At 40.4% G+C, this 144,179-nt stretch overlaps 1 pseudogene; it reads right to left on the bottom strand.

The window, feature by feature from the left end:
- Positions 1-36,013: 36,013 nt before the first annotated feature.
- Positions 36,014-103,268, bottom strand: LOC119514589 (annotated as a pseudogene).
- Between the last annotated feature and the right edge of the window lie 40,911 nt (positions 103,269-144,179).

The following is a 144,179-nucleotide window of genomic DNA, read 5'->3' as shown; positions in this document are numbered from 1 at the left end:
CTAATCTATTGGAAATAGATTTCTATAAAATTGTACATATGTGTTTTATCACTATGTCTTAAAAGCTTACTTCACTAGCAAATGCAAATGCTTTCCATTGCTTCCCATCCTCACATAACCCTGAAACATTTCTTTCATTGAACATTTCTAATTGAGCTTTTATTTTAATCAATGCTCTGCCCCTTATCATAAAGGATTTGTACAAGTTTCCTAATCATTTCTGCAGTACCTGTCATTTTCCATGGATATCTAACATGGTCTGCCAGGGGAAAATACTGCATTTTCCTCTCTAGATTTAGTCTACCTAGCTAAAGGCAACATTAATGTCTTTAATTTAATGTTTTAAATTGTTTCTTGCAATATTTATGGTCACTTTTTGGGGCTGGTACCAGATGAAGTGTACAACATTAAAATAGTGTTCAAAAATTAGTAACTCAGATTTCACAAATATATTATATATGTATATAAAATCATGTATATATTATACGAAGTATTTCTTCAGTTAATAACTGACGAGCATTCCAGAAACAAATGTAAAATCATGTGGAGAGATTGTCCCACTTCATAAATGGCACATAGAAAATGCTCAAGAAATACCTGTTAAATGAATAAAACCTAAGCATCAGGTGGGAGCCCCTCAGCCACTAAACGGCTTACTGATTTGGGGTTAGGTAACTTCTCTAGGCCTGTTACTTCTCTTACAAAGTGGAATAAGGATCAAGTGTCATAAATCAGAAAATGCTTTGAAAACATTATATTGCAAATATAATTAGTGTTGCAGAAACAGATTAACTCTTCTACCTGGGCTAAAGGGCCTAAACAACTGCCTATCTCTTCTCCTCACCGTGTGCCGACCACCGTGACAGGGCTGGGCTGAGGTTTAGTGGCATGCCAGGCAATCACTACTGGAGCTTAATGAGAAATTGCTGTTCAGCACAGAACGTCTCAATTCTGTTGACCGCTATTTACTCCTTCTGACGTCAAACCCCCTATTTGCATTACTTGCACAAGGGCACGTCTTGCTCATCTGGGTGGATGCAGCAAATATGCCCTAAGAGCTCTCTGTGTCCCTTTTAAAAAGATGGGCAGCTTTCTGTGTCTTCTCTGCAAACAGGAAAGCGACCACCCTGAGATCTCTTCTTTCATGTCGGCTGCACGCACCATGCCTGTTTCCTGTCATGGGCAAGCTGTGATGGAATGCTTAAAAATTTCTCCAGGGCGTGTTTAGTCAACCAACCATGCACACACAATTAGCTACTGGATAATATGCTTCTCACTTTTTAAAAAAGTCTTTTCCTATGTAATGAGATTCCGTTTGCAGTTCTCAGCGGTGATCTATAACTCCACATGTAATATGACTACAGTTCTTTTTAAAAAAATTAATAATGGAATGAAAAAGGCTTTTGGAAGCTTGGCCAGGAAGAGGGGCTGCAAAGGAGAGTTTCTGGAGAGAAGAAGTTATAAATTATGAGGAATCCCTTTTCCTTACTATAGCAGTTAGCTATCACTGCATAACAAACCATCCCCCAAGCCCAGTGACTGAAAACAGTAAGCATTTATTATTGCTTGCTAGTCTGACATTCAGCTGGGTGGATTTGCTATTTGGGACCAGGTTTGACTACTCTCAGATGGGCACGGTCCTCCGAGTCACACAGGGGCAGGTTTGGGCTGGCCTCGCTCACATCTCTGTGGTTGGCTGGCTGTTCTGGGGCCAATGGATTGACTGGGCCACGTGTCTCCCGTCACCCAGCAGGCTAGGCCTGGCTTATGTCCATGTGAGTGGGTGTACACCAAGGCCCTTAGGGCTTCACTCAGACCTGGCACAACATCACCTCTGCCACATCCCAGTGACCAAAGCAAATCACAATTCCAGGCCAAATTCAAGGGCAAGGAAATAGATTCCACCTCTTCATGGGAGGAGCTGTGAAGTCACATTACACAAGACATGGATGCAGGGAGGCATGAAGGATCATTGCCATGTTTGCAACTGATGCACCACACTTGCCTTTTATAAAACTTGCAAAGATTCTACACAGCATTGGACTCAGTATTGGCAGAGTGCACACGTTAGAGGCGTGGCCTCTCATGTTATCCCTGAGTTCCCAAAAGGCACATGAAGCAGATTGAGGCAGAGGCCCCAGGAAGACACCCCAAATATTAAGAAACCTAACTCATAAAACTTTCTTCCTCAATCGCCCTAAGCAAGAAAAAGCTTGGAATGTAGAGGCATGGGGAGAAAACAAAGAAGAGTCACCAACTGTAGAGGCATGTCACCGAATAAAAATTAAAATGTGTCCTCTACAGTTACTTATATTTATGAATTTAATCATAAATATAATTGTGCTTCCAAGATTTAATGTATGGGGTATGATAGTACTAGTTATTAGCACAGATGTAATGAATTGAGGTTAATAACAACAATTTTATCTCTTCAAGTCTTTTTCAATTGTCACTGTCACTGTCCCAAAGAGGCGTATCCTGACATTCTATTTATTATCACATCTTGTCACCACCCCAGCTATTTCTAATCTCTTTACTCTACTCCATGTTTTCTTTTTTCCATACCAGTTATCACCTTCTCACATACAGCATAATTTGCTAATATATTATGGCAAATTATTTTCTATCCAACCCCACTAAAATACAAGCTCCATAAAGCAGGGAATCTTTTTCTCATTTCTTTTTCTTATGATGAGTCCCAACTGCCTAGAACAGTGACTGGCACTTAGTCTGGGCTCCATAAATATTTGGGAACAATTATAGTCACTCTTAGCACAGGGAGGTGGAACTTTTCCATGCTAGCAATGCATGTGGCCAAATTGCTCCTCTTTGTATCACATATTTTCTTTTCTTAATCTAATTTTTCTACACAGCCAAATTGCTAATCTGCAGAGTTGTTACATGTATTTGTGCATGCTTGATATTAACATATGTATGGAAATTTATCTACTAATCAGTCAAATCAGTTTTACTTTGCTCCCCCGATCCCCCTTTTATTTTTTTTGGAAAAGAACCAGGAGAAGAAAAGGAGACTCATTTCCTTTGGTAGAGAATTGCAGTAAAGAAAGCAAATATGGCAGGCGTCATGAAACGAAGAATGGGCTCCTCTACCAGCTGAGATGTTCCCAGGCCTCTTGCAAGTACACTTCTACTTTCACAGTGTTTCTGAAGCACATGCCTTCCTCTCCAAAACCATTCTACCTGCCTTTGTCAAAGCTAGAGTCACAATATATCCACAGTCTTCTCCAAATCTTATCAGTTTCTTAACCCTGTTGGGCTTTACCACTGGAATTTTCTCTTTCTACTCCTACTGCTCCCATTCTAACCCATTTGCAACCAAAGTGGTCAAGATGGGAAGTTCAAATTCTTAGCCTATCTTTCAAGACCAGTAAAGGATAATTTTTCAAAAGAAGGAAAATCATGGCTTTTAAGCATAAATAAAATGAACATATGTTCAAGATATTATGTACCTCATTATTGACGAGTGGACCTGGCCGGTGTTACAACAGTCCAAAGAGGTGGGAGAAGCACAGATATATGGGGAGTAAAGGAATGATGAAATGATTTTACAAATAAAAATAAAATTGGGTTTTCCTATAAGAGGGAGAGGAGGTCAACTGAATCTCTATTGCACAGAATTTATTTGCACGTCTTTGGACAAGAATTATTTTGCACTGCTCTCACTTGTCTACAGTGAAAGGTTTTCAATGGAGACATGCAGAAACCAGTTTTGCTCATTCCAAACTTTTCTACAAGGCCCTACATGATTAAGCCTCATCTTCAAAAATCAGGCAACAGACCAAGTGCCCACCAATGTGTCTGGTGCTGGCACCACAGTGGACCACATAGACACAGTTTCTGATTTCCGGCTGACAAGAGAAGATGGAATTTCAATGACTGCAGGTGTGCTAAATGCAGCAAAGGGCCTGCTATTTCTCCAGCACCACCCTCAGCACTTGCGTTCTCTTGAACCAGTCTCCCTGTCATGCCTTTGGGCTTTGCATGGATGGGTCCTTTGGCTGATGCTTCTCCCCATGCTGTCACTTCACTCTCTCGCCCCCACCTGCCTCCTCGAGCTCCTCCTCATCTTTCAGTCTCCAGCTCGGATTTCATTTCTTCCGGGAAGCCTTGGGTGACCCTCCTGGACATTCTGTCCCGGGATCCCTCCCATGACACTGTGTCTTCTGCTGCCTTATCATTTCCTGTAACTTCGTGTATCACTTCCTGTAACCTCAGAGTTCACATCCTGTACTTAGCGTTTCACTTCCTGTAACCTCTTGCATCACTTCCTGTGCTTTCGCCTGTGTCTCGCAGGAGGTTGTGAACGCTTTTGTGTCCTGCTTGCTATTATATTTCCAAGACCTGTCACAGGGTCTGGAATATATAGGGACTCAATAAATGTTAATGGAATGAGTGGGTTATATTAGCTGCTTGTCTGGTCCTTCCGTTTTCAGTTCTTGCTGTCTACACAGTAGAGAGACTGAGTAAAGGGTTGTTTCTGCTAATTACCTTCCAGTGGTTTAACGTTTACTTCAGCTAAGGTGGTGGTGGGCAAATTATGGGCCCGCAGCCAGATGCCGCCCACCACTACCTACTTTTGTAAATAAAGTTTTATTGGAACACAGCCGTATCTGTTTGTTTATGCATCATCTGTGGCTATTTCAGTGCCGCTGGCAGAGTTTAGTTGCCACACGGAGACCGTATCACCTTCCTAGCCTGAAATATTTACCATCTGGCTGCTTCCAGGGAAAGTTTTCTGACTCCTGACTAAAGTAGTTTCAGTAGAGAGGAATGTTCATTAAGCAAATGTTTATTATTTCTCACACTGTTAGGCATTGGGAATATAAAGATAAATGCAATTTCTTGCCCCAGTAATTGATACATGTAAGATGCCCTTTGAGAACCCAATAAACTTGCAGATTGTCCAGACTGCGGACAAATTGTAAACTGGTAGTTAAATTTCCTAGCAGAGAGCTGGTAAAAGGTGAAAAGTCAGGAGAAACAAATCAAACAAAGGATTTGGGGGCTGAAAAACACAGAGAAAGGAGTTAAGGACACAGCTGAGCTAATTCTAGATTTTCATGTAGTATTCAAAGAGTTCGGGAGGAAACAGCAAAATGAAAAGGATAAAAAGGGAAGGAAAAATCTTAGAGATACCAGGTAGGGGAAGAGGATTGATGCACAGGCCTGAGGGTAGGGGTTACAATCCCAAATGCCTTATAGGGGCCAGACAGGACCTACCTGAACGTGGCCAGCAAGGTGTAGGAAAAGCCAGCTGTTTCTCTTGGCTGTCTTTAATTTTCCCACTTTTTATGGAGACATGGGTATAAGAGAGTATTTCTCTCCTGAAAGGAAAAAAAAAAAAGCAGTTCAGGGCAATGATGTTACTGGACCAAGGCGGTAGATTCTTTTGCCCAATGCACTCAAATGACCAATTCCTGAGACACTGGGGTGTCAAAGATAGAAAGATTTTATTGCTAGGTGTGATGCAGGAGGGTAGATGGCCTATTGGTCCAAAGTTTATATCTCTGAACAGCAGAAATTCTGATAGTTTTATAGTATCAAAAGATGGGCAGGTTTTAGAATAATGAGCACAATGACCCCAGATGATGTAATTAGAAGTGATCTAATTAGTGAGCATGCACAGATTGATGACATGCTTAGTCACAGATATAAGAAAGAAAATGGCGGCCTTAATATGATGATGAACATGATTTTTAGTATTATAATGAGGGGCATAGGTGACTTGTAGCTTAAAGTCTAAGCTACTGTGCATGTCAGGTGGGCCCATTTTGGTTGGATCCAGCTTCAGTTATCAAGATAACTTTGGACTTGGGGTAGGTTAGTTCTGGGCTGACACAAGACCCTTCATTAATAAACATTAGGGCTCTTTTGTGGTCATAAGACTTTGAAGTCAAAAAACTGGATAAATGGGTACAAGTCAAAGTTAGTCACAAGGTTTTTACAAGCACAAGAGCATAAGAGAAAGGCTATATAATCATTATCAGAGATCAAGGCAACCGGCTTACAATTCAGGTTTTAAGTATTTCCCCTCGTCTGCTGTAATATACCAGAAAGTAAGAAAGAGTATCTATATAATGATTCAGTAATCATAATCAGTCCTTAAATCCTAATTTCTTGGTTACAGTGATAATGGCGAGTGACCCAGCCTTGGTGCCATGAGGCACAAGGAGCCAAGCAGACAGCAGCACACGGGCCTCTTCCAAATGGGCAGTGACTCCTACGAGCATTTAGGAAAGTAGGGCCAGTTTGGCCGCCTGTTCCAGTTTGCTAATGCTGCTGGAATGCAAAACACCAGAAATGGATTGGCTTTTATAAAAGGGGCTTTATTTGGTTACCCAGTTACAGTCTTAAGGCCATAAAGTGTCCAAGGTAACGCATCAATCATAGGGTACCTTCACAGAAGAATGGCCGATGGTGTCTGGAAAACCTTCGTTAGCTGGGAAGGCACATGGCTGGTGTCTGCTCTGGAGCTCTGGCTTCAAAATGGCTTTCTCCCAGGACGTTCTTCCCTAGGCTTCAGCTCCTCAAAAATCTCATTCTCAGTTGCTCTTGGGGTATTGTACTCTCTTAACTTCTCTGGAGCAAAAGTCTGCTTTCAAAGGCCATCTCCAAAATGTTACTCTGTAAGTTGCAGCTCCTCTCTCAGCTCCTGTGCATTCTTCAAAGTGTCCCTCTTGTCTGTAGCAAGCTCCTTCCGTCTGAGCTTATATAGTGCTCCAGTAAACTAATCAAGGCCCATGATGAGGGCAGAGCCACAACTCCATGGAAATTGTCTAATCAGAGTCATCACCTACAGCTGGGTAGGTCACATCTCTATGGAAACACTCAAAGAATTACAGTCTAATCAACACTAATACATCTGCCCACCTAAGATTGCATCAAAGATAATGGCATTTTGGGGGAAATAATACATTCAAGCTGGCACACCAGCACTTCCCATTTTCCCAGAGAAGCTGGAAATCCATGTTTTCATGTGAAATATCATCTTTTTAAAGGCTGGTTTGAGCTTTTTAAGAATCATCACATGCAGCAAACAGGTCACAACTGTGAGCCATGTTGAGGCCATGGGACACCACTTGAAAATTTTTGCTGTTGAGGCTCCCACAGAAAGGATGGCATCCTATTTAAAATATTATTTACAATTATTTCAACAATATGAGTTTTTCTAGAAGAAATGGTAGCCTCTTGGGCTTAGGAGTCTCTGGCATTTATGCCAGTGGAGGAAAGTAGTTTGCTTTCCAGTGATTTGAGTGGCTGGCTCTCCCCAAGTCTGTAGAGAATGAAAATGCTGTCTTCACTGCCTTGCTTTGCAAATTCTCTTCTTGCTTGAGTTTCCACTCCAACTGGCGCCTATACTGAATCTTCTTTGTGGTCCCAGCTGGATGTCAGCTAATCATGGCTGAAGGCATTAGCTGATAATGGCTTAAAACTTTACATTTCCAAGAGATATTTGAATTTTAAATGAGGACTCCACTATGGAAATTTCATCTTCTTTCTTCTCCATCCTCCTCCCAAGAACCACAGCTTTCTTAAGTGACAAAGCAGGCACTGAAGGCCCTCAATAGATCACAGGGATGTGGCACATTCTTAGGTTTTTCAAGAAGCATCAATTAATTAATTTAATTATAATATAGCTTTCTTCTCCTTTTGGAGGTTATCAGAAATCCCTATAGTACTGTAGTTCTGTTAGATTATCAGAAATCCCTAACAGTACTGCAGTACTGACAATCTAGCATACTTAAAGAAATAAATCTAATTAATGGAAGTCAACATAAAATTTCAAGAGAAAGAGAAGGATATTTTTATTAGGAGCACTGAATCCGTTTACTGGAAAGATTCTATTTTAATGTTGGCTGTTCACACAGATGAAGTTGATTATGAAGAGAGAAATTGTTTGGTTCATTAGGCTTTAATTACAGAGATGAATTATATGGACGAAAAGAGGGAACCACAAAATTATGGAGATTGAATTCCAGCTCAATAAACAACTTCAAATATCTTTTCTCGAGACATAAGCTAGTCTTTTTTCCCAATTTAATTTGATGTCTCTTGACAAATGATGTTAGAATGTCCCTGGGAAAATCATAATATCTACAGTATGTTAGTGGCTATCATTTAAATTATACTTTTTCTCCTAATTATATTTTTTGATGGTGTTGTGGAGACAGATAGGTGTTCCAGTCTCTCCAATTTATTCTGTATAATAATGACAAAAGGTTACATTCCTATTTTGCCACTATCCATGAAGCCAAATTGCTTTTATAATAGCTCAATGGCCTTCAATTGGTTCCCCAATATATTCAAAGTTAATTTGAAAACCTCGGGCTTGATATTTAAGGACTTTCACAATCAGATCCAATCTAGAGATCTAATATTACTGCTCAGTATTTTGCTGTAAGGGTAAATATCTTCTGCAGCAACAAAACGGACTACTTCCGTCTTGCAAATAGGCCTTGTATATTCCTGCTTCTGAGTTTTTGGTATATCTCCCCTCTCTGTATTTTCCCTTTAAATTCTTCTTGTTTGCATAGTAATTTTCAAGACACAGTTCAAATTTTATTTCCTTCATCTTCTTTGCTGAGCATAGGACTCTATGTTTATTTTGCTCCCTGATTTAGTAAAATATCTACTATCTTTAACATCCTTCTTATACTTTCTTATGCAATTGGTAGACTTTTATTCTGAAAGCATTAAACCAGATTTTCAACTACAGACACACTATGTCTTGCATTTGTTATTCTTTAAAATACATAGTTCTATCAAAAAAATTGAGAAAAAATATAACATTTACGCCAACCTTAAAATTTTGAAAACTGAATGCATATTTGACATTACAGAAACATGGTGAACTTTCTAAATATGAAAAGACTATGGTGGTCATATTTTTTTAAAAAGAGTATTTTAGTTTTACAAATACATAATGAATAGTTACGAAGTAATATATGTCTAGAATTTGTTTCAAGTTAAAAATGAGAGAGACAGGGAAGAGGGCAAGGGTTAGTGTAACAAGACTGGAAATTTGTTGATAGTTGTTGAATTTGGATAATGGAAGTTCATACATTATTGTATCGCTATATTTAAAGTAATCTATTATAACAGACTTTAAAAATCTTTAAATAAAATAATAAAATGAAAAATCTTAAAGGCACAGGGGGAACACTGGAAGGGAATTCCACTCCCAGCTATGGCACAGACTAGCATGATCCTGGACAAGACACATAGCCTTGCTGAAGCTTGGGTTTTGCTCTCCCTCCATATGTTCCAGTGAATACCAAGACCACAAACATCCAGCTCCAAAACTCTGAGTGTAGGAATCAAAGATTGATTTCTGGAAAATGGCAGAACATACAAACTCTCTGGAGTGATCACTTGAACACCAATGAAGTATGGCCCCTCCTGGGAGTGAAATAAAACACACACAAACTCAACAGGGGAGGAAGGGAAAGCACAGTGAGCAGCCAAGCAGAGCATCGCGGCTGGAGGTGGACTGACAGTCACAAGGTAATGAAGCTTCCGTTCCAGAGTTTGTTTTGAGAGCAGTGATTTGGCAAGAAAATGTTCTCTCTCCGTAGACCACTAAGCTTTAAAAGGCCTAGGGGGGAACTTGGAGTTTCAGCCTTAGTTCAACCCAGATTGGGTTTATGAAGTCCTTTTGGACACAAGAATCAAGGACTCCAAGAATTCTTAAATCACAGAGTGAGAAGAGACCAAGCAAAATAGGTCAGGCAGGTGGAGGCCAATCCAGCCAGAACAAGGGTGCATTTCATTGTTGGCGAGTGCCAGGCCTCAACATTCCATGATCTATTCCAGCATATTTTTTACTCAGTGATCAAGAAGTCTTCTTTATGTGCAACTGGAAACTTTCCTGTCCGACACAGGGCCATGTCTCATCGCTGAGTCCTTTGTGGACACAGAGAATGGACAATCTGCCAGCTTCATGAGCGTCAAAAACCCTTCCAATAGTTGATGGCAGAGAACAAGGTAAGCTTTGCCATGATTAGCTGGCCTCTTCAAGAAAGGCCAATTCCACAAATAAACTGGAGAAGAAACACTTAGGCTTCTCTAAGTGCTCAGAATGGAGGTATTTGCATTTTACTAAGCACAATGATGTTCACTATTCTCGTCAGGATGGTTGGCTGATATTAATTACAAGCCTTGATTAATATAGACTGTTCTTTTAAAATGTTAGCTACTACTCCAATGTCCTGCTGAAGCCAAGAATGTTGGAAAATATATATTCAGATTACTGGAAAACAAAGCAAAATAAGATCTATGATTCTAACTTTGAATAGATCAGCAGATAATAGTAGAAAGAATAACTGCAATTTATTGAGTACCTGAAAAGTTCCAGAGGCCTTCGAAAGATTACCTGCACTATAATATCCTAAATGTAAAGGGTATATACCCATATAATAGGTGAGGAGACACCAGGAAACAGAGCTGGGATTTGAAAGCAGATCTGACACTCAAAACTCTTCTCTTCCCATTATTAGTAGGTCCTCAACCTTGGCTGTACCTTAGAATCAACTGGAGACCTTCCAAGAATGTTTGTATGGGCCCAACCCTGGCAAGATTAGAATTAAATTTGTCTCAGTTGGTGTATTGGTGGTCTTCAGTTTTAGGTGGTCCAGATTGCCCAGTACCCATTGAGAGAATCATCTACCAGCAAGAAACTGTTCATCTCTCTTCTCCTTGGTCTGTAAAATGAGGAGATTGGCCTGGAATCTCTCTAAGGAATAGTGGATAAGCATGTGGGCTCTGGAAATCACATGGCTGGGTTCAAATCCCTGCTCTGCCATTTGCTAGCCCTCTGCGACTCTGTTGACTCCTCTACAAAACAGGGATCCTATCAGGGCCCATCACATGTAGTTGTACTGGGAGTGTAAGTGAGTAAAACATTGTTGGGGATTGACTCACGCCCCCCACAAAAGACATGTTCAAGCCCTAATCTGTGTTCCTGTGGGTATGAAACCTTTTGAAAAAAATACCTTTGAAGATGTTATTATTAGTTAAAATGGGACCAGACTCACTGAGGATGGGCCTTAATCCAATATGGTTAACGTCCTTAAAACCAAAAGAAATTGGACACAGAACCCAGAAGAAGCCAGAGAAGGAGGAAGATCAGCACGTGACAGAGGCGGAGGTGCAAGCCAAGGGAACCCAAGGACTGCCGGCTGACTACACCGGAATGCCACAGGCTCCGAGAGAAGGTGTGGCCCGATGAGATCTTGACTGTAGACTTCCAGCCTCCACAACTGTGAAACAATAAACTCCTGTAGTTTAAGTCTACCCATTTTGTGGTATTTGTCGTAGCAGCTCTGGCAAACCAAGACATGCATTCTTCGTCACTGCTATTATCGATCAGTGATGGGCCCCCATCCCACATGACTCATGGGAAAGGCCAAGGGCAGAGTCTAGCCTTGCACCTTCCTGGCTCTAACTTCTCATCAACAGTTTCTCTGATCCTCCCTGTTTCTGTATTTCCTGACTTCAACTTGTTCACTTGGATTTTATCCAGGTCTTTGTCTTAAATTTTGGCTTCAGCAAGTTTGGAGGTTCATTACTTTGTTGTTCTACCTTTCACGTTTTAAATTTACCATAAAAAAAAGTTAATTTTTTTTTAAATAAATAAAATAATAAAATGAGCTTGAAGCTCTCTCTCCTTTCTAACACATATATCATCTGGTTTCAAAAAAACATTTTCCATTGGTTTGGGCCTCGTGTTAATATATGTGATTATTGACTATATCTATAATGGGGCAACATCATTTTGTCTATTCACTTGGATTTAGCATTTAATCATTCAGTATTTACTTGAGAATAACCCGTCTGGGACACCTGTCACTCTAACATGAATTCTCTATCTTTAGTGTGTGTCCCAAGAACGCAGACTGATAAATTTAGACGTGTCTATGTGTTATACATCACTGCCCCCTGTCTCAGATAAGATGTCCCAGGAATTTTTTGCTAAGGGTCTCATTATCGACAAGGCTTCCATTGTTTACTGTGGTGCTATCTTGAGAAAGTATTATCAGACACCCTCGTTCTTCCGTATGTTGGGTGACAGGTGCGCTGAGAGCAATAGTTGATGTTTAGGGTTTAGAGTAAGAGAGGGTTAGGGTAACAGTACTGACAAATCTAGAATCATAGAATGTTGGATCTAAGGGGCCTTAGGGAGTTTCCAGGCCAACCTAGAACATTTCCCGATGTTCCACAACTATTAAACAGTGCAAATGAAGACTCTTCCCCACTTTAGCACCTTTCATCTTCATTAGCTGTGATCGAAGAGGGTGCAGTGAGGAAGGAGTGATGGGGCAGTGGGAAGAATCATTTCAGAAAATGTAGGTAGCAGCAGGGCCAGCTTCAGCAGGTTTCTTAGGCCAGTGGTTGTCAAACTTGAGCAGGCATCGGAATCACCTGGAGGGCTTGTGAAAGCACTGACTGCTGAGCCCCGTTCCCAGGGTTTCTGATTGAGTAGGTCTGGGTGAGAGCCCTAGACTTTGCCTTTTAACAACGGGACATCACGGTAAGGACCAGGAGAGTGCATCAGAAATCACCTCCCTGACCCCCAGTGCCATGTGCTTCCCAGAGGGCCCCCCCCTCCATGTCCTCATTCACAGTCCGTGGTGGGAATCTGTGGGGCATTGTAACTCTGTGATGTGGTGGGAGAGGTAAATAATAATTTACATTTGCAATCCCTTGCCAAGAGGGAACATAGGAATGGTTTCATTCTTTCGCTAAGTTATTTCTTCCGATTAGCTTATAAGTCCTCCAGTTGTGACTCAACATAAAGCTTATCCAAGGAGAAAAGTTACCTAGAAACATGGCTTACCCACACTTGTTGGGACACTGATTGAGATGCCAAAAGGTGGACCGTTCTCTCTTGACGACCCGTTCTGGACTTGGTTTCATGAGGCAATGACTGATGGAAATGCCGCACCTAACTGATAATGTGTGTTGGCTTTACATAGTCTTAGAAATTCCAAACTGAAAATAAGGACATGTTGCCATTCACATTATATAAGGTAATGCATGTGTGTTTCAACTGACAGTGAATCATGTGTTTCCATATAAACAAGTGTTTTATTATAACTGTCCACAGGAAATACGATGGACACACTCCAGAAGTTGTGAACAGGATTTTCTTTTTACTACTGCTACAAAAATCACTGCAAAAACACATTCAGAGTGGATGAGAAAAAGAAAAATTCAGTCTCCTGGGGAGGAATCACGCTGTATTCAAGCCCACTGATAAGAAAAACATCAACCTCTAAGCCACAAATACTTAAGGATCTTGGTACCTGGGTAATCTGATTCTCCCATAGCAGCTTCACTTGTAAACTCTCCTTATTGATGAATGACCCTTTTTAAAAAAAAACAAACTCCTTTCTCCCACTCCTAAAACCATTTGGTTGATTCTAATTTAGTTCAACCAGGTTGCACTCTGCAGAGATTTTGCAGTTGTCACGATGGACTTGAAAAGACACATGCGAGCACAGGTAAGACTTGCTCAACTGTGTGGTCTGGGAATGAGGATGCCCAGTGACAGCAGGAGGTTCACGCTCAAAACATGCTCTCCATTTCCCTTCCTCCCAGGCCAGTGCTTTGGCCATGGATTGCATCGTATCCATCTGTCACTTTCCAGTATCTAATTTTTTCCAGCTGTGAGCGCAGCGTTATCTAGAGAGTCACTATTTAAGGAGCCATTTTACCCGTGTGTGTGTGTGTGTGTGTGTGTGTGTGTGTGTGTGTGTACACCCAGAGAAGAAAGTTCCTCTTGTGCTGTTGGTATGACATCAGGGGCAGTTTCTCTTTCCCATCTACAAAGTGTTCCTTCTTCTGATGCAGCAATTAGTCGACTATTAATAAAAAGACATTAGGTTATGCTTATTTATTTTTAAGGAATGACATCATTCCCTGCCTTCACGTCTAGCAATGGAGCAATTCACAGGTCTTTCCATTTATTACATCATGGAAGCAGATTGAACTTGGCAATTACCTTGCTGTTTGCACAACCGTGTTACTGAGGTGCTGAAAGGGGGGGTCGGTTGCAAGGGTCTGAATAAACACATATGTGGCTATGTGTTCTCTTATTTTGTGAAGTAAATTTTTACCTGGTGAAAGGCACCTGCAGAGCACAGTTCAGAGGGTAAATATCCTCACTTTATTCCAGAGCAAAGCTACAATGCTCAGTCTGAGAGGTTACAATACATCTGTGTTAATCTCCAATTAATTTGCCGGCCTTCAGAGACTGTCAGATAATGCAGGCCTGCTTGAAAAAAGAGAGCTACAAACCTTCAGTTTCTAAGTTGATCCATTTATAGGAACACACCAACTGAAACACTCATGTATTCATAGACTTTTGAAAATGGAAGGGACTCTGAGGTTCATGTTTTGACAGAGGGGAATTGATTGTAAATTACTGAGGAAACTTGATTAATGCTGCACAGTTAGCAAGTGGGAAGACTGGTTTCATTTCTACTAGGTGATAATAGACCCGTCTTAATCAGACTGCCTCTCTAGACTCAGGCAGATTTTATTTCCACAAATGGGACTTCTGATATCCTACTTGGATTTATCTGGTTCTTTGTGTTGATTTATTTAAAAATCATCTCTTACTCCCAGAGTCGTCTAGTCATGTGCAGTTTCCCACATTGACTAACTTTGTACCCATAATTCAAGCCTCAATAACAGACTGTTCAAGTCACTGGTATAAGTGGACTGTTGAAATGGGATCATGTCACCTTCCCCCTTCCCAAAAGACCCCATATTTTAAGGGTACAGATTAGACTTCAGCAAAAGAATCAATTTTTCCCCTCAACTCTCATTACAGTCAAAGGCAAAGCAGTGGCTTTATCAGTAAAGGCGCTGATTATGTCAGCCATTAAGAAGAAAATCAGATCTATTGCTCAGTGATGAAACTGCCAAAGATCTAACTAATTGAATATAAAGACATGGTCTTTGACCAAAGCCAGTCAAGGGAAACTCCCTTTTTCACAATCACAGATTCTACTTATAATAAGATCTTGCAGTAACAGATAATGACTCAACAAGAGCCAAAATTTGACCATCAACTTTATCAAACTGTACGTGTCTCCAGAACATAGACTTAGATTTGAAAGATGGATGAAACTATTTACCCAATGTTGCAGGCAATTATTAAGCACTATGAAAATGCTTGTCATCCAGCTCAGGAACCTCTCTATTGGTTTCAAAGGCTTGAAGAGTCTTGAGTACTTTGTTTCTAGGTAAGAAAAAAAAAAAAAATAACTGCATAGAAGTACCACTCTTTCAGGTGATATTTTATTTTCAACTTTCATGGTGATAGCCCCATCCACAAGAGAGTAAACATAATACCTACATAAAGAGGACCCTTAACTATTGACCAATGAAATGAATTGTATTTCTCAGCCCAGAACCCCAGGCAGAGGGCTCACTCTATAATAAAATGGAATTAGTCACAAGAAGATGTTTAGGATAGGGACATAGACTCTCTACACAACCACCAACACTACCACAGCTGCCACTGTGAGATCCCAAAGGTTTCTACGTCATGTGCACGGCCAGTGACACTATGTATTGGACGCTTTGTGGTTCTAGTAGAACTTTGTTACACAAAGAGAGGGCTGAGGCCCCCCAGCATCAGCATCTCCTGGAAACTTGCTACAAAAGCAGAATCTTGGGCCCCAGACCTACTGACTCAGAATCTGCAGGAGAACAAGCTCCCCGGGTGATTCATTAGCAAGTTAAAGTATGAGAAGCACTGGTTTAGAGACGTGGCTCTGAAAAATGGAGACTTTTAGAAAATACTGATGCCTGAATCCCATTTTCAAGTGTTCTGATTTAATTGTATGACATACAACCTGGGCCTTGGGATTCTGGGGTGTAGAAGAGTTTTGGGAACCTCTGCTCAGGAGCAATGCTTTTCAAGCTTTCTTGATAAAAAGCACCTGTTGGTACTTGTTAAAAAGTCAAAGACTCAGGCTTCATCCTGGACACGTTATTTCAACATCTCCAAGGGACAGGGCTTAGAGGTTGGTTGTCTACAAGTTCCCCCAGGTGAACCTTATCTACAGGAATCTTTGAAAACACTGCTTTAGAGTAGTTTGAATATGTAGAGCAGAAGAAGGAAGTAGGACCTCTCCGAGTAATGTGCTTCTATGCTCTGTTGGCCATGGCATCACTTGGCTTGTAGTCATTACACAGCTCTTTCAAGAGGCCCAAGAATGGATTTATCGGCCTTGATTCACCACTAATGAACTGTTTAGACCCGTAATCTCTAGGTTTCAGAGGAGGAATCTTAAATGCATCATTCATTCACTCAACAAATATTTATTGATGGCTATACCTGCCAGACACTGTCCTAAGTGCTAAGGATAAAAATGTTGAGTGAAAAAGACAAAGTCCCTACTCCCATGGAATTTTTATCCTAACGAGAAAATGGATAATGGAAAAAAAAAGTAATAAATAAGCTAACAGAGCAATAAGCACTGTGAAGAAATAAAACTTGGTAATATAACAGGAAGCGGCTGAAGGTGAGATGCAGCCTGCTTTAGATAGTGTCATGGGGAAGCCTTCCCTGAGGTGAGACTTGAGCTGAGATTTAAAAGGTGAGAACCTCCAGGGGGACAGCCAGGAAAAGGGTGCCCCAGACAGAGGAAATAGCAAGTATCAAACCCTGAAGCTGAAACAAGCTTGGCACGTCCTAAGCAGGAGGTCAGTGTGGCTGCAGTGTGTTGAGTGCAATAAAGATTCAAGATGAGCTGCAGAACCAGGCACGGAACCAGATCCTGCAGGGCCCTTGGCAAGGAAAAACGGGTGAGATTTTATTCTAAGAACAATGGAAAGCCTTTAGAAGGTTCTAACAGTGAGGTGACATGATTTTAAGGCTCTTTGGAGAATGGATTGTTCTGGCAAGAGTTGGAGCCGGTAGAACAATTAGGCAACTATTGTAGTTGTGCAGGTAAGAGATGATGGTGGCTTGGAAGCTCTATGGAAATATTTCTATATTTGGTTGGTTCACTTTCCCTGTTTAAAAGAAACTGATTTGTTCCTGTTCAAAATCCTTCCTGCGGCGTTTAGGTTTTACCTGTTTTGTAGATGCCTATTTTATCTGTGTGCATCCCAGTAGAACAAATAAATTCTAGCCAATTTGGACTTTGAGACTAAGGGAGAACTATCTACTTTTTCCTGAGCAGTCTTCCACTCTGGTTTAGGTAAAGATTTTCATTCATAAATCTCTGGAGTATTTGCTTTTCTAAATTTTTTTTTCTAACTTTGCTTTGAAGCCCTTCTAATGCTCTTTTGTCAATTGTGCAATGCTTTCCATGTGAGTAGAAGGAGAATTCATACCATTTTGACTGGTTAAGTGCCTTTAAATGATTTAGAATGCTGGGCAGATATTTAACGCTTTGGCAGGGGGATTTGGAGAACATGTTATTTCCAGCTGTGGGTTAGATCCATATTCGGAAGGAGAGATTCTTAGCATCAAGAATACACCCAGGTGTTTTTAAAGGCTGCAAAAAATATTGCAGTTAAGAAGAATCTTTCATTGTTCCTACAAGATGCCACACTACTTCTCCAATGAAAATGGATCTTGTGCACCGTGCTTCTGAAAGGGCTCTTGGAATTGCTCCAGTAGGCTAGGAGGGAAAGCAGGCTTTTGAGAACATTAAAAGCAGGAAACTGGTGCAAAAAGAGTGTGGGCACTTGCAAAGGTGCTAAAGATGAACAGGACTTAGTAAAGAAAGAAGTCTGGGGTAGGTCATAGAAAATTCCAATCCGGAAGAAGGAGAGTTGTAAAGAATGGGGGTTGGGAGGGGACCTCGAGAAGTAATAAACCATTACATTCATGGTGCTGGGTCAAGAAGGGAAAATAACGAGACTATGTCTTTATAACTCAAGTGAAATAGTTGCTCTGGGGACCTGGAGATATTATCAGCTCACAAACAGTAATACTCGCATTATTACAACCAAGATGTTAGAGTCTATACTTGGATTTTAAGGTTGACATCCAGGAGAACAATCAGACAACACACTCCTTTGTGTTGGTGCTGGAGAGAGGACATGGGGTAATTGGAGTATGGGCCGTTTCAGACTGAAGGCTAAATTAAATCTGCTGGGCTGTGATCTGATTAATAGCAAAGCAATTCAGCATAATTGACCCCGAAATAGTTGATTTGGTGACACATGGATAAAGCTTTGACAGCTTAGCAGAGAGAGCAGGGAAGGAAATTAATATGTGATTTAAGTAAATTCAGGCACCTGGTAGTTTAATAGACTTAGACACTTTCATCTTTTCTTATTGGATTGAATCTGTTCCTTTGGGGAGTTACTGAAAAATTGATTGCCATAAACTGGCCTCTGCGATATGCCACTTTGGGACTCAGAGCTCCTTCCTGGATCACGTAGGGGAAATGATGCAACCCGTACACTGGCATGTGCTCGTATATTTAACTTACACAAACCCATCTTGTGTTTCTTCCTAGGAGGGTGGGTGTAAAGTGTGATAAATGTTGAAAAGTTTTGGAACCAAAAGTCAGGCTTAAAAATGCCAGAAAGACCTGGGTTGGACATAGTTCAAGCAACACACTTTTAATTAAAGTGAGAAATTGGTCTTAAGCTGGTTTCTTCTGGATTTGGGGCTTGCATTTGAGCCAACATTTGCACGGCTGCTATCGTTGTAAAAGGTCTTGGGTTATTTGATTAATTCTATTTGAAATACCTGTGTATTCTTGGGCTTTCAGACTCTGTGCTGTTGTGCCCGCTCTTCCAACACCCCGGGTGTGCCTGTGTAGCTGTGTGTGCTGTGGGATGACATCCTGGGTTTAAATTTTTCATTCGCTTTTAAACGTATAAGTCATATGTGATTACAAAATTTCAAACAATATGGAAGTATATGAAGTAAAAAGTAAGAGAATATTTTAAAATTAAGCAGATGTTTCCAAATTACCTCCAAAAAAATTTGTAATTATTTGTACTCTCAAAAACAGTATATGAGAAGTTCCTTTCTTCTTTTTGGCCTTTGTCAAAAGTTGGTGTAACAGTTTAGTGTGTCTCGGTCTAAACTTGGGGTTTTCTGAATGTGGGTTTTTTGATTCATCTTTTGTTTTTGTCACAAAATGGGATCACTCACTGTTCTCCAGACCCCCATGGCAAACTCTCAGCCAGTTCTGGGCCCTGATCCTTGCACTTTCTTGGCCAGGACACGTCTTCAGGCCTTAACGACTGTACCATCTTCTCAGCTTTCAAGTCTTAGCTCAGACTAAACTTCTTTTAAGAGCATTTCCCTCATTAAAGTTTTAAATAAAGAGAAACCCAATTCGCTACTAGGTATTTTATGGATTGAAGACATGTTCAATCCTAAGCCCCAGCCTGTGACTATGAACTTATTTGTAAATAGGATCTTTGAAGATCATACTAGTTAAGATGAGGCTAAAGGGAATTAGGGTGGAAGTTAATCCACTGTGACAGGTGTCCTTATAAGCAGATGAAATTTGGAAATGCTAAGAGAGAGACAGAGAGATGACCATGTGACAGAGGCAAAGCTTGAATTCTGCCATAAACCAAGGAGCAACATCTGTTGTCTAAGTCGATAGCCTGTGATTCTTTGCTACAGCATCCCTGGCAAACTAAGGCACTATCATAATTCTCTACCTATTTTGCTCAAAGAATCTATAATCTGAAATCTCCTTGCTCATGTATTCATTTGCTTATTTTCTACCTCCCTTCACCAGCATCTTGAGGTCAGAGAACTACAAGTCTTCTACTGCACTCTCTTCCCAGCCTTGCCCAGTGACTGGCCTGGAATAAGGGATCGATCTGTTGAATTCATGGATAAACCACTCTGCCATTACATTCTTAGAGGCCACTTTTCGAGAGGAGGGAGGAGGTGAACTTGGAGTCCATGATGACTCCTGGTGACACTGCACCATCCTATCCTTGGCTTTGCTTTGAGATGAACCTGATATTCCCCAGAAAATCAGTGGACTCTGAAGAAAAGACAGGCAGCTTTTCTATGTTCACTTTTCATGATGCAATTAGGGCAAATCTACTGCATTTTGAGACTCATGCTCAATTTTTCCTATTTTGTTCAATGCATCTTCCCAATTATAATTTGGGTCCTAAATACCAAGGTAATTGGCTTGTTTTTATTGAAAAAAGAGTCGATTATCTGATTTGTGCATTTTTCCTACTTCTAAGAAAAGCCTGGGAAGTTGATGGTAATTTGATATGACACAAGTTTTTTTGTTGTTGTTGTTGGTGGTGGTGGTTGTTTTTTTTTCTTCCTGATCATATGCTCATTATACAACATACTAGGTATAAAGAGGGAAACATAATCCTTACATTACCATTTATTACCAAAATAAACATTTAGTCTTTCTGGATTCCTCTAAAAGCAGACACTGAGATAAAGATTGGCATGCAAGTCATTTATTTTGGAAGTAATCCCAGGAAGCACCTATAGGGGACTGGGGAAATAAGAAGAGGAAGGGAAGTCAATATAGAATGGGTTCATGAGCAACCCACCACTGTGGGCAAGTGGGCTCAGTCCTGCTGGGAACATTGCCAAGACTGATACGCATGTCTCAGAGTTGTCCCACCTGAGGGGCAAGTAAGTCAGGATATCCATCAACGATTTCCAGTCCATGATTGGTTGAGGGGTATTAACTTCCCCACCTTCACCCCTGTGTCTTCTGGCTCCTTCCCCATGCACAGGCTGAGCAAGCTACTGTGGCCAGGGAAAGCCCTTAGTTAGAAAATCTGTGCTTACAGTAAGATGGCAACACGTCCCAGAGCAGTGTGTGCCAACAACACATCAGCAGGGCCTTAACAGCGTCTACTACACAATCATTACAGATAAAACATGGTACACCCAATCTGGCACCAAATTCTACCCTCCTCCACAAATGGGCAGTAGTTAACAAATATGGCACTTACACAAACATCAGCCAAGAAAATCAAATGCAAGACTTAATAACCAAGAATAGCTGTTAACAGATGTGGCAGCGAGCAAAGGTTTCAAACATGCTTGCATTGTTTGGCTTGGTTTCTTGTATTCCTGTGATCTACTATTAGGGTAACATGTCCCCAGGTATTTGTGGGTCCATGAATAATGTGAAGACAAGTGGGACAGACCTGAATCCAACTGAAATCCTGGAGCCAAACCCAAACAACCCTCCACCTAAAGTAGAGCCACACCAGTGTGCAGACTTGTGCACTATAAATATAAATGCTTATTATAAGCCACTCATTTTCAGGGTGGTTTGTTATGCAGCATTATTATAGCAATAGCTGACTGATACAATGCTCAAGGAAATAGATTTAGTAGAACAATGAGAATGATAATTTAAATATATAATTACATTCCTCATGGATATGGAGAAGATATTACAGACCATTTTTTAAAGAAAGAGGGAATCAGCTACAGAGCTTGTGAATTATTCATTTAATCACTAAAATTAAAAGCTAGGTTAAATGGAGTAAATGCAAGCATGGCTTCAGACAAAGAAGAAGAAATTCATGAGTTAATAGATGGAGCCGAAGACTTGACCTGGAATTCAGCGTAAAGAAAGGAAAAAGATAATTATGAAATAAAAATTAAAATGATGGTTAGATCCATGAATGGAGGGAAGGGAATATGGAAGTGATAGAAGAAAAATACCCAGCATTAAGAGAGGTATGTGTCCTCAGATTAAAACAGCTCATCCAATGTTGAGCAGGAATGAATGAAAAGAGGCAGAAATGACTACAGGCAACAAAAAATGCCTCCACCAGCAATGTTAGATTTAATTTTTTAAAAAAGCTTTGATAAACTAGAAACAGAAGAAATCTTACTAAAGGATATTCCTAGAAACCTTTAGCAAACATTATATTTAATAGTGAAACATTTGAATTATTCCTTCTATAGTTCGTGAGTTCATAATATATAGTTTGCCTTCATGAACTTATTCTTTTGATTTTTAGAAACTATGCAATAAGGATACCAATCCTTTGCTATGGTATATTACAAAAATTTTAATGTCTTGATTATAGTTTCGCTTCATACAGTTCTATATTTTTTTTTGCAACTCAGAAAAGTTTCAATGTTTTGTAGACAAATCTTTTGAAGTTTCCCTATATTTTTCTACCTACATATCCCAAGGACCATAGAAATAATAATTATAAAAATATTAGAGAAAAATATGTTATTAAGCTTTTAACTTGAAAAATTACCAAATAATATCAAATTCAGATTTTTTCATGGGTTAGGCATGCCCAAAGAATCATACACACCAGGAATAGTGTTGGGACATTATTTGGTAATAAAAGAGTGCTTTTACATGTTAAGGTGGATATATTTACCCTGGAATCCAGCACTCCCTGTGTCAAAATATGGTGATGTCAACAGAACTACATCAAATCATTGAAGTCAAAATGTCTTTGGGAGCAGACTTAACTGCCTTTAGAACGCGATCCCAAGGTCCTAACGTAGCCCCTAATTCCCTTCACCACGGGTTCCACTCCCCTCACCCTCAGCTTCTCTCCTCTCTGGCCCCTGCCTCCACGTCAAGTGAAGTTCCTGGGACATGGCATGTCCTTTCCTACAGCCCTGGGCCCACGGAGCTCCCCCTGCTAGAACGAGGCTTCTGCCTCTCCATCATGTGGCTAACTCCTACACATCCTTCCAAGCCCAGCCTAAATGGCCGGCCAGTTAGTGATGTTTACTGGATCACCTGCTAATGCCAGACTTTCTTTCATGACCCTCCTCTCCCCATTCCCTAACCAAGGCTGATTAGGTTCTCCTCCCATGCATGACCATATGACCCTCACACCGAATCACCATCGCCCAGCTACCTGATGGCAACAACTACTCTTCAGCAAGAACCAACAGGGTCAGGGCCACGTCTTGGCCACTGTTGTGACCCCAGCTGCCTACAAAGTTCTAGCATGCAATAGATGGTCATAAAATCACTGGTTATATGTCAAAGCAAAGATGGACAAAACAGGAAAAACAACCAGAACCAAGAGGAAAATACGAGACAATTTCATTTCCTAGAAAATGAAGGGGGCAGGAGAAAACTTGCCCATCCTTCTGAGACCCATACGATGGGTAGCCTTGAAAGAACACTGACTATGAAGTTGGAAGAACTTGTTTCAACTTGTGGCATCATCCAGTTCTAACTCTGTGATCTTGAAGAAATAAACTTTCTGAGCTTAAGTTTCCTCCTCTATTAATTGGCATAAAGCCCACATGACTCAAATCTCAGGGTAACATTTATTGAGTTCCTACTATGTGATACACATTAAGGTTATTCCTTGAACTATTGTGAGGATTAATGTCATATGTCAATTTGGTGAGGTTATGGTGTCTAGTTGTTTGGTCAAGCACTAGCCTGCATGTTACGGGGGGGGGGGGGTTATTTCATAAATGTGACTTGCATCTGTAATCAGTTGATTGCATCTACTTCAGTTGATTGCATCTACAGTCAACAAATGAGACTGCCCTTAACAACGTGGAGAGTCTCTTCATCCAATCAAGTGGAGGTCTTAAAAGCCAGAACTGAGGATTTCAGAGGTCAGAAGAGAAATTTGGATTCAACTTGAGAATTGGCCCTTGCTGGAATTTCCAGCCAGCCAGCACCCCCTGGGGAATTTGGACTAAGAACTCCAGCATCTCCTTTATCAGAATTCCCAGCTTGCAGCATGTCCTATGGAGTTCAGACTTGCCAGCCCCCATGGTCACATGAACCAATTCCTTATAATAAATCTCTCTCTTTCCATGGAGAAACCTGATTAATGCAACCTTCACACTCTCTGGTGGAGATCCTATTATTGTCATCACCATTAAGCTAGAGTTATCCAAGCTGAACCCAAATGAGGAAATTGAAACTTGGAGAGGTGAAACAAGTTAATGAAGTTCACGCAGCTTGAACATGGCAGAGTGGCGATTCCAACCGAGGACTGCCTGGCACCTGATCACAAGTGCCTAATCCCTGTTTAAGGAGCGGTCATGTAGGGACAAAGGGGTTGTAAGTGGAAGGGGTCTGTAAACTGTCAAGTGCTGTGCAAAGGCTGGTGATGGGGAGCAGCTCATCAGTAGGACAAAGAAGGCATCAGTGTCAACAGGGAGTGCGTTTGCCATCAGGAAGGAACGAACGCCTGGGATTTCAGATCTGAGCCAAGTCCAATGTGTCTGGCTCAAGGTTATTTTTGATTTGAGGCCACTGTGTCCTGGTTTCCATCAGCAAATGAAATAAACACCCCTCTGCAATCAGCGCCTTTTATTAATGGTGTGACTCACGTAATGAGGGCTTTGCTGACTCACATCCATCTTCCTTCTAGAAGAGGCCCATCAAGGGCTGGCAGGCAGCTTTCAGCCTGGAGCTCCTCTGTGTTAGTCCTGAGCAAGTTCAGCTGCTCTCTAAGCACCTTCTTCCCCCAGAAGAGGAGAAAGAGTGAAACCTCGAGACTCAAAATCAGCACGAAACACAAACAGGTTTATAAGGCATTTCATTGGCTTTTCCTGGACATTGTATTTTTGTTGTTGTTAAAGGCAAGCCCAACTGCCATGGATAGATTATTCTTAAAACCTGAAAATAAAATACTCTCCAAATGGGCGATGGTACGAATTAAAACTCTGTAAGGAAAAGTTTGAGTAAGGAAAGCATTAAATGTGACATAGGGGGTCTTTCATTACAAAGTTCCTCTAATTTTGTATCCCAGGCTGACTCATAAAGGAAGAAAATGTCCTGCCTTGACACCAGTCTGTGATTTTTTCTTTTCTGCATTGCAAAACGGCCCCGGTGATGAGATGGCTTCCCCAGAGTTCGGAGCAGACCCTGCAGTTCCATGGACGTGCAGTCTCACACCAACCATTGTTTTCCCTGAGGAATTGCCTTTTGTGTGTCACAGGAACAAAAAGCCCTGGCCCGATCCACTAGTTCTTAGCACTGGCTATTTTTACAGTCCAGAAACAGTTCTTGGAGAGTAGTTCAAGTACAACCCAAGCTTGGTTGCAATACCTTTCAGAATCTTCTGTGCTTCTTGGGTTACATGTAAGATTGCTGTGCCTTTCCAAAGAGTATTTTGAATGTAACATATTTAGGCTGGGAGCTTCTAGATAAGATACCACCTTCAGAAGCCCATGCCAGCTCTCCTTCACTCTCCCACCCTCTCGATCCTAACTACTGAGTAAGAAATCCATAAAAACAAAGAAGTCATCTTCATAAGAATCAAAATTAAGGGAAGGCACTATTTAAATGTAAGAAACTAAACTGGATGTAACACAAAGGTGAAAGATCAGGACCTCCTGGGCAGAACTGTAACTCACCTTCCCAAGAACGCAGTCTTGACTGATAAGCAACACGTAGGGGAAAACATGGCTGTCCCCATATAATTTCTATTGCTTCTGCAAGGGAGGGGAGGCTGAGAGCCCTAAGGGGACGCTTCCTTTATAGGACTCCCCTCAGCTACTTTACATGGGTGGAACTGCAGGGTTTCTGTGCAGGTTGGAGTGAGGGCTTTGCACAAAGCCGCCATTTCCTCCTGGTGTGATGGGTGGCAGTACCCGGGAAGAGGTCACATGGAATTCAGAGTTGACCTTCCCAACCGTGACCTACCTGGTCATGAAGCCTTAAGCCAGCAAAGGCAGTGGAGCAGGATAGAGGATGCTGCGAGAGAACGGTTCCTGATTGCACTTGGTGGTTGCACCACTCATGCACAGCAGTTGGCCAGATAGAATAAAAATCCGCAGAGGGGAGTTCACCCTACCGGGATTGCCAATATCTGAAGCTTTACCGCTCCCCTCCTGGCTACTGGGTTACTTTATTTGTAACTAACCCACTGAGGTTAAGATCTAAGAGGAAGACTCTATGGAAAGGAAGGGGACAAATATGAGATCTGGACATCATTTAAGGAGTCAAACAATGAAAATAAAAGAAAGAGAATATTGCACCCAAGAGACACAGGAAGAATTCGGGGAAGTGGTAGGAAACAGAATGTTGGCATGTGTTGACTGCTTATTGCCAATTGCGGGAAAATCCCACAAGAGAGAGATGAACTCCAGCCTACAACCAGCCAGGTTGCAAGCCAGATGGAAGGGGAGACAGTTTTTCTAGAAGAGGCATTTTCTGCCTACAGTGTGCAATCTGAATCGACTGAGAGTTTGGTAACATGGATCTTCGCAGACTGAAAAACATCAATTTCGCCTAAACTCCAAAGTGACGCAGTTTTAAGTAGTTAACTCAGAAGCCCTGGACTTAGGAGGAGATAAAACTCTGTGCCTAAATCCCTTTTCAAACATTTCCCATTAAATTTCTCTAACAGATAACACAGTCCAGCCTAGTGGGAATGGTCAGATTACCCAGGATTATCAGGGAAACCTGTTATTTCCAACATCATCAAGTTCACCATCATCAAGTTGAAAGCAGGGTTGAGCAGAGCACTAATTAAATAAAACACTTGGCTGAAAACCTATATCTAGACAAGATCTTTGGCTGTAGTTACTTTCACATGGAACTAATAGGAAGGAAGGAGACAGAAAACCTGCTAAATTGTTTAGAGAGTTGTATCTAAAGAAATCACCAGCTTGACCATAAAAATCAGCAACTGTTTAACCCCTATGCAACCCCTAGACCCCCAAACCTGCACCAGCAGGAAGAGAATTAAAGAGCTGTGCTTATGCCCCAAGAAGAAGGTATTCTCCAAAGCCCACCTCATATGTTACCCCAGAGGGAATGAGTAAGGAGTATAGCCAGTGGCTGCCAGATGGAATAAGAAAGCAACTTGCCCTGTGGCCACAGACAAGAGTCTGCTATCCTTGCTTAGTGGCTTAGATCACTGTTATAGATCCAATTTTTAGAAGGAAAAAAAAAAGGAAAATTGGAAACACCCAGTAGTCACTATCAGTAACTACTGTTTCCAATTCTCTCCCACCTCCCCACAAAACACATTTTTAAAAATTATTGGTCATCATATTTCTACTCTACCAATGTAGATTAGGAAGGGAAGGGCAGAAAACTTGTCTTTGAGTTTATAAATCAGTGGTCCGTGAGGAGTCATATTAGACCTGGTGGAGAGGCTTGCACATCCCCTAGAGATCAAGGAGTTTGGGTTGGATGCACTAACTGGGTAAGACTTAGGACTCTCTCCCTGTGGAAGAGGAATATGTTCTATGTGTGGGAAAAATAGTACATGGATATTCAGGTGGACAAAGGGGCAGACTGTGGCAGAGACAGCTAGATTAGCCCAATATCCATTCTCCTCTTCTCTCTCAGAAATAATTTTTTAGCTGAGCACATAACTACTCAGAATGAAGACTACATTTCACAATGTCTCCTACATGTAACCACGTAACTAAAATCTTGCCAATGGGTAAGTAGTGTGTGGAACTTCTGGAAGGTTTCCTGCTTTTATCTGAGCTATTTTCCTTGGTGCTAGATGGAATGCAGATGTGATGGTCAGTGCTACAACAGCCATTTTGTTTCTTGGGAATGGACACAAAAGTAAAATAGGTGGAGTGTGGGTTCCTGATGACTCTGTGAAACTAAACTTATTCAGCAACTGTAGACTGCTTACCTCTGGACATGAAAGAAAAATTCAAACTTTCAAGAGTGACTGCTGCTTTTTTTTTTCTTTTTGGTCCTTGCAGTACCTGTAGCACACTTGTATAACATTCCTACTAAAATTACTCAAAGAAATATTCCAAGCAACTGTACACAAATTCAAATAAAGAGTCCACATATAGGAAAACATGGTAAGAAAAGAACTGACAGTAAGCACTAAAACATTAAAGTGGAAAATTAAAGTCTAAGTATTTAAAAGAGAGAAAATAAAGGTAATTATTAAATGAAAAGATTCATGATGTAAAGTAATGATATTAAGTTGAAATTTTAAAGGGTGTAGTAAATTCTATTTACCATTACAATGTTGGTTAACAATGAGCACTTACCATATGTTAGGCACTGTTCTAAATGCTTTCTATGCATTATTTCATTTAATTTCCACAACAAACCCATAAGACTATATTAAACCTACCTTAGAAATTGCAACTGAGACATAGAGAAGTTTAATCTTTTGATCACTGCCATATACTATATGCCAACCAAAACCTAAATGATAGCAAAGTGAAGTATTAAGACAAATAAGAGTGCTAATTTCTTCATTTTACATAAAGAGGAATCACAAATGTTTTGTTATTGTTTTACCAATAAGTTTATCAGTGACAATCAAGCAAAAGAGAATGAATTCCTTCTAAGTCACTAGAGGAAAATGTACTTATGGAAAGCAATAACATACTGTATGGCAAAAATATTAGAAGTAAAAGAAAAACAAGACAGCAGGAAAATAGTGTGAAACAAGATAATAGAAATGAAATAAAAATATCATCACTTATTACATTAAATGTAAATGGTAGAAACTTTCCCACTGAAAGAAAAACTCCCATAAGTTGCAGCAAAATGTTAAATACAAAAGTGAAATCAATAGTCAGCAATAGAAGGAAGAAAAAGTAACCCAAATATTTAGCATATACTAAAAAAGACATTTTAAATCAATAGACACATGATGTAATTCACCATAAGGACAAGTAGCTTTTCACTGCAAAAACTAAGATATTCTCTCTTTATAATACCCTATATCAAAATAAACTCTAAATAAGTTATAGTTGAAAACATAAAAAAGCAACATAAAAATCTGAAAATTATTTACATCTTTATATAATTTAGATGGTCTTTATATAAACACCATAGTGAAGGCAAATACTGTAAGTGAAAAGATCTATGATATGATATAATCATTTAAAAAATGTAAGTCACAGAACTCTGTAAAAAAATCAAGACACTTGGAAAACAAAACTGCAACATTTATCAGAAGAAAAGAGAGATGAAACCCCCAATATATTAAGAACTCTAAAAATTCAATAGGAAATAAAAGCCATCTAAATTGGAAATGAAGAAGTAAAACTTTCCCTATGCAGATGACAAGATCCTATATTCAGAAAATCCTGAAAAATCTACAACAAAGCTCTTAGGGCAAATAAATGAGTTCAGCAAACTGGCAGGGTGCAAGGTCAACACCCCAAAATCAATAGTGTTTCTATATACAAGTAATGAATAATTAAAAGAAAAAAAATCCATTTACAATAGCAACTAAAAGAATCAAATAGCTAGGAATAAATCTAATTAAGGAGGTAAAAGACTTGTACATAGAAAACTACAAAACATGCTAAAAGAAATCAAAGAAGACCTAAATAAATGGAAGGACATTGTTCTAGTTTGCTAATGCTGCAGAATGCAAAACACCAGAGAAGGACTGGCTTTTATAAAAAGGGGGTTTATTTGGCTATACAGTTACAGTCTTAAGGCCATAAAGTGTCCAAGGTAACACATCAGTAATCAGGTACCTTCACTGGAGGATGGCAAATGGCGTCCGGAAAACCTCTGTTAGCAGGGAAGGCACGTGGCTGGCATCTGCTCCAAAGTTCTGGTTTCAAAATGGCTTTCTCCCAGGACATTCCTCTCTAGCAAGCTTGCTCTTCTTCAAAACATCACTCACAGCTGCACTCTGTCCAGTCTCTTTGAGTCAGCATGTTTTATATGGTTCCACTGATCAAGGCCCACCCTGAATGGGTGGGGTCACACCTCCATGGGAGTATCCCACCAAAGTCACCACCCACAGCTGGGTGGGGCACATTCCAAGCAAATCTAACCAGCACCAAAAGGTCTGTCCCACAAGACCACAAAGATAATGGCATTTGGGGGACACAATACATTCAAACTGGCACAGACATTCTGTGCTCATGGATTATTAAGATGTCAATTCTACCCAAAGCAATTTACAGATTCAATGCAATGCAATTCCAACAACCTTCTTTGAAGAAGTGGAAAAGCCAATCATCAAATTTATATGGGAGGGTAAGGTAGCCAAAGCCACCCTGATAAAGAAGAAGGCAGTTTGAGGATTCACATTTCTTGATCTTAACACTACTTACAAAGCCACAGTAATCAAAACAGCATGGTGTTGACACAGGAGAGACATATAGACCAATGGAATCAAATTGAGAGCTCAGAAATCAACCCTCACTTTTATGTCCATCTGATTTTTGAAGAGGATGCAAAGATGAGACTTGGGAAAGAACTGTCTCTTCAACAACAGTGCTAGGAAAACTGGATCTCCATTTGCAAAAGAATGAAAGTGGACCCCTACCTCATTCCATATAGAAAAGTCATCTTAAAATGGATCAAAGACCTAAAGATAAGACCCAGAACTATAAAACTCCTAGAAGAAAACTTAGGAAAGCATCTTCAGGAACTTGTATTAGGCAATGGTTTCCTAGACTTTACACCCAAAGCACAAGCAAACAGGGGCAGAGAGAGGGAATAGGGAGTTAAGGCTCAAAATGTACAGATTTTCTGTTTGGAATGATGGAAAAGTTTTGGTAATGGATGGTGGTGATGGTAGCCCAACGCTGTGACAGCACTGGGTTATATATTTGAATGTGGCTACAAGGGGAAATGTTAAGCTGTATATAAGTTACTCAAATAAAAATTAAAAAAAATCCAAGGAACAGTACAATACAAACAGTGAACCCTAAGTTAAACCTCAGTCTATAGTTAATGGTACATTTGGAACAATGTGCCTTCCTCTAGTGTAACAAGTGTACCATACCAATGCAAAGTGTTAATAATAGGGTGTTTCATGGGAACACTGTATTTTGTGCATGATTTTTTTGTAAACCCATAACTTCTCTAATAAAAAAATCAATAAAGGATAAGTAACCATATAAAAGAAAAAAAATTGAACAGGCAATTTACCAACAACAAAAAATACCGATGGCCAATAAACATATTCTTTAACAAGTATGATATTGCTAGAAAGCTATCAAAAATTTTGATTGATAACCATTAAAAAGGAATACATTTCCTAATGTTGATAAGGATATGGGAAAATATGTATCTATATAGTATCTTGAGGGCATAAATTGATTCAACTTTTGAAAAGCATTTTGGCAATGTGTACTGAACATTTAAAAGAGTTCACTCTTTTTCACCCAGAAATTTTGCTTCTAATAATTTACCTTTTTAAAATAATTGGACTAAGGCTTAAAGATTTAGCTATAAGAATATTTATACAGTATCTGTTAATACAGAAAACTTGGAAATAACTCAAAATTTAAAAAGGAATAATAGGTAGCCATTAAAAACTATGGTGGAATTGGAAAACATTTTTAAATAGTGAGAAAAGCATAGAAATATATTAGTATGCCATAAACCATACTTCATGACTTGACCCTACTTCTGTGAGAGAAAACAAAATACATATATATGTACAGAAGTACCCAAAATTGTGAACAGTGACCATCTCAATGTGGGGGAATTATGAGGGGTTTATTTTCCTTTGTGCTTTTCTGGATATCTTAATTTTTCTGCATGTCTTATTTATTATAATAGGAATAGATGTTTCTTTAAGAATTAAATTAATAAGAATTTCTTTAAGATCCTATCTAGCTCTTAGGTAAAAATAAAGACATTCCATACATTCCCAAATGAATGAATTACTGTTATCACCTAAACCTGGTCTTTCTTTAATATCTTATCTTGGTACCAATAAGTCAGAATCCTGGGAATTACCTTAGCCTCCCCCCTAGCTCCAGCACCTCAAAACCTTGTAAGTCACATCTTCTGTCCCTATGTCCTCCTCTTACATCTGACATCGTTTTCTCCATCCCTTCCTCATTAGAAAATAAACCCCTTAGTGGTTGGAAATAACCTTAGGTAATACAGTTTCTTCTTATCACCCCCCAATGCTTTCTCCCACTCAATCTCAAGTGCAACTGTTTGCGTGGCCAAATCACACCAGGCTTCCCATCCCCACTGAGGCATCATCATCTGTCAAAGTCACAGAGACACAGAATTTTAGAACTAAAAGAAACTAAAAACTATCTTGCCTGGTCCCTAAATTTTACCAAAAGAAGAAACCAAATGCCAGAGCTGTAAAATGACAGCCTGATGTCATAGAGCTAGGTCAAGCGCAGACTGGAACCCAGATCTCCCAGCTCCTGGGCCCAAGCACATTCCCACGGGCCCGGATACCTCAAACCACACCATTCATTCGGATGTTTATTAAATACCTTAGTATTTGCCAGGCATTCTCTTCACCCCTCCCTCAGCTCCAACAAAGAAGGAGTTTGCAGAAGGAAAGCACTGGTAGGATTTGGGGGGACAACTCTGGCTTTTAGCTGAACTCGCTCTGGGGTTGCAATGGGGCTTTAAAGCAGTTTGGTCTTGGCTGCCCCCTGCTTTTAACTCGAATTTGCAAAGTAAAGTAATAAAGTACAACAGAAGCTGCCTTTGATTTAAATTTGCAGGGGGAGAGCCTTGAGTTAGAAACAGAGATCCAAGTTGTTTATTTAAATAAATGAATGGAACTTTAACAGAGCAGTTAATAAACAAACCCTCGGCGGGGTCATGCCAGGCTCCCTGGGACAGAGGTGTCGAGTCTGAAATCCAACCAAAGAGAACCAGGCATCACTTTAGCCTTGCAGAGGTCTCCAGAGATCTCCAGGGTCCCCAGGGGGCCTTGGGTTCTGAATACAGAGAAGCCAGGCCTGGGAAGTAGCAGGCAAGAGAAGCTCTAGTTGATCCATTCTGGAAGGAGGGGTGGCCTGGAGATGCTGCAAGCTGGGAAGACAGGACCCCATGGCCCCGAGGTACCCCCAGTGGCTTTCCTGAGTCCACAAGGGCTGCCATGCAAACACAGGCCAGCTGACATTGAAATTTTAGTTCTTTCAACCTTTAGACTTATACTTACATTCACGTATTGGCTTCCTATCAGCAAGCTGGTCATAGAGCGACTCTGAGCCCTATCATGGAATTTTCTCCTGGAAGCCTCCATTCCTGCTGCTCCTTCCAAGCTGAGTTCTCTCCCTTCTGATCGCTCCCTTCCACGCTTCAACAGCCAGTCCAGGTGCTACTTCTTTCAAGATTCTTTTGCTTCGCTACTCAGACAAAAATGAATTTTCTCTCTTCTGCTTCCCTGCAGGATATTGGCAGACTATGACTTGCCATTGTAACGTATTTGCTAATATTGTATAAATCTGGGCACAGTTTTCTTTCCCTTGTATGCTTTAAATCGATGTTCAATAAAAAGATATCAAACAAAGGAGGACGTAAGCACGATGGCAGAGAGTTGGTCTCATCCCAGCGATGACGAGGGAGGCCTAGATGTGTTGCCCCTTTGCGGTGCCATTATGACAAATCTACATCCACATAAATGAGCTTTGGATGTTGTTCTGTTTTGTTTTTGGCAAGACGGGTGCACCTTGGGGCTTTATTCCACTTCTTTGGCCTTTCAAACGAGGTGGGAGGCTCTGGCTGACGTAACAATTGCTTATTACTTTCCCTCGCGGTATTTTTACTAAGGCAGTTTTCCTAATAGGCTGTTTACAGTCATTTCCCTTTCACAGCTGGCCCCAGAGTGAAATGAAAACAAAAAATGATACCCAGGGGTTTATCAATTTTTCTCTCTTATACACCGTTAGTGCCTCTCAGCAGGAGGAGTTCACAATCCCCAATCTGTAACTCCTTTCGGAGGGATTTGTCTGCCAGATTGACTCACCATGTGGAAAAAACCCAGATCCCTGCGGCAGAGCTGGGTACCCCTTGCTGAGCCTGGCAACTCTGCCCTGTGGGTCTGAGGGAGGGTTGGAGGCTGCAGCTCGACAGCATTGGAGCCGGGATGGCAGAAATAAGGAAATCGAACCAAGGTGGCTTTATGGGGATTCCAATAAGGTAGAGGGGCTTTATTTTCCTGCAGGTTATTTCCTCAAGTTCCTTTTTAATCTTTCCAAAGGGGAAAAAAACCTCTATTATGATATTTAGTATATATGGAGCAAAGTACAGCCTGCCCGCAGTACCTAAAATCCCCAAGCCAGAGCTAAGTGAAGGGGCAAGGCCACAGATACACAGAGGATGGCACAGAGGAAAATGGAGACAGAAAGCAAAAGTGACAGGTCAGATTTCTTCATTCATCAAAATGGGAAGAAAGTCACGGCCAAGCACATTGGAGTGGGAATGGGGCAAGCTAGCCAGTTAAACCATTACCTGAAGTTTATGATGAGTGACAAAAAGGACTTTGTGCAAGGGATAGTTTTGTCCTTCCCATATATGCTTCATTAAATAATTCAAGACCATATTTGTGATTGGCTATAATGATACATTTCTTTCATTCATATAATTTTTCATTCACTTATCCATTCATTCAAAATGAGTATCAACTACAAGCTGAGTAAATCCCTGCTCTCATGGAGTTCTCAATCTGGTGGTAGACATGGGTTTAAATAAATTATTCCACTAACTGTGTAACATGGGCATCAAATCTAGACTCAGCTTACATAGCACAAGTAAGAAAGGCATCCCTGTGGGGGTTACACTGAATCTGAGATCTAAATAATGAACTGAAAAATGAGGTAGATTGAAAAACATGGTAGATTGAAATATGTGCCCCAATTTAGACATGTTCTTAATCTTAATCCTCATTCCTGTGGGTCAGAACTCATTGGAAATAGGGTCTCTTGAAGACGTTATTTTTAGTTAAGGTGTGGCCCAACTGAATGAGGTGGGATTTAATCTGGATTACTGGAGTCCTTTATAAACAGAAGAAATTCAGGTATAGTGAAGAAAGTAAAAAAGAAAAGGAAAGGAAGCCAGAGGTCAGCAGGAACTAAGAGCAAGGAGAGGACATCATTATGTGCCTTGCCATGTGACAGGAAAGCCAAGGTACCCAAGGATCACTGGCAGCCAGCACTAGAATACCACAATTTTTGGGAAGAAAGCATTGTCTTGCTGACACCTGAACTTTGGACTTCTCCTGGCCTCAAAACTGTGAGTGAACAAAATCCCATTGTTTAAGCCATCCCATTGTGTGGTAATTGTCATAGCAATCCTGGCAAACTAAGACAAGACACAAATGCTAAGCAGGGGAAGGAAGATATTCAAAATATGAAGACTGAAAGAAGCATGTTGAGTTTGGGAAGCAGAGAAAAAGTCAATATGATTAGAGAAAAGGGGAAAGTGGCTTAAGATGAAACTTTAGGGGTTGGCAAGGGAGAGATCAGGCAATGCCCTGTGGTCTAAATTGAGAATAATAAAAATTATCCTAAGAGTGGTGGAAAACTATTGGGAATTTTAAGAGATAGCAATACAGGACCAGGTATGCATATTATAGTCTATGGAAAATGGCTCAAAGGAAGAAAAGACTAGCATGAGGTTAGTAGGGTAGTACAGATGAAAGTGAATGATGGTTTATCCGAAGATGTTTCTTTGGGGTAAGATGACGGCAGTGGAGCTGGACAGAGAGGATACATCCAAGATATATTTTGGAAGTAGAGTTGGCAAGACTTGCTGATGGGTGAGACATGTAGGCTGGCTTCTGGCATTAGCAACCAGATAAATGAGGGTTCTACTTTGTCCGGTCACTGTCTTACTTCCCGCTTCTCCAAACTCAGTGAGAACTAAAGAGCAGACCAAGCTTCTCCCTCCAGTTCCCGCCTTCAGGCTGTCAACCATCTGTCCATCATCCATCCCTAGTCCCGTCCTCTCCACTTATCAGCTGTAAGTCCTTGGCAAGAGATTTCAACCCCATGAGTTTCCTAGTCCTTTTTTTAAATGTGGAAAAGTTGAGAGAACCAAATATGATGGCATCTATTTAAGATGCTGGAACACAGATGGTACTCAATAAATGCACATTTATATCCTTCCTCTTTTCCTTTCTTAGCCCTACCCTCTGAGATTCTTAATTTGGACCTCCTTTTTTCCAAATACAACCTTCTAGACCACAACCTCTCTCATTTCCCATCCCACACAAACTTGATCTTCCAACTCATCCAGATAAACATTCAATTATTGCCTTCATCCATCTAGAATTCCATTTTTCAAGTTCTTTCTACCCAACTTTCAATACCCATTTCTGACCTTGTGATTATTTACAATCTGCACTTACAACGACTTCCCTATTCCTTGGCAGAAGAAGCAGTAAAGTGGTTGAACCTGGGGACAGGGGCTGTGTGCTCAGGAAATAAAGAGCTGTCGCAGGTCAAACCCAGGGCAGACGAGGAAGCTGTCTGCTGCAGGAGCTGATTCAGAAGCTGAAAACCAGAGCCAGGCAAGCTGTTAGGTGAGTGGAGGCAGACACAACCTGCCAGAGATAAGTGGCCTTGAAACTAAGGCGGATGCTGGCCTCAGGCAGGAAACCCTCCTTCTCTCCCCTGTCACTGCTGTGGCTGGATCCAGAGGCTGCTTCCCTCCACAGCTTTGCAAACTGCATTCCCAGGATACTGGGCTGCTGCCCTGCAACCACTGCCTACGTTAAGCAGGTTTATTCACTCATGCAGTCTGACTTCTAGTAGAAATTTCCAACCTGCAACTGCTTGCCCCTGAGATTTCCAGTGACTTCTCTCTGTCCCCAGGTTTAAAACAATCTTTAAATTAAGCAGGAAGTTTAAAGTAGTTCACCTCTGAGAGAATTTCCAGTTCTAAGAGATTTTGCGTCCTACAGAATGGGCTTCATTTTTTCCCTTTAAAATACATTTATTGACTAGGTAATAAATGCACATGGTAAAATAAAATCAAACAGCATAAAGGTATTGGCTTCCCCTCCTCAGAGGCAATCACTGTAACATGTTTTGTGGGCTTGAGGGTATGAATTTTTTTCAGAAATAATCTAACCACTTACAAGCCTGAAGGGCTGGACACTTTTTCCATTGCTCACTTATCTTTCAATCATGAAGCCCCAGCCCCAACCTAGTCCACTTTTATAAAATCAATCCCTTCCTCTTTTGTGTTCTTACTGTGTTAGCTATAGACTTCTAAAATAGTGTCTATGTTTTATTGCCTGTATCTGTCTCATTCCCCACATTAAAACATGATGAACAAAATAACAGAACAAACACAAAGTAAAAGGAAGAAACTATAAGGCTAGCTGCAGGAATTAATGATATAGAAAACAGCTAAAAAAAATCACGGCTGATGTGTAAAACCAAAGTCCATTCTTTGTAAAGACTAATGAACTAGGTATATCTTTGGCAGGTATGATTAAAGGAGAAAAAAAGAAAAAAAAAAAACAAAATAAGCAGTATCGAAGGCAAGTAAAATTATATGATGATAGCTGTAAAAGAGGCTTTGAAATTAATTAGGAGAATATTTTATACCAGCTTATACTAACAAATTTGGAAATCTAGGCAAAATTAGTGATTTCTTAGGAAAGCAGAAATTACTCAAGAATAATTATAAAACCTGGATATAATAATTACCATACAAAACACTGACAAGATGATCAAAGATTTTCCCCTGAAGTCTCGGGGCCCCAGAGTTTTATAGGCAAGTTCTGCCCAGCCTTCAGGAACAGATCATCTGTGTGACATTTAACTTATTCTATAGCATAACAAAATATAGGAAAATGTTTATCTCAATCTGCAAAGATGGTACATGAGAAAAAAAAGTAATCCAGTCTCACATACATAGATGGTATAGTTCTAAGTAATATATCAGCATATCAAATCCAACAGTGTAATTACAGAATGCCAAAATGGCTTCTCTCATTTACCAGTGGGCAATTCACTAATATAATTCACCATATTAGCCAATAAAAATTAAATAATGCATAGTCACCTCAAAAGATACCAAAGAGAGCATTTGATAAAATTCAACATCTTTCCTTTGATGACATTTTATTAGAACACAATGTCCTCACTCTAAAGTGGTATTTACAGAATCCTGCAGTAAACATCCCACTTAATGGTGAAATATTGGAGGGAGTCTTAACCATCAGGATCAAGACAAGGATATACACTATCATTTCCACTGGGATATTAGCAATAATAAAAGGCAAAGCAGTACAACAAGAAAATGATGTGAGTTTTAACTATCAGAAAGGAAGGTACCAAATCTTTAATCTTCACAATTACCTCCCAAGAAAGTCTAGGAGAAACCGCTAAAAATTATCATAACTAATAAGCTAATTCAACAAAGTGGCCAAATAGAAAAACAATACACCAAAATCATTTGTTTTTTTAAATATGGGAAAGTAAAAGAAAATATAATAAAAATAATAATAATTATTAAAACAATGCAATATAATTTTATATTAGATAATATAAATATAATAAAGCAAAATATTTACATGTTTTTTACAATGTGCAAGGTGTTGTTCTAAGTGCTTTACATAGTTTAACCCATTTTATCCTTACAACAACCTTAGCAGTTGGCTATTGTTATTGTTACCATTTCACAGGGGGAGGAATTAAGCTACAGAAAAGTGAAGCAACTTGTTCAAGATCATGCAGCTAGTAAGTGGCAATGAGACTTGCTTCAGATTACATGTTGTGGAAATGAAATTCAGAGTGAAGATCCTCAAGATAGGTTTTCTGAAGAATACAAAAAGAATTTGTCAGATTGGAAAAAATTTAAAAGTTTGATAAAATCAACTAATGGTGATCATCAAATGATTCAGATTCTCCCCTCTACTGTTACTTGAACTATAAATTGATGAAACACTTTTTATTGTACTTTTAATTATAGAATATAACATATATACATAGAAGTGATAATTTTCCAAGTGCAATTTAACAAATAGTTAGAGAGCAAATTTCAAAGAATGTTATGGGTTACAGTTCCACAGTTTTAGTTATTTCCTTATTGTGAAATATAACATACATGCAAAAAGGCAGTAACTTTCAAAGTATGATTTAGCAAGTAGTTATATAGGAAATTTCCAAAAATTTTATGATTTATAGTACCGTAGTTTCAGTTATTTCCTTATTGTGAAATATAACATATATACAAAAAAGTGACAATTTTCAAATGACAATTTAACAAGTAGCTGTAGAACAAATCTCAAAGGATGCTATGGGTTACAGTCCCGCCATTTCAATTCTTTCCTTCTACTATTCTAGTACCCTGGCAACTAAGAAAAAAAGAAAATTATACAGAGATTCAGTATTCATAATCCTTTGTTAAATTCCATATTGTCTGTTGCAACCCCTTCCTCTAGTTTAATCACTTTCCCAATCTTCAGGGATGTCTGGGCAGTGGCCACCCTAACTTGCTCATTTTGAAAAGGGGTGTCAACATTATGAGAAAAGGGGACAAATCTGGTTGATGTTCTTGAAGAGGCTATTGCTTCTGGGTTTTGGGACTTAGCTGACACAGGAGTTCTCTGGAGGATTTAAGTTTCTGAAGAACAAACTTTGTGAGTGAAGATTTTATAGATCTCAGATAGGGATCTTGGCATTCTTTAGGGTTTTCAGGACTACTGTTGACTTGGGCCTATCATATTGTGGTCATTTGGCATATGTAGGTGAATCTTGCATAGCAGTAACCTTCATGACATCCTCTCAACTCTATTTGAATTATCTTAGTCACTGAAACCTTATTTTATTGCCTTTCTTTTCCCTCTTTTGGTCAAAAAGGCATTCTCAATGCCTCGATGCCAGGGTCAAGCTTATTCCTGGAATCCATGTCCCACATCTCCAGGGAGACTCATTCACTGGGGGGTCCTGTCTCATGTAGCGGAAAGGGTGATGGATTTATTTGCAGAGTTAGGTTTAGAGAGAAAAAGTCCACATTTAAACAACAAAAGAGGTTCTCTGGAGGTGACTCCTAGGCATAATTATAGGTGGGCTTAGTCTCCCCTTCACAACCCTAAGTTTCACAAGAGCAAGCCTCAAGATTTAGGGCTTGACTTATAGAGTAGGGGGTTCCTAAATTCACATATGGTACGTTATATCCACGATAATCCATCCATATCTCACATTATCATCACTTAGTTGTACAATCCTCATCACTCTCCATTTTAAACAATTCTCATGACCTAAAACACCCCATGGCTCTCTTCAACATTTTTGAAGGCAATTTCTTAGTATCTACAAAACTGAAAATAAATTAGGAATTTATATTAAGGAAATCTTTGAATACAGGATACTTATTGTGGCAATGTTGTGAATAGAATAAAATAGACAACTAAATGTCCATCAATAAGGCGTTCTCAACCCCTCGATGCCAGGGTCAAGCTTACTCCTGGAATCCTGGAATCTTGAAATAAGGTAATGCTACATCTTTACTATAAAATATAATGCAGCTGTCAAAAGAATATATTGATATGAGAAGATTAAGACACATTTTAGATAAACAAAGCAAACTATAGAATGATATGCATAGTACGACCCCAATTGTTTTTTAAAGGCTGATAATAACACACATATAATATGTCTGCACAGAAAAGTGATGGAAAGAATATGCTCCCACTTGGTGGTAGTAACTTCTGGGAAGAGGATTGGGAATAGGGGAGGAAGGAAATGGGACTTTCTGCATTTACTCTGTATAATTCTGTATTGTTTGAATCACATATAAAAGGCATATATTTATAAATTTAAACTTGTGTAATTAAAAAGGAGAAAAATTTTAAAGTAGAAAGGGAAAAATTACTTTCAAAATCAAAGCAGAAAGAAAAAATTCTTTTTACTAAGTAATGTATTTATGCACAAATCCAACTATTTACGTCTTTCTTTGTAAAAGGAGTAAGAGCCTTGGGGAGAATTTAGAAATGTACATTCCTCTACCGCTTCTAAGAGTACTTAACAAAAAGAGGGAAAAACCAAATCTGTAGTACCTTATTTTCATACAGAAGGATACAAGAAACCCTAGAAAGGCAAAGAATATTATCTGTCTTATGAGAAGGCTGTACGGTGGAGGCTTCATCTTGGAAACAAAATTAACAAGAATTTTTTAAACAAGAATTGATCTTGAGAACAACACTAGATTTGTCAATGGAAAGAGCTCTAGCCCTCTGTGATGGTTAATTTCATGGGTCAACTTAGTTAGGTTATGGTATCCAGTTGTTTGGCCAAAATGGGATTTGCATCTCTAATCAGTTGATTACATCTACACTCAACATTTCTTTTAAGTTTCTGGGAAGGTAAGTGGGAAGGAATGATTTTCTCCATCACAAAGACGGAGAGCCGAGAGTTAAAGTAATTTGCCCAGAGATTTCCTCAAAGTAACACAGGCCCATGTGGAAACAAAAAAAAAAAATTAAGGAGAACCAAAGTCTTCACAATGAAAAGCAGCATCTTCCATCCCACTCCCTGTCCCACTCCTCAGGGGCAAACACTTTTAATAAATTTTTTGTGGTCCTCTCATTTACCTCAGTATTATCCATGTAACTCCTGTCAGTTGTGAACACTTTTACTCCGAACATCTTTTTCTAGAGCCTCTCTTCTTGTGTGACACCTTCCTTCACTATAACAATTCAGGGTCCATAAAAGGGGCCACAACTCTCTGAGGAACTCATTTGTCTGAGCACAACTCAGAAATTCATCTGTGCTCAACTCATAAGATGAACCCAGGGGCATTTTAAGCGAGAAAGAAGAACAATTTTTGAGGAGCTAAGGAGTGTTGACTTTAGTCGTCTTATTCCATAGTTGGATCTTTTATGGGTACAGTAGCTGCCCTGCTTTACAGCTCAAGGTAATCCAAATATGAATATCCCTCCTTGTATTGGGACTCTCCCCTCCTTTTGGAATGAAAGATTCTTCTGGGAAGATGTGGCCAATTCAAAGTCCAGCATCAATGTATCTGAGGGAAGGAGAATGGAAGATCACAACAAGCCTACAATAATAACTATGAGAAAGATTAAGGCAAGAGTTGTTCAATTTTTCTGTACAGAGTCAGTTAGTAAGTATTTTAGCCTTTGTGGGCCATGTGTTGTCTGTCACAACAACTGAATTTGGCCAGCTTACCACAAAAGCAGCCATAGACAAGACATAGATGAATGGGCATGGCTTCATTCCAGTAAGACTTTATTTACAGAAACAGGCAGCAGCTGACTTTGACCAATGGCTGTGGTTTGCCAACCCCTGGATTAAGGTTTCCAGGTGAAATGACATCTGAATCACAGAGAATATTTAACAATTTGCACAAGAAAAGGAAACACATGTTAACACATAGTGGCATTATCCATAAACTCCAATAATACAGGACTGCCAGAGAAGAAGGAAGGCGGGCTGAGCCAAGACTGAGACACCTCAATTTTTATGAAGCTCCACTGATGGTGTGATTGGAGCCCTGATGAGGGGCATCGGAGTAGGCTTGGCTTCAGATGTTGGGCTGGGAAAGGAAAGGAAAGATAGCCAGAGGAGACGTCAAAGGCTAGTCTTTTTCCCCTCCACAGGGGAGGAGACGTACATCTTTAATAGTGACAAGAAGTTGGTAGGGAGAAAAGATTAAGCCATAGGAAACAAGAGGACATGCTATTTATAGGTGGAAGGATTCATCTGGACAAGAAGGAGGGGCATTTCTTATATTAATGGAGGAATGAGGGTTGATTCAGATCAGGTTCCTCTGTTACAGTTCATTTCTCTGACTTCTGTGCCTTCTGGTACATTTATTTGTGTAATTTTCCTTGTGCATTGTTGCTTCTCTGCAGACAGACTTTTCTTTCTTGAGGGAAAGGATCCCATGTCAATCATCTTCCCATCTTGGCATCTACTCATGAAAAGCCCCCTAAAGAGAAGGTAGTTGATATGATTTTCACTAGAGCACCAGACTGGGGACAACGAAACAGATGTGTCATCAAATGTATCATGGGGCTATAGGATTCCTATATTCCCAAGTCTCAGCTTTGGATTGCATCAAAAGCCACCTCGATTTAAGAGGTCACCTAGCAAAATGCTCATCTACCACGTGAATGGATGAGCGTGAAATACAGCAGACAACAGTTATCCTTTCTGAGTCTCGGCAATCAAAGGATAAATGGAGATGACTGATTTTCCTGAGTAGAGCTGGGTTTGCGGTCAAGATAAATAGCCAGGCAAGGTGAGGTTTGGTGATGAATGAATTGGGATTAGCACTGCAAGCATGAGGCAGAAAGGCTTTCTATTCCTGACACTTAAAATCATTACTCTTGGTTAACATCTGCCACGATTAATCACCGCACTCCTGTGTCTGCTGAATACTTTGTTTGGATCTCAATTTAAGCACTGATGCTAGTCTACCTTTTATAATCCACGGATGTATAAAAGTCTGTCTTTCCAGTGGACTGTGATTCCCTTGAGAGCAGAGACTGTTTATCTATTTTTTGTGCCTCAGTGGAAACTTCAGAATTCCTATTCATCGGTGGTTTAGGAGGCGGCAATTGAAGGAAAGAACATGTAAGAAATGGGTCTCGAGGCTGAATTTACAGTGTAGACTCATTTTCACTGACATTTTATATTTTTTTCTGGCAGCTTTAAGTGGTGGGTGATAGAGGAACTGTAAATTTCTAATAAGCCAACCTTTGTACCAACGGAGCCCTAAGGTACCTAGTACATAGGCTATTGAATTGAATATGTTGAAATTTTATGTTGATTAAAACTGGAAGTGGAAGGAGGGAATGCTGTTTACCTGACCCCGATTTCTTTTGCGAGGAGTTGCTCTCCTTGGAAGAATATTCTGATGCATTCTGATGCCTTTGTCCTTTTAAGGACAGGAGATCCTATTTTAAAGGGCTGGCTCCCATGTTGCTGAGCACACGTGTGTCATTTAGGACCGGGAGCTCAAGCATAACTGAACCACTCAGCATGGGAGGGGGAAGGGGCCTGAAGGGTGGGAGTGGAGAGCCTGAGGGGTGCAGATTTGAGCCAGCCAGGATGGGCAACACATGGGAGGACACAATGAAAGAACTCCCCACGCCCCTTCCACACACACCTTTCCTCTGGTGACACAGTTGAAAAATGGACTTTGGAGAGTAGACTTATCTAAAGGGCCTTTAAATCTACTTTCGGAAATGTGTGTAATGAATCCCTGTGTGGCAGACATGGTGGCCAGCCAGGGATACCATTTCCCAGCCTCCTTGATCTGGGTGGGACCACGTTGCTGGTTCTTGCCAGCTGAAGGTGGACAAAGGGATGTGCGACTTTCCGGTGCGAGGTGGTTAAGTATTGGGTGTTTGATCTTCTAGGTCACTATTGTGCTCCAATAAAACTGAAATTTATGGACCCTGAAATTTGAATTTCATATTTATTGTCACATGTCACAAGCTATTACTCATCTTTCGATTTTTTCCCCAACCATTTAAAACTGTAAAACCATCCTTAGCTCGTAGGCCGCACAGAACTTAGGTGGTGGGCTGGATTTGGGCCTTGGGCCTGTTCGCCGATGCCTGCTCTAGGTGTCCCCGGTTTCACATTACCTGGTGGGACACAGAAAGTCCACTGGGGGTTTCTGAGGTCCCAGGGAATGGGGGAGTGACAAGGTGGAACAAGAATCTCTGAAACGAGCTGCTCAAGACAGCTGCCCAAATAGGGAGGCCTTTGAGTGAGCAAGAAATATACTCTCGTTATTTGGAGGTTGGTTGTTTCAGAAGCTAGTATTGCTTTCCCTAATACTTTCCTCTTCCACCTCTTGCCTCAATGAAAGATTCAGTAAATTCCACATTGTTCACTACCCTTTGTGGAGGGGATGACTTGAAAAAGCAAATTAGGGTATAGTAGAAGTCTGGGCTTCATGATACTTTGTTAGTTATTTTCTATGTCAAAGTATTCTTAATATAACTCTGAGAGTCCTGTAGAATGAGAATACCATAGCAAATCTTATCTGGACTATTTCAAAAGACTTTTTCTTCTGTTTTAAAATAATCTCCTAGAACACACCCTAACACCCCATTTCTCCACACAACTCCCCCCTCCTTGACTATCTGTCGCCTCTTTCTTTCTCAAACCTTCAATCTCATCTTACCTCCCCCTCCATAGTCTAGCAGGCTCTATCACTTTCTAATAATACAGGTCTGTCTTCCCTAATCAGTCTCTCTTTATCTGTCACCTGTCTCCTCATGTATTTAAAATGCCTTTTTATCAGTATCAATTTTCTCCTTTCTTCTTCTTTTAAAGAAGCTCCCCCCACACACAAACACACACACAAATGGCAACTCTCTCTCTATCCTGCCTCCCACCCATTTCCTCATCCGCAATCTCTCGGAACAGCACGTTTAATCCTTCTGCTTCTAAATGACTCTTTCCTTCTGTCTTCAGAGATGCCATCGTATTTTCTGTCTTTTAAAGTGAAGAACTGTTTTCTTGAACCCTACTCTCAAGCTTTTGACTTCTCTTTTTAACTGTTAACATTTTTGAGCGAGCGTCCCTTTCTCACACAACATTTTAAATCTTTGCAGTTTAGTATCAGTCTAGTACACAACACTGAAACAACTCTTGGCCTATAAATTAGTAGTCTTCACTAAATCTTTATTCATCAAAACTCCTGCTATCTTTGACAGCTTAACACTAGGTACCCTAGGCCTCGGATGTTCCAGCTTTGTTATGGGTAACTTCAGAGCCTGTAAGTAATTAGTTCATTAGCCACTGGTTCCTTGTATTTACAGCATCAGTAGAGAAATGTTATTTAGACATAAACTTAGTGTTGGTTCAGGCAACAGAGAAGTTTGTGCCAATTGCCAGAGATGTCATTCAGTGCCCACTTCTGTGCTGGTGTGAACATGTAACGTGATCGGAAATTTAGTCACTAGAAGAAGCCAACCTCTTCAGGAAGTAGACAGATTATTGTTGGAAGCAGATGAGAACTGCCACAAATAGAAGGAAAAGAAGCTGAGTAAAGAAAATTGTTGATATGCTTCTATCTTAGCAATTGCAGATTATTAGATTGAATCAAATGAAATCACCAACATTTTTGACCTATAAAAACAGCAATGTCATAGGATTCAATCTGTAATGTTGAAGTCTCTGTTTTGTTGTTTTGTTTTTTCTAGCTCTCTACCTTTAAAGATCTGAGAATTGTCTCATTAATTTTTATATCTCCAGTGCTCGGCACATGGCAGAGTCAAAGTATATTGAACTGAAATGGAATTCAACTGAAGGCCAACTGGAAGGAAATCTGGTTCATGACTTAGTTCTGCCACACTATCCAAGTCAACTTAAGCAAGTCACTCTTGATCAGAGTTAGTGTTTCCTCATCTGTAAAATGGAGATGTTTTCTTCAATGTCTTCTTCAAACAAATCTTGTGAGGATCAAATAACATTGTATACATGGCAGCTTTTCATCAACTATAAAAAGCTATAGAGCAACACATCCCAAAGTAATTTGGGTGGAGAATAAAAATATATATTTGGGCCCCCCCCGCCCCGAGGAGTTGGGGGAGGATGCAGAGGTGTTGGACTTCCTCATCTGGATTGTTGCTGATGTTCTCACAAACACTGGGGACTGACGGCTTGACGTGCTGAGCCCTCTGTCTTGGGGCTGGCCCCTACGAAGCTTGCTGCTGCAAGGTGAGGCTAAACCTGCTGATAATTTTGCCTAAGAGTCTTCCCTTGAGTGCCTCTTTGTTGCTCAGATGTGGCCTCTCTCTCTAACTAAGCCACCTTGGCAGGTGATCTCACTGCCCTCCCCCTACATGGGACCTGACTCCCAGGGGTGTAAATCTCTCTGGCAATGCAGGATATGACTCCCAGGGATGAATCTGGACCCGGCACCGTGGGATTGAGAACATCTTCTTCACCAAAAGGAGGATGCAAAATGAAACAAAATAAAGCTTCAGTGGCTGAGAGATTTCAAATGGAGTCTAGAGGTCACTCTGGTGGACATTCTTATGCACTATATAGACAACACTTTTTAGGTTTTAATGTATTAGAATAGCTAGAAGTAAATACCTGAAACTACCAAACTCTTGAAGATGATTGTATAACAATGTAGATTACAAAGGGGTGGCAGTGTGATTGTGAAAACCCTGTGGATCATACTGCCTTTATCCAGTGTATGGGTGGATGAGTAGAAAAATGGGGACAAAAACTAGATGAAAAATAGGGTAGGATGGGGGGGATGATTTGGGTTTTCTTTTTTATTATAATTTTTATTTATTACTCTTATTCTGATTCTTTCTGTATAAGGAAAATGTTAAAAAATACATTGGGCTGATGAATGCACAACTATATGATGGTACTGTGAACAGTTGATTGTACACCATGGATGACTGTAGGGTAGGTGAACATATCTCAATAAAATGGAATTAAAAAACATTTATCAAAAAAAAAAAAAACTACAGATATTATCTAGTCCATAGTTACAATTCACTGACAGATACTGACAAAACTACCAGTGTGACTTAGCTGCTTCCCTGTTTCACAGATGAAAAAAATGGGACTTAGAAAGGACCTATGATATAGATCTAGTCCTAAAACTTGGGTCCTCTGCTTCTACCTTTTTCCTTCCTGAATCTCCCAGATCACTAACCAATTCATTCCACACTATTTTTTAGGTAGGGCTTGAATAAACTGCACAATTTCCCTGCTCAACTAAAAACTTTTTGATCCTGAGCAGTTTAGGAGTAAGATTTCCAACACTGAAATATTCCATCATCACTTCCCCCCACAAGGCTAGGGATTCTACCAGATACCACTTGGAGTTTTGCTCTTGTCTTCAACACAAGCCCACCTAAGTGCATATCATTTCCACCCTCCAGTTTGCAAAAGATTTTCTGGATTCACTCTACCGCCTAGTCTAAAGCTTCTTGACTCAATTCCAAGGAATTCTTTTCACCTCAGTTTTATTAAAATCATTTTATCAAAGTACAATCTTTCAAGAAGACGTGGACTGAAACCAGGAAATAAATAGAGGCAATCTATTTTATATCATCAAAGGCCTTAAATGATGAAGCTATGAGATACCAATTTCTCTTTTTCCCTGTTCATCATCATGCAGAAGGATTATTGAAGCTAATTGAAGTCTGTTACATTTTTCTGCTATTGATGTGGGTTTTAGCTGAAGTGGAATGAAACATATCACATGTGAAAGGAGATTACTTTTATAAATTAAACCAATGTATCTTACTGAGTTCTATTTCCAGAAACGTGACCTTATTACACTTCATAATTAAAAATGAGAGCAATAAAGACACACTAGCCAGCATGCCTTATAATAATGCCTACTGGATTTGAATTAAGTTTGGTCTTGACCATTTAAACATCCCAGGGTACCCCATGGGGGCTGTGATGAAAAGCTCCCCATTGTATCAGTCGTTCCTGTCCATTCCAGACAAAATGTCAGCCTTCGTGTGTACTTTGTAAATAGAAGACTCTGGAGAATTCTTACTGGTGCTGTGAAAGGAGGGAAATAGGAGCTCAATATGGCTGCCTGCAAGATGAGAAAGAAGAAAAGGAAGGGAGAAGAGGAGAAGGGGAGAAAGGCAGACAGGCTTGGAATCTGGCTGTTTCTGTGGTTGTTTTGTTTTGTTTTTAGGAGGGGGAGGAATTAGAGGGAAAGGAGAGAAAAGTATGGGAGGGCTTGTCCACCTTTGCCCTCTATTGTCTCCCAGGATAGGTGTAGTTAAAATGCCTTTAATCCTCCATGTCAAGGTACATTTCAAATGTTCACAAAATCAAGCATGAGCTCTAGAATCCCACGGATGGAATAATGCGCATACAATGTAACTTGCATTCCCCACCTACCTCCATCTCCACTATAGTTTATATTCTAGCAGTTGTATATTGATCCAAGCTCTATCATTGAGTGCCTTCTAAGTAAATTTGAATTGGGGAATAAGTGATAGTTGATTCATATTTCGCCTGGTGGCTGAGCCTATAGCATGTAAAAGGTGGGCAATGTCACCGTCTATCACCTGCCATGTGGAAACAGAGAAGCATGGTCTGTGGTGATGGTTCTCAATCTTCAGCAAGCACCAGAATCACCTGGAGGGCTTGGGAAAGCACATGTTGCTGGCTCCCACCCCCTGTTTCTGATGTAGTAGATCTGGGTTGGAGCCTGAGAATCTGCATTTGTAGCAAGTTCCCAGGTGATGCTGATGCCACTGACCTGGGTACCACACTTTGAGAACCACTGGTCAATAGCAGAAGAGAAGAAGAATGTCAATATATTGAAAAAAACAAGAGATGGAGAGAGAGAAACGACATTCTGGCTTCTCCAGAGAGAGTCATTCCTTTCTGAGGCTCAGCTGTTTCCTCTTTTTATTTCATGAAATACCCTAAGATCATTTCAATAAAGTCCCTTTCTTCTTTAAGCTTGCTTGGTGGTTTTGCAGCCCAAAACATCTCTCATGTGCATCATTAAAGACTTCCTGGTGGGTAACATAGTATACTGTCCCTAAAAAGCTGATTCCCCATAGTTCATTTCAAACTTCCAGACAGTATCTGTATCCATTCAGCATATAGAGAAGAAGGAGTCTAATCTTCAGAAGAACCATCTCCCTGAAGGAAGACATCAAGCCTGAGCCCAGCTTGGAAATAACCGAGAAGAGGTCTGGGCACTGGTAATTCCACGTGCAGCTGGGGTTGAGGACCACGGCTCTTGCCAATCATGACGATAAGTGGCTAAGGTGCTTCCCAGCCAGGAATGACACTTGCAGTTCTCACAGCAAGCTGGCACCACGGAATGAGCCTGGCCTTTGGCAGCAAGGCCGACTTAGATCTGAGCCCCAGCTTTTCCCATTTCCAGTCATGTGACCTTGGGTAAGTTATTCAGCAATTCCAAGCTTCAGTTACTCCTTCAGTTAAAAAAATAAATCAATAACAGTTAACCCAGTATTCAGGTTTGTAATCAGACTGATTGATAAGCTTTGGAAAGTACTCAGCATAGTTCTGGACCATTTCTAGAAGCCGCACAACAACCACTTTTATTAGAGGGGAGGGGAAGCAGGAGGCCATGCTGTGGGTTATGTGGAAGCTGTTACTCAGAAATCAGAACAGCTACAGACTTGTGCGTGGAGTGATGGGGCCTGAGGGCTGACTGGGGCTGGGTCCACACCCACCTTCTTCCAGTGGGAGAGGCAAATGAGGACCCCAGCCCCGACTTCAGAATATTATATTCTCATGATGCCACTGGACCCTCATTTTTGTCCGTTTATTTCTTTTACTCAGCGACTCCAATTCCTGGCAAAAGCACAGGGCAACCAGAACTTTCCCTGCCTGTCCACACTTAAGTCACCTTCAGAGAAAGCCACAGCCTGCCTCGGTTCCCCTCATGAGGTTTCCCGACACAGATACCTGTAGGAAACAGCTGATTTATCAATCCTGCTCTTCTGTGTGGTGAGCACAGTGGCTGCCAGTCCCAGGCCAGGAGCCCCTGCTTCTTATCCCCATCATTTGCCCATCCCAGGAAGACCACTGAGCCTAACTGGCCAGGCCGTACTAGCTGAGACCTTTCCCCGTGTAACACACAGGTAATCAGGCTGATTTTTAAAGAATAAACATGCCAGAGCCTTGGCATCCAGATGGGCATCTTCTCCTTTGAAGCAGGAGCCTCGTGAGGATGTGCAGATGTACTGATGTCTTGGTGTAAATGTCTCTGGGATCCCTCCATGCCCCCAAAGCCCACGGCACATCCCTTGTGATACTGTTATTGATGGCAAATCTTCATTTACTCAGAGTGGATTTGAATTTGGCAAACAGCTACAAGCTATTCAAGGCCAAGCCTGGTGAAAAGGAGGGTGTTCAAGCAGAGTAACAGCGCTTCGGGTAATAAACAAGTGCCACTTTGAAATGTATTTTTCTGTGCATGATCATAAACTGATTCTGAAAGAAATTAGAAATGCAGGGATACATGCTTCTCCCCAAACTCTTCCTTCCTGGGTGAAGGGGGAGTGAGCTAATACATGTCGAGTTTCTCTGTTCCGGTTTACTAATGCTGCCTTTTCGCAAAACACCAGAAACGGATTGGCTTTTAGAAAGGGGGTTTATTTGTGACAAAGTTACAGTCTTAAGGCCATAAACTGTCCAAGGTAAGTCATCAACAATCGGGTATCTTCACTGGAGGATGGCCAATGGTGTTCGGAAAACCTGTGTTAGCTGGGAAGGCACGTGGCTGGTGTCTGCTCCAAGTTCTGGTTTCAAAATGGCTTTCTCCCAGGATGTTCCTCTCTAGGCCAAAGTTCCTCTTCAAAATGTCACTCTCAATTGCTCTTGGGGCATTTGTCCTCTCTTGGCTTCTCTGGAGCAAAAGTCTGCTTTCAACAGCCGTCTTCAAACTGTCTCTTATCTGCAGCTCCTCTCTCAGCTGCTGTGCGTTCTTCAAAGTGTCCCTCTTGGCTGTAGCAAGCTCACTCCTTCTGTCTGAGCTTATATAGTGCTCCAGTAAACTAATCAAGCCCATGCTAAATGGGCAGGGCCGCACCTCTACTGAAACTATCTAATCAGAGTTATCACCTACAGTTGGGTAGGGCACATCTCCATGGAAACACTCAAAGAATTACAGTCTAATCAACACTAATACGTCTGCCCACACAAGATTACATCAAAGATAATGGTATTTTGGGGGATATAATACATTCAACCCAAAACAGCCTCCTAGGTCCCACGTGCTTTATGTCTATACTATTGTTAGAACCTCACAACAATCCTATGATCAATGCTTGTCAAAGAGGAAACAGGATCCCAGAGCAAGACATTTATCAGTCACACAGATATACTAAATGACAGTGTCAGAATTGAACCCTAGACTGCCTGGCTTCCAAACACTCAGGCTCTAGTTTTCCCAATGGGCTCTGTACTCATTCAGAGCTCATGATCTGACACTTCTCTTTACTCCCCTTTTCTCTCTTTACTCTCCTCTTCCCTCTTTATTCTTCTCAGCTCTCTCCTCACCGGACCTCAGCTTCTTACCTGGCACCTTCCCTTCCCCATCCTCAAACCAATGGAGCCACGTCTTAGTCAGAGGTGATCTTGATGAAGGAAATAACACCTTCAAACAAGCCTTAATGAAAAGAGAAATTTTCATAGCGTCAAAATGGCAAGAGGTAGCAGGGACCATTACATGTCTCAGAAATCACTCAAGAGCAACAGACGATAAAAGAATGAGAAAGAGAGTGACAAACTCTGTCTTTGATATAACTGGGAGGCACCAGTAACCTAAAGTTGCAAAGTATGAGAAAGTGGAATGGACAGCAAACAGATTTGGGGAAGGGGCAAAGAGGGCGTCTGAAGCTATGGATTGAAGATAGAGGTGGGAGAGCACGGTTCTCCAGCAGAAGGGGATGGGAGCAAAACCAAGAGCCCTTTGCCTGGAACAATGGGACTGAGCGAGCAGGCTGCTAGAGGAAGTGTCTCTCAACCTGGCTGGGCACTAAGGAAAAACAAGGACGGTGGTGTGGCATGTGGGAGCACCCAAGCAAGCCAGGTGCGGGGAGCAGCCGTTGTTGAGGCAGGGGGAAGGAGAAAGATCTCTGCATTACAAACAACCTTGCGTCTGCCAATCCTGGTTGGCTGGGGAGAAGTATATACTAGAAGACTCACACTTAAAACCCCCTCTCATGAGGAGAATTCCTGCAAGTGGGCAGCACTACCCTTCTTTCCCTACCCCACCGTGAAACTACTGGATATAGCAGGCCAGGGAGGAAATCACCTCCTCAGAGATGTAAATAGCCAAAAGAGAACAAGCATGGGGAAAGCAAGTGGCAGAAGAAGACGTAACAACCAAATGTTGCCATGGGCTGAGGAAAACGGACCAAGCATGCCATCTTTCAACAAAACCTAAATAAAGCAAGTTCCTTTACTACATAAAAGCACAAAGCAGAGATACAAGGGCTCAGGGAAGATAAGTGAAGCAATAGAAGGAGAAGAAACATGAGTTGGAAAGATTTAGGAAAAAATGAAGGGAAAAATAAACCCATCAAGGTGACAGTAGACGTAGCACATAGGAGAATAAACACTGTTGTAAACATAGAAAGGGAAATGGAGAACAGACATGAGGGGAGCAAGGAAAAGGAAAGGGAATAATCAGAGTTTGAAAGGATGGAAGAGAAAACAATGGACAAGAAAGACATAAATGATATAACATACAAATAATTGGTAACCCCAAAGAAGAGAACCACTGTCGGAGAAACTGAAGTTTAGAGAGAAGCAGAAAAATATGACAATCGAACTGATGGAATCGTTGGACTAAGGTGAAAACAAAAGTGGATAATTGTTCAGAAGGGAATATAAAAATTTAAAACCCTGAAAATACAGAAAAGAAATCTCTAATAAGTGTTTGAAAAGAAAGTCAGAAAGAAGTTGGGAGATAGCGTAGTGTCTTTGGGAGGAGAGGAAAAATAGAATTTAAAGATGAGATATGGAGTAATTGAACTATAAGTACACATAATAACCGTAAGTCAAGCATGAGAAAATAATATCTATTAAAATTAGGTGGTGGAATCTAAGGGAAAAATATGAAGAAAGTATAACATACTAATTTTGTTCTTTTTAATAGATATTTACATGGTATATAGAAATGTCTAATATGTATCTTTATGTTTATAAAAGTAACATCTTAAACTAAAATATAAATCTCCAAAATAAGCAGAACACAGATATGTACAAACACACACCAAATGATAAGAAAATCCAATCATAGAGAAGTTTTTTTTAATCAAGGAAAAAAAACAAAGTTCTAAATATATGGCAGAACTAAGAACACATCTATATATCATGATATAACTGGGCTACACTTAACGCTTTAGCAGAAAAAGAGACCCAGATTGGACTGCAAAGCAAAACCCGCACTTTACTATATAAAAGAGACAAATCTGAAACAAAATCAACCAGAAAGGTTGAAAATATAAGCATGGGCAAATGAAAATCTAAAAAAAGAAATGGTCATGATTTTCATAACAGACAAAACACATTCTAGGCAAAAGGTCTTCAATGAATCAAAGAACATTTTAAATAATGAAGATTCCATTCACAGTAAAGATCTAACAGTTATTGATGACTATGTATCAAATAACAGCATTACCATGGGTGGTGGTTTGAAGCTGAATGTATCCAGAAAAACATGTTTTTAAATAGAAATCATCCCTATGGGTCTAAAGGAGATGGACAAGAAATATGTGGAGAAGTAGAAAATAATAGATGTTTAATCCAGAAAAGAGCAGGTAAACAAAAAATAAATAAGGATTAAATAAAACATTAAGGAACATAATAAATGGATATAATTGATATATATTTAACTCTGCTGAAAACAAAAAATACACCTTCATTGCAAGTGCCCATGAGTCATTTGCAAAAAATCCATACATATTTTAGTCCAGAAAGTAAACCTCAGTAAATTCCTAAGAGGAAATAATTCAAAATCATTGTCTGATCACAATGAAACGAACCTAAAAAGTAATTACAAAATATGGAGGAAAATTACCCAACCATCTGGAAAATTTAAAACCTTTAAATAAATCTTGAGTTAATTGCAAGTAGCAGGAAAAATAATTATAAGAAAAATACTACATACCAGACCCTATACAGCTAAAGCAGAACTCAGAGGAAAACTTTCACATGTATATTAATAAACCAGAAACAAAATGAAAATAAATGACTTAAATAGCCAACCTAACTAGCTATAACTCAATAAAACAAAACAAACCAAAATCAACCAACTAACAAAAAGAAGACAGAAAAATCTCTACCTTCATTAAAATAAACTTCACATTAACCAAAGATGCAAACATTAAAGTTAAATGATTTAAAAATGCTGTGATCTTGCTCTACTTCTCTTGCATGTTTTTCATGAGGATTGGAGGTGAAATCTTTAAATGGCAGGAATGTAATAGGTGCTTAATAAGCAGTAGACATTGCTATGGACAATTTTTTTTAAAAAAAGCAATAGATCCAGCCGTGGGTAAGCCAAGCAGTTGGAAGCCCTAAAAGAGAGAGGGTGGGCACTGCTGAAAGAAAGGGCTACTCTCTTGGGTCTCTGATTATCACTTGCACAATACAAGACCCATCAGGAGAAAAGAGGTCTGGAAGCCAAATCTCCCAGCCACCGTCCACTCTCAAGATTCACAAATTTCTCCTGAGATTAGTCTGTAGAGGCCGGGACAGAAGGGCTGGAGGGCAGCACTGGCCCTCTGTGGTCTCTGCCTTCTTCCAAAGGGAACATTCTTGAGCATTCCCAGAGCTACACAAAGACAAGGGGAGAGAAGGCGAGGCATTCATCGAAGCAACACTATGTGCCTTTTACACTTCCTCATTGACGACAATGCTGGAAGACAGATTCTAATGTGTCCATATTATAAATAAGGGAGCCAAAACTTAAACAGTTAGGGCCAGGTAAGCAGAGAAGGAGTCAAATTCTGGTTGCCTGGCTTGAAAGTCTACGTTCTTCTCACCATATCATGCCATGTCTCACTTGGACAAGGACAAACACAGCGGTCTTTGATCTTCCCCTTCCCCTTTTGCTTTCCTATGATTCACACAAAGAGGTTCAACCAGTTTTTCAGATTACATGAAATTCAGACATTTAGGAACCCATGACTTTGAGGCATCTGTTTTGAATGTCATGACCCCAACAACACATGACTGTTGCCCAAACCCAACCATGAAACCAGCTGAGGATGAAATCTGGACATGGACATGCCATGAAGAAGAGGATGGTAGGCAATATGATCCAAAAGCAGGAAAAAAGTTAATGCAGCAGAAGTTCTAAAGAAATCTTTGTGGGAAGAGGAGTGAGAAGAGGACTTGCAACATCTCAAGGTCAGAAATCCAGGTGGGAGAAGAGCATTGCCAGGGAGGCTTATAGTGAAACTGCAAGACGAGTTCATAGATCAGTGGACCCAGCTGCCAAATCAGGTAACGAGGGGTGGGGGACCAGGGCCTTGAAAAATCATGATGTTTTCAGATGCTAAAACAGTGGCTGCCAGAGATGAGGCCATAGGAACCAATATGGAATAAACAGAAAACATCAGAAAAAGAATTAAGCAAGCCTTCCTGAGAGCCTACTATGAGATGGGAAGGAACTGTTACTGGAGGACAAATGAGTGAAGATGTTAATATGAGACTGCAAGGGAACAAAAGAGCATTTACTTGGTGTCATTGATGGGGGAAAGTCGTGTACAGTAAACACAAGCACAGACAGACTATACAATGCCTGGTAAACTTGCTGGGAATAGAGTAGCAGAAGTGCTTCTCCAGCCAATGAGTATTTGGAATGAAAGGATAATTGTATTTATCCATCTGTTGTCCCCAAGTACAATCGTCTATCTCTGTTGCCATAATGGTGTAAGAGACTGGTGCAATCTACACAAAAGGTCCTGAAGAAGAAGTTCTGCTCTTCTAAATAGCATGATGTACACGCTGGCAGCACACTGCAGGAGCCCAGTGTAGTTCTCTGGATATGACGGTGGTCACTCACCCCAGCCCCATGCAGGAGCAGTGCCATCAAGGGGCACTGAGAACCTTCAGGCTGGGCTGGCCTGGTTCCTCCAAGGAGGTGAGTGGAGGGACTAGGATATAAATTTAGTAGCAATTCAGCATAGTGATGATAATATGTAAAACCATGGAGCTGAATGAGATCACCTAGGGCACGATTCCCAGTCCTGAATGAATATAAGGGGCACTTGCAATGCTTTTAAAACTTGTCAGAGCCAGGGCTCCACATCCCGAGGTTCTAATCAGGACCCAGGCATCACTCCTTTTGAGAACATTCCCAGATGATGCTGAGGTACAGACAGAGTTGAGAACAACTGTCTACATGAGAGTATCTGACTAGGGGAGAAAAGAGGAGCCTGAACCAAACCTTCAGGCTCTCAGCATTAGAAATTGGATGAAAAGTGGAGGCAAGTGAAGAAAAGGAAAAAGGAAAAGGAGTATTCGGGGAAGAGGTGAGGTCATTGGCATTAAATGCCGTGGAGTGCAGGAATCAGATCAGGTTAGAGAAGTGGCCAAAGCATCTGACAACATGGAGGCACTTTGTAACCCTGACAAGAGCAAGTTTTGTAGCGTGGTAGGGACGTAAACAGATTGTGGTGAGTTGAAGTGCAAACAAACATTGTAGGTGACGCTTCTGGGTTTTGCTTTGACTAGATGAGAACAAATGACCCAGCTAATCTAGGATGTGGGGAGGATGGAGAGGGGTTTTTTTCACGGTGCTGGTGGGAATGACCTAATAGAGAAGAAGAATTTCAGGATGAAGGTGAAAGGAGTGATAACTGCAGCAGTAACCTCCCTGAAAAACCCAGAGGAGATGGAGTCCCGATGGTTAGTGAAATGTTAGGCCTTTGACGGGAGCAGGGATACTCTATCTTGGAACCACGAGGGAAGATGGAGAACATGCTTACTAATCAAGGTAGGTTTGTAAAATTGGTGGAGGGAAGATGAGGGAGTCCTCATCTGATGGTGCCTATAAATATTTATTTACATCAATGGGACCACATTATAAATATTATTCCAATGACTTGTTGTGGTCCCTCCACAGAATATACTGTGAACATATTACCAGGTAAATAAGTATCTACATAGATTATCCTTTAAACAAAACTCCATAGTATGCCTTTGTATAGTTGGTAATTACCCATTTATTTAATCAATACTCTTTGGAGAGGGAAACATGTAGAGTATTTCCATTTTTTGATAAATAAGTTTATATATATATATACTTTCCCTTCTCCAATATTTCCATTGGGCAACTGGCAATCTACTTCATACAATGCCAAAGACATAGTCATGCCTTTCTTTGAACTTCCAGGCAAAACTTTGCATTTGATGTAACTTTAATCTCACAGGCCTCTTTTCATATATTGTGGTCTCACCGTGTAGGCTGAATTACGTATTCCAGAAGAAAACATGACCTTAATCTTGATTCATTCCTGTGGGTGTGAACCCATTGTACACAGGACCTTTTTAGTTAAGGAGCGGCCAACTGCATCAGGATGGGTCTTAATCCTATTCCTGGAGGCTTTATGAAGAGAAAGCCATGGGGAGAAGCCGGAGACAGGAAGCCGGAAGACGAGAGAGCACAGCCACCCAAGGAGCACTAAGGAATGCCGGCCTGCCACTGATCTTGGGAGGAAGCAAGCCTGTCAGCCTCTGAACCCATGAGGAAATAAATTTCCATTGTTTAAGAGAACCCATTGTGTGGTATTTGTCACAGCAGCCAGGAAACTGAGACTCTAATGGATTGGTTTAACTTAACGTGAAATTTTATATTCGTTATTTTTACATTAAAGAGAACCTTCTCTTTTGGCCAACACGACTGTCAACAAGAGCTGTCTGGGCTCACCTGAAGGAAACTGCTTCTCAAAGTTGGAAGGCATGGGGGTTTAAATTCACAAGGATGATTTCTCCTCTCCTTCCACAAGTGCACCCCCCCCCACACACACACAGTTGTTATATTCATTCTTCTGTTTATTTTTCAGACTTGCATGTGAAATTCTTGACTCTCAAAAACTGACACTATGGACTCTGAAGACATGTACCAAACTTAGCTCAAATCCTCCTGACTCCCCTCCCCCCAAAAACATTTCTCAGTTCTTGGCATGATACTGCATCCTTGAATTCCTCTCTCCTGTTTGACTGAAAGTTCCTCTGCAGGACTCGGTTATTTCTTTTGAGTCTTTTACATTGTCCATTTTAAAAGCACAACATGAGTGACTTTTGGTCTGAAACTCTTGGTGGCTAAACCCTCCCAAAGACTCAACATCTCTGTTTTCAATGTCAAAGAGGAGTGATCTTCCCAAAGTGCTAACCTGATCAGCTCCCCTTCTTGAGTAAAGCCCCGCAGTGACATTCTGTTGCTCTTAGAACAAAGAGAAGGCCTCCTTCTCAGGATCTACAAGAATGTCCCACCCTCTGATCGCCTATCTCTTCTACCCTAAAGGCTTTCAAAATGCTGTTTGTTCTCTTTGCAGGGAACTCTCTTGACATCCCTCTTTGCCTGATTAACTCTGCCGCATCCTTCAGAAGTTGGCATAGTTGTCACCTCTTCACAGAAGCCTCCCCAACCCCAGATGAGGTTGAATCCCCCTATTATATGCTCTCATAGTGCCATGTGAGTCTCTATTGTAGACCTTACTCTTAACTGAAATTTCACATGTATTTCTGCATGTGTTTGATTAATGTCTGTCTCCATTACCAGGGTGTAACTTCCGTGAAGAGCAGGATAGCATCTGTTTGTCTCAACATTATATAACCCAAGAAATGTTTGTTGAATGAATTTATGAGTAAATGAATACCTACAACCCAGACTCACAGTCTATAGAAGCTAGAGGTGGGTGGTTGAGGAACTGATCCCGTAGCGGTGGTGGGAGGGGGGCAAGGTAGATGTCATCTAATCAGAACCATCTTAACATGGTGTGTAGAAAGGCTGCAGAGAGTCAGTGAATCCTCAGTAACGGAATATAGGCAGACCTCAGAGATACTGTGGGTTTGGTTCCACACCACCACAATAAAGCGATTATCACAATAAAGCAAGTCACGTGAATGTTTTGCTTTCCCAGTGCACATAAAAGTTATGTTTATACTATACTGTAGTCTACTAAACGTATTAAGTATTTTAGACATAATAGCATTACGTCTAAAAAAAAAAAACACAATGTACATACCTTAGTTAAAATGTGACTCAGACACAAGAAGTGAGCACATGCTATTGGAAAAATGGTGCCAATAGGCTTGCTCCAACCAGGGTTACCACAAATCTTCAATTTGTAAAAAACGCAATATATATACTAGGTGCAATAAAGGGAAGTGCAATAAAATGAGGTATGCCTGTATAAAATGTGTGCATCCATATATCTTTTGGGAATAGAGCTCATTGCATTCATTAGATGCTCGAATGAACCCTGACCCTTACAACAGATGAAAAACCACTGGGTCTAATCCAATTTCTCAGCAAAAAACTAGGTATGTGGCCAGAACTAAAATCTGGTCTCTTGAATCCCCAGCTAGTGCTCTATCCATTCCACTTTCTACTAAATTATAATAACAACAACAATAATAATTCATTTAAAATGTCTGTTTCAGTCAGCTCCTGGTTCTTCGGGAATTTGCTAGGCAGAATTAATTCTTTGAAATTCTGGGTTGGATCCAAGAGTTCTAGGATCAGATAAAGTGAGAGTTGACTACCTGTCCTTAGTCATCTATCCTCGCTCACTTCTCCTTGAATCCTCGCCAACAGATAGCTCTGAAAGCATCATGCAGCCTAGACTTTTCATCCTTCATTTGCTTCTTGTTCCTAACTAATGAGGCCTCGTGCCCTTGTTGGGCCTTGTTTCTACAAGGCTGGATGTCTCCTTTCAGCAGAACATACTTGAAAAACAAGATATTTTCCTTTGTACTAGAGACAAATGGTGATTAATGTACTCATTGTAATTAATCTGTGGTGACAGATTAGCAGTGTCACAGCCCTGCTCCTACGGCTGTGGGAGCCTCCCTGATAGGACAGCTGGGGAGAGGGGACACCAAATTCAATTTGTTCCTCATTTGCATACATATGACAACCATCTGTGCTAATAGCACCAGTGTACAGGCTCTCCCGGGTGCACCGCACTGGGAGAAGGGGAGCTCAGAGCATAAATATTTGTAGAGGGAAACAGTGGGCTTGATGGAACACAACCAACCATGTCCCCTTTCTACCAAATGTTAAGCATTAAACCCAGGCTGAGATTTCTTTAACCCACAGGTGGTCTTCTTTTTAGAATCCTGCTCCTTCCATCAAAAACCCTTACCCTCTCTGTCTCAAGAATCCAATCAAATTACTCATGTTCTATTCCGTATCGCCCAGTCACTAAAACCTGCTTCATTTTGGCAGAGACCATTTTCTCTAACTGTTCTAATCATTCAAAAAATACTTATGGAATGTCCATTAAGTAGTTATGGAATGAATCATGCCCCCTACAAAGACAAGTTCAGTCTTAATCCCTGGTCCTGTGAACCTGTTTGTAAATAGGATCTTTGAAGATGTTATCAGTTAAGGTGAGGTCAAACTGAATCAGGGTGGGTCTGAATCCAATATGACTGGAGTCCTTATAAGCAGAGGAAATTTAGACATAGTTGGGAGGAGGAGGCAGACAGATGGAGAGAGACAGCCGTGTGACAGAGGCAGAGACTGAGTTATAGATTCCGGCAGTCAGCGCCAGATTCCCACAGACTTCAGGGAAAGCGTGATCCTACCAAAACCTTGAATTTGGACTTCTAGCCTCCAAAACTCTGAGATAATAAATTATTGTTGTTTAAGGCACCCAGTTTGAGGTACTTTGCTACAGCAGCAAAGTAACTAAGATGTGCGTTCAGCCACTATTCTAGGTATAAGAGACACAGCACTTACGAGAGAGGGAAGGTTCTCCCTTATTTTACAGAGCTTACATGGTTGTGGTGAAGACAGAGAATCAATGAATCAACAAGAACAATAGCATGCAGTGGTATCTTCTCAGCAGAGAACCAAAACAGGGTGCAGGTGACATGTCATAGAGAGACTGTGATGAATATGTTAGAGTGGGTGATCAAGAGAAGTCCTCTCTAAGGAGGTAACGTTTCAGCTGACGGAGAATGGAAATAGCTAATGCAAGGATCCCTAGGGGGAGTGAGCTCCATGAGTAGAGGAAGATGGTCCATGTGGCTGGCAGGCAATGTGCCAGGAGTTGACAGTGGCAAATGGAGGCCAGTGGGAGCACATGGAGCCCTGGAGGTCGGCTAAGACCTGCAGGTCATGCTGTAAGAGCAATGGATGACCTTGACAGGTTTATAACAAGGAAATTACATGACCCAATTTACATGGGGGTGTTATATGTAGATAGGACGGGGATGTGGCAAGAGGTAAAGGAGGCAGCCGACATACTATGGTGGCCTTAACTGAGAGAGGGACAGAGGAGGTAGAGCAAAGAATGAGATCTTGACATATATTTAGAAGGTAGATTCCTAGGACTTTATAATAGATTGGTATTTGGAAAATGAGAAGAATCATGTTTTGGGGCTGACCAGTTGGTAGAATGGTGCAATATTTGCTGGAACAAGGAATACATAGAGAAAGGGAACAAGTTCGGAAGAGAATACCAAGTGTGCCATGTTGGACATGCCTAGTGAGAGGCATCCACGTGGACTGTGAAATCACTCATTTGGATGCATGTTTATAATGTCACAGGAGAACGCTTGTTAGAGGCTTGAGATAGAAAGCTGGGAGCCATCGGTTTAAAGAGCTGATTTAAAGCCCATGGTGCTGGGAAAGACCTTTCCCTAGAGAGAGAGGATATATAGAAAAAAGGACCCAGCCCCAAATGCAGATAGAGCTCTCTTCCCCTCTTCTGCCTGCTTCCTTGCTAGTGCTCGTTGCCTCCCATAGGTAAGCGCTCTTCCATATGACAGACTCACTTTCCTCTATGAAACACATTCCCTGGCGGTGAGCATCCAAGGTTTGGCTGACCCATCCCGGTTCATGCCTCGTCAAACCCACATTTCACCCTATTTTTCCGTTGTCCTGCTTCCCCTCCATAAAGGTTAGAACAATGTTCAGTAAGCTTTTCTAAGGACAGGCCAGGTTTCTCAACCTTGGCACTATCAAAATTTGGGGTTGGATAATTCTTTGTCACAGAGGACTGTCTTGTAGACAGAGCACCCCTGGCCTCTATCCGCAAGGTGCCAATAGCACCCTCTCAGATGTGACAAACAAAAATGCCTTCTAGACATTGCCAAATGTCCCCTGGGGGTCAAAATCATTCCCAGTTGAGAGCCACTGCCATAGACACATCACAAAACTCAATACACGAAAGACAGCAATTATATCTTGACCCAAAGCTCTCTACCTTCCTCTATCCACTAAAGGAATTAGATTCTTTATGGAAAATTTGTAAAATAACTCCCATTATTTCTAATTAGTCTCTGGTCAGGCTCTAGACTCCTTCAGAGTTGAAGACAAACATGAGAGAAGCCAAAATGAGGTATGACAGGAAGTTACTCATTCAGCCAGTCAACAAATGGGAAAGTTAAACAAAAATTGAATTAAAAGAATCCTTCCACAGTCAGAGCCTGGTTTGATAAGATAGGGGAGGTTATTTCCTAAGACAAATGGCTTCCACGCATCCCATGACTTTGCATCCCAAGTAAAAAGTCATCTTGAGCACAACAGATGTCCTTTTAAAATTTTATCAACAAGAAAAATAGAGGGGGGGGGGATGCAAACCAGACTATTAAAATGTAATCTAGAGTCTACAAATCAATAAAAGGATAGTATAATCAGCTTGAAATGGCATGAAATAAAATGAGATATAGCTATCCATATAGTTTGTCACAGCCCCTGAAGCCCTAAATGGTGAGTACAAATGGGGCTTGTATACCCCGCTACTTTCCCTGCAGCATGGTAGACACAGCAGTCTTTCCTGGCGGCTCCCAATACAGATTCAGGAGCCTTCCTAACACTGCATTCCTGGAAATCACCACCAGTGGATTGGAGGGGCCTTACAGATGGTATGTATTGTCAAAACAGCCCCCTTGGAGGCATTACTATGAGTTGACAACTAAAGAGGCTCCCCAAATTGAACCATTTTTGTTGTTGAGTCAAGATACAGAAAATCGAAAGCAAGGCAAAAGAAAGCCCTTCTCTGCAGAACAGAAGACCCGGGCCACTGGCTGCTTATCTCCTCCCCCCGAACCCCTCCCAGGCCTGGTGGGTCCCCCCAGGGGGAGGCGAGAAGGATGGTGGACTGCTTTCTATGCAGGAAGGAGACCTGGATTTGCTCTGATGATTCTGTGACATGACTGTTAAGGGAGAGAAGAATTAGAAAGAAAAAGAAAGACATTCCCAACAAGGGGATCACATAAAGTAGCATTGGTTGTTGATGGTTGTTGACAGCCACCTAACAAACCACCCCAAAATGCAGTGCTTTAAGGCAACTATAATGTATTATTTCTCATTCTGTGAGTTAGATGAGCAGTTCAGTTTCATGTGGTGCTGACTGGAGTTTTAGAATGACTGGGAAGTCCAGAATGGCCACGCCCACACAGCTGGCACCTTATTGGCCCTCACTGCCAGGTGGGAGCTGTTGGTGGCTGTCCTTGGTTCTCCTCCTCCCCATGGGCCTTTCCACATTGCTCCTTGGGCTTCCTCACAACGTGGCAGTTGGGTTCCAAAAACAACTTGTCTAAGAAGTGGGAAACAAAAGCTGCCAGTTCTTGTAAGTTCTACTCTTGGAAGTACCACGCTGTTACTTTAACTACATTGTATTTATCAAAGAATTCACAAGGTCAGCCAAGACTCAAAAGGAGGGAGAATCAGCTCCACCTCTTGACATGAGTTGCAGCACACACATAATGGGGGAGCTGACCTTGGAGATGAGCCACCACGATAAGCTTCTCCTTTGACTCCACACCCACCACTCTGGTGTATTTCTAGATTCTTGATCCATATTTGTGCCTTTCTTTCTCCAAAGTATAGTAAGGGAGAGGACTTTCCATCCTGAGATTACTGTTTAAGGAATAAGAGAAGGCCCAAAGAATGACTCCCTCCTTACATAAGCTTTTGGCCTTGAGCATCATTTCTTCCCCATGCTGCTGTGATGAGGACAAATATAGAAAACATTCAAGAGCCATTTCTTTTATCTAATCAAGTTTTTAATAAACCCAGTTCCCATTCCATCTTCTGACACTCACTCAAGGCCTGATAAGTAAACAGTTGACTCTACTTTTAAAAACATCTACTTTTTACTGCTGGTACAAAAATTTAATGAGATAATATGAGAATGACTTGCATATAGTAAATGCTCAAAAATGTAAGATGATGATGACGACTAAAATACCTAAAAATGGTGTCTGATGTCGTAGGTGCTTAGTAAATGACAGCTGATATAGTTGTTTAAGAGAAGCTCTTTTAAGGGAAGAATGGCAAAAGGATGGAGTTCAATCCGTTTGGGTGGAGAGAGAGGAGTATAAAGTCTAAGACACTTGGGGTCAGGGGAAAGGTGATGATGCTCACTGTGCCTCCAGACACATTTGACAGAGCCATCTTTAATACCAAATTATCAGAGATGGTTAGGGGAGTTTCATTGGCACAGAAATGCTTCTCCCCTGAGCTCTGGAACAAATACTTACAAGGTTAAAGTTCAGCTCATTAATCTCCTCACTTGTATGTCTGTTAAGACAAATGGATGCTCTATTGCTAAGGCAATTTGAGGAAGGATGAAAGAACTTGAAACCAGGAGACAGCATATATTCTAATTGACTTCAGTATTGTCACTTGGTGGGTGGAGGGGTACGCAATAGGAAAAAAAAATTAATTTAATTCCCTGTTAACAAAAAAAAAAAAACTGAAATCAACATTGGAAGTGTGTTATTTGGTTCTGTTCCTTTCCAGAGTTTGTTTATGCAACTTGCCTTGTAGCTGGCATTTGATCAGCTTTTCTTTTCCAAAGCAAATTTTTATTTTGCTCAATTAGCCAAAATCTGTCATAAGCAAGAGCAGTGTATATTCTTCCCCTGTCCCTTTGTGCCAAAGCTACTCTGCTCCCTTACAGGCGGTAATTCAACACCTCTAAAGCTTCAGTGAGGGGCCCTGGGGCAGCTTCATTCTTACCGGAATGGAGATAGAAGCAGAGATAAGGCTCACACCTTTTAATGATGTGAATTGAGGGAACTTTTAGCAAAAGTTATCCTTAATAGTTTAGACTAATCATCATTTCTAAGAAGTAGACAAGATATCTCTCTGTTAGGATCCAAATCATTTAACCTTACCATGGTCCACTCTCATGGAGACTTTCTGGAATGGGGAAAATCCTTGAGAAAGAGGCAATACAACTTGCTCAAGGTCACTTGTGTAGACCACGGGAGAGGAAAGAGGACAAATCCTGTATTTTCCCCCTCTACCTGGAGGGGGTGGGGGTTGGCAGGTAGACTCTAGATGCCCCTTCCACTCCATGATCCCTTTATCCTGGTGTTGTGCCTTTGTGTGAGCTCTTCCCCTTGGGGATACGCAGGACATGTGTCTTGTTTCTACCAAAGGAGATGGGATGTCACACCCACGATTATGAAATGTTGTATAAGATCTGTCCTGTTAGAAGCTTTGCTACAGAAACTCTCCTGCTGGCCTGATGAAGGAAGTGGCCATCTTGGGAAAGCCCACATCCAAGGAACTGGGAGTGGCCTGTAGAAACCACAGATGGAGCCACGAGGAGCTGAGGGCAGCTTCCGGTCAACAGCCAGAGAGAAGCTGGGACCCTCAAGCATCCCAACCACAAGGAAATGGATTCTGTCAACAACCAGAGGGAGCTTAGAAGTGGACTCTTCCCAGTCAACCCTCCAGCTAAGGGCATGGCCTGGCTGACACTTTGGTGACACCCTGCGGGACACTAAGCAGAGGAGCTAAGTCATCCTGACTCCTACCCACAGAAACTAATAATGAACGTGCACTGTCGCAAGCCACTGAGTTTGTGCTCATTGGGTACACAGCAACAGAAAACGGACACAGAGGTCCTTGGCCAAGTGGCAACAGATTCTTAAGAGTCTTACTTTTGTCCACCACGAATGCAGCTCTGATTACTTAAGGAAAGCGAAGAGTTTTCCCGGGTACTTTCTAGCTTTATAATTTCCCAAATGACTCCTCAGTTTTCCTACCTCAATATGACCCTTACTCTCAACCATAACACATTAATACCTCATCTTCCTGCTGCTTATTCATTTTTATGATTATACTTGGTTGGTCATCTCAGCTTGTCTGCCACCAAAGCAGTCATTATTGTCAAATTAGTAGACATGATAGCACCACACCAATATATCCACAGCCTCGATCCCAGCAAAAGTAAATCATCTAGAAACAAATTTAGAAATTTAGAAATGAAAGTATTCCAGGAGTCTGTAATTCTTTCTTCCTCATTTGACAGATGAAGAGGTGAGCTTCCAAATTCTAATAATGTGCGAAGGTCAGACAAAGAGTTAGCGGTAAACTTTGATGAGAAAAAGGTAGTACTACCTCTCACCCCAGTAAGAATAGAACTTATGTTTATAAGGTACCTGTGAGTCCAAGACACTGAGATAAGGATTTCACCTATGTTCCCAAGAAATCCATAGCAGTTTTTTAAGGTATACTTTTTTTTTCCCTTGGCAGGGTCCCTACCTGAGATTAATTTTTTCCTCTACTTTTCAACAAGATAGATGTCAAAAGGAAGAAATTGACTGATGGAAATCTTCCTTTGAAACTGGGAGAGATCTAGGAGAGTGCACTTGAGTTTCAGAATGCCATAGAACCACGGAGGTAATTTCACTGAAAAGACTGTGTACAAGAAAAGTAGTCTCATTTTCCAGGCAAAGGGAGGTAGAGAATAGTTTCTTTGAAAAATGTAAAAGCAGCCTATGATCAATCCCTTTTGGAAATTTAAGTTTAAAAATACTGAGTTCAGAGAGAAGGGCACAAATGCTCAGGACAAAACATCTTTTGAGTTTTGAGGGCTGAAAAGAAACACTTTCCACCCCCAAGGAAAGACTAGGTAGGGGGTGGAGTACACTGGCTCTGTGTCCATGATGTGGTGCAAAACGGGTTCAGTTATGAGCCAGCTTGTGGTTTGTATTGGTTATCCATTGCTGCGTAACAAACTATCCCAAAACTTAATGGCTCACAACACAACCTTGTATTTAGCTGTTGCTATCTTGTGTCCTTGAGGGAAGCCAAGCTGCCAAGCTGAGTTCTGCAGAGCAGAAAAATAGAAAGAACAAGGATCTTCATGATGTCATTAGGCTGCTGAATTAATGATCCTTGGTGTTTCTTTCAAATGAAATACTAAATCTTCTTTATTGTTTATAACATTTGAATTGGGGCTTTCTCTTTTCTTAAATATTACTCAGAATGGATCTAATTAGTATTACCTAGATGACTTTGAGAAAATTATTTGATTTCTGTGAGCTCATTTCTTATCTGTAATGTAAGGGCAATGCCACTTAGCACAGACTTAGTGAAAAATAAATAATATTTGGTACATAGCAGGGTCTAATACAAGGGTGGCAGTAATGGGATTGCTACATTGTTGTTGTTACTAGCTCAGTGCTCCTATTTCCCACAGCCAACAACCTACTGCCATTCTCACACCATTTCAGATGTATTTCAATTCAGCACCCAATAGGCCGTTAAAATACAGCTTCAGTGATGAAGAAAACACATCAGTTAAGTAACTTCAGTATAGTCCCTACAAATTGTCTGAATGCCAGATTTTGGATGCTGCTAATTCCATGTTTGAATACATGCTACACTAAATCAGATCATTTATCCTATACCAGCACCCGCAGCAATCAAAAGTAAATCAGGACCCGGATCTATACTCAAATATATGGACAGTTCTCAAAATCATAATGCTAAGTGAACAAAGTAAGTTGCAGACTGATATGTATTGTATGCTGCCTCTTATATGAAATACAAACAAAACCTGATGGTTTCCACTCAAGGGAAGATGGAGTAAACGTACCTTTCCCTATTCCTCCCACTAAATACAACTAAAATCCCTGGACACTATATATATAAAGCAAACATAAGAAGACTTTGAAAAGTAGAGAGAAGCAAACAGAGCAGCTAGAGGCCACAGAGCTGGAGGACTGACATAATGGGCTCTCTGGTTTCTCGATCGGCCTCATATATCCCAGACATGGAGCAAAAGATGCTGGCAATTGGGAAACACCAATTGGCTCAGACAAAAAAAAAGGGCCCAACAAAAGTTTGTTCCTTCTAGCCAAAGGACCAGAAAAGGGGCAGCCTAGAAAGACAAAAAAAAAATTTTACTTTTAGACAAAAATCACTCTATTCCAGCTAAACCTTAGAGGAAAAGCTGTGGCCCCATTCGCACCCACACGCGCAAAGGCTGAGTGGAGAGCACAGGCTTCCGCCCTCGTAAGGCTATACTGAAGCGCCCCAACACCTCCACTGTACCCCTGCTGGGGTGATGTCAGGAGCCTGGACTTTACCCCCACTGGCCAGTAATGAGACACCAGACCCCCACCCCAGTGTCAGCGGAGCCCGCACAGGGAGCTAAACTAACGCCCCTACCCAGCGGCAATGAGTAACACCCCTACCCTCAGGTGCCAGTGGAAGCCAAGTGGGGAGCCTGTATGTCTGCTTCCACCTGGCAGTAATAAGGTGGTGACCTCCTTCTTCTGCCAGATCGGTGTCAGAAAAACCCAGTTAAAAGAGAAAGTTTAAATAAGACCCAGAGTGCCATAATGCAATACAAAAAATCCAGGTTTCAATCTAAAATCATCATCATCATACCGTGAATCAGGAAAATCTCCAACTGAATGAACAAATGCCAGGAATAGGTGCCCATACTGAGATCACACAAATGTTAGGCTTATTTGACAAAGCTTTTAAAGGAGCCATGATAAAAATGCTTCAACAAGCCGTTATGGACATGCCTAAAACAAACAAAAAAGTGGACTGCCTCAGAAAAGAAACAGAAACAAATGGAAATTTTAGAATTGAAAAATACAGTAAATAAATAATATACAGAAATAAAAAGTTTAGTGGATGGGCTCAGCAGCAAATGGAGGGACAAGAGGAAAGAATCAGTGAACTGAAAGACAGAACAGTAGAAATTATCCAATCTGTACAACTGAGAGAAAATATAACAGAAAAACCATAACAGAGCCTCAGGGACCGGAGGCTGAAACGAGGGGTTGCACATTCACGTCATTGGTATTCTGGCAGAGGTAGAAAAAGTACTTGAAGAAATAATAGCTGAAAATTTCCCAATTTTGGCAGGAGACATAAAAATACAATTCAAGAAGATGAGTGAGCCCAAAACAGGATAAACTCAAAGAAATCCATGCCAAGATACACCATAAATTTCTGAAAACAAAAGACAGAAAAAAATCTTGAATACAGCCAGAGAAACCTATAGGGGACGAAAGTTCTAATGATAGTAGATTTCTCAGTAGAAACAGAGACCAGAAGAAGTGGTGCAATATTTTTTAGCTGAAAGAAAGGAACTATGAACCAGAATCCTATGCCCAGTGAAAATATCCTTCAGGAATGAAGGGGAAGTCAATACTTTCTAAGTCAAAAGGTAAAGGAAAACTAAGAGAATTTGTCACCCACAGACCTACCCTAAAATAAAAATGGCTAAAGAACATTCTTTAAATAGAAAGAAATAATCAATTGAGGAACTTTAGAACATCAGGAAGGAAAAAAAGAACAAAAATATAAGTAAACACAATAGGCTTTTCTTCTTTGCTTGAGTTTTCTAAAAAATGTTTTATGATTGAAGCAAAAATTAAAACACTGTCTGATGTGGTTCTAAAGGTATGTGGAGAAAATATTTTAAACAATTATAAGTGGGGAAGGGTAAAGAATGTAAAGGGAGGTCAGTTTTCTACCCTTCACTCAGACTGGCAAAATACACCAGTAGAGTGTGATAAATTATAATGTAATTCCTAGAATAACCATCAAAACAGGATACACAAAGACAAACTCAAAAACACTATAGATAAATCAAAAGGGAATTATAAAAAATGTAGCACACAGAAATACAGGGAAAGGAAACAGAGAAATTTAACACAGCAAACAACCATAAAACAAAAAATAAAATGGCAGATGGATGCCCTAATATATTAATAATTGCATTAAATGTAAATGGTCTAAATATAACTATTAAAAGACAAAGATTGGATTAAAAATATGACTCGGCTATATGCTGTCTGCAAGAAACTCACTCTAAATATAATAATATAGGTAGGCTGAAAGTACAAGGATAGAAAAATATATATCATGCACACAATAATCAAAGGAAATAAGAAATAGCTATACTAATAGCAGATAAAGTGGACATCAAAGCAAATAAGTTACCACGACCAAGAGGGACCTTATGTAATGATAAAAGGGACCATCCTAAATGTGTATGCTCCAAACAACAGAGCTTCCAATATATGAAGGAAAAAATGATAGAAGTGAAAGGAGAAATAGGCAAATCCACAACTGTAGTTTGAATTCAACACTCCTTTCTCAACAATTGATAGACCAATTAGATAGAAAATCAACCAGGATATAGAAGAGCAAACCCATCAGCCACCAGGATATAATCAACTTTCATAGAATATCCCACACGAGAGAAGAATACTCATTCTTTTCAAGTGCCTACAAAATATATAGTGAGACAGAACATATCCTGGGCTGTAAAACAGACAACACATTTAATGAAATTAAAGAGTATGTTCTCTGACCACAGTGTAATGAAACTAGAAATCAATGACAGAAAGTTAGGAAAATTTTCCAAACACGTGGAAACAAAACAACTCATTCATATCTGTTCTCAAATGGCTAACAAGATATTGGCCAAAACTCTTGTGGTTTAGATCTAGGTCTTTTGTAAAGATGGAAAGGTGACCTTTTCTTGGCTGAGAATATTGATGCATCTGAAAATTGTGTTTAGTAACCATATGTAGTTGAATGTCATCAGGAGCAAAGCCAAGAGTTGATTGGAAGGGACTCAGTTGGAGGAGTTATCTCAGTACCCCTATTCTCTGTCAATCACCCCCAAAGAAATTCCACATAAACATATACACTATTTTAAATTCAGTGTCCTCATGAAAGTCTTCTACCTCCTTAGTCTTCAGAGAGCAGTCTGAGACCAGCACATCAGTATTAACTGGAAGCTTTTTAGAGCCGTGTCATAAATTGAATAAATCTGAACCTGTACTTAGAAGATCACCAGATTTTCTTTTTTGAGTTTAAGAAGCATTTTTCTAAGTACTCTCTCCTTTCCTCCAAATTTACACCCCTATACCCCACTTACATAAAAATTACCCTTAAGCCCTGGATGTTCAAAGCAGACCAGAGGGATATCAAAATGACAAAGCTGAAAAAGTACAAGATTAATAGACCTGAGTTTTAAGCCCCCTTCCAGTAACAACCTCTCCAGTCATCGGTGTTTTCAGGATCACTGTTATTTTAAAATATTTGTTTTCCTTGTGAATTTAGTGGTGAAGATTAACTATAAAATCAGAGGCCTCTTCCTGTTTGAATATCCTATGATCCTATTACATATAAATCAGATTAGTGATTATTAGGTAGGCAAACCTTCTGCATGGAGAAGGTAGTTACAAGATCTTGCATGGCATATAATTATGACAGGAATATTTTTCAATCTAACTATAATTATATTTAGGAATTTGGATGACTTGAGCTTCGTGCTGTGGCTTATAATATCACCAGAAAACCTTCTTAGATTTGTAGCCTTGTAACTCAGTTACCTGTTGATGCTCAGAAAAAAAAAAAAAAAAAAAAAAAAAAAAAAAAAAATATATATATATATATATATATATATATATATATATATATATATTCACACATATACATGTATATGTATATAACGTTAATAGTGCCCATTACACACAGGCTTCCATTGTAACACTATTTCCACTCAGTCATAATTTTATGAAAAATTCCCCTATTGGCTAAAATTTTCCAGGCTCAGTCATACTCTCAAGGTGAACTTTTTTCAATTACACTCCACTTAAGCCAATTTTGAGCTCTTTGAGTGAAGGGAAAATATATATGCCAGACTCTAAAACAAACATCAAACAGGTTCCTGCTTTTCCTTTTTCTTTCCTTCTTTTTTTAAATGTTTATTTAGCACACTCATAACCACACTTCACAGTGTGCCTCACATCTTAATTTTCCAGGTGAGGGAGGCAGAGGTAGTTTTTTTGCTTAGAGATCCCCAATAATTCTCTCAGCTATCTCCTCTGCCATGGAGAATTACAGAGAGTCTAAAAAGCAGGTATTTTGTTTTAAGCTTTGGGGGCATCTATAGAGCTGAATTCAGTTAATACACATTTTCTCTCCTCCCTACAACAGTGGTTGAGTTTTCCATTTAGGGACTAATGAGAAGAAAAAAGCCACTTGGATTATTGATCCAGGGTGAGTCATATAGAATGAGGAAAGAATGGGTAATTACCACCATTTTGAATCACCTCCATTTATTGTTTCTAAACTTTATTTTGGAACTTCCAGCTTCTGTTGATTGTATTATTTCTATAGAGAAAACCAAGTTTGACTCCTCTCTTGGGTAACTGGAAGGCACTGTTTTCCTGGTGTTTGGACATGTATGTGAGCCACAGCTTTCCTCCTTCTAACAAAATGCTTTGTATTCACTGCATATGTCTTCATTTGGTTGACTGGGAGCGGGAAGTCTGCCAGCTGTCTTCAGTGGCACCGTCAGCCAAAAGCAGGACAGCAATGAATTCTTTGCTGGATTCCTCGTGTTTTGCCTTGGTGCCAAGTGACAACTGATTGATACCTTCTCCTCCATTGCCAAGAGCCCCTCGTCAGTCTGCCTATTCTCTGTGTTCGCCATCAGGCAGCAGAGCTGTACAGAAAGGATGAACCAAATCGTGGATTTTAACTGCCCCTTCTCCCGGACTGAAGTGTTCGTGTGTTGCTTAAGGAGGAACCAAGCCTGGGAGCTCCAACTAGGTAGGAAGAGTTTCCTTTAGCTGACAATGTTTTTGCCTGTTCACTTCTACTTTCTGCCTGATTTCCGTTCCACCTCCTCTTCTTCAGGGAAGTTTTCTCTGCCTTCTTTGAGTAGGTCTCTTTGATTTCTGTACAACAGCCACACTTTCATTCCTGGAATAAATCCCTATTGCCACACGACATTTGTGTGTGCCATTCCCTTTACCTAGAACATTCGAGCCCCCCTTCTTCTTATGGTGAACTTCTGTTCGTCGTTTTGACCTTAGAAGAAATCCTCCTTTCTTCAGGAAGGTCTCCACTGACTTTCCTGATTAGGCCAAGCCCCCGCTCCCAATTTCTTCTTTCGTACCACCATGGATCTCCCCTGCATAATACCTATCATAGCTCTGATCCTACAGATATTTGTATGATTTTTCTTTTATCGATAACTATCTACTAGCTCCATGAGGGTCCAGATCGCATATGCCCCAAGGCCTGACATAAAATCCAAGACATAGTAGGTGCTCAACAATTATTCTTTAGATGAATGAATGAATGAATGAGCTTTAGAGTTTTCTACAGGTGAAAAGATAGTCACAGTGGCATGGTACCCTAATCCAGTACTACCAAATGCCTTTGTGTCAGAACAATTTGCTTGGTCTGCTTTATGTTGTTGTTCTAACCTAGAAATAAACAAAAATAGGGTACTTATGCAATGAGTAAGTGTATGGGGAGGAAACAGTCCAGAAGAGGACCTGGGGAAGAAACCTCACCCAAGGTCTATGTAAAACACCTCCTAAGCCATAACACTGTAAACCTAGAAATGGACCTTGGAGGTCATTCCTGTGATTTTACAGATAAGGAAAATGAGATGCAAGTTCCTACCGAAGTTACTGGCAGAGCCCACCCCTTCTCACTCCTCATCCTCTCCTGGTTAAATGCTCCAAGAAGAGGGCTATTAACAGAGATGAGAACACTGAATGGAGAGTAGAACTTAATGGGGTAACAGGGGCTCAAGCCATGAGCTGGGAAGGTCATAGGAGAACAGAGTGATGAAATAATAAGTCAAACCATAGGGTCTTAGAGGGCTCTGATTAGAGAAAGGATTAAATTTCCTTCCACTCCTCACTGATCCAATTTAGGGAGCTTCACCAGGAAGTCCCCAGAAGGACAACTGTCCTCCTTTTCATGAACCCTAGTGAACACTTTTAATTCCCTAATTTATAAAGACAAAGGAGGTCAGAGAAAAGAAGCTACCCAAACATCACTCATTATTTCTGTACAGACAAGTGGCTCAGGGCATAGATTCTGGTCAAAGCTCCTGAGTACGGGTCCCATCAATGTCACTAAACAGGTGTGTGACTTTGGTCAAGTTGCTTAACCTCTCTGGTTTCAGTTTTCTAATCTATAAAACAAAAATAATTTGAATCTATCTTTTAGGGTTATTGTGAGGATTACATGTGATAAAACTTGTAAAGTACCTGTGCATGGAACTTAAAAAACCTTGATCCGAGCCAGAGTGATTCTTTTTGAGAAGTGAACTTTTTGAGAAGTTCTCAAAAAGAAACAAAAAAACACTATTTAATAAGTACTTACTATGTGCCTATATGGGACTAGGCCATGCACTGGGGGAACTTTCTTCTTGGAGAAGAAAGGCAAATTTAAGAAACAGAAGAGTTTCAAATTGGGCTCAGAGCTGTAAAGAAGTATTACAGAGAGACTGGGATGAAGGTGGGGACTTAGCTACTGTGGACAGAATAAATCAGGGAGAGCCTCTTTGAGGACATGATATTTGAACTGAAGGAGGCAGCCACACAAAAAGCCAAGGAAAAAAGGATTTAGCCAAGGAAATATTAAAAATAGAAAGTATGAGATGGGAATGTGCTTATTCCCAGTGCAATGGGAGGCCTTTGGAAGTCTTTAAGCAGGAATGAGAGAAGATTTTAAAAGATCTCATTGGCTGCTGTGTGGGGAGTGGGCTTTAGTGGAGCAAGAATCAAGGCGGAGAGAGCAGTTAGGAAGCTAGTGTAGAAGTGAAGGTGAGGGGTCAGTCGATGGTGGCTTGGACGAGAATGGGGGGATATAGAGGAGAGGATGCAGTCCAGCTGTACTTCAGAGACAGAAGCCACAGGTGAGCAACAGGTAAGGGGTTATGTCTGGACCACCTAGGAATAGAGATGCCAATCATCAAGATGGATAATAACGGCGGAGGAGACCCTAGGGATTTGTTGTGTTTTTGTTTTTACAATGAGGGGCAATGCAGATCTAGGAATCTACAGTTCTGCATTGTCCAACAACAAAATTTAATCCCTCTGTGAAGAGTTTTAAGGACAGAGAAGGCACTGATTTACCTGGAGTGGTGAAGTGTAGACCTCTCTAAGAGAAAGAAGATGAATTTTTTCCCTCTAGTAATTGGGATTACATATCATTTTTCACCCATTCGTCCTAAGGTAAAGAAGTAAAAAATGGTGCCAAGAGGCATGCACCTTTTTTTCCCAAGGACTCCTGTTTGACTACATTATCTTTCTTTTTTTCTCTTTGTTATTTTGAGGTTTGAGGTAGGTGCAAAATTCTCAAAAAAAAATCTGCACAGAGCACCTAGTACATGCCTTTTGTTCAGGGCATTTAGCAATGTCAGAATCGCACTCTGTTGAGAGAAAACTACTTTAAAAAGTAGGTTACAAGGTGTTTAGCGATCTTATTTTATTATAACAGGTGATAATTAAAAATAAGCACGTGAACAACTCAATGCCTTTTCGATATGAGCTTTTTTTTTTTTTCCCCTAACACAGATACAATGAAAAGAACACAAGATCAGTCATCTTAGAAAAGATATCAGTCCCAACTCAACCATTAAAAGTCTCCTCTTCTCTCTGGGCTTTGGCTGGTCTGAGTGGGAAAAAGGAGGATTTGGGCTCAATGTCCCTTTCAGCTTTAAGGACCCATCAAATATCGGCTGGAGTCAGACAAACTCTTTCTCACCAGCGAAGGGGATGAGCGTTCATTCATTTGCAATTCCTGGACTCTGATTTCACAGGTGATCTGCCTTGCTCCCTGCAGCACAGCCCACTGCTTTTGATAGCTTGTCGGCTCGCCAGCTCCTTCCATAAACTCCTCTAAATTGGCAATGGATTTCAGAGAAAAGAAACATTCTTTGTGTTTCAGAAACAACTCTTGTCATAAACATCATCTGGGAGCCACATGTCTTGGAGAAGAGTAATTTTAAACCCAGAGTACATCAAGTCACAAATCGTGACAATTTTGATTCGCTTTTTGTGGTTGCACACATGCCCGACGAACAGAGGAACCACTGGGCAAGGCCTTGTACCGTGTGTAACGCAATGGTAATCAACCTTGTAAATGTCACTTTGTAACAAGTGCATGGCTTTGATTTGAAACAAATGCAGAAGCCATGACTACAAAGTGATGGACAGGCATCTCGTTCTTCTGTATCATCCAAAGAACTGCAGGCTGCATGTCGGCTAGGAATTGGCTAGGCCCCTAGTTCAATTCCTACTCTTGACACTAAGAAGCTGTGTGTCCTTGGATAAGTCATTCTCTGGGACTCAGTTTGCTTAGAGGAAAATGCTGAGGTTGGACCATAATCTCTCAGGTCTCTTTCAGCTTAAAGAGCCCATGATAATTGTGGGGTGTCTTGGAGGTCTGCAGGTGTGAGAGAAGGAAACAGTTCCATTCAGCTCAATTATCTGTCTTGTCACTTCCACTCGTCCCCTGATAAAGGAATCTCAAGCAGGAAGAAGTGAAGGAGCAGAGAGCAGGTCCTGCTGATGCACTAATGAAGGATTTCACCTTTCCCTGAGGGTTTTCACTAAGGTCTTTGAGATGGAGCCAGGGCAGGTGGCAGCTAGAGGGGAGTGGCGATCAGGAAAGCATGATCAGGTGGAATCTGCAGGGTGAGGCATTTATTTTGTCCTTCTGTGTAGTAGGAGAATGAACAGATGGAGACCTCTACAAACATTTTATTAACTCAAACTTGAATCTGCACAAAGGCAGAAGCCTAAACCCATGTGATCAACAAAAGCTTTTGCTATTGATTTTCTTCATTAAAAACAATAAAAAGGTAAATCCCATATTTTTTTGGGTCAAAAATCTCTAAATATTCTCTTAAAAGATGCAACTGGAACTACATATCAGGATTCAGAGAGGGGGCTTTACCTTTTGGGCTTTTAAAAATGGAAATTAATGGCCAGTATTTGCTCGATGAAACATTTCTTACCATGAAGTTCATAATTATCTGATCATTATGATGTCAAATATTCTTAACAGTGTCAGCAGCTGCCAGTGCCCTGGAAATGACAAAAGCCCTATTGGGAGTCTATCATATGTCCTAAATCAGAGCGTGGAAGGGCTCTTTCCTCTTGACTCCTACTACTTTAAACTTTTGTTGATTCAGCAAATATCTACTGAGTGGAAACTATGTGCCACATGCTCTGCTGTGCACTGGGGATGCAGTGATAAACTGGACAGACAGGTTACAGCCCTCTCCTGCTCTTTATGTAAATTTCAATTCCTTTGTCTCTTTTTCGGGTTCCTCTGTAATGTGGCCCCACTATCCATCGATGCAAACGTTCTGACCCACTCTGCCCTTTGCCCTCCCCAACACATAAACACCACCAGCACAAACACATAAACACACAAAATGTTCATTTCTACATCTCTCCATTTTTTCATTTTTCATGTCTCCCTACCATACTAATGGCACCCACCCACCTTCCTTTCACTTGTGTAAATCCCACCCAGATTTCAAGGCTCAACCCAAATACCCCTTCTCTGGGAAGTGCTTTGCTACCATGAAGAGTCCAACCTGCTGCCTCCTTTCTCCAATGATCTATACCCCTTGACCGCACTTATAATTGATCATTTATGACATCCATTTTCTTTCCTCCTTGTCTGTTGTGTGCTGACTTGGTCACAATATGTAAATTTGAAGGTCCCTTGAAAGGTGGACATTATTTTATATCGCTTCAGGTTTGCACAGTGTTAGTGTCAGAGTAAGTTTTCAAGTACTTACTTAGTCAGAAATTTTGTCTGCAATCAAGATAAGCCACTACGGTGATGATAGAACCTCACCCTATGGCAGATGTTTAGAAAATTGTGCTTTAATCTGATACATTTATGTGAACCTTAAACATCTCACACCTTTCTCTTAAATCTATAATTATTAAGACCTCTGAACTTCAGAAGGTATAGTATTTTAAAATGACACATAACTAAAATATCTAAAAATCCATCTTTCTAATTTTAATTATAACAGTTAAAAGTATTTATAAAGATTTTTCCTTTCTTCACTGCTCTGCAGTGTAATTGTCATCATAAAGCAAGTCTCTATACAGGCATATCTCAGAGATATTACAGGATTGGTTCCAGACCACCACAATAAAGCGAATATCGCAATAAAGCAATTCATGCAAATTTTTTGGCTTCCCATGAATATAAAAATTCTGTTTACACTCTATTGTAGTCTTTTAAGTGTGCAATAATATTATGTCTAAAAAACAATGTACATACCTCAATTTCAAATATGTTATTGCTAAAAAATACTGACGATATCTGAGCCTTCAGTGAGTTGAAAACTTTTTGTTGGTGGAGGGATTTGTCTTGATGCTGATGGCTGCTGACTGACCAGGGTGGTGGTTGCTGATGGTTGGGGTGGCTGTGGCAGTTTCTTAAAACAAGACAACAATGAAGTCTGCCACATCGATTGACTCTTTCACAAAAGATTTCTCTGTAGCATGCAATACTTTTGATAGGATTTTACCTACAGTAGAACTTCTTTCAAAATTGGAGTCAATCCTAGCAAAGCCTGCTGTTGCTTTATGAACTAAGTTTATGTAATATTCTAAATCCTCTGCTGTCATTTTAACAATGGTCACAGCATCTTCACCAGGAGTAGATTCCATACTAAGAAACCACTTTCTTTGCTCATCCATAAGAAGCAACTCCTCACCCACTAAGGGTTTATCATGAGATTGCAGCAATTCAGTCACATCTTCAGGCTCCACGTCTAATTCTACTTCTCTTGCTATTTCCACCATGTCTGCAGTTCCTTCCGCCACTGAAGTCTTGAACCCCTCAAAGTCATCCATGAGGGCTGGACTCAACTTCTTTCAAACCTCTGTTAATATTGATATTTTGACCTCCTTCCATGAAACACTCTTAATGTCATCTAGAATGGTGATTCCTTTCCAGAAGGTTTTCAATTTGCCTTGTTAAGATCCATCAAAGGAATCACTATGTATATCAGCTATAGCCTTAAAAATGTATTTCTTAACTCAGAAGACTTGAAAGTCAAAATGACTCCTTGATTGATGAGCTGCAGAATGGATCTTGTGTTAGCACGCATGAAAATGGCATTCATCTTGTTGTACATCTCCATCAGAGCTCCTGGGTGACCAGGTGCGTTGTCAATGAGCAGGAATATTTTGAAAGGAATCTTTTTCTGAGGAGGAAGTCTCAATATTGGGCTTAACATATTCAGTAAACCAAGTAGTAAACAGATGTGCTGTCATCCATGCTGTTATTCCATTTATAGAGCACAGGCAGAGAAGATTTAGTATAATTCTTAAGGGGCCTAGGATTTTTAGAATGGTAAATGAGTATTGGCTTCAACTTCAAGTCACCAGCTGCATTAGCCCTGAATAAGAGTCAGCCTGTCCTTTAAAGCTTTGAAGCCAGGCATTGACTTCTTTCTAGCTATGAAAGTTGTAGATGGCATCTTCTTCCAATAAAAGGCTATTGTGTCTACTATGAAAATCTGTTTTTCAATGTACCAACCTTCATCATTATCTTAGCTAGATCTTCTGGATAACTTGCTGTACCTTCTACATCAGCACTTGCACCTTCACTTGCACTTTTATAATATTAAGGCAGCTTCTTTCCTTAAACCTCATGAACCAACCTTTGCTAGCTTCTAACTTTTCTTCTGCAGCTTCCTCACCTCTCTTAGACTTCATAGAACTGAAGAAAGTTTAGGGTCTTGCTCTGGATTAGGCTTTGGCTTAAGGGAATGCTGTGGCTGGTTTGATCTTCTCCAGACCACTAAAACTAAAACTTTCTCCATATCAGCAATAAGTCTGTTTTGCTTTCTTAGCATTCGTGTGTTCACAAGAGTATCACTTTCAATTTCCTTTAAGAACTTTTCCTTTGCACTGACAACTTGGCTAGCTGTTTACAAGAGGCCTAGCTTGCAGCCTATCTCAGCTTTCACATGCCTTCCTCACTAAATGTCATGATTTCTAGCTTTTGATTTAAAGTGAGAGACATGCAACTCTTCCTTTCACTTGAACACTAGAGGCCATTTAGGGTTGTTAATTGGCCTAATTTCAATATTGTTGTGTCTCAGGGACTAGGGAAGCTCGAGGGGAATTAGAGGGATTGGGGAACAGCTGATTGGTGGAGCAGTCAGAACACACACACATGTATCAAGTTCACCATCTTATATGGGAATGGTTTGCGGTGCCCCAAAACAATTGCCATAGTAACATCAGAGATCACTGAGCATAAATCACCATAACAGATGTAATAATAATGAAAAGTTTGAAATATTGTGAGTGTTACCAAAATGTGACTCCAAGACATGAAGTTAGTACATGCTGTTGGAAAAAACGGCTCTTATAGACTTGCTCCACACAGGGTTGCCACAAATCTTCAATTGGTAAAAAATGCACTATCTGTGAAGTGAATTAAAGTAAAGTGCAATAAAACAACATATGTCCACATATGTGTGAGTCTCTTTCCGGACTTTTGTGTTATTCCGCTCTTCTATTTGTCTACTCTTGTTTCTATACTTCATGATCTTAATTAGCTTACTTTTATGATAAATTTTGAAGTTTAGTAGAACACATCTTTCCACATTGATTTTCTTCAACTATGTCTTGACTATTTTTGGCCTTGTGGATGAATTTTAAACTCAGGTTTCCAATTTACAAAAAGAAATCTGATGGAATTATCATTAGGATTGCACTAAATGTATAGATAATTGACTTTTTTACAAGATTGAGCCTTATCTTGCATGAAATACATCCTGCTATTTAGGGATATGATAACCACAGGGAAAAAATAAAACATGAATCTCTACCTCACACCATACACAAAAATCAAACTCCAGGTAGACTGAAGTCCTAAATGTGAAAAATAAAACATGTAACTTCTAGGAAAAAAAAAGAATATTTTCATGATTGTGAGGTAGGGAGGAGCTTCTTAAACAGGACAGAAAAGGATAACCATAAAGAAACAAACAATAAAATGGACTTCATTAAAATAAAAAACAATGAAAAGATACCTTAAAAGAGTGAAAAAGCAAGCTATAGAATAGGTGAGACATTTGCAAAACATATTTCCAACAAAGGGATTGTACCAAGAATATATAAAGAACTCTTACAAATCATTAAGTTAAAAAAAAAAAAAAAAAAAAAGACAACCCCAAATGAAACTGTGTAAGAAACATGAAGACACATTTGAAAAAAAGGAAATCTGAATGACCAATAAACATAAGCAAAGGTGCTCAATGACATTTTTTCATCAGGGAAATGAAAATTAAAACTATAGTAAGAAACCTTGTCACATGCACCAGAAAGACTGATGTTAAAAGGATTGACATTACCAAGTTTTGGTGAGAATGTGAAGAAATAAAAGCTTCCATAGACAGCAGGTGAACAGATAAATAAGCACAAGAACTTTAGAAAACTGTTGTCTGGAATTAAGTACTAATGTTGAACATATGTATGATCCATGACTCTAGTATACCCCTAGTTACATATTCAAGAGTCATGCAACACAGATTTGTGTGTCAAAATATATGTACGAGAATAGCAGCATTACTTGTAATAGTAAAAAAATAGAAATAACTCTAACCAAATTCCATCAACAGTTATCTAGACAAATACATTGTATTTTTTCATTTTTTTTTAGGAAATAATAAACATTCTACAATCCACAACATGGATAAATTTCACAAACAATGTTGAGCAAATGAATACAGTCCAAAATATTTCATATTGGATGATTCCATTTATATAAAGTTCAAAAACAGGCAAAACTAATCTATGATGCTATAAACCAAAACAGTAGCTATCTTGTGGAGAAGGGAGTAGACAGGAGTTAGGAGAGAGCACGTGAGATCTCCTGGAATGGGGATGATGGCTGGGGTGGTCGTTACTCAGAGGTGTTCACGTTGTGATAATTTGTCAAGCTGTACACTTGTAATTTGTGCACTCCTCTATATGTATGCTACACTTCAATTTAAAAAGTTTGTTTTTAAAAGAGAATAAAATTCATCATAACAATTTCTAAAATCAAGTTAAAAATATGAATTCAAAATTCACTAAGCTTCTGAAAAAATTGAAGCATAAAATCTAGGGTGAGATTGCGAACTTTTCTGATGAATGCTATCCGTTGTCAGATTTTACTTAGTTAAACCACAGCCTAACAATCCATGCACAACCTCCTTGTGGGAGGAGGACACCACTTGGCTGTTTTAAGTCTAATTCAAACCACTTTGACCGCTACAATCTTGCCTGAACGTGTAAGGTTATATGCACGACACTGCACTGGTCTAGTTATTGTCCACTTTCTGTGAAAGCAAATCCCTTCCACATGCTCTTTTCTCTCTCAACCTGCAAAACGGTATTTCCACTTCCTGGTTAGAACAGGAAAAAAAACCCAGAAATTGCTTTTTACCCATTTAACTGCTATGATTTTTAATGTTTATGTCTTCCTATGTGTTGCAAAAAGCCCAAGATCTTGACTCTCCATAGAAAATAAAACTAAACAGTTTTCCTCACTACTTTGTTGACTTTAGTATTTTTCTTTGCTCAGATGTAACAGATGTAAAAGGAAAAGAAAAGAGACAATTCGTGAGATGTTCTCTGCTTCAATTCAGTAGACCACAGCAGAAAGCAGAAAGCTACAGACGAGGTGGGTGGACCTTAAGTCAAATCCCCTATTACTTCATAACATAAAGAGAACAGTTTTCCCTCTTTCCCTTTCAACTTCCATTTATATATATTCCTATTTTGAAGTTATATAGCTAAAATTTATAGATAAAATAGTTCTTGGTCTTCTCCATCAGCACTGGCCAACACATAGGATGAGGTATAAACTCAGATGTGCATGGGATTTCTGAAAACCTTGTTATCCTATCTTTTTAAAAAACTTCAACCCAAAATTATAAAGGTTGTTAAACAGATTCATGGTAGTTTTAATGCATCTACTAAAAAGTTGGAATTACATCAGCTTTTGTATTAAGAAAAAATGATTTTCTAATGACACTTTATAAAAGTAATTACTGAATCTATCAAGTCATTAAAAATGCAATTAATTAGTATAGTTCTCGTAATAAAGTTTCTAAGCAAGACTCAGTATGTCTCTCATTTTACATATACTCCTGACATTGGTGAATTTCTTTTTGCTTTGCTGTTTCCTTTTCTTCTATATAATTTGCATCATTGTTAGTAAACAAAAACCTTATATATAATTAATTCATAAACAGCACTTTTATCATATACTAAATTCTTATTAAATTGTTCTGTCTTGGGCCCTTCTGTTCTGTTGAATTAATTGGCCTATCCATTCCCAAAACAGCTCCACACTCTCTTAATTCTTGTAACTTTAAAACAAATTTTTACATCTGGTAAAGCAAATGCCTCTTCGTTCTTCTACCCTACCCTAGGGGGAGATGCAGGTGTCACACCCAGCCCCCTCGTGGTTGGATGAGGCCGTGTGTCTGCTTCTGACCATGCCTTTTCAGCACAGGGACATTTGTTTTTCCCAGGCCAGAGTAATTGTCAATTTGAGGCCCTCCAGAGATCCCTTTTATCTGTCACAGTGCAGCATCCAAGACGGAGGTTGATACTTCAGCTTGAATTTCAGAATGAGGAGACAAGAGGCAGTCAACCTGCGATGGACATGTAACATGCGAAACAACCTTTATTGCTTTGAGCACCTAAGATTGGAGAAGGGCATGTTTCTCACTGCATCCTAACCTAGTTTATTCTGACTGATATACAGAGAAATAATTGACATTTTTAAAACTACCTAACCATTCTTTTCTCCTTGGGATTCTGATTGAAATTGCATTAAATCTGAAGATTCATTTTGGGAAAATTAACATCTTCACCACTTGTGTCTTAAAATTCAAGAACGTGGTATGACTCTCCACTAACTCACCAATTTGAGTCTTTATAATCTTCAATAAAGTTGTATAGATTTCATGGAGGAAGTATGAATTAAGAGCATTTATTGTTATTTCCTATATATATGTGTTGCTGTAATGTACAAATTTTTAATTATCTTACAATTGAACATCCCAATGAATTTTCTTAAGAGTTCTATTAGCTTTGAATTGAACCTTTCGCGTTTTCTAGGTAAAAACTAATGGTGCCAAATAATGGTCATTTTCTCTATTTCTTCCTACTAAGTAATACCTCTTATTTCTATTTCATGTCTTATTGCACTGGACGGGAATTCCAGATAAAGTTTGTAGTATCTATGAACATGGACATTTTTCTCCTGTTCTTTACCACAGGCTTTTTTGTAAAGGGCTTGATAGTAAATGTTTTAGTTTTCTAGGCTGCTCAAGCAAATACCATGCAGTGGTTCATCTTAAGCAATGGGAATTTGCTTCATAGTTTTGAAGCTAAGAGAACATGTAAATCAAAGCATCATCAGGGTGATACTTTCTACCCAAAGACTGTGGCATCCTGGAGCTGGTTGCTGGCAATGCTTGGTCCTTAGTTTGTCATGGCAAGGCACATGGTGTTGGCTCCTGTCCTCTCCCTTCTCCTCTGGATTCTGTTGACACTCAGCTTCTGGCTGCACCCTCTGGCTTTCTCTCTCTCTGTCTGAATTTCACTCTGCTTATAAAGGACTCCAGTAATGGGTTTAAGACCTATCATGATTGGGCTGAGCTACACCATAACTGAAGTAACCTCATCTAAAGGCCTTACGTACAATGGGTTCACACCCACAGAAATGGATTAGATTTAAGACCAAGTTTTTCTGGGGTACATACAGTTCAAACCACCATAGTAAATATTTTCAGCTTGGGAGACCATATCATCTTTGTCACACTGTTGCAACATGAAAGCAGCCATAGACAATAAATAAAAAATAGGTATAGCCAGATTTGACCCATGGGCCATAGTTTTCCAACCCCTGTTCTACTTTAATACAAGACTTCTAAAGCTTCAACATGAATATATTTGTGGTTATCAGCTTCTGTGTTGATTTAAGGAAAAAGTCCCTCAATTTCTAGATAGCCAAGGATTTTTTTACATCAGTGAATCCTTTATGACATCTATCAAGATGATTACATTAAAAAAATCTTTTACATATTGATTGCATTAATAGATTCTCTAATGTTGAACTTTTCTTACATCCCTATAACAACCCTTACTTGGTCACAGTGTTTTTATTTTAATATTTATTCCTTGATTTTATCAAACATATTAATGGGATGCCCATTGAATTCCAGGTACTCTTCTAGAAGTAGATGATGTAATAGGGACAAAACAGACAAAATACCTGGACACAGATGATAATAAAGACACACAAACATGCCAGGTGAAGAAGAATAAAGCAGAGGTAGAGAGTGAGGGTAGGGTGCTGTCTTATAATAGAAGCTCTTCATATTTCATATCTGTTCTTTTTTCTTTGACTTTCCTCAAATTTCATGAGCTTAATACTTTCTTATTTTCTAATAAATTTAAGGCTACATATTATTTTGAACATATCCTATTTAAGTTTTTATTTGTCTTTAATTTCTAAATAGTTTACAATTAAAGTTTTGATTTACTTACTTGTTGGCCCCAGAATAATTTTAAAAGGGTGCTTAAAATTTTTCCTACATAGTTAGATTTGTTTTGACCACCCTTTTATTGTGTTTTAATTTATTTTGCTTTGAGCCAGAGAAAGTAGCCCAAACAGTTTCCCCTCCTTAAAACCATGTAAGTTCTCTTTGTGTATGACAAAATCTGGTTCAGGGCCTCAGCATTGCCAAGATCCTTTGGGTTTCAGTCCATGTATCCCACAAATGGATATGATGGGAATGGTGTCCCCTGTGGCTGTAAATCCTGGTGGCCCTACTGATGGCTTTGCTCTGATACTTAAAACACAAATGGCTTTCCATTGCCCTGAGGACAGAGTGACAACGCAGCAAGGTTTACAAGGCCCCTTACAACTCACTGCCTTCTGATCCGCTAGGCCCTTCCTCACGTCTTCTCTTCTCATGCCATGCTCCAGTCATACTGAATGTCTTTCATTTGCTTGAAACTACTCTTTTCCTCTAATTATGGGACTATGAGCCATGTTGTTATGGAACACTCTTTTTTCCCCGTCTTCATTTACCTTTTCTTTCATATTTCAGATTCAGTGTTCCTTCCTCCCTGAAGCCTTTGCTTGACTCGCTCCACTTCCAAGACTAGATTTAGGGGTTCCTGTTGTCATTACATTTTTTTTTTTTATTTGGAAATAAATTCAAAGTTACATGAACAGTTGCAAAAACAATACTAGCCCCATACACAGAATTCCATTAGAACCAAGACCATAAAACTCCTAGAAGAAAATGTAGGGCAATATCTTAAAGATCTTGTGATAGGAATTGGTTTCTTAGACCTCACACCCAAGGCACGAGCAACCAAAGAACAAATAGACAAATGGGATCTCCTCAGAATTAAACACTTTTGTACATCAGAGGACTTTGTCAGAAAAGTAAAAAGGCAACCTACACAATGGGAGATGATATTTGGAAACCACATACCAGATAAGGGTTTAATATCCCGAATATATAAAGGAATCCTGCATCTCAATAACAGAAAGACTAACAATCCAATTAAAAAATGGGCAAAAGACATGAACAGACATTTTTCTGAAGAGGAAGTACAAATGGCTCAAAAGCATATGAAAAAATGCTCAACTTCACTGGCTATTAACGAAATGCAAATCAAAACCACAATGAGATATCATCTCACACCTACCAGAATGGCCATTATCCAAAAAACAGAAAATGACAAGTGCTGGAGAGGATGTGGAGAAAGAGGCACACTTATTCATTGTTGGTGGGAATGCAGAATGGTGCAACCACTCTGGAAGACAGTATGGAGTTTCCTCAGGAAGTTAAATATAGATTTGCCATATGACCCAGTTATTCCATTGCTAGGTATATACTCAGAGGAACTGAAAACTAAGACACAAACAGACACTTGTAAACCGATGTTTATTGCAGCATTATTCACAATTGCCAAGAGATGGAAACAGCCCAAATGTCCATCAAAGGACGAGTGGATAAACAAACTGTGGTAAATACACATGATGGAATATTATGCAGCTGTAAGACATGGATCATGTAATAATGTGGATGAACCTTGAGGACATTACGTTGAGTGAAGTTAGGCAGAAACAAAAGGACAGATTCTGTATGGTCTCACTAATATGAACAGACATTAATGAACAAACTTTAGGAGTTAAAAGCTGACAACACAGGCGACCAGGAGATAGAAAGAGGGCAGAGACCAGCCATTTGATGCTGAAGGACTACAGAATGTTTAGGATTGATTGCATAGATCCAGAAATAGATAGCATAATACTGTGTGATGGTAGCACAGTGTTGTAAGTACACTGAACAAAGATGTCTGTGAGTGAAGATGAAAGAGGTGGGATAGGAGAATGTATGACAACAGAGGTAAAGATAAATGATAAAGACTGGGACTGTATAACTTGGCAAAAACTGGAGTGGCCAATGACTGTTACTAAATATACAAATATAAAAATGTTTTTGCATGTGGGAAAGCAAATGAATGTCAACCATGTAGAGAGTTGAAAAGGGGATGGTATTCAGGAAAAAACATAATCAAAGCAAACTGGAGTCTATGGTCAACAGTAACATTGTAATATAGCTCCATAAAATGCAACAAAGGCAATATGCCAATGCTAAATGTATATGAGAGGGGGATATAGGGAAGTAATATGGGATTCTTGGTAGTGGTGTTGTTTGCTGTCCTTACTAGCATATTGTATTGTATGACATGTTATTTTTCTTTTTATCATTTTTTTCTTGTGGCTAAAAAAAAAACAAAACAATTTTTCTTGTAGTAATCAATATGTTCAAGTGCTGATTGTGGTGATAAATGTACAACTTTATAATGATACCATGAACAACTGATTGCACACTGTGAATAAATGTATGGTACGTGAATATAACTCTATAAAATTGTAGGAAAATATATATATAGGAGTAAAAGTGTTGGAGAAAACATGGTGAGAGGGATGTACCTATCTACCTGTTGATGAGCAGGTAGAATGGTATAGCCTTTCTGAAGGTCAGTGTGGTTGTTCCACAAAAAGTTAAGTATGTGGGAACCAAAAGGTCCTGCAACCTCACTATGGGGTATGTCATTTGAAGATCTGAGAGCAGAGACATGAATGAACGTTTGCAAACTGGTGTTCATGGAGGCAGTAATCATGATTTGCAAAGGGTGCAAATGACCTAAGGGTACATTGAGTGAAGAATGGAATGGTGTACTGTGGTGTACACATACAGTGGAACATTGAGCAACTACAAGAAGGAGCGAAGCTGTGAGACACACAATGAGGAATGGATCCTGTACACAGTATTTGAGTGAAGTACACCAGAAATAAAGGCAAACACTTTAATGCCTCACCAATATGGACTAACTACAATGTGTAAACTCAGAATTCAATCTTAGAACATAGCCTAATGTGGACATAATTATTTTAATAGTCCCTAGATTGTAAGCTCTTACAGCAGTTAACTCTATCCCTGAATCGTAATGCCTATCTCTAAACTTTGAGATGCTGATCCCCTAGCATATAACCTGATTGGTCTCTGGAACAATGCATATCTCTGAGACACCTGAAACTCAGAGCTAGAGCTTGGCAGATATGAATGTCAGTATTAGTGCATACAGCCACTATTAAAAAAAAAAAAAAAAAGCTGAAAAAGAGCCCAGACTTCAATTAGTGATATGAATGAAGCAGGTCTGGTTAAGACCAGGGCAAGCCAGGCCAAGGGGTAAAGGTTGAAACTGACTGTGTTTTAAAACTTCAACTTCCATATGAGACCAAGGGAAGAGATATCTATTTGGTACAGGATCTAAATTTTCTAAAGGGTACAACTCTACAGTCGATTTGTTCAAACACCACAATTGCATGGAACTTTGAATAGGAAGTGAGATATGATAGGTTAGTATAGGCTGGAGTGAAATAGTGACACATCCCAGAGTAATTTGGGCAGATAATAAAAAACATATTTACAGCCTCCCCCTCCCCAGCCCCGAGGATCTGGGGGAAGGTGCAGATGTGTTGGACATCCTCACCTGGACTGGTGTTGATGTTGTCTCAAACATTGGGACTGGCAGTTTGATGTGCTGAGCCCTTGATCATGGGACTTGCCCTTATGAAGCTCATTACTGCAAAGGAGAGGCTAAACTTGTATATAATTGTGCCTAAGAGTCTCCCCCTGAGTACCTCTTTGTTGCTCAGATGTGGCCCTCTCTCTCTAACTAAGCCATCTCAACAGGTGAACTCTCTGCCCTCCCCACTATGTGGGACCCGACTCCCAGGGTTGTAAATCTCCCTAGCAATGCAGAACATGACTCCCCGGGATGAATGTGGACCCAGCATCGTGGGACTGAGAGTATCTTCTTGACCAAAAGGGGGATGCAAAATGAGACAAAATAGTTTTAGTGGCTGAGAGATTTCAAATGGAGTCGAGAGGTCTCTCTGGTGGACATTTTTACATGCTATATAAATAATACGTCTTAGGTTTTAATGCATTGGAATAGCTAGAAGTAAATACCTGAAACTACCAAACTCCACCCCAGCAGTCTGGACTCCTGAAGACAATTATATAATAATGTAGATTACAATGGGTGACAATGATTGTGAAGACCTTGTGGATCACACCCCCTTTATCTAGTGTATGGATGAGTAGAAAAATGGGGATAAAAACTAAAGGACAAATGGGGTGGGATGAGGGGGATGATCTGGGTGTTCTTTTTTCACTTTTATTTTTTATTCTTGTTCTGGTTCTTTCTGATGTAAGGAAAATGTTCAGAGATAGATTGTGGTGATGAACGCATAACTATGTTATCATACTGTGGACAGTGGATTGTATACCATGGATGATTGTATGGTGTGTGAATGTATTTCAATAAAACTGAATTAAAAAAAAAACAAAAAAAAAAAACCAATACTAGCCCCATACACAGAATTCCATCATACCCTGACCCCCCTCCCCCGATAGCTCAATCCACCAACTTTAACATGCTGTCACATTGCTATCTTTCCTTCCCTTCCTCCTTCCCTCCCTATCTATCATCTATCATCTATTGCTCTGTCTTCTGAACATATGAGAGCTAGCTGCACACATCCTTGAACATACACTATAATTCACGTGTACACTTCCCATGAACAAGAACATTCTTTTATGCAATCCCATTAAGCGCAGCTAAGAAGTCCAAGAGATTCAACAATGATACAAAGCTTACATTCTATATTTCCTTTTCCTTATGTCTCAACTGTGTCCCTTTGAGCCACCTGTCCTCTATCCTCCAATCCCATCCAGGTTCATCCCTAGCATTCAATTGTCATCTAGTTAGACTGTCTTTTTTTTTTTTTTTTTTCAGGTGTGGAAACATACATACAGCCTAAATCTTCCCATTCCACCCCCTCCCTAGCCTTTCATTAGTGGGATTAATCACATTTAGAATGTTGTAATGCTCTTTCCCACCATCCATTACTAGAAATTTCCCTTCACCTCAAACAGCAACCCTACACTCATTTCTTAACTCTCCATTGCCCCTTCCCCCATTTCTCTTAAACCAAACTCTACTTTTCATCTCTATGGTTATATTCTCTGATAATTTCTTTGTGTTTACTGTGGGGCTTAAAATTAACCTCTTAAATCCATATCAATTCACTTCAATAGGACACAAAAACTATGTTCCTGTATTCCTTCATTCCCCCACCTTTATATAGTTGTCTAAAATTACATATTTTACATTGAGTTCAAAACCACTGATTTGTCCTTAGAGTTTGTGTATTTTATATCATGTAGGAAGTAACTAGTGGAGTTACAGTTCAAAAATTATTGACTTCTATTTGTATTCCATTGTGGTTGGAGAATGTGCTTTGAGTATATTCAATTTTTTTTTTTTAATTTCTTGAGGCTTGTTTTATGTTCCAGCTTATGGTCCCTTCTGGAGAAAGATCTGTGATCACTAGAGAAAAATGAGTGTCCTGGTGATTTGGGATGTAAGGTACTATATATGTCTGTTAAAATTCTCTTTATCTCTTTCTCCTTTCCCTGTCTCTCCGCCGGCAGGGCTCCCCTCAGAATCTGAAGTACGGCAGGTCTTTCATTGGCAAAGTCTCTCAGCATTTGTCTGTCTGTGAAAAATTTAAGCTCTCCCTCAAATTTGAAGGAGAGTTTTGCTGGATAAAGTACTCTTGGTTGGAAATTTTTCTCTCTCAGAATTTTATATATGTCCTGCCACTGCCTTCTTGCCTCCATGGTGGCCGCTGAGTAGTCACTACTTAGTCTTATGTTGTTTCTTTTGTATGTGGTGAATTGCTTTTCTCTTGCTGCTTTCAAAACTTGCTCCTTCTCTTCAGTATTTGACAGTCTGATCAGAATATGTCTTGGAGTGTGTTTATTTGGATTTATTCTATTTGGGGTTTGCTGGACATTTATGCTTTGTGTATTTATATTGTGTAGAAGGTTGGGGAAGTTTTCCCCAACAATTTCTCTGAATACTCTTTCTAGACCTTTACCCTTCTCTTCCCCTTCTGGGGCACCAATGAGTCTTAAGTTGGGACGTTTTATTTTATCTATCGTATCCCTGAGATCCATTTCGATGTTTTCGATTTTTTTCTCCATTCTTTCTTTCATTTTCTGTTCTGTGGGCTTCTAGGACACAGAGATATTGTTCAGCTTCCTCTAGTCTTGTATTGTGAATATCCAGAGTCTTTTTAATTTGGCCAACAGTTTCTTTTATTTCCATAAGATCTTCTATTTTTTTATTTACTCTTGCAATGTCTTCTTTATGCTCTTCTGGGGTCTTCTTTATGTCACTTATATCCTGGGCCATGGTCTTCTTGATGTCCTTTAAATCCTTTGCCATGTTTTCATTCCTCAATTGTAGTTCTTTGATTAATTTTGCGAGGAACTGTGTATCTTCCGATATTTTGATTTGTGTGTTTGGAGTTGGATTCTCCACATCTTCCGGTTTTATCATATGCATTAAGATTTCTGTTGTTTTTGGCCTCTTGGCATTTGTTTTGCTTGATAGGGTTCTTTCAAGCTGTAAAAAAAAAAAAGGGATATCAATCTAATTTTTCAGAAACAGTTTGGTGACGTACACTTTCTCTAACTAACCAGCAGATGGTGTCTGTGAGTCACCTATATCCCTCAGGTCAGTTCTCAACCTTGTTCCCACGGTGTGTGGGGAAATGATTCTTGTGGGTTCAGTTGGAGAACTCAGTTTGGGTGTGTTGCTGGAGCCGTCCGCCCTGAATGTAGGGCGTGTGTATGGGTGGCCAGGGAGGAAGGGCAGTTTTAATGTTCAAATCCCCCAGGTTCCCAGAGATTCAAGGCCGCTGCAAGAGTCTAAGCCTTCATTTCAGTTCAGCCCCAGACCCTCTCTCTCACTGATCCACAAACCACCGGACTTGGCGTAGCGTCCCTGGGTTCTCCAAGTGGGTCCCCCCTCCCAGCCGCGATCCTTCAGGAGCTCAGCCGAGAGAATGCCATGCTATGCCACCAGTGCATGCCGTCCCTCAAGGGAAGTCCCAGGTTGCTGGGCCGTGCGGCGGCGCGCTCTCAACCTGAAGCAAAAATGGCCAAACGGGGCATCTCAACACCCCCCTCCTCATACAGTTCCTCCTTCCCAGCTCTGGGACAACTGGCGGGGCTCTGGGCTGTGGGCATGGCCCCAGGCAGGAGTTTATCCAGCCCTCCTGGGAGCCAGCTGCTAGCCGCGGGGTTTCTTTCAGCTTCCGGCTCTCCCCTCCGTTCCCCCGGCCCCCAGGTTATCTGCAGCGGGCTATCTTCCCGGCCAGACACCAAGAGGCCGGCCCAGCCCCCTCTTGCTGTGTTTTACTGCATGGTTCCCACAATCGCAGCTGGAGCCGCTCCTGGGTTCCCCCCCCCCTTTTTTTTTTTAAAAGAGCCAGCCGGTCTCCAAATGGTGAACCGTGTCTTCCCCAGCCTGCCGCACGGCTGTGGGTCTTCCAGCCAGCTTACTCACTAGTTTCAGAATGCAGACTCCCGGTTTCACCAAGTATATGGCCCCTCTGGAGCTAGGAACCCTCGTCCAGCTGGCGCCTTGCTGTAACCGGTATTCTGGGTCACTTTCTGGTTTTTAGCTAGTGTTTTTCATGGAGGCGTTTTTTTTTCGCCCTGTCTCAGCTAGCCGCCATCTTAGTTTCTCATCATCACATTTTATGCCTTCTGTTTTGTGATGGTCTTAGCATTAAAGGCCACCTTTCCAGGTCTAGTTTTTAATTTGTCCTGGCCTCTCTTTGTTCCTCTTTCAAGGAGGACAAAGTGAGCCTTCCTTGCATCTGAGAGTCTGTCAGGCAGAAAACTAAGTCTGCCCAAGCTGTTTGCTCTGGCTGACTTGTGCCTATCCCTCTGAGCACAGATGCTTCTGGAAGCTGTAGATCCTGGCAGTAAAAGGGGTCCTAGGAGGCCAATATTCATCTCTTCCTGGCCTCTAAGCTCTGCCCACACCACACACCCTCATCCTAAACCCATTTTAGAGGCTTAGCCCAAGCCAACACTTATATTAACTTCCTACAACACTCACTGGTGCAAGGGAGAAGGCTGGGACAGGCTTGCAAGAGTCACTCTGCACATCTCTTCCCAGTTCTGCACTCAGCAGAACACTTTGGTAGCTTAAAATTGGCCATAGTGGCAGTATTTACACATGCAACAAATGCTACAAGTCAGAGCTTGATTTTTCTGGAGAGCTGGTATACCAGCACATCACTGCCAACAGCCAAATATTCTAAAAAGGGGTATTGCAAATTTATCCTTTGCCACTTCCTCTGCACTGTCTCAGAATGTCCTTAAACTTTGAATTATGTTGATGGAACTCTTTCCTCCCTTCCAGTGCTGATGCTCTGTTTGTCTGATTTTCATGTTCCTTCAGTAATTTTAACTTGGTTTCTAAGTGCAGGTGGGGGAGGTACAATTAGCTCATATTACCACCTATTTCAAAGGTCCTTGTGACATGTCTTCATTTCATTATCGATGCAAAACATGGACAGAATTACACAGATCCCTATTTGCTACTTTAATTATCACTGCTCTGCCAAATAGCACTTACTCTGTCACTAATGATTCTAAGATAAACTGGGAATTAATGTTGACAAAACACAAGCTGTTTGGTTTTTGCAAAGGCTGATCAAATATCATACTGAAAACAGAGGCTATACTAGATATCCATAATCAAAGCCCCATTAATCAGAGAAACTTCCGCTTGATAAGCAAGGGGGAAATAACCAAAGTCCTTGGGAAAATGGGTGGGTATTCTCAGAATCATGAAAATGTAACTGCAATCATATCACTGAAGTAAACTCTGAACAGAGTTATCAGGTCATCCCTTGTGAAAATATGACAAAATTATAATTAAATGTAAATTTGCCAGTGATGCACTCGATGGCTCACTGTTAAAATAACAACTCATTTAGGGCAGCTCGTCAAGGAGTACAGTTGGCGTGTGAGGCAAAACCAGAGAGATTATGGCAATTTTGTAAATCAAGAAGAATTTATAGTAGGAAATAGGGAGCCATTGAAGGTTTTTAAGTGGGAAAACAATGCAATAAAAATTGTAATTAAGGAAGATGAGTCTGGCAATATTAGGGCAAGATCTATCTTAAGATCCTTATGTGGAAAAGGAGATAGAATTAGTAATAAGTTGAAACCAAAAAAAAAAAAAAAAAAGCATCAAATCACTTCTACTTTTAGTAGGCAGTTAAGCTAACAAAGAAGCTGGGAAGTACTCAAGGAGCCTGCAATGCTTTCTCAGTTCATTAAGTTAAATTACCTCTTTGCTCTCATTCAGTATTCATGAATGCCAAAGCAAGTCCTCTAACACAGGGGCTCTCCAGGCAGCCTGGGGACCTCTTGAAGATTTCTGTTCACTCCACTGCATTGTAGGGGGAAATGAGCTCTGTTAGCCAACAGCCCACATACCAGTTTGAACATCCCATTAGTCTCCTTTTTGGGACAAGTTGAATTCTCACCCACTCTTATGGGACTAAAGGAATAAGAGCCAGGCCTGCTAACTCTCATTCCAGAGTCATTAGACAGCAGTAAAAACCCACCCAAGGATTCCAAGATGACTTGGGGCTCTTGCAGGCTTACAACATGAAAGAAATGGACTTTGCCACATGCAACCATCAGTGTTCACCCCTAGGAAGGATAAGTCCTGAAAGACTGCAGCCAAATTGCGCTTGGCCAGGAAGCTAATGCCCCTGCTTGAACACCTGTCCCCAAATTCCACACTATCTAACTCCTATCCAAGATTCAGCTAACATCTCCCTTCCTTGGTGAAGCCTTCTCAGAGACTCCCAGCAAACTTTGACCTTCAGAACTGCAATAGATTTTTTTCCAGACCACAATATGGCATTTTTAGCTTGTTTGCTGGATGTTTATTTATCTTTCTATGCATGAATTACCTCTTCAACCAGATTATAAATTTCTTAAGAAAGGAACCATGCTTTATATGTCATCCATTTGCAGTGGAAGAGGAAGAAGAGGAAGATGTTGAGTTAAGCTCAAACGCGACAATCCTTTTCTCCAAATTATGCTCACTATGGTGACTGCAGGGCTGTTTTCATGTCTCCCAAGCTCCAGACTCAAACATTTCCCCCATACTCTTAGCAAATGTCCTCAATTCCATCTTCACTAAAAGGATAGAGGTTTCTTAAATTAAGCTCCCACAGCTCCACTCCAGGAGTTTTTTCCTTCCCTGCTTTTCAAGAGGAAGCATTCTCCTCACTGTCAAAACTGATCACTGACCCTACCACTTCCTCTTGGAATTTGCTTCAAAAATCAACCATTGACTCTAACTTTTTAAGTTCACCCTTCTTCTGCTACAAATATCAAGTCTCCCCTGACCTTACTATTTCTTATTGTTAGTGTTCTCACTCTCCCACAAAAAAATCTTTTCTCCAAACCACTTTTAGAAAATAGCACATGCTCATTGCTTTTTCTGTCCCATCACATACGAACTCCCTGATTTTTTTCAATCTTGCTTTCTCTTATTGCTGATGAATTGCATTCTCTTAGGACTTCCAATTCAAGTTCATGACTAGTGTTATGTTGTTTTTAACTCATTTGGACATGGAGATGCACACCCCCCCATCCCCACCCCCAGCCCGTCTCCTGGGAAGACTTACCGCTGAGACAGCAGCCCCCTCCAGGTGTCAGTCGGACTCCTATAGGGCCCACCTCCCTGAGCCACCCTGCCCAAGGTCACACCTTGGTCAGGAAGCCCACATCTACGGTTCCCAGATAAAACACAGGGCGCCTGGTTAAATTTGATTTTCAGCTAAACAACAGATAAGTTGTTCTTAAATATAAGCATGTCCCATGCAATAATTGGGGCATACTTACTCCAAAACAAAAGTATTTGTTGTTTATCTGAAAGTCAAATTTAACTGGGTCATCCTCTACTTTTATTCGCTTACTCTAGCAATCCTACCCATGTGGTGACTGAGTGAGGGGAGCACAAATGGGCCAGGACTTTCTGGCCCAAAGCAGTCAGCTTTGTCAAGCAATATTTGGTCCGTATTTCTATGAAAGCTTGGCTGAGGCTTTGTCAGACCCAGCATCTCCATTTGACCCCGCTCCCTTCCCCACAAAATCCTGCTTCCTCTCTCTCCATTTACACTTGTGGAGCCATTAAGCATCCTTCACACCATTCTCTGTCTCATCATCTGCTTTCAGAGAACCCACCTGAGATATCTCTCTATCCCAAGTTCCCTTTTAAATTAGCAAAGAAATGTAAAAAGAGCAACAAAATAATTTCAACACTGAAAATCAGAGAAGGTGGGCTGGAATGAGAAAGGAATGAGAAAGGAAACCCACTGTTCCACACATGTGAAGAAAAGTGTCCTGCTCAACAAATGGACAGTATTCCTAGAAGATCAAAGTATGTGAAATTAGAAGACTGGAAAAGGAGATAAAAAGAATTGCACAAAAAAGGGAAATATAAATGTCATATATATATGTGTGTGTGTGTGTGTGTATATATATATATGAATGTATATTCCTTGAAAATCTTTAGCATTATTAGCCATCCAAGGAAAGCAAATAAAAGTATGCTAATGGACTGCCATTTTTTACCCAAGTTGGTAAAGATACAGAGGGAAAATATCTAGTATTATTGAGCATATGAAATAAATAATCAATTGTATAATTTGCTAATAGAAGTATTCATTAGTACAAGCTTTCTGGAAGGCAAAGGTTACACAACGTGTGTATCTTTGAATCATATGCCTAGGAATTTAACTTAAGGCAATAATCCCACATGTACAACCATATATCAACAAAAATGTTTAAAATGTCAAAAAGTTAGAAATGTCTAAAAAGGAATTAATTAAACTGTGGTGTATCTATGACAACTAGAATATCGTGCAGCCATTTAAAATTACTATTTGTGTATATTCATTGATCTTGTTCTTGTCCATTTATAACTCACTTCCCTAGTTCTTCTTCCTTTTCCTTCTCCCTTCATGTTAGCATTTCCCAAAATAATACCATCAGCCCTTTTCTCTTCTCCTTTTCTCTACCTCAAATACTTGAATTACTGCTTATAAACAGATAACTCACCCATCTGAATCTTAGCAATACTGCTGTACCTCATAAACCTGTAAAATCCTAGTTTCAAATGCTTGCTGGACTGCCAGATTTTGCACATGCTGTGTTCAGGGAACAGGGCCAGGAGATGAGGCTACAATGACAAGGAGAGCTCACTTTGAAGGCACATCCAATCTCCATGTGGATTTGCCAATTTCAATATATTTAATGACAAGCATGTCTCCTTGTTCCTTCCCAAATCAGCTCTTCTTCCTGAGCTTGCATTTTCTGTTACCAGCACAACTATCACTGCAGGCCCTAGCTGTGCATGTTGCATTCATTCATTAATTATGTCACTTAACAAATGAAGGGCCTTGTAAAGTAGCAGGGCTCAGCCTTAACTCCACATTGGAAACAACTAGGAAGCTTTAAAAAACTACTGATGCTTACTTCTCATCCCCAAAGTTTATAATTTAATTGGTCTGGAGTGCCACCAGTGCATTAGGACTTTTAACATCTCCCCAATGAGTGGGATTTCATTACTGACCTGAATGAGGAGAGGAAAAAGGGCAAACCTTTTGCTGTTGTTGTTGCTGGGTTTGTACTTCTCGGTATATACCCGGAAGACCGGAAAGCAGTGACACGAACAGATATCTGCATGCCAATGTTCACAGCAGCATTATTCACAATTGCCAAGAGATGGAAACAACCCAAATGTCCTTCAACAGATGAGTGGATAAATAAAATATGGTATATACACACGATGGAATACTACACGGCAGTAAGAAGGAATGATCTCATGAAACATATGACAACATGGTTGAACCTTGAAGACATAACGCTGAGCGAAATAAGCCAGGCACAAAAAGAGAAATATTATATGCTACCACTAATGTGAACTTTGAAAAATGTAAAACAAATGGTTTATAATGTAGAATGTAGGGGAACTAGCAATAGAGAGCAATTAAGGAACTGGGAACAATAATCCAAGAAGAACAGATAAGCTATTTAACGTTCTGGGGATGCCCAGGAATGACTATGGTCTGTTAATTTCTGATGGATATAGTAGGAACAAGTTCACAGAAATATTGCTATATTAGGTAACTTTCTTGGGGTAAAGTAGGAACAGGTTGGAAGTAAAGCAGTTATCTTAGGTTAGTTGTCTTTTTCTTACTCCCTTGTTATGGTCTCTTTGAAATGTTCTTTTATTCTATGTTTTGTTTTCATTTTTTTTTTTTATTTTTTTTTCATACAGTTGATTTAAAAAAAAAAAAAAAAAGGAAAAAAAATATGTAGTGCCCCCTTGAGGAGCTTGTGGAGAATGCAGGGGTATTGGCCTACCCCACCTCGATGGTTGCTAACATGACCACAGACATAGGGGACTGGTGGTTTGATGGGTTGAGCCCTCTACCATAGGTTTTACCCTTGGGAAGACGGTTGCTGTAAAGGAGAGGCTAGGCCTCCCTATAATTGTGCCTAAGAGCCTCCTCCTGAATGCCTCTTTGTTGCTCAGATGTGGCCCTCTCTCTCTGGCTAAGCCAACTTGAAAGGTGAAATCACTGCCCTCCCCTCTACGTGGGATCAGACACCCAGGGGAGTGAATCTCCGTGGCAACGTGGAATATGACTCCCGGGGAGGAATGTAGACCTGGCATCATGGGACGGAGAACATCTTCTTGACCAAAAAGGGGATGTGAAAAGAAATGAAATAAGCTTGAGTGGCAGAGAGATTCCAAAAGGAGCCAAGAGGTCACTCTGGTGGGCACTCTTACGCACAATTTAGACAACTCTTTTTAGGTTCTAAAGAATTGGGGTAGCTGGTGGTGGATACCTGAAACTATCAAACTACAACCCAGAACCCATGAAGCTCGAAGACAGTTGTATAAAAATGTAGCTTATGAGGGGTGACAATGGGATTGGGAAAGCCATAAGGACCAAACACCACTTTGTCTAGTTTATGGATGGATGTGTAGAAAAGTAGGGGAGGGAAACAGACAGACAAAGGTACCCAGTGTTCTTTTTTACTTCAATTGCTCTTTTTCACTCTAATTATTATTCTTGTTTTTTTTGTGTGTGTGCTAATGAAGGTGTCAGGGATTGATTTAGGTGATGAATGTACAACTATGTAATGGTACTGTAAACAATCGAAAGTACAATTTGTTTTGTATGACTGCGTGGTATGTGAATATATCTCAATAAAATGATGATTTAAAAAAAAAAAAAAAAAAAAAAAATTCCTGGTGATATCGTCTGGGTTCAATATTTTTCCCTGAATGACAGAAGCTGAATCACCTCTCCTGTTTGCAGTTGCCTCTTTGTCCAACTCTATTCCAGCCCTTATACAATTTCCAGAATTGTATGAAGGGAATATAAGTATCCTGTCATTTGGAGATCCCTATGCCCTGATTCAGATATGTCTTTCCAGTGTTATTATTCCACACACACCCATTAAATAGGACTCTCAATTGCTCCCCAGTCACAGCTGCTATCTTGACTTTGCCTTTACTTATTATTCCCTTCACTTTGATCATCCTTTATTATCACCTCAACCAATCATAATTCCACCAATACTTCAGCTTTGATGGTTGAGAGTAAAATTATCCTTAATAGCGTGATGCTATTCCTCATGTCCCTTCACCCCCAAGCACCCCTTGTTACATTCAGTGACCCCCCCCCACTCTATAGACAAGTTGTGTGACTACATCTCACATACTGCAAACCTGACTTTAAGCTCCCTGACATCTGAAGTTGAATTTCCTTCATCTCTGCAGAGAGAAATGAAGGGGTTAAACTCCAGAGATATCCTGCAGTGTTCACACCCAAACTCCACCACCTACAGACACTGTGAGCTTTAGGGAAGCAGTTTACCTTTCAGAGCATCATTTTCCTCCTCCTTTTAATGGGAAGAACAACTTTACCTCTCAAGGTTTTTATGAAAGTAAAAAAAAGGAAATGTACATAAAGCACCTAACACCATGTTTGGTTGCAAAATAAAGGCTGCAAATAGCACTGATGATGATGATGGTGATGATGGGGATGACGACAACAATATTGATGATATCATCAGTATTTTGGGAACTAAAGGATATCAAGAATGATATTTAGTTGTGAAATTGACAGTATCTCTGTATATTAAAAAAGACAGAAAATAAAAGCTCTTGGATTTGGAAAGTGTTTATTTTTCCTAACACAACTCCCTAGGACATTTCGTGCTATTAGTGCAGTTTTCAATTATTCCAGACAGCTCATCCAGCTTCCTGATAGTATGTAAATTTCCCAGCTGGGTGCCATCTCTGAGATTCTAAATTTCATTTTGCAATGACAGCTTTTCTGAAAACTCTGCCACTCTGAGACCCCTGTGTCCTAAATGCTGTTGCTTTGTGGTATGCAACATTGTTAATCGAGTAAAACAGTGATGGAGAGCATGTCAGATTTCCATGAGGGATACAATCATTTGTGAAACATGAAATCCCACTGTTAAGACTCCAATGAACCAAGAGAGCAGCAAGCTATTTCTATCTAGCAGGCTGATAGCATTACAGCTTCTGGATCTAAAATGAGATCTATTTTAAATTTAATTCATTTTCTGAAGGATAAACAACAAGAGCCTCTTCTGTATGCAACTGAGTCAGAAGGCCACATGCTGTGCAGACACCTGGGTGAGCAAGGAGCACTGTCCCAGGACACCAAGTCCCGTGGCTGCCGCTTCTCCCCACAAAATGGTCAAGCTGTTTCCTAAACCCAATCGAAGCATCGGAGACTGAACAAAGAGTGAATCAGCATGGAGAGGCTGCCTACAAACAGATCGTTTGGGCTTAAGATGTAGCTGTTATTTCTTTTTTATCCTTTATCATCAACTTCTCTCTCTCCTTGGTGGAACCTTTTCATGGGCATTTAAACATGCTTGAGTCTCTCTTATCCCTAAAAATAAAAATGTAGTGATTTTTAAAGATCTTCCTTGATGCCACTTTTGCCTCCTGCTACTGGTCCATTTCTCCCCTCCCTTCCATAGCCTTGGACATCTTGTCTACATCATCGTTTCCATTCCCCACTCCTCATGCATTCCTCAAACCAATCCATGGCTTCCACAAACCTCACCCTCCAAATGCATGGAAATGATACTCCAATCACTAATGATTTCCAAGTAGCTAATTCCAGTGGACATTTCCATTCCTCAGCTTGTGTGGTGCAATCAGCCTCCTAAAAACATGCTGTTTTCCACTTTCATGATTCCTTATGCTCTAATCCTCCCCAGGCCACTCTGGCCTCTCCTGTGCAGCCTTTACAGCAGGCTTCTCCTCTTCCTCCTTTCTTCCTAATCCCATCTCCTTGAGAGATCTCGGCCACATCCATAAGCTCACTCTCCAGTGACCGATGACTATTTGCCCTCAGCCTCTCCAGGTCTCCCCTCAGAGTAGCACATACCCAAATGCCTGCCCCATGTCTTCTACTTGGATTCTTGAAGGCTCTTCAAAATATAACGTATTCCAGACTAAGCTGTCACCTTCACTACTTAAATGATCACAAAAGAAACCCAAGAGACATCCTGGATCCTTCCCATGCCCTGCTCCACCCTAACAGAGCCCAGAGTAAGAGTATAAAGGGAACTCATTTGCATATATCTACATTTTTATGTTTATGTAAAGAATCAGTATTGTACTTCATGCATATTACGTCTAGACCGCAGTAACATGAGTTGTTTAGTATAGCAAATATTCCTCAGCCACCATGGACAACTGCTACAAATACCACACTCATTTATGAGTGTTCCAGAACCATGAACTGGAACACAAAGCAAAACAAACAAACTAGATGTATCCTGGATACACTGGAAAATGAGACTTTGGTATGAGAAATTCATTGCATGGACGCTACAGACTAGATGAAGATTTTGACAAGTTAATTAATTTGTCTTCTCTATTACTTTGGCATTTCCTCTGCTCAAATCCACCCTGAAATTTTGTTGGCAACAACAAAAGTCAAAACTTTCACAGCTTTTATACACTTTCACTTATAGGACATGGGGCAAAGAGATGCAGGGAAACATTTCCATGGGGCTTGAACAGCCTTAGTCTGAAAAGTAGGTGTTTAGGGTAACGGGTCATGTGCTTTTCCTGGGCTGAGAGAGGCACTTACCTTTATAAGTAAATTTATTTTGGGGGAGCACTTGTGATATTTGGGATCTTCTAAAACAGGGGTCAGCAAGCTTTTCCTTTCAAGGGTCAGATAGCATATGGCTTTGTGAGCCAGTCTGTCACGTCTACTCAACTCTGCCATTGTTGCCATAGGCAACAAACAAACAACTGAGTGTGGCTGTGTCCCAATAAAACTTTATTTACAAGAAGAGGTATGCATCAGTGACCTTCATTCTTGACGACTGTATAACTATGTAGCTTGCACAGTGTGACTGTGTGATTGTGAAAACCTTGTGGCTCACACTCCCTTTATCCAGTGTATGGACAGATGAGTGGAAAAATGGGGACAAAAATTAGATGAAGAATAGGGTGGGATGGAGGGGACAGAAAGTTTGGGGTGTTCTTTTTTTATTTTATTTTTATTTTGGAGTAAGGAAAAAGTTCAAAAATTGATTCTCGTGATGAACACACAACTGTATGATGGTGCTGTGAATAACTGATTGTACACTGTGGATGACTGTAGGGTGTGTGAGCATATCTCAATAAAATTGTATTTAAAAAAGTAAACGAATAATGGGGGAGGAGGACAGGAATGGGATGTTTTAGACGTTCTTTTTTGTTTTAATTTTTGTTTTATTTTTTGGAGTAATGAAAATGTTCAAGGATTGATTGTGGTGATGGATATGCAGCTATGTGATGATACTGTGGACAGCTGATTGCACACTTTGGGTGACTGAATGTTATGTGACTATATCTCAATAAAATTGTAATTAAAAAAAAAAGAGGTGTGCAGCTGGATGCGGCCATGGGCTGTAGTTTGCCAAGACCTCATAAAAGCATAAGGCTCAGAGTAGAGGCTGTTTTGCCTGATGCTAAGGGTGGCACTGCCCTCAGCCTCTACGTCTAACAAATTAGTATGACCTAATTTACACCTAAAATGTTTCAAATCCATCCACTTGTGAACATTTCACCATCACCACTCTGGTCAAAGCTGTTCTCTTTTCCACTTGGCCTACATTTTGCAATATCCATTCAGTAAGCCTCTCTCTTCATTATAGCTCTCACATTCTCCCCCCATCTCTCCCTCCCCACCTGCAGCTGAGCGATCTTTATAAAATGCAGATTTGCTCATGTTACTCTCCTGTTTGAAACCCCTCCATGCCTTCCCATTTCCCTTAAAATAAAAGCCACGATATTTAACGTGTCCTATCAGCCTCATCGTGTCCTGGCCCCTAACCAGCCCCAACACAGGCCACACTCCTCCTTGCCTGCCCACACTCAAACCACAGTGGCTGGCCTTCATGTCTTCAGAAAATGCATTTCTCCCTTCACACACACTGTCCCCATTTCTTGCAAGACTATTGCTCCTTGAGTTGGTAAATTCTTACCCTCCCTAGGGCTTCACTAAGGAGCGAGCGTCCTCATTTCTCCCACCAGGTCGTGATGCCGTCCCACACCCACAGAGAATCAGTACCCCTGCTTCCTTCCCAGCCCCTCGTCATGGTTGAAATGAAGTGATCACGTGGGTAATAACTTGCTTAAAATGGAAGCTCCATGAGGACTGGGGCAATGTGTATCTAGTTCAACGCCAAGAAAAACCAAATCAGGAAAACTCATTCTATGAGAAGGAGTTGAAAGAATAAAAAATATGGGGGTGGGGGGATTGTACAGTGGGGGTCAGGCACAGAAGGGGGAGCAGAGGGGAGGGGATAGTGAGGGCTGTGTCTTCAAGCACATGAAGAAGTTTCAGGTGAAAGTGCCACACAGAGGTATTCTACATGGCTTCAGAGAGAGGTCAACTCTACTCAGGAAAGGACTTCAAAGGGGGAAGATTTGGGTCCAGAGCTTTAAAGCAGTATCTCACATTGATCTAATATCAACCACAGAGTAAACTGACGTGGCATATGGTGAATGTCTCACTAGATCTGTTCTGTGGAAGGGAAATTGCCCCCCATGACCACAGAAGAACTTTCCACCCTAAGGCTCTAACTCTTCTTAAGACGGGTGGCAGTGCTACTCATTTCTCTGGCTGCCAGAATCGTCATTAGAACATGCCCATCTACCACCTCACTGAAGAACCATCACACTACAAATACAGCTGAAAATCCCTTTGCTAAACCCCCATCATCCCTGAAATCACATTCTCCCTTAGCCCAATTCCAGTGCAGACTGCTTTATAATTGTATTACATTTGCATGTTCCTATAAACAATATATAATATGGCTTTGCATGTTTCTTAACTTGATATACCTGGCATCGTACTGCATGTCTGCTCCCCAGCTTGCTTTTTGTGCTCATATTATGTTGTGAGATTCATCCATGTGCATTCATACAGCATTAGCCCACACCTTCTAGCTGCTGAATAGTATTCCACTTGATGAACATGCCATGGTGGATGTATCCATTCCCTGAGGATGGGCCTCTAGGTTACTTCCAATTTCTGGTTTTTCACTATTACAAAGAATGCTACAGTGAATACTTTCTCAGCCCCAGTGTGTAAGTGGCAAATGGAATCAGGGTTGAGTCTCAGTTCTCCTCTCATCCTAGTCATCATAGAGATCTTCCTGAAACATCCCAGTCAAACAGCACTGAACTGATGATCCTGAGAGTGCCAGGCAGCTGGAGATAAATACAGAACAGAAGAAGCAGGTTCTGCCTGGAGAGCAGTAGTTATCCACGGCAAAGACAGGAAAAGCACTTAAGCAAGGCATTGACGCTACAAAGATGAATAGGACAAAGCTCTCGCTCATTGGCTCAATGGACAGACACCAAAAAGGATCAACATTCAGGAGCAGCTTAGGTTGGGAAGCGTGTGAGTGGTGTGGGACACACTCCTGGACTCAAATATGACCAAACTTAGACCGGCAGAGGGGTTTTACTCAACAGCAGAGATTGGGCAATGCTTGTGTGGTCAATTAAGCATTAAGTTGACCACACAATGGGTATGGTCAACTTAATAAATGGCTATAGACTGGCATGTCTGTAGTCAAAAGAGACCCTAAAGGTGTGGGAAGAGAAAGTTGGAAGATAAGTGAGGAGCAAAATGTGGGGGGGTGCCTGGGGAGCTTGCTGAGCTATAAGCAAAAGGAAACTTTAGAAGGTTCCTGGTGAGATGTAGAATGCCCACCTCTGAAAGTTCAAGGAGAGGGCATTTAGAGGGGATGACAAAGAGCCCACTTCTACAATGGAATGTGGCTGGACTACATTCCCTCTAAGATTGCCCCACCATCTTTAAAATGAATGCATTAAGAGAAATGAGCAAAAGGTGGCACAGTGTACAGCCTAAATATAAAGACTCATGATGTGGGTTCAACTCCCATCATCGCCACATACTAGCTGTGTGCCCTTTCTGAGCCTCAGTTTCCTCTTCTGTGAAACAGTGAGGGCTATTGTAAGGACACTGCAGAACCCTGGGCAGTGCCTGGCCTGTGACGATATTCAACAAACGGTCATTTCAAGGTTGAAAGTTCCTCTTCATAAGGCCGCTCTGGCAGGACCTTAAACACTTCCCCCAACATGCATTTTTGAAGTGCTTTTATTTTGTCAAAGTGTTTTCAAATCAACCATTTCATTTAATTCACTGAGAGTTTTTAACATCATGGAAAATGGACTTATCCTGTGGGAAAGAATGGAGCACTATCTGAATTCCTCACAGACAAAACCATTTTGGATTCCTTTGTTCTTGGAAGTCCTTCACAGCTAGCAAGGCAGCTCATAGGTCAAGCTGTCAAATATACTAAGTTTGCCATCCTGGTATAGGAGGAAAAGCTCTGGGCCATCTTATTTCCCTGTCCTACCATTGCCTATTACTAGGCAAGCTGCTTTCACATAACTGAAAGCAGAGCATAACTAGCCCTCAAAATCCAAGAGAATGAATTCTAAGAACTAAGGCTTTCTTATTCATCTTGGTATGCGCAGAGCCTAGTTCATCATGCTCAAAACGTGTTTGGGAGACGTTAAGGCCCACGCCCAAGAGCATGGGTTTTGGAATCAGATAGACTTGAGCTTACTCCTGGGGCAGGCCACTTACTAGCAGTGATCCCTTGGGTAAAGGACCTAACTTCTGGGTGCCCCCTTCCCTCATCTGTAAACTGGGCCTCTGACTTTGCAAGGCTGGTGAGGATCAGTGCTTAAATATGCAAAGAACCTGGCACAAAAGAGGCCACAACAGGTCAGAATAAGAGCTCCAACTCTTATTCCTGATGATGGTTCTCAATCCTATGACATGGCAATTTTTCTCAGGGGGGTATTCCCCTCAGCCCCTGCCTTAGGCCCACCTGAGTGCCCGATTAAAATGCAGACCCCTTCTCAGTATATACCCGGAAGATCTGAAAACAGTGAAACAAACAGATACCTGCACCCCAATGTCATAGCAGCATTATTCACAATTGCCAAGACATGGAAACAACCCAAATGTCCTTCAACAGGTGACTGGATAAATAAAATGTGGTATATACACACGATGGAATACTATGCAGCAGTAAGAAGGAATGATGTCGTGAAACATATGACAACATGGATGAACCTTGAAGACATAATGCTGTAGAAATATTACATGTGAACATTGAAAAATGTAAAATAAATGGTTTATAATGTAGAATGTAGGGGAACTAACGATGGAGAGCAATTAATGAAGGGGGAATAAGAACAGACAAGCTATCGTGGGTAAATTTAATGTTCTGGGAATGCCCGGGAATGACTATGGTCTGTTAATTTCTGGTGGGTATAGTAGGAACAAGTTCACAGAAATGTTGCTATATTAGGTTATTTTCTTGGGGTAGGAGTAGGGACATGTTTCAAGTAAAGTAGTTATTTTAGGTTAGTTGTCTTTTTCTTACTCTCTTGTTATGGTTTGTTTGAAATGTTTTTTTATTGTATTTTTTTTAATTTTTTTATATAGTTAATAGTTAATATTAAAAAAAAGAGTTAACTTAAAAAGAAAAAAACAAAAACAATGAAAAAAAAAGGCAGAGCCCCTCTGAGGAGCTGATGGAGAATGCAGGGGTGTTGGGCTTCCCCACCTCGATGGTTGCTGATGTACTCACAGACATAGGGGACTGGTGGTCTGATGGGTTGAGCCCTCTACCACAGGACTTGCCCGTGGGAAGACTGTTGCTGCAAAGGAGAGGGTAGGCCTCCCTATAATTGTGCCTAAGAGCCTCCTCCCGAATGCCTCTTTGTTGCTCAGATGTGGCCCTCTCTCTCTAGCTAAGCCAACTTGGCAGGTGAAATCACTGCCCTCCCCCCTACGTGGGATCTGACACCCAGGGGAGTGAATCTCCCTGGCAATGTGGAATATGACTCCCAGGGAGGAATGTAGACCCGGCATCGTGGGATGGAGAACATCTTCTTGACCAAAAGGGGATGTGCAAAGAAATGAAATAAGCTTCAGTGGCAGAGAGATTCCAAAAGGAGCCGAGAGGTCACTCTGGTGGGCTCTCTTATGCACACTTTAGACAACCCTTTTTAGGTTCTAAAGAATTGGGGTAGCTGGTGGTGGATACCTGAAACTATCAAACTACAACCCAGAACCATTGAATCTTGAAACTGATTGTATAAAAATGTAGCTTATGAGGGGTGAAAATATGATTGGGAAAGCCATGTGGACCACACTCCTCTTTGTCCAGTGTATGGATGGATAAGCAGAAAAATGGGGGCAAAAAAAAAAAAAAGGCACCCAATGTTGTTTTTTACTTTAATTGTTCTTTTTCACTTTAATTTTTATTCTTATTAGTTTTGTGTGTGTGGTAATAAAAAGGTTCAAAAATTAATTTTGGTGATGAACACACAACTACATAATGGTACTGTGAATAATTGATTGTATGTTTTGTATGACTGCATGGTATATGAATATATCTCAATAAAATTAAATTAAAAAGAAATGCAGACCCAAGCTCCACCCAAACCTTCTGTGATGGCTAATTTTATGCATCAGTCTTGGCCGGGTTATGGTGTCCAGTTGTTTGGTCAAACACTGGCCATGATGTTACTGTGAAGGTATTTTGCGGATGTGATCAGCATCTACAGTCAGTTGACTTCAGGTAAAGGAGATGACCCTCAATGATGTGGTGGGCCTCCTCCCATCAGGTGGAGGTCTGAACAGGGGAGCTGAAGACTCCATGATCAGGAGGAATTCTACCTCAAGACTACACCTTCCACTGTGTCTTGAGTTTCCTGCCTAAGGAAGTCAGACTCAAGAATTCAACATCACTCTCACAGGAATTCCCAGCCTCAGACTTCCCCTACAAATTCAGACTTGCCGGACCCCACAGTCATGTGAACCTGATAATAAGTAAACACACACACATATCTTATAGGTTCTGGAGAACCCTGACTGATGCACCTACTGAATAAAAATACCTAGAGATGAGCCTCTCATATCTGCCTTTTGAACAAGCTTCCCAGGGAATTTTGATGCACACTCAAGTGTGAGAACTACTGATCTGGGGTCTGAAGGATAAATTACTCACCACTGAACCATTTCACTCGGCTTTTGTTCACGGTCGTCGGGAGGGTGGCAGGACAGAGGCTCCTGCTCAGAGGAGATGACAGCAGCACGGATGGAGGATTTAACACTCAATTAGCACAGGAAAGACAGGCACTGCCCGCTCCTCTGTGCCTCGAAAGCTCCTCTGGGGAACCGGCCCCTGCTCCCCAGATGTGGCTGGGTCAGGAGCATGGAGCACAGTGGGGCTGTCCCCCTCTCAACGTACCGTGGGTTGCAGATGAGCTTCACTTGGACAAAGCCATGCAGGCTATGTGCATTCATAATTTCTCGTTTTCATAAATCTCAGCCAGCCAGGGCTACTCTGGAGAGCACGGAGACACCCCTACCCCCTTGGCCTCCATGGTGCCCTGTTCTTTATGGAGAGACGATGATACTAGAAAGCCAGGAAGGACTCAGAAGAAGAAACAGAAACAACAATTTTAGCGGAGGTTTCCTAAAGTTAAAAAAAAAAATTATTTCTTTGGAAATTTGCAGAAGATATCAGCAATGATTATGGGAAAATCTACCTTCGACGGGAGGCTGAGCTTATATTGCTGCCCTTGTGAATTATGTCCACTTTAAAAGGTTAGATTGCTCAGCAGAGAGGTTAATACCATTGTTATTTCTCCTCTGTCTTGGAATAGATAATTGACTACCTCTGGAGCTTCCAAGAAGGCTGTTAGAGCAAGAAATAAATGTTGTGTGACTTTTCCAATACCACTGAACAAAGGTGAATTACTTTGGATGCAAGGAGAAGGTCGGGGCTTAAATCTCTCTGGATGTGTGAGTATTAAGAGTTAGTATCTATGGAGGGTCAATTGGTTTACTCAGAGTGCAGAATACATGGGTCACATTGTTAGTGGCTCCTAAATCTGGTCTTGCAAGGCCTTGAAGCTTTCCTCTGCATCTGAAAGAGCTAAGGACAGGGGCATTTGGTGGTCAGCAGGTGCTTCCTGGCAGCAGAGAGAAGCAAAGGGAAGAGAGTTGTTCAAAGTGGCACATTTTCAACAACTTTGAAGATGACCTGTTGACATGATAGTTATTAACAGTACAGTGATAAAACATTAGAGGGAGCCTGTGAAATGAAGGTCAGCCTGTTTAATACAAGTTTGAATGACAGGGGTCAGCCTAGGAGACCAGAGAGAGACTATCAAAGCTGGGGCTTTGGAACATGCTCACTCCCCAGCCAACCCCTAGCACATACCTCAAGGTCACCCCTATCCTCAAAAGCTTGGGGCAACACCTCTTTTCAAGGGCTTGATACTTCTAGTGTTAAAGCTTCTCTCAAATTCCAGCTGGGGGTTAGAATAGGGGTCAATAGGGAAGAGGAAAAGTTGAAGATCCTCAAGATAATTAAGCCCTCTGTCACTAAAAACATAAATAGAAGAGGAAATGATATTTGAGTTGGCTGCAAGAGAAAAGGGACTCTTGTCTTGGGTGGGAACTTCAAAGGTGTTTGCCATTGCAAAGACTTCATCAGCTCCCCTCCGATTTAGAGACTCCATATGGAACTACTGAGTGCCCAGAAGTCCATCCCTCCTTCTCGCCTGCTGAACTCGGATGGGTTTCTGGTCTCCATTCTTCCCCCACAGCATACAGAGATAATTCCTGAATGGACTGTCCAGACAAGCAGGCAATCCCATTCCTTTTGGTGTAGAAGGGGGCATGTGAGCAGTCCTGGCCAAAGAGATAGGAGAGCAAGAGTTCTGGGGTTTTCTGGAGGAGATTTCCTCCATCTAAAATAGAAAAATAGAGGGAGAGAGACTCTTCTTCCCCTAGACATTGTCTTGCTTGAACATGATACTTGAAACTGAAGTCAGTAAGAGACCATGAGAGCTCTAGAGTCAACACCATGAGAATGAAAAATAGGAGACAGGGAAGATCTGTCCAGCTACCGAATTAACCAACCTTAGATGCACCCTATCTCAGGTTGTCTTATTAAGTGACATAACAAAATATCCCTGTTGCTGCAAACAGATTGGATCTGGGGGCTTTGTTCTTTGTATCTGAAAATATACTAACTATACAAATGCTGACACCCACAAGTTGGTAGTCATACTTCTTATTCTATACTTGCCAATTTCAATACATAGTTTAATCACTAAGAGAACACATGCAAACACCCAACACCAAATGGAAGTTATATAAGGATAGTAGTGCCAATCCTTCCAAAAGACCCATTTGGAAAGCATAGCTTTCTCTTTACCTTGTCTTACAAATTGAATAAAAATAACTGCAGCAGACACACTGCTGTGTATGCACCAGCCATGGTGCTAGACATTTTACATCAGTTATCTCACTCAGTCATAACTTTCTGACTATTTACTGATGCTGCTGTTTTGAAGACTATAAGTTACCTGAGAAATATTAATAATTATTCTTGCTACTCATAGAGAATGATACCCTTCCTTCAGATGTTTGACGCAAAGTGTGGTCACATCCGTTCTGATATCTGATTCTCCCAATTTTCCAATACATGGACCGAAAGTATGCACAACTGGGAAAGAGCAGAGCCTGTACAAAATCTTGACAGCTCTTGCTAGTATTCTCACTCTCTCTTATACCCCCTATGCATTTATGCCTCCTATGAATTTATGCCATTAACAGTGTATTATTATTTTTTAAGAGTGGAGTAAAATTTGTATTCTTTTTGTGCTGCTCAAAGTGTAGTCTGCAGACCAATATCCATTGAGGGCTTATGAGAAATGCAAAATCTTCAGGCCCCACCCCAGACCTGCTGAATCAGGAACTGCATTGTAACAAGATTCCCAGGTGATTCAAATGCACACTGCAGGGTTAAAGCGCTGGCCTGGAGGACACAGCCCCCCAAGGAAAGGAAAGCAGTAGTGATTACTCAATGTTGGTCAAAGAGAACTTGAGACAGACCACTGAAGGGACAGCACTACTTGAGGCCTGCATGGGACGTCTGGGCAGTGTTTGTCTGAGTCTAGTGGTGACTCTGCCGGCACATCAATCCGGATGCTTTGGGTTCCGAATAACAGAAAACTCATATTGGCAAAAGCATGTGGACTTACACCGGAAAGCTGAGGGGCACGCTTCAGAATATAAACACAAAATAAAAGTCAGCACCTGGATCCAACCTACAGCCTGAGTCAAGCCAGCCAAGCCCAGCCCTGGGCAGTTAACCCCTGATAGCCTGCAGACTGGCTTGAAGTGTGAGCAAGCAATCTGGGTGATGGATATTTTAAGTCACTGGGTGTGGGGTGACAAGCTGATTGACAGACCAACTTAGCATTGCTTTGGAAGAGCTAGCCAATGCAATCAGACCAAAGAATGAAGTAAGAATTGTACATATTGAACAAAATTACTAGAAATAATAGGCTTGTCTCCATGGAAAAATCAAGAGAGGCAACTGAATATTAATTTTAAAAAATATACATTAGGGTTCCTACATAATAGCAATAAAACAAGTAGAAAATAATGGGGGAAGGTTAATATTAATATTTACCAGAGTAACATTGAAGGGGGAAAGAGACAGGTCTACAATAATAGTTGGAGACTTCAATTACCCACTTACAGTACTCGATAGGACATCTAGACAGAAGATCGATAAGGAAATAGAGGACTTGAAAAATACTATCAACCAAGCAGACCTACAGACATATATCAAACTCTTCATCTAACAACAGCAAAGTACACATTTTTTTCAAGTGCACATGGGTCGTTTTCCAGGATAGAGCATGCTTTAGGCCACAAAACAAGTTTCAATAAATTTAAAAAGATTGAACTCATACAAAGTATCTTCTCTGACTACAATGGAATGAAGCTAGAAAGCAGTAAGAGAAGGAAAACTGGAACATTCACATAAACATGGAAATTTAAAAACGAGCAAACAAAAAATGGATTAAAGATCATAATGGAAATTAGAAAATTCTTATAGATGAATGAAAGTCAAAACACAACATATCAAAATTTATGTAATGCAGCAAAAGCAGTGCTTCGAGGGTAAACACCTACATTAAAAATGAAGAAAGATCTCAAATCAATAACCTAACTTTACACCTTAAGGAACTATAAAAAAAGGCAAACTAAACCCAAAGGACTGGAAGGAAGATAAAGATTAGTAGGTAGATAAACAAAAGAAACAATAGAAAAGCAATACAGAGAATCAATGAAACCAAAAGTTGATTTTTTGGAAAAAATCTTTATCTAGACTGATTAAGAAAAAGAGAGAGAAGACACAAATATCTAAAATCAGAAACGAAATAATTTACAGAAATAAGACATAAACCCATCAAATTATTTAACTTCAAGGATAAAAAAAAAGAATCTTCAGGCACACTGATAAGAAATAACAGTCCAGTGCAAGAGCAGACGTCAGGCTGGCATCAGATTTCACCACAATAAAATTCAATGCCAGAAGACCATGGAGGAACATCTCGAAAATTCTGAGAGAAATAAAACATGACCCAAGAATATATCTAGCCATGTTAATCTGCAAAGTATAAAAGCAAGCAGAGAACTCAAGTAATATGTCACTCCATTGGAGAGGGGAAAAAAACACAATCCCACTCTCTTGACATTTTCTAAAACCTTTTTTGCCTAGTGTTGAAGGAATTTATCAAGACCTAATATTTTGTGTGGTGAGAATTTCTTCAGAGTCAATTCAGTTTCTCATTCTTCAGTTAAATGAAAGTTAATACCTTTTATTATAAAATAAGATTTATGAAAATGTTATGCCTCCTAAGAGTTGGCAAAAACACCTATGGGCAGAACTTTTTAGTTAGCAAATGCAAACACACACACACACACACACACACACACACACACACACACATTTTTGTTGTGTAAGACCTGAGTACCAGCCTGCACATGCTCAGTGTATAACGAGATACTCTGGTAAGATAAACAAAGTATAGCAAGTCTATGTTTTTGCTAACTTTTTCCTTAGGTAGGTGGTTGCTAACCAGAATTGCATATTAGAATGACTATAGGGACTTTATTTTTAGTAACACAGATGCCTAGATATGTGTTCTTTCTAGCCGAGTTTCTAATCCTGTTGTGTTCAAAACCACTGATCTATGGAAAAGTTTCCTTCTTCCGCAGGAATTCGGACTCCCGTCTACCCCCATATGCCTGCTGGTTCTTGCAGAGTCGAGGCTGTCTGGAAAAGGGCCCTCAAAGACAACAAAGCGACACACAGGTCTCCCCTTCAAAAAAGGAGACAGTGGAAGGCAGCAAGAATGGCCCTGGCGTCTCCTGACTGAATAGTCCTGACCGTGGAAAGTGTACTTCCATGGTTTCATGGACTCCTGACATCTTTGTGCGAGTGGAAGGCAGGGTCACTCTTCTCCAGGTAGAGGGGGAGTCTCTCCCAAAGGAAATAGGCTGTCAATCATTTTTAAAAGAAGCAGACCCTGGATAGGAGAGGAAGACTCAGAGGAGGGGCTGTAGACTCGCTTAAAGGGGAACTTCCTTCATTCTCTGGGGGCCTCAGGCCTAAACCTGAAGACAAGGACCCACATGGAGCTTCCTGGTGGGATAGGAAAGAGTAGAAAGTGTAAAGCTTGAGGGGCTCTGGGAGCCTAGGCTGGGACCCCACCCTGCATTTGCTAGCTGTGTGCCCTTGTGCAGGTTACTTGTTCTCTCTGTACCTTAGTTTCTTTCATCTGTAAAATGGGGGTAATTATAGTACATAGCTCATAGAGTTGAGTTAAAGATTAATGGGATAATACAAGTAAAATGTTCAGAATATTGCCTGGCACATCATAAGCACCCAATAAACCTTAGTTGTTGTTTTTACTACATGGAGCAATAAACTTTAGCTGTTGTTTTATTACATGGGGCAAGCTGGGAGCTAGCAAGAAGACAGCCTGGTGAAGAAAGACCCCTTGGAACTAGACTGGCTGGATTTAAAGGGTCGTTATAAGTTATAATTGGTCTTTCAGTCAAGGTTCAATCAGAGTTCCAGGCTGGTCTTTGTATAATCAGGAGGGAAAGCCTCTCTCTCCACCCCCTCTGCCAAAGCCAGGAGGCAGCAGTGCAGTCACCAGCACCCCATCAGAAACAGCTGGGGTGCACTTTCAGGAGACCTAATTTCCTGTCATCACACCGGTGGGGGATCCCGTCCTCAAAAGTTAGATATTAAAAGGAAATGAGGTTTTGGTCATAAAGGAATGACGTCCTGCCATTTGGATTATTCCAGTACAGGTTTCCCAGCACAAGAGGTTCTGCAGACAGGGTGCCTGTGTCCGCCAGCAGGTACATCACACCTGGGCCTCCCTGCTCTGCAGTCCTGGAGCTGCAAGGATGTCCTGGGATCAGCTCCCCGCTGCCCTGCCACCTGCCATCACAGCTGTGTGGGTGCAAAATGCCGACACGCCAGATGCCACGAGCACTTACATCCCCTAGATGAGTCTCCAAGGACAATCGCGGTTGTAGGACAAATGATGGTGTGAGCAGAAAGGGTGATTATTCATTACTGAAACTTTGGAATGCTCTCCTACCAGTGATAAAATGATAAACAACAACAACAACAAAAAGAACCTCCTCTTGAGTGGACAAGCCCCCGGTAACCTTTGCCACCGAACTAAAAGCTTTCGAAGAGTGAACAGAAGTGCCATAAATCTCAGCAGCGACGTTAAATATTTGTCACTGAAACACTTAAGACTTGTTTCAAACCCATTCCTTTCTGAAAGTTTATAACAAATAACTGAGTGACTTAACCTCTGCATGAGTGTCTCCTTTTTCACTACAAATGGAAACAAATGGTCTATAAAGAACAAGACCCTGCTGATGGGCAATTCTCAGCCACTGTGTGGTCTCTCAGCCTTGCCCAGATGAGTGAGTTACCCCTTTTGTTTAGATTACACTGACTCTTACTTCCATGACACTAGGGCAGCAAAAGTTTTAACTGGACTTTCTTTAAAACTTCCCATTAATCTTCCCTCCCCTCTCCTCTCTCCGCCGAATGAGCAAGTAAAGTAAATTATTTACATTCTGAAGTTGCAAGAACTCTCCCCACAGTAAGCCTGCATTTGAGCCTTAAATGTATCCTTGGACGGTGTTTTCCTCAACCACTTTATCATAACTGCAGAGCTTCTCCAGAAGGATCACCTGCTGGACTAAAATATGACACAGATACAAATTTCTTCCCAACCACGTGTGTGCCCTAAGCCAAATATCAGAGAGCAACTATTTTTAAACAAGCCCTGATACTGCCAAGTTCCAAATAAGAATAACTTGAGTTCTTGTTTGAACTCAAGAACATTCTAGAGTTCTTAATTCTTCTATATTCATAATCTTAACATGCTATAACTTCAAACACTTGACATTCTTAACATTTTATAACTGAACATTCTGTAACTCCATATAAGAACATTCAGGAGTAAATCTGCCCTTAAATATTCCAAAATCAGTGGTCAACGCCCCTGGAGGAAAACTAAATATGACAGGACACTTTTCAAAAGCTATCCATTATGCTTCTTGTCAGAGTGAGGGGTGAAGGCCTTTGTTAGAAAGAAGAATGTTTTGCTCTGTTATCAGATCTCCTTGGGCCCAGAGGGACAGAAAACCTACCTCCATGGTGGGTTTTCAAGAATGGGGCAGGAAGAGGACCAAGTAAGACAAACACCCACACCAACGTGCCCATTCAACCCTGAGATTCCACGTCAGACAGTTCACTTCTTTAGCATGAGAAATGAGGAAATATATATCAGAGAAGGAGGAAGGAAAGGCCTTAAAACCAAGGTCAAAGCAAGGGGAAAGAGAGTCAAAAGCATAGAACATCACAGACATCAGGAAAACCCTTATGGCCTGCAGTCTAAATTACAATTTCCTATTAAATTAAAATGAATAAAGTAACTTTTAATTAAAAGAAGATGAACCACGCAATATCTATTAGGACAAGGATAAGTGTTTGAAGCATCTGTTCTTTTCCTCCCTTCACATGCTGCCTCGCTCATTTCTTTTGGCCTTCTTTACTAGTTCCTGTCTTTGCCTAACAAGTAATTGGTATTTAGATTCAACATCTGGATAAGTCATATTTTGCTGACTCCTGCCAGACCTTGCAAGAGTCACTCCATCCCCTGAAAATCACCCCAAACATCAATTATTTTAGGGAGCTCCCGAGGAGAAAAAATGTTAAGTACGGCCTTGCAACTACATGAACTACACGATAGTTGCCATTTTCTTCCCCTGATGCTTTACACCAGTGACGACATGAGGCATCAAGGTCCCCTCTGAGCTTTGCCATGGGCTTCTGCTGGGAACTGCCATCTGCCACCACGTGCCACAACCAATGCATAAAGCACACCAAGGGCTGCTTTATTCGGAAGTGCTTGGTGCACGAAAGCTCCCGCAAAAAATTCTAACCTTCTTTTGGATTTCACTTGGTCCTATGAACAACAAAGAAGTGCTGCTAGTGTTTCAATGCCTTATGCAATCATTAGCCAAATAATCATTTAGTTTTTGCTCACAGATCTCTTTCTTGCTGGCTCCCAGACTAGGGGTCTTAGTCTGTCAGGTTGCCATGACATAACACAATGGGTTGACTTAACAACAAGAATTCATTGGTTCATTGTGTGAGAGGCTAGAAGTTCAAAGCCAAGGTGTCGGCAAGGCTACGCTTTTTCCCGGAAGCCTGTAGCATTCTGGTGATGGCTTGCCACAATCCTTGGGGTTCCTTGGCTTGCATGTCTGCCTCCTGTCACATGGTGATGTCCTTGATCTCCTCCCGTGACTTTCCCTGACTTTTCTTTATAAGGCCTCCAGTAAGACAGATTAAGGCCCACCCTGATTCAGCTGGGACTTACCTAAATAGGATCGTAGAAGATCCTATTCACAAATGAGTCCACATCTTAACTGATAATACATCTTCAAAGGGTCCCATTTGCAAATGGTTTCTCACTGTTCTAGTTTGCTAATGCTGCAGAATGCAAAACACCAGAGATGGATTGGCTTTTATAAAACAGGGGTTTATTTCGCTACACAGTTACAGTCTTAAAGCCACAAAGTGTCCAAGGCAACACCTCAGCAACCGGGCACCTTCACCGGAGGATGGCCAATGGCGTCCGGAAAACCTCTGTTAGCTGGGAAGGCAGCCGGCGTCTGCTCCAAAGCTCCTGCCTCAAAACGGCTTTCTCCCAGGACGTTCCTCTCTAGCAAGCTTGCTCCTCTTCAAAACATCACTCCCAGCTGCACTCCATATCCTCTCTTTGAGTCAGCTCATTTATATAGCTCCACTGATCAAGGCCCACACTGAATGGGCGGGGCCACGCCTCCATGGGAACATCTCATCAAAATCATCACCCACAGCTGGGTGGGGCACATTCCAAGCAAATCCAACCAGCACCAAAAACGTCTGCTCCACAAAACTACAAAGATAATGGCATTTGGGGGACACAATACATTCAAACCGGCACACTCACCTACAGGAAACAGATTAAGAACATGTCCTTTGTTGGGATACACGATCCAATCTACCATGGTCAGGATATATATCTGAGTGCAAAGCACTATCTGGAACTACAACTCATTCCTTCATTCCATGGAACGTGGGTTTAGAACTGGGCCAAGCTTTTCTATATAGTCCTTTATGCCAATCAGCCTCTGGTGGCCTGTCCCACCAGTTGACCAAACGTTTAAATTTCAGCAGGAGACTCAAGCTTGGGTCCATCACATGCTAGCATTACTTAGATTGTACTAAATGTCTCAGCTAGCTCTTTTAGAGCCTTCCCCCTTTCCCCCTGCTTTTTTTTTTTTTTTTTTAATTTCTGGAGAAGTTCCTAAATTCTGATTATAGACCAGTGGCATTCAAAGAACCTGAAACTTGTTAAAAATACAGATGCCAGGCCTAATCCAGAGCTTCCAAATAGAATCCTTCATTAAAACCCCCAACCATCTCTTCTTTTCAAGTTCTTTCAAGTGATTCTTTCAGCCAACTGAGTTTGCAAAGGATTGTTGCAGAGCACTAGTCTAATTTCAGCCTCGTCAGAGAACACCTTCCCCGCATCGAATTTCACCTCTTCTAGAATATCATTCTCTCTGAGCCTCCTCGGACTTTTATAATGGAGGCATGTGACGGCCCTTCCCCACACCTGCCATTTCTAATTGACCCTCTGGAGCCCTGTGTGCGGGAAGGTCTCTGCTGATCACTCATGCACCAGGGGAGCGGATGGAGGGCGGGTTGTGGGGGTAGCTCAGGTTCAGGCACCTGCCCCAGATCCGGATCCAGATTCGGAAAACCCAGAGGTGAAGTCCAGGAATCATCTGTTCATGAACTCCCCCGGATTGGGAACTAATGACTTGGCAGGATTTGGCAGACTGACTTTTCTCTTTTCTTTTTGTTTTTGTTGTTGTTGTTGTTGTTTGTTTTTTGGTGGTCTGATATATGTCAGACACAATTACCTCACCATGTATATATAACCAAAAGATTTATTCAGGATTAATATTCACATTTTAAAACTTCACTCACTTTGAGATGCATCAGAAAATAAGATGGATTGATGAATGAATAGTGGGATAGAGAGATTGATACATGATATAAAAGAAAGGAAAGCTAGTAAAATGTGAATTGTAGAGTCTAGGAAATGGGTGAATGGGTGTTCCTGCAACTTTTATATGTGGTTGAAAATTTTCATAATACGATGTTGGGGGGAAAGAAACTAGGACTGAATTTTCCCTTGGAACAAATTTTAACTCTATGCCTCAATTTAACGTAATGATTAATTCAGATGAATGATCAAGATAACTCAGGGTCCCCTAATTACTGTGTGCTGTATCTGAAGTAATTTAATGTCTATCTAGGTCTATCAATTAATGTATCTTGTTTAAAGGGAACTTTTTAAAGTAAATAAGGTGCTGTGGGAAACTGAGTTTTCCATGTTGCCTGAGGCATATCTAGGGTGGTGGCTTAGAACGCTGAGCTGCAGGCCTGCATAGAATGCCATGCAGGCCCGCCCTGTAAAGATGTAAGCCTTGTGACTATGATAACGATATACACCTGATGCGTCTTGTGACTATGCGATACACCTGATGTAACTTGTGACTATGACGTTCCTGATGTAAACAAGATGTGCACACCTGATGTAACTACACCTGATGTACCTTTAGCATATGCACGTGATCTGCTCTAATAAATAGCTGGAGCAAAGATGCATTGGGGTCCATTCGCCCTAGAGGCAGTGGGCCCCCTGCTCCCTTAACTCTTAGCTTTGTGTCCGTGTCTCAGTCCTGCGTCACCCTGTCAGCAATAAGGTGCCAATGCTGTTATTTTGATAAAATGTAAAATTTCTCTTCCTTTTTGTATCTTCTTCCCCTCTTTATTTTCATGTGAATTTTCTAGTCCTAATAGGACAGACATATATGGATATTACTCTGAAAAAGTGCAATAAGGCAAATAAAGAAATTAAAGCTATCCAGCTTAGAAGAAAAAGACAAAATTGCTTTTATTTTCAGATGACATGTATTTTCATCTGTGTAGAAAATTTGATGCAACCTACAAAAAGGCTACTGGAACTAATAAGTGACTTTAGCAATATTATAGGATACAAGATCAATATATTTCTATATGCTGGCAACAGACAAACAAAAATAGAAATTGAAAAAAACAAATATGATTTGTAATAGTATCAAAAATGTGAACACATTGGAATAAATCTGACAATATGTGAAAGACTTGTACACTGAAAACTACAAAACTTCTCTCAGAGAACATAAAGAAGACCTAAAGGAATAGAATGATATATGTGTTGATTGGTCAGAAGAATCAATTTTGTTGGGATGCCAAATCTCCCCAAAGTGGTATTCCAATCAAAACCCTGGAAGGCAGTTTTGTAGAAATTGACAAATTGATTCTAAAATGCATGTGAAAATGTAAAGGAACTAGAATAGGCAAAGCAATTTTTCAAAAGAACAAATTTGTACGACTTTGTTTTCAAAACTTGATTATAAATCTACAGTAATCAAGACAGTGTGGTATAGTTGTAAAAATAAATGATAGACCAATGAAACAAATAGTGTCCAGTAATAAGCCCAGACATATATGGACAATTGATTTTTGAGAAAGGTACAAAGAAATTCAGAGGAGAAACAATTGACTGGAATAATTAGCTATCCAAAGGCATAAAAAAAAAAAGTGAGAGAGAACTTCAATCTTTCTCTTGCAACAAAAAGAAAAGCCTAAAACTATAAAACATTCAGAAGAAAACCTTTGTGTCCTGGGGTTGGGCAAATTCTTAGGATAACAAAGCACAATCCTTTTAAGAAGAAATTGATAAATACTTCTTCTCAAAAGATACTGTTAGGAGAGTAAAAGAAAATTCACAGACTGGGAGAAAATATTTGCAAATCATATATCTGATAATGGACTTGTATTTATATTTTTTAAAATATCAAAGTTGAATAAGAAGTCAAACAAACCAATTTTTACAAATGAGTGTGACATTCAGTCAATTTACTAAGAAGATGGCAAATAAGTACATGAAAAGATGCTCAACATCAATAATTGTTAGGGAAATGCAAATTACACATAATAAAATGCCACTACTTGCCCATTAAAATTGCTAAAATTTAAAAGACTGATGATATCAGGTGTTAGCAACAATATGGAGAAACTTGAACTTTCCTGCTGTGCTGATGAGGATGTAAAATGGTGCAACCACTTTGCAAAGGACTTTGGCAAATTTCTTAAAAAGATAAACATAAACATATTCCTACCACATGATCCAGCCATTCCATTCCTAGGTATTTGCCCACGAGAAATGAAAGCTATGTCCATACAAAGACTGATACATGAATGATCGTAGTTGCTGTATTTTTAATAGCCCCAAACTGGAAACCATCCAAATGTCCATTAACAGGTAAATGGACAAACAACTGAATTATATCCATATGCTAGATTACTACTCTGCAATAAAAAGAGACGAACTATTGAAACACACCACAACATGGATAAATCTCAAAATATTCATGCTGATTAAAGGAAGCCAGACAAAAAGGAGAATATACTGTATGATTGTTCTCATATGAAATTCCATAAAATATAATACAAAGCAGATTGATGGTTGCTGGAAGAGGGGAAGTGGAGAGAGGTGCAAAGGGTAATTGCAAAGGAGCATGGGTAAACTTTTAGCAGTGATGGATATGTTTATTATCTTGAGTGTGATGAAGACTTCAGGGTGTATAGTTATGTCAAACTTAGCAAATTGAACGCTTTAAATATGCACAGTCTATTGTATGTCAATTATGCCTCAATAAATCTGTTCTTTCTTAAAAAAAAGGAATGCACTCTGACCTTACTCAACAATATGAATTAATCTTAACTGTATTTGCTAAGTGAAAGAAGCCAGAGCCATAAGGCGATGCGCTGTATGACTCCATTTATATAACATTCTCTAGAAGTCAAAATTATAGGAAGGTAAAAATTGATCAGAGGAGGGGGAAAGGGTTAATTACAAAGGAGCAGCACAGGGGAGTTTTTGGGTCGGTGGAACCATTCTCTATAATACTATGGTGGTAGATAAAACACCGACTGTATACCAACTGCGTCTACTAGCTATTCAAAGGTTCAATTAAATACTTAGATTTTCCTTTCCTGCACTGAAAACTCACACAAAAACTAGTAATTTATAAGAACAAATTCAAAATAATAGGAAGAATATATATATTTGAGTTATCTAGGCAGGAGCCACAGCTGAACTGAAAGAGAAATGATGTTGAGAAGCCAAGGACTTTAGGGTACATTGAAGTCCACAGCTCACCCCCCACTTCAGCAGCAAGATGCATTTGTTAATAGAAATCCTGTCTCAGAGGTGCCATGTGCCATCCAACCGGCACTCGAGGCTGGCTTTATTGATAGATGAATAAGATTGAACATGACACCTGTGCCCAGAGAGTCCCCTGGTGCCATTTAACTAACACTTAGAGCAGCTGCTTTTGAAAAATTACCTTCAGGCAGGGCCCACCCTAGCAGAACAAAATCATCACCGTAAGTACTTCTCCAGTTCCCAATAAATGAAAATTCTTACCTTGCAGGAAGAAAACTGAGCCATATTTTATTTGAAGTCACATCTGTCACTTTTGATTTCCTGTACTACTTCCCTTAGACCACAATGCCTGTGTTACAGCAATATCATTCCAAGGGATCATGGCAATCCTCTGTTTGAAAGCCTTCAATGGCAACCAGTTGCCCACAGCATAAAGTTCATGCTTGGTAGTGTCTATAAGACCTTTCCCAGTGTGCACTCAAAAAAAAAAAAAAAAAAAAATGCCAACCTGCTCTCACCCACCCACGTGCATCTGCACAAACTACTGGTCTTTTCCCAAATGCACCACAGTCCTCTGCATCTTCAAACCATTGCTCATGTTCCCCTCTTCATTACCTTCCTAATAAACCACCACTAATTCATCAAGACTCACATCCAATGTCACCTCTTAGTGAAGTATTCCCCAGCCCTACCAGCCCAAATTGATGGATACCTTCTCCTTGCTTCCGGAGCAAAGAAGCATTTTGTATGAGTCTCTACTGTAGCATTTATCACAATCCTTTACTCTATATTTTATCAGTCTCTCCTCAATATTTGTGATCTCTGCAAGATAAGGGACTATGGCTTATTCAGCTTAATGGTCACATTGCCTATGTAACCGAGTTTCTGGCACATATTAAAAGCTCAATATATAAAATAAAAGCTCAATATATAAAATATAAAAATTATATTTTTAGTGAATGTATAGATTCTGCATTTGCAGTTTCTAATGTCTAATTCAGCCCTCATGTTCTTTGCAACTCTCTAATTTGTGACCTCTTTCTCCCAGCATTGCATGTGTCCTGACCCCCCACATCTGGAAGGAAGCATTTAAGGCTTGTCACACTCCAATTCCCACTGAAATGTCCAGTTCCATTCCTCATCCATGAAAGCATTTCACCCTAGTTAAGCTGCCCTAAATATAGCTTGTACTTCCCCACCTCCAAACTCTTGTTTGCCTGGTTCTCCTTGCCCATGTTCTCCACCTGTACAAATTAAAACCATGATGTGATACCACTATATACCCTACGGAATGGTTAGAATGGAAAAGACAGGTGATGTTAAGTGTTGACAAGGACGTGGAGCAATTGGAATTCTCAATCATTGCTGGTGCAAGTATAAATTGGAATAACCACTCTGAAAAACTGTTTGACTAAATACAAATTCTCACGACCCAGAAATTCTACTCCTAGGTATATATGCAATAGTATGTACAAGATATATGCTAGATATTCATAACAGAGTTCAAGACTAGAAATAACCCAAATGTCCACCAATAGTGGAATGGATAAACATGGTATATTCACACAACAGAATAATACAGAGCAGTGAGTATGAACCATTGCTTTCTAGAAAACATGGATCAGTCTTACAAACATGACATTGAATGAAAAGACCAGACACAAAAGACAAAAGAGCCTTTTTAAATTTAATTTATCTACATTTCAAAATTTTGGTTCAAAATCTATGGTGACAGAAGCTGGGATTGTTGGAGTCTTAACAACTGGGAGGGGGTTTGAGGGTTTCCTATGGTGCTGATAGTGCCCTACTTCCTGATTGGGGTTGTAGTTGCATGCCTCATTATGTGAAAACTCATCAGGCCATACACTTAAAAATTTATTTCATACTTGAACAAAATAAAAATAACACCTCCATAGCACTCAGTCTATTCCTTCACAAGGAAGTCTCTAAAAGGTTGATGATCAAAGATCAGCTGGATTTCTACCACCGTTTAGGAGCCTGAACATGTTTAGGGTCAAGTTAATGTTATTGAATTATTCTGAGGAGTCATCAATATGATTTAGTTTGCCCTTAACTTCCCTACATTTAAAGAGCTGAAGCCAACATCTGTAATGACAAGACAATTTAATCTGGGACCCCCTAGAAAGAAGGGGCAGCATGACTTTTCTTCTGCTGTCCTCAGTTATGAAGGAGGCTGTTTGAGAACAAAATTTATACAGAGTGCATTTTCTGGGATTGCAATGATGCTCTCCTCCAGCTCGTCTCCATCTTCAGAGAAGTACTACTTAAAGTGTGATCCACCAACCAGCATCATCATTATCACGTGTGAATTTGCTAGAAATGCAGAATAAAGGAATCATAATCTCTGTGGAGGGGCCCAGGACTCCATGTTTAACAATATCCCCAGGAGATGTGTGTGCACATGAAAGTCTGGGATGCAATATTTTAGAGACACTCTCATCTTTTGCAAAAGGAACTACAGAGGAAACAATTGCATCTTGAATCCCTCTTCTTTCCAGAATAGAGAATGAATCCTATCAGAGAAGGAAGTATCTTTGACCTAAGACTATGGCTTCTGAGTCTCTCTTCAATAACACCTCCACCTCCAATCTCTAAGACTCCCAAAGACAGGTCAGGTCTGAGCAGATTTCTGGATTCATAGAGAAATAAGCAGAGACAGGAGTCTTCCCCCACCAAAGAATTCCAAGTTGAAAAATGACCCATGGGGCTGCTCCATCTTGGAAGGGCTTGCTCCAGTTTTTTTCCACTAAGTTGGTTACAGTGATGATTTATGAAATTATTACTAAACACCTGAATTCTCTCTCCAAGCTTCTAGAATTTCCCAACTTGGGGACTCTATTCTCCCTATTTCTCCATGGGGCCTCCTTCCCCCATTTTCTCTATTCTTGGGAATGTCTGCCTCAATGGTTCTAACATACTTCATAGAACATTTTTCTCTAGTCACTATTCTAGCCTCCAATGTATGCTTAATAGGTTTATCTGATATTCTCAGAGGGGAATTTATGAGACTATAGAATATGACAAGTATAATTTATATAAATTGACCAATAAAAGAGAATTCTTACTTTATAACTTTTCCTCAGTCATCTATACTCACAAACAAGTTCTCCTCTTTCCCCCCAAACATGGAGTGTAGTCATTTTACAGTATTATGGGTAGAAGAGTCCGGGTAAGGGAACCTCTGATAAGAAGGGGATTTACCCAAACATCTGTCTAAGAGTTGGCAGAGCCCAGATGTTCCCAAACTCAATACCACAAAAACAATCATAATAGGAGTTACCATTGGTTGAATGCATTTCAAGTGCCAGCTAATGAGCTAAGTGCTTTACATTAACTTATTATTCAGTTAACCTCATGATAACCCTATGAGGTAGGTATTTATATCTCCAGGCACCTGAAACTCAAAAATATTAAGTGTTTTTTATATATCTTACAAGAAGTACAGTCATAATTCAAACTTACATCTTTGTGATTCAAAAAGCCCTGCTCTTAATGACTACTAGATGGATATAAAAGCTGAAGGTGTTTTCAGCAGAATAGTTTGGAAAGTGGATATCAGATTCTAATGTACCAGTGCAGATTTTGAAATACAATAATCATGAATTTCTCCATGATACTCACCTCAGGTGAGGAAAAGTCATATTTTGTAATTTCTCAAATCAAAGTAAAATCTGCTTCATGGTCCTCTCACATCAAAGCTGACCTAGAGTCTGTTATGGGTTGGATTGTGTTCCCCAAAAAGACATGTTCAAGCCCTCATCCCCAGTCCTGTGAGTGTGGACTTATTTTGAAATAGGGTCTTTGAAGATGTTATTAGTTATAATGAAGTCAAACTAGTTTGGGGCTGGGGTGGGTGGGGCTAATCTTTGAGATTCTCCCTTTATATATTCCCCAGACTGAAACCCTCTACAGGTCAGCAAGCAAATCAACAACTTCATCTTCTTTTCTTCATCTTTCAAGACCTAGTTCAAATTTCACTTCTTCCATGAAGGCTTTCTTAATTATCATTCTGATCAAAATCATTCTTTACTATCTTTGTTTTGTTTTGTTTTTTCTCACAGCAGTTTGCTGGGTCTCTCCCTTGTACTAATTGTGCTCAGTTTGTATCCAAGTTATTTGTTAAGTGAATTAAATACAAATTTTAAAAATTACTCAACACATCTTATGACTGGGTATTTCATAGCACAGAGTCTGAAATTTCTTCTTTATGTGCAGAATGGATCAGCACTAATAGTCATGAGTATGACGCAGCTTTATTGAGTCCCAGCAGAGACTGATGGGTAAAAATTTTTTGGCTTGATCATCCTAATCATGAATCAAGAAGAGAAAATTATGAATTTGCCCAGAGCTTGGGAATTATCTTCACCAAAACTTTATTGAGCAGAGTAACATTTGCTGGCTCTAGAAGACTGACAGTAATCCAGGGTAATTTTTTGACAAATTCTTACTTAGAAACTTAACTTGGACATCAACCAAATCTGTATAGCAGCATTCTTACGCTGTCAGAAATGCCTCAAGAGCTCTGAGAGGGGGGACTGTCCTTACGAAATGGGGCTAATTGTCCCTCCTGGGTGCTAGAGGCTGCAGATCCAACCCTGAGGCTGCAGAGTGCACCCTGGGACCTCAAGCCAGCTTAGAGATGAAAGCTGATGCAGCACCGAGAGCCCTCGGCTGGGGATGGGAAGCCAGGGATGCAATGAAGAGTAACTGGGGCGTTAGCCCCCTGCTATTTGGATGTCTCTAATGGATGTGTTAACTTTCTAAACTGCAATGCCTGCTTTGGCTCCTTGCCTTGACACCTCCATTTCCTACAGCTGTGGCCCCTTAACCCTCACCTATAGGCTCAGCCCAGGTTCTGGAGCCGTGAAGTCTGTCACGAAGGACATTAAGGAATTGGATTTGATCTTCTCCCCTATGTGGCAGAACCAGACTGCTGCTTTGCTCATTGAAACTGAGCTCCCGGCACCGCATACCCCACTCCCTATAACTTGGTCTTGATCCACTGTTTCTTCTTCCTAAAGTGTACTCTAGGCCCCCGGAGCTGGACAACCTGCTTGTTTTTGCTCTTCTGTCCATGAACTCCATGATAAATAAAATGTGGCATGTCTATACAATGGAATATTATTTAGCAATAAAAAGGAATGAAGTCCTGATCCATGCTACAACACAGATGACCGGTAAGACATTGTGTTAAGTGAACGAAGCCCATCACAAAAGACTGCATATTGTATGATTGCACTTACATGAAATACCCAAAATTGGAAAATCTATAGAGATGAAAAGTAGATTGGTAGGTAGTTGCCTAGAGCTGGGGAGGTTGGTGGGAAATGTAGTGTGACTACTAAAGGGTGCCAAGTTTCTGAAGTGATGAAAATGTCCTAAAATTAGATTGTGGTGATGGTTATATAAGTCTGTGAATATACTAAAATAACATTGAATTGTATATTTTATATGTGTGATGCATATGGTATGCACATTATATCCCCATAAATCTATTAAAATTTTTCTCTAACAAAAAAATATATCTACTTAAAGAAAATAACTGAGTAGATAACATTACAGGGAATCTGCAGTCACTGAATAAATTGTAAAGACATTATTCAAATGACTGAAGTGTGAATAAAGCCCAAATCCTTAACATGGAATTCAAGGCCCTGCACATTTTAGCTCCAACTTAGCAGCCTTATTTCCCCGCCCCACTGTTGCCAGGTTGGGCCAGTTGTCTTGCCTTTATCTTGCTGTGATAATGGTGGTAATTTATTAAGAGTGAATGCTTCTCTCACAATGGATAACCATTTGGGATCTTTAAAGTTATTATAAACCTAAATTCCAAGAAATAACATGACTGCCATGTCAGGGAAGAAAAACAATGAATTCCTTGTTTCTCTTCTTTCATTCATTAGCCCAATTTGTATACACAAACATAGATGAAGGTTTATGTGCCCTTCAAGTTCCATATTCCATGTCCACAACCCCCAGCAGTCCTTGGCAGAGAGGCATTGGGGTTCTCCTTCCAGTTCCTCTCTTAGTCTCAGGGTCTGTTGACTGAATGAGCAGAAGGACATGGTGAGGCTGGCTCATGGGTTTCCTGTTTGCATTTGGAATGCTGTCCATTCTTCAATGGGTTGCTACAGAGCACACTCCACTCTTTGCTTCCTTCTCTTTCCCCACCTCCTGTAATTGGCCTTCTCAATACTTTGTTCATCTCAGGAACAAGAGTACTCCATAACCACTAAGTACTGCAAAGAGATGCAGTAGTTAGGTAAACCTTATCAAACCTTAGGGACATGTTAGGGAGAACCATTTTTCTTAGGTTCTTTTCAATGACAGATGCAGTTTGGTGTTTGACAGATCCTACAAAGTGTCACCATGGTCTGCCAATGTCCCAAGTAAATTCCCAACACATTTCTTTAATAAGATAGAGGAGAACTATTAGGTGCTAGGCACTGTATTTGTGTTGTGTTGTTTAATCTGTCTAGAAATTCTATGAAGTAAATATGATTATTGCCTTTTCCTAAAAAAGAAACTGAGGATCACGGAAATTAAATAAATTAGTGACTCAAACAGGCAATGGAGTATCATCACTGGCTTGTACCAGATGGTGAGAGCTGCTTGTGCACATCTCTGCCAAAATCTGCATTTAGTGTTGTCAGTAGCTTGAATCAACTATAGTGAGAGAATTTACACTAAGGAAATCTGAAACTAAGAACTGTTCTTTCTCCACTCCCCCCCCCCTCTTTTTTCTTCTTCTTCTTTTTTTTTTTAGAGACACTTAAACACTTCATACCACTGAAAACAGAAGTAAAAATGGGGTCCTTTAGACACACGCTAAGTGCCTACTTTGAGGCTGAGCTGGCATCTTTAACAAACTGAGACTCTACCTCAACAGTTCTGTCATCTTGCCAGTATTTTACCAGCTTTCCAAAATCACTCCTCTGGATTCTTTGTAACTTTATGTTTATGGCAGTGCTCCCAAACTTGGGTTGATTTTGCAGTCCCCTTGCAATTTTTTTGCCAAGCCCACATACCACCTGTACTATTAGATATTTAATAGTTGTTGTTAAATTGCCTCAATTTTTTACATGCATAAAGATGTTTTTAAAAGGAAACTAATGGATAAGGCAGGAAAAAATTACAGAATGCAGGAAGGGCCATGGCCCCAGAGAGAATACATTAAGTCTGAGTTAGAGCACAGAGTGTGGGACAGCCAGAACATGGAGAGAGAAGTGGGTCTGAGGTGCATGGTTTCAATGGGTTTAGAAAAATAGAGAAGAAGAGAAAGGTTGAGGGGTAGCCAGCCTGGAAAGAAGAGGGGAAAGTATTGGGCCAGCTGGGTGGGTAAGCTGGGGATAAGGAATCTTAGGATAGCTTGCAGGTCAGCGATGCTACATTGTGTTTGGAGCAATGGGGCTGGAGGCAGGTGGTTACTGAGCAATTGAAAAGGGTGAAGGAGAGAGGTGAGATTATGTGGGGTGGTAGTTTAAGGGAGGTGGCACTAAGGAGGAGGACATGGCAGGGGTGGAAGTTCACAATGGGGTGCTCAGGAAGTTAAGGCTAGGCAGACCAAAGGCAGAGATGAGATACAGATGGGGGTGGGGGCTGCAAAGGAGCCACAGTGGGGAGTTGGGTACAGAATGGACCAGAGGAAGAGCAAATGGTGGTGAAGAGTGGGCAGAGGGTATGCCTACCACCATCAAAGACAAGGAAGTTGCCCTTCTGAGCTTCTATAGAGAACACACGGTATAAATCAGTATCCAGTGACTGACATGAGCAAGCAGCCCATGTACCACCTAAAATCATCCCGTAAGCCTCCAGTGGCACGCACACCACACTGTGGGAACATGGTCTTCACACATACCAACTTGGTAATTACATCCAAAAAGGAACAAAGTCCATTTGCTTGACCTCTTCTTAGGTGAAGCTTGTGGATGTTCTACTCATCCCTGAATTCTTTAATTTTCTAAATGTTCAAACTTACTCCACAGTCCAATGCAGAATTTTGCCAAGGATCAATATCAAGCTTATCAGTTTAAAATATCCTGGGTCTGTACAGTTCCCCTAATTTGAGATCACCCAAACTTTGCCTACTGCTTTTCCAGTTCTCAACATATACACTCACAATGAGAAAAGAATTCACAAGGAGGAATTAGTCCAAGGATGGGACTTTAAAATAGTATGGAAGCAAGAGGCAAAGTAGAGAGAAGGGGTCAGAGAAAAAGAATCTCCAACATACATCAGGCCACCCCGTCCCAGATATTCTGTCTGTAACCAACTGGGTTACAAACGGTGACCATTACTATTGATCAAGCCCCTGTTACATGTAAACATTCTCTCCAGTTGAAACAACCCTGCAAACTTTGCACTAACCTTATTTTAAAGATGAGGGAATTGAGGCTGAAAGACATTAATCAAAGCTTCACTCTTAGCAAGTGGCAGATCTGTGTTTCAAATCCAAGTATATTTGTCATTGAACTGGTGGTTTTCCATTGTACCACCCCATCTCTCCCATTCCCATTGTCCTATGAACTCTGCTAAATCTTATCCTGGAAAAACTTTAAGTTTTGAAAATATGCAAAATATTTTTTTTTTCCAATGGCTACCTAGTTTTCTATAATTATCTCCTTGCAGAACTGCTCAGAAAGCACAGTGGATGTGTCGGTTGCTACCCAGCACCCATTCTCCCCCCTTCCATCCCAGGAGAATGCCGGTTGTATGGGGGTCTCTGTTTTTCACTGTGCAGCCCAACGGTCTCAGGGAAATCTGATGCCAGCCTCAGCCCCAGGGTGAGGGCCTGACTGGGCCAAGGGTTAACCCTTCCTCCTTGCCAGCGATAGCCTCAGGGATGAGCATGGGAGCTAATTGTGGACAACGAGACAAAAGGAGCAGCCTGCCAAGGCCTTTTAGAAAAATTATCCAAAGCGAGTCACAGGAAGTCACTTTCTCTCCCAATCGATGGGGGCAAACAACTTGTAAGCTTGATTGCTACCCACAGCCACCCTAAGACCCCAAGGGGAGCTGGTCTTTGGATGAAGCCAAGAGTGTGGCTTGCAGAGAAACAGAACTAAAGCACCTGCAACCTTGATAGCGTCGCCAGGCCTCCCTAAACCTGGGCGTCTTAAGTGAACTAATAAATTGTGTTTATGAAATACAAATCTATTTATAACTTCTTAACTACTTTGAGGTTGCTTGCAGCCCATAACATCCTAACTGAATTCTCATGGTTATATAGCCAGGGAGAAAAAGAGAGACAGAAGTAGGGCAAGAAACAAAGTTGGAAATGTGACTGTGGGAGAAGAGGAGACCCTTCCTCCACTGTGGGATCCTCAGGATAAATCACCATCACTGTGGGTGTGACTCAAATTGTCTTCACAACTATAACCTAAATTAGTGGTTCTCAAAGTGTGGCCCCTGGACTACCAGCATCTGTAGTTCTGGCATTGTGTAAGAACTACAGACCCTTGGGCCTCACCCCAGCCCTACTGAAGCAGAAACCCTGGAGATGGAGCCCTGCACTCCGGGTTTTGAAGAGCCCCCAGGGGATTCTGATGCACATTCAACTCTGAGAACCACAGCCTTAAATGTACTGGGAAAAGTAAATTTGCCTGATTGGGTCTCATGATTAATGATTAGCACCTGATTTGAAGTGTTACTAGGCAAACTTCAGAATTTAGAACCTGCTCTCTTTGTCCCAGATTTTGTATGTGGAGATTTCAGATCCTCGTGTTCACAGTCTTAAGACACCGAGCAGCTACATCTGGCAAAACTGAATACTGTGCATATTGCCCTGAAGTTGATTTGGCATTGATTAAAACATCCTTTACTGCAAAGAAGCCAATCTTTGAAAAGCACTGGTCCATCCTACAGAGTAAATATGAATAGTTGTATTTGGTACTAGAGGCACATAGAGAAGAGTGGTGTTTTCTAACTCTTTGACCACTTCTGGAGCATTTCGAGTGTATTTTCTGGGCTGGCTTAGGATAGGTTTTCAATCATTGTATTTTTTCCTTGCTGTGTAATGTTACAGTTTGAAACGAAAATTCTCCTTGATATGCAATCGGGAGTTTAATGCTCTGTGCTCGGTGAGTATTTCTGTAGAGCAACCTGCTCAGAGACGATCATTACAGCAGTGTCCTGGGAGTGATGCACTGATTAATGCAGTGTGATCTTGTGAAATGGGAAGTGTCTTTTACCCAGGGAACCTAACATGTTTTTAGTGTCTTAATAATTAATCCGTTGCCCTTGGAAAAAAGAGATAATTAGAAACAAATGCAATTAACTCCTTTCAGGTAATTTTCCTTGTATCTCCACTACCATCCTAGAAAGGGGATTCCAGAAGGACTTGGAGGAAACAAGCAGACAGAAGCAGTTAGATCCTGTCAGGAGTGCCAGTGAGAGTGATCCAGTGCTGCAGGGAGTGCTGGGAGGTGCTCTTTCTTTCCATGACTGTGTCCTGTCTGTCCGTCACCTCAGGAACCTGAGGAGCCATGGCTTCCAGGTCAGGCTCCACGGCTAGACCATTGCCTCAATGGCAACTCTTGCAGGCACTGATCCTCAGAGGTGCCCGTTTCATCATCTGTGAAATGGTGATAATGATGCCTCTTCAATGCTGTTAACAAGCCCAATTGCAGTCACGTAAGAGGAAAAGATTCATAAACTTACAGTGCTGGACTCATATAAGAAATTATTATTGTTGTTGGCATCACTACTCGATGGCTTCTCTTTGGAAGTATCTATTTCTCCCATGAGAGCATCACAACACGTGTGCTACACCCCTAACCTCTGAACAGAAAAGATAATGATGGTATCTGATTTCTAGGTCAGGGAGCCTATCATATAGTTCCAGATCTAAATGGAGTCACATTATGGTCCTAAAAATTGCAATTCCAAGTGATGCATTTCCAAGCGATGAGAGAAGTATGCTCAGAGTGCATCTGGACTGTCCCATCAAGGGAAGTGTAAAGATGTCAGGGAATGATTTCCAGAGGGTATAAAAATGAGCTAAGAACTGAGAATTAACCAGGAAAGGGAGGAAAAAGGCATTCCAGCACAGCAAACAGCATGCACAAAGGAATAGATGCTGGAAAACAGCTCATTTGGAGAAATTCAAATAGTTCAGTATGGCTGCAGAATAGAATGTATTGGTTGAAGAGGAAGGGTAGGAAATAGCAGAAAGTAAGCTTAGAGATAAATAGGAAACTGCATTGGGATAGTCTGGTTTGAAACCAAGTTTAAGTGTTGTGACAGTTAATTTCACGTGTCACCTTGGCTAGTTATGGTGTCCAGTTGTTTTGACAAGTGAGCACTGACCTGACTGTTAGTGTGAGGATTCACATCTATGGTCAGATGATTGCATCTATGGCTAATCGCATCTACAATCAACAAAGGAGAGTGCCCTCAGCAATAAGCAGAGTCTCTTCATCCAATCAGTTGAAGGACTTAGGGACAGAACTAAGGATTTCAGAAGTCAGAAAAAAAGAATTCCTGTCTCCTCTTCTTCAGTCAGCCAGCTTCTCCAGGGAATTCAATCTTACCTTCATTGGAGTTTCCAACTTGCAGCCCACCCTACATAGTTTACATTTGCCAGTCCCCTCGTTTTCATGAGCCAGTTCCAATAGTGACTCTCTCTCTTCTCTTCTTCTTCTTCTCCTTCTCCTTTTCCCTCTTCCTCCTCCTTTCCTTTTCCTCCCCCTCCTACTCCTCCTCCCTCCTCCTCCTCCTCCTTCTTTTTCTCCTCCTCCTCCTCCTCTTTTCTATCTCTCACTCTTTCTCTCTGGAGAACCCTAACCCAACAGCCTATGGCACACTTATACATACTTGTACACACATATACTTAGGGACAAAATATAAACCAGAAGCAATGTAGAAATAACCAGTTCAAAACTTTCCTCATTATCTATTTTGACTTGGATTTGCATTAGATTAAATCTTTCTTGCATGGAAATCCTTGCCTCTTGAGGTTATTGTCCTGGATCAGCTTCTGCTAATTTAAATATCCCACTCCACCAGCTCCTGTCCCACCTATCCCATATGGCTAGAAAGGATTATGTAAATAAGCAAAGTAAATAAGGAGCCATTGAAGAATTGTGGCTTAGATATGGATGTTCTGTCCATCTGGAAGCTTGTGTAGGAAGGATTGAAGAAGTGCAAGATAAGAGGCAGAGATGTAGATTAGGAGGGGATTTCAATCCTTCAGAGAATAGCTCCCATGTTTCTCATATAGATAATTTGGTGACTGTTGGTTCTGTTTAATGAAACAGGTAATATTGGAGGGCAAGAAGGATGTGGGGTGGCAGGAAAGTGATAAAAAATGAATTGCTGTAGACGTATTATATCTGAGGTACTTAGAGGATTTCCAAGTAGAGGTGCCAGTTAAAATACTGGGATGGAGAGAGAGATTCGGTATAGTGGTGATAGTGAATGCTGTAAGTGTAAATGAGGTTGTTCATAAGTCAATGTATTGGAGAGAATAAAAGAAAATGGAAGGAAAGAAGGCACAGAATGGAAGCTTGGGAAACACCAATATTGAAGGATTGAGTGGAGGAAAAATGTCACTGGAGACACTGAAAAAGGATAACCAAAATTAGAAGTATAATCAGGATTTTGTACTATCTCAGAAGTCAAGGGGGTGAGAATTTCAAGAAGTAAACACTAGAGCTAAATACTAACAAGAGTGTAAGTTAGGGTAAGAACTAGGAAAATTCTATAGCAATTAGTCAGAATCAGTAATTCAGTCCAATTCATCAACTGGACAAGAATAATTTTGGTACATTAAGGAGGACAGTGGACTGCATGATAAGTAACCAAATAAACACAACAGTCTAGAAAATTTTTTCAACATGTTTCCTGAGAAAATCATCTCTACATCTTCCCCTCTGCATTATAATACTTCTTGTCCTTGGAGGTCCTTATCTTTATTGAATTTTTTTTCTCAGACTTCAGGCTTTCCAAAATTTTAAGTATAATTGTCATTCTTCCTCAACCCCAATACTGATGATGAATAATTTTCTGTGAGAACCCAGTAAGTCTTTGGCCCTTATTTTCTTATCTGTAAAATACAAAACAGAATGGATGATGGGGTATCTGAAGAAATAGATACTGGAAGACATAAGAAAAAAGGATAAGCATGGTAAAAACCAGGATTACTTCCAGAGGGATTTGAGTCCAGAATGAATGAGAATGCATATTCTCCACCTTCTCCCAATACAGATATCAACTGCATAACAACTTTATGTAGATAAACTATGGTTAAAATGAATATTGAGCTTTTCTAAATAACTCACCAAACATCAGGGAAGGATGAGTGAATCCCTAAAGAAGCTATTTTATGGTGGGCAGTAATTGCTATGTTCTTACACCCTCAATGAAACCCTTCAACATAAGAAGTTGGGGCCAATAGTCGTCTTTGCCTCTGAAAGTTGTCTTCTCAATTTAGCCTTGGGCCAGCCTGTTGTATTTATCATTTGACAGCAAATTACAGGTAGAATGTAAGGAGGGTGCTTGCAGATATTAAAAATTCTGGGGTGGTTCCAGTTGCAGGTAGGACTGAATCAGCATTCCCATCTGTCTGTCTCACAGAATGCAGCTAGAGCACCTGGACAGACTATAAAGCAGCTATTCAGGCACTCTAGAAAGTAAGCAGTAGCAGGCAAATTGGGAAAGAAGATCAGAATTCAAAGTGCCACTGAACTAGAGATGAGTTAACAACTTTCTCTTTCTGCTGGTATTCCCCAAGCCTATATTCAAGGAAGCTGGAAACCAGGAAGTGTGGATCAGTACAGACAGAGGGAGCTCCAGGAGAAATTCTCTAGTTCTTTATCAAACACTCAGAGAGAGTGGGGGAATATCCCCTTTTCCTTTTTTAATTTTTTTTTATGTTCTCTTGTACCCCAGCCCTCAGCCACCTGTGTGGTGCTTCAAGTAGCAGCCACGGTGGTGGCAGAGGGAGCCCTGAAGGAGAACATTCCTTTCTGCTCAGAGGAGTTTTGCTTCCAAAAGGGGGGCTCTTTCCTCGTTTTTTTTCTCTCTTTGTTCTCCCACCACTTAGCTTAATAGACACAGTCATAGGAAGTGCATAAAGCCCCAGATTTCTGACCATAGGACCAAAAAAAGAGAATCTTAGGAAACTTGAAAGTACCAGGAAGATAGCAGAGAGGAGGAAACTCGTAAAGTTGTTTGTAAATTCCTGAGTTCACCCACAAGCTGTGCGTGTGTGAATATGATCCTGAACAGCACACCAATGGCTTTTGAAGTGCAATCAGGGATGGACCACCATCCGAGTCCCAGAGTGGTCACAGTATAGGGTGTATGTGGGCAGACCCCAACTGTACTGCAAAGGCTTTGAAACCCACAGAAGGCTTCTCAGAACTTCAGCTAGTTTGATTTCCTGCTAAAAGGTATGTTAACATTCTCCATAGGACTTAGGTAAGACTCAGCATCAATATACAACCTAAATGACTTGGCATGTGAAAACTAGGAAAATAGCAACTCAGATAGAAATAGACAATCAACAGAAACCAGTGCTGAGGTAATGCAGATGTTGAAATTATCAGACAAAGACTTTATATAAGCCATTATAAAAATACTCTAAGAAGTAGGAGTAAACACTCTTGAAATGAATGGAAAGATAGAAAGTCCCACAAAGCAGTAGAAGACACAAAAAAAGAACCAAATGGAAAAGAACCAGTGAAAAAAGAGTGAATTTAAAGATAGATCAATAGAAATTATCCAATCTGAACAACATGGAGAGAAAAAAACATTCAAAAATTAACAGAGACCTGGGAAACTATAAGGCAATACAAAAAGCTTTTACATTTGTGTCATCTGAGTCCCTCAAATAGAGAGGAATAGAGGGCAGAAAAAAATATATATTTGAAAAATAATGGTTGAAATTTTCCAAAATCTGTCAAAAGATATAAATCTACAGATTCGAGAATATCCAGAAAAACTCAAAAAGCATAAAACCAAAGAAATCCATGCCCAGGCATATCATAAACAAACTGTTAAAAACTAAAGACAAAAAAAATTATTGAAAGCAATCAGAAAAAAAGTGAAAATGAAGCATAACATATAAAGTAACAATGATTCAAATAACTGCACATCTTCTCATCAGAAACCACAGAAACCATAATAAAGGGAAACAATATTTTTAAGGTTCTGAAAGAAAACAACTATCAACCTAGAATTCTATATCCAAGGAAAAATATGCTTCAGAGATGAAGATGGAATAAAGACATTCTCATATGAAGGAAAACTAAGAATATCTATTGCCAGCGGATCTACTCCAAAAATTGTTAAAGCCAGTCCTTCGGGAAGAAAGGAATTGATACCAGAAGAAAACTTAGAATATCATAAATGAAAGAAGAGCAACAGAAATAGTAATTTATCTGCATAAATGTAATAGATGATCTTTTCCTTAAGTTCTTTAAAATATAATTGGTGATTGAAACTAAAACTTATAACACTCTCTGATGAGCTTTCAATATACATAGAGGTAATGTATGAGACACCCACAAGATAAGAGGAAGAGAACCAAGGGACCTAAATGGTGATAAGTTTTCTGAGTTCTATTTGAAATGGTAGAATATAGATTCTAAGACTGTGTAAAAGTATGTATGTACATTGTAATTGCTGTAGCAACCATTAAAAACAATTCTTACCAAGAGGTAAGTAAAATAGTAAAAAACACAGCAGATAATTTAAAATAGAATACTAAAAAATCCAAGTAATTCAAAATAAGGTAGGAAAGGGGAACAAAGAAATAAAAAAGAGAGAACAAACATATAATCAAATGGTTGTCTAAAATCCTAACATATCAATATTTACACTAAATACAAACACATTAAACACACCAATTAAAAGACAGTGATTGTCAGAATAAATTAAAAACGTGATATAACTTTATTTTGTCTACAAGACTCAGTCCGAATAAAATGAGATAGACAGTCTGAAGCAAACACAGAAAAAGGTATACTACAGAAATACTAAACAAAAGGAACCTGCAGTGGCTATATTAATATCAGCAAAGAAGACTTCAGAGGAAAGAAAGTTACCAGGGATAAAGAATGATATTATGTGTTGATAAAAGGGTCAATTCACCAAGCAGACCTAACAATCCTAAATGTGTATGCATCTAACAACAGAACTTTAAAATGCACAAACAAAAACTAACAGAGCTGAAGAGAGACATAGAAAAATCCCTAATTATTTGGGGGACTTCAGCACTCTTCTATAAGTTTTGAATAGAACTGGTAGATAGAAAACCAGCAAGGATATAGAAGAATGGAACAACACCATCAACTAACTGTATCTAATTGACATTTATAGAATATTCCACCCAACAGCAAAATACACATTCTTTTCAAGTGTATATGGGACATTCTATAAGACAGACCATACCCTAATTCATAATGCAAAACTTAAACAAATTTTAAAGAGTTGAAATCATACAAAGTACGTTCTATGATCATAACAGAGTTAACTAGAAATCAATAACAAAGTTAATAGGGATATCTTCAAATATTTGGAACTTAAAACAATACTTCTAAATAATCAATGGGTCAAAGAGGAAGTTTCAAGGGAAATTAGAAAATGTTTAAACTAAGCAAAAATGAGAATACAACAATCAGAATTTGTGGAATGTAGGTAAAGCAGTGTTCTGTTTTTTTTTTAATTCATTTTTATTGAGATATATTCACATACCATGCAGTCACACAAAGGGTACATTCAGTTGTTCACGGTACCATTAAATAGTTGTGCATTCTTCACCAAAATTAATTTTTGAACCTTTTCATTATCACACACACAAAAATAATAAGAATAAAAATTAAAGTGAAAAAGAACAGTTAAAGTAAAAAAGAACACTGGGTGCCCCCCCCCCCATTTTTCTACTCATCCATCCATACACTGGACAAAGGGGAGTGTGAGAGTGGTCCTTATGGCTTTCCCAATCACACTGTCACCCCTCATAAGCTACGTTTTTATACAATCGTCTTCAAGATTCATGGGTTCTGGGTTGTAGTTTGATAGTTTTAGGTATTTACTGCTAGCTATTCCAATTCATTAGAACCTAAAAAGGGTTGTCTATATTGTGTGTAAGAGTGCCCACCAGGAGGCAGGGCAAGATGGTGGAATGGTGAGCTGTATGTTTTAGTTACTCCTCCAGGAAAGTAGGTAGAAAGCCAGGAACTGCATGGACTGGACACCACAGAGAAATCTGACTTTGGGCATACTTCATACAACACTCATGAAAATGTGGAACTGCTGAGATCAGTGAAATCTGTAAGTTTTTGCAGCCAGGGGACCCGCACACCCCCCCCCCCCGCCAGGCTCAGTCCCGTGGGAGGAGGGGCTGTCAGCTCCAGGAAGGAGAAGGGAGAACTGCAGTGGCAGCCATTATCGGAAACTCATTCTACTGATCCAAACTCCAACCATAGATAGACTGAGACCAGATACCAGAGAATCTGAGAGCAGCCAGCCTAGCAGAGAGGAGACAGGCATAGAAAAAAACAGCATGAAAAACTCCAAAATAACAGTGGAGGATTTTTGGAGTTCTGGTGAACATAGAAAGGGGAAGGGCAGAGCTCAGGCCCTGAGGCTCATATGCAAATCCTGAAGAAAAGCTGATCTCTCTGCCCTGTGGATCTTTCCTTAATGGCCCTAATTGCTTTGTCTCTTAGCATTTCAATAACGCATTAGATCTGTGAGGAGAGCACTTTTTTTTTTTTTAAATCCTTTTTTCTTTTTCTAAAACAATTACTCTAAGAAGCCCAATACAGAAAGCTTCAAAGACTTGCAATTTGGGCAGGTCAAGACAAGAGCAGAACTAAGAGAGCTCTGAGACAAAAGGCAATAATCCAGTGGCTGATAAAATTCACTAAACACCACAACTTCCCAACAAAAGGGGGGTGTCCGCTCACAGCCATCATCCTGGCAGACAGGAAACACTCCTGCCCATCGCCAGCCCCATAGCCCAGAGCTGCCCCAGACAACCCAGTGTGACGGAAGTGCTTCAAATAACAGGCACACACCACAAAACAGCGTGGACATTAGCCTTCCCTGCAACCTCAGCTGATTGTCCCAGAGCTGGGAAGGTGGAGCAGTGTGAATTAACAAAGCCCCATTCAGCCATCATTTCAGCAGACTGGGAGCCTCCCTACACAGCCCAGCAGCCCAGAACCGCCCTGGGGGGACGGCACTCACCTGTGACATAGCAGAGTCATCCCTCAACAGAGGACCAGGGGGTACACGGCCTGGAAGAGGGACCCACTTGCAAGTCTCAGGAGCCATACGCCAATACCAAGGACTTGTGGGTCAGTGGCAGAGACAAACTGTGGCAGGACTGAACTGAAGGATTAGACTATTGCAGCAGCTTTAAAACTCCAGGATCACCAGGGAGATTTGATTGTTAGAGCCACCCCCCCCCTCCCTGACTGCCCAGAAACATGCCCTGTATACAGGGCGGGCAACACCAACTACACATGCAAGCTTGGTACACCAATTGGACCCCACAAGACTCACTCCCCCACTCACCACAAAGGCAAAGCAGGGGAGAACTGGCTTGTGGAGAACAGGTGGCTCGTGGACGCCACCTGCTGGTTAGTTAGAGAAAGTGTATTCCACGAAGCTGTAGATCTGATAAATTAGAGATAAGGACTTCAATTGGTCTACAAATCCTAAAAGAACGCTATCAAGTTCAGCAAATGCCAAGAGGCCAAAAACAACAGAAAATTATAAAGCATATGAAAAAAACCAGATGATATGGATAACACAAGCCCAAGCACCCAAATCAAAAGATCAGAAGAGACACAGCACCTAGAGTAGCTACTCAAAGAACTAAAGATGAACAATGAGACCATAGTACAGGATACAAAGGAGATCAAGAAGACCCTAGAAGAGCATAAAGAAAACATTCCAAGACTAAATAAAAAAATAGATGATCTTATGGAAATTAAAGAAACTGTTGACCAAATTAAAAAGATTCTGGACACTCATAGTACAAGACTAGAGGAAGTTGAACAACGAATCAGTGACCTGGAAGATGACAGAATGGAAAATGAAATCATAAAAGAAAGAATGGGGAAAAAAATTGAAAAAATCGAAACAGACCTCAGGGATATGATAGATAATATAAAACGTCCGAATATAAGACTCATTGGTGTTCCAGAAGGGGAAGAAAAGGGTAAAGGTCTAGGAAGAGTATTCAAAGAAATTGTTGGGAAAAACTTCCCAAATCTTCTAAACAACATAAATACACAAATCATAAATGCTCAGCAAACTCCAAATAGAATAAATCCAAATAAACCCACTCCGAGACATATTCTGATCACACTGTCAAACACGGAAGAGAAGGAGCAAGTTCTGAAAGCAGCAAGAGAAAAGCAATTCACTACATACAAAGGAAACAGCATAAGACAAAGTAGTGACTACTCACCAGCCACCATGGAGGCGAGAAGGCAGTGGCATGTTATATTTAAAATTCTGAGTGAGAAAAATTTCCAACCAAGAATACTTTATCCAGCAAAGCTCTCCTTCAAATTTGAGAGAGAGCTTAAATTTTTCACAGACAAACAAATGCTGAGAGAATTTGCTAACAAGAGACCTGCCCTACTGGAGATACTCAAGGGAGCCCTACAGACAGAGAAACAAAGAAAGGACAGAGAGACTTGGAGAAAGGTTCAGTACTAAAGAGATTCGGTATGGGTACAATAAAGGATATTAATAGAGAGAGGGGAAAAATACATATGACAAACATAAACCAAAGGATAAGATGGCTGATTCAAGAAAAACCTTCACAGTTATAATGTTGAATGTAAATGGATTAAACTCCCCAATTAAAAGATACAGATTCACAGAATGGATCAAAAAAAATGAACCATCAATATGTTGCATACAAGAGACTCATCTTAGACACAGGGACACAAAGAAATTGAAAGTGAAAGGATGGAAAAAAATATTTCATGCAAGCTACAGCCAAAAGAAAGCAGGTATAGCAATGTTAATCTCAGATAAAATAGACTTAAAATGCAGGGATGTTTTGAGAGACAAAGAAGGCCACTACATACTAATAAAAGGGGCAATTCAACAAGAAGAAATAACAATCATAAATGTCTATGCACCCAATCAAGGTGCCGCAAAATACATGAGAGAAAAACTGGCAAAACTAAAGGAAGCAATTGATGTTTCCACAATAATTGTGGGAGACTTCAACACATCACTCTCTTCTATAGATAGATCAACCAGACAGAAAACCAATAAGGAAACTGAAAACCTAAACAATCTGATAAATGAATTAGATTTAACAGACATATACAGAACATTACATCCCAAATCACCAGGATACACATACTTTTCTAGTGCTCATGGAATTTTCTCCAGAATAGATCATATGCTGGGACATAAAACAAGCCTCAATAAATTTAAAAAGATTGAAATTATTCAAAGCACATTCTCTGACCACAATGGAATACAATTAGAAGTCAATAACCATCAGAGACTTAGAAAATTCACAAATACCTGGAGGTTAAACAACACATTCCTAAACAATCAGTGGGTTAAAGAAGAAATAGCAAGAGAAATTGCTAAATATATAGAGACGAATGAAAATGAGAACACAACATACCAAAACCTATGGGATGCAGCAAAAGCAGTGCCGAGGCGGAAATTTATAGCACTAAATGCATATATTAAAAAGGAAGAAAGAGCCAAAATCAAAGACCTAATGGATCAACTGAAGAAGCTAGAAAATGAACAGCAAACCAATCCTAAACCAAGTACAAGAAAAGAAATAACAAGGATTAAAGCAGAAATAAATGACATAGAG

Source organism: Choloepus didactylus, chromosome 18 (genome assembly GCF_015220235.1).
Source record: "Choloepus didactylus isolate mChoDid1 chromosome 18, mChoDid1.pri, whole genome shotgun sequence".
NCBI lineage: Eukaryota > Metazoa > Chordata > Mammalia > Pilosa > Megalonychidae > Choloepus > Choloepus didactylus.
This window is presented reverse-complemented; position numbering and strand designations above follow the sequence as displayed.